Source organism: Schistocerca nitens, chromosome 5 (assembly GCF_023898315.1).
Source record: "Schistocerca nitens isolate TAMUIC-IGC-003100 chromosome 5, iqSchNite1.1, whole genome shotgun sequence".
Lineage (NCBI taxonomy): Eukaryota > Metazoa > Arthropoda > Insecta > Orthoptera > Acrididae > Schistocerca > Schistocerca nitens.
Genome location: NC_064618.1, coordinates 346,880,093 through 347,024,271, shown reverse-complemented (window position 1 = coordinate 347,024,271; position 144,179 = coordinate 346,880,093). Strand labels below are relative to the sequence as shown.

Genomic DNA, 144,179 nt, shown 5'->3' with positions numbered 1-144,179 from the left:
TCTTTTTAACACCATGACATAACTGTGGGCGTGTGACAGCAGGAATTCGAATATGATAGTTTACTAGAAGTACAGTATGTACACACTAGCTACAGAATACAGTAAACAATTTCCCAAACTTGTACCGTTACCACATTACAACGTCACACCACCGAGCTACCCCTGTCAGTTGAGTACCACATGAAATTTAGTACGTAACACAGATTTGAGTCATCCTATCAGCTGTATAGCGGCTATCTGAACATAAGTATGTGTATGCCTACTAGGGATTATTAATACTGGATTTGTCTTCCAGCTGAAAGGAAGCAAATTTGAAAAAGAAAACTCACGAATGGCAGTAGACAAAAGTTGATTTACAACCGGACGCTTGAATTCGATGTCGCCGCAATGATGGAACTGCTGCTCTTACTATTATTTGGAATCTCTCTCTGTTCCACTCCATAACGGAACGAGGGGGAAAAAGTGATCGTCTGTACACATCTATATGAACCCTGATTTCGCTCACGTAGTCTTTCCGTTCCTTTGGTACTCTGGTGGCGGTAAGAAAGTTCTGTAGCCCGACGCACAAGCCGATTCTCTTTATTTTTCTTACTAGTGTCACACGAAGAGTCATCCCTGCAAGGATTCTCATTTCAGTTCACGGAACGTGCCGATCCAAACTACCGGCAGTGAATCTAGCAACAAACCTCTGAATTGCATCGATGTCTGTCTCCATCATATTGTAAATTGTCTAAGCTTTGTTAGCAGTGGCTCAATTAATCGTTCGCGACCAGCACCGTTCCTACAACCGACCTTCCACACTCCTTCCATTTCACGTCACTTTAGAATGGCAGTGGAAAGAAAATCTCCCGGTAAACCTACGTAATATCCCGTTGTAATCATTTCCATTACGTGATTATTCGTATGAAGGAGTATATAAACCATGCGAGTGGTCTTGTCGTGGATGCTGGAAATGGGTTAATGTCCACATGCTTTATTTTCTTGGTTTATCATGTCAACACTCATTGATAGCAATCTCATCGATTTAACCTTCATCCAATTCCACAGACTTGTAAATCAGCGGTGGCAGTATGTAAGGGAGAGTGTGGTTCAGAATGACTGTACAGTTTTCCATCAGAGAACTTCCTAATGTTCCTAATATTTCTTCGTAGCGATCAATTCGGTATTGATTTGACAGCAGAAAGTCTGTTGTTGCTTGTGGAAATTTGAAATGTTGTAATACACTCCTTAAGTATCTATGGTTAACTTTATGGAAAACTGTCTCTAAAGCCGTGGTCAGTAGCCCTAATAATTATGCCTAATGCTGTAATGTGAATGCCGCATCTGTCTTAAGGAACAATTTCCAGGTGAGATGTTTTTGTTGGGTATGCTACACTTCTGTCCCAGCCCAGCGACATCTGAAAAAATTTTAATCTTGCTGTCGTGGCACGATGTATGATTTTTCGAGCCTACGCGAAACGTTATCGGCTTGAAATCCGTTATTTTTTTCTTTTTTCTTTTTTTTTCAGTGGGAATAAACACAATTATTCAGGGCCATTTGAATATGTGTCCGTGGCGTTGTTGCTCACTCATTATATCATTATATTCTTCCTTGATGACTGATCAGAAAGTTTTATAAAATAGCAGAGGTTTCGGGTATTTGTTACGGTTTTTATTATGTCTTCGGAATTGGTTCTGACAAAATAGTTATACCTTAGCCCGATATTTATAATCTTGAAACAGCTGTGCTGTGCTTGTACCACAGATGGTCGTGCTCCATACGGTCTATGGAAATGATCTTCCTTCCCCCACCCACCCACCCCCTCTCGGCTACCTTATTCATCGCTCCCACACCCTCTTGAAGATAGGAGTTAGGTTGTAGGAACACAGGTGGTCAAAAACAATCTGGAAGGCTTGTAAGGCTGTTGCTGGGGAGGCTGTGCTGTGAAATAATTACGAAAAGAATTGGGTGCTGTGCGGCGTTTACGACTTACTTAGCATAGACGTTAGCGAACCGCATCGTTGCACATGCAAATTCAAGCACTTTGCACAGGCTAAAGTGCGGTAATTCACGGACATCTGTAGGTCTGAGAGTCACTACTTGTTGAAAAGCTCATCACAAGTTAAAATGTGGATTTTTCGAAAGTGATAAATTTAAGCTAATTGAACAAGAGCTACGTTTGTTCGGTATGAGGAACCGAACGAGGAACACGTTTGATAACACCACATCTGACAGGCTACTTGAATTTGTGCTCGTGACGACGTGATCGGCTGACTTCAATCCTAAATAGCCTGCAAACGGCGCAACGTACCGAACTTTGTCCTTAACAATTATATCGCAGTACTACCTCTTCTGCAACACCATTACAAGCTTTTCAGACCATTTCTGACAACCATATGTTTTTCTTTTCTTTTTCTTTTCTTTTTCTTTTTCTTTTCTTGTAAATCACTTCCTTGACGTACCTCTCCGTTATCTACTTTCGCTCGCAGTTGACGAGTTAGAAGGTAGTAATTCTCGAAGATCTTTCTCCTGTCGTCAATTAGCCTGAGCCTGGCAATGAACCCAAAGTGTGATTCATAAGGTGATAACGTGTAGGCTTTCACGGCCGGTCTTCATTAGTTAAAACTTCCGGGCTGAGAAGCCGTGGTCGACCTATCAAACTTCCTGATGTTTCTTTGCCAACTGCGGGCAACATATTCCAAGGTTAGTCAACGATTGACTCACCCCGGAAGATGTTGCCCGCAATTGGCAAAGAAGCGTCAGGAAATAGTAGTTTTATAGATCGACCTCGGCCTCTCAGCCCGAAGTTTTAACCAAAGGGTGATTGTCAGTAAACCTACATATTAGCAATAATTTCTCGAATCCACCCAACGCAGTCACGTCGCGAGATGTAGGTGGGAGGAAGTAATATGCTGCAGCCGAAGAGACGATTTGGTTCTGGCTAGGATCCATACTTGACCCATCTAGCACGGCTAAATGTCTGCACTACAGCTGTCAGCTGCCATGTTCTAAAGTGATGAATGGTTTAAGTGAGCTCGACAAATCGATTCCTTTACGTATATTGTTTCGGAACAGAACTTCGATGCATGGTATATAACATTAACAAGGTCCTGGAGTGACGAAAAAAAATGTTTGCCATAGAGAATGGTTTAAGCTGGTTAATTTTCTTAACTATGGAAGAACGTTGTTTATAGTCCAGTACTAAATCGGTAATATCTAGATATGATTGTTAAGAATAATAACCTGGATTCAATCAAAAATACTTACCTATCCGAAGCTTCAGTGCGACACTTATGTACGGTATAATATTCGTACATGTGTCGCCTTTGTTGGAGTCTGCATTGTTATAATTTACACCACCACCTGCAGAGAGAGAGAGAGAGAGAGAGAGAGAGAGAGGGAGGGAGGGAGGGGGGGGTGTGTGGAAGAGGTTGTTTGGTGCAGAGTACAGTGAGTGTAGCTGTAAAATTAAAGATACTGCTTGGCGGCATTTAATACATTTAGACGGGTTTCAACAAGACCATTCAAAAAGTCCACTCCACAGTTAGAAATTGTAACTTGTAGTACGTTAATACCATGATCATTAGCCAAGAAATATGTAACAGTCTTACTGTTGTTTACGATAACATTACCTGATAGTCTTTCTCTTGCACATAGAAGTCGTGGTTTGATGACACACAGTCACACATCTCCATTTTGTTATAAATCCTTAGCAAATATTGCATTACTTCAAATCCATATGCTAATTATCTACATGAAGTTGTTGCAGTAGTCCATGTTAATGTCGAATGATGCGAGTAGAAGTAGATGATTCATAATATCGATTACTCACTTGCGCATGAATCGTGGTGAATTTTCAACCTGTACCCTGAATAGAGTTGAAGGTGTCTCCATTATGTCGTTTATGCACTGAAGGAGACAGGAACTATCAACAATATGTACCAGGTACAAAACACTGCAAAAACTTTTATCCGAGCATTGATTAAATATGTTTGATCCAATGATCTATGTTAATCGTTCACATTGGACTGGTATGCGTTACCTACCAAACACTGGCCAGAAGAGTAACGCCTCTATAATATGGTGTTTCGTAGGTACACAACGCGACATGTACAACGCATTAAAAAGGTGTGTTCTTTTCACTCCACTCGAAAGTCACATAGATCTGCTGTGATCTTGTGATGGATGACTGTACGGCGATGGTCAAATAACGAATTAAAAAAAAAAAAATCTGAGAGGGCGCTAAAGGTGCTTACCTTTCCCCACAGTCAGTCTTACTGGAGACACACTGACAGTAGGCTAGTCGTACTCTGCTTACTTTACAAGCACATAATTGAAACTGTAGCCAGAGACGGCACAGTTATTAACGCTTTCTCTGTCCACGTTGCCTACTGCGCATACAGTATCTCTTAGTTGACGAATAAAAGAAATTGTTTATACATAAAACTGCTAAGTGTTTATGATTTTTGTTTTGTAATGCTGCAGGAGAAGACTGGAAGGAAATTCAATATTATCTACATCCCCTGCACTAACTACTACATCTGTTCTGCCACCAAACTGCTTGTCGAATTACGTTGTTTTATATATTATGGTACTAAAATACTCGCGTCGTATAGAGCCCACCATCAAGCCAATTGGCTACCACCTGTCGAGATGAAGTATGTGGATTTTCATTGCTCAGTCGTGTGCGCCACCATGCCTGTGGTCCAGACATTGGGGGTGGGGTATAGGTTTATCCCTCTTCAAAAAGATGTTGCTGCTAGAAATGCAAGCATTGATGTCCAAAATCTAGATATGGGAAGTTCGATTTTGCTTTGCATGGTTGCTCCTGGCTTGCAATAGATATTACCAGAATAATGCACTGCTTATGACTACATACAACACATGTAATGGCTCTGAGCATTGTAAGTTCACTAGCATCACCTTCCCTGGGAAACTCTAGAATCTGCCAAAATTGAAGAGGCAGAGTCAGGAATATTCAGTTCATATTTACTGCTTAGGGGCAGATAGTAAAATCGAATCACAAGATGATGATAAGCACACTGTACAAAACCAAAAGATCTAAAACATGAAATAGCTGGACCACACTCTTTCTGAAAAGTATCTCGTCATTGTCCCAAACATATAGATTTGTTGCTATTCTCTGAGGGTGAGACGTAACACTATATCTGGATCAAAGGCATGTCCTGTCTACTTTCCACCCAAATGAGTAAATATGGTCATAAACGCAATTTTTGCCATATGCGTCTAAAGTGATTTACTAAGACCGAGTATTTTGAAAAGAAATCGCATTATCAGGAATCAGTGTGTATGCATATGGCTACCAAGGCAAATGAGTTCCTAAAGTTTAAGAACGCCAACGACCAGTAGCACTGCCCTTTGTTGTTTATGTGGATTTCGAGTGCCTACTAGCTCCTGTGGCACACTCTGAAGACAACCCCACTGCCTCTCACAGAACGACATTTACCTTGTGGGTGGGTATCACGTTGTGTGCTCGAATGATTCCAGACTTAACCAATCTGAGCCATATGTCAGGGATAATTCTGCAAGATGGTTGCTTGCTGATCTCGAAAGACTTGCGCTGAATGTTGATCGGATTTGTCACAACAATATTCCCATGACTAAACATTGGGAGAATGATGCCAGCTCATTGTCATATTTATGGGCTGCCCTTGGGATAGAAACGTAGAGAAGATTGTTATCTGACGGGGACGTCCCGCGGTGCAGCCCACAAGGCACGTAACTTGTAACACTGCCTGCCATGACACATACTGGTGTTCAACAATTTGAGTGAGCATGATGCTCACTTCCTTGTTGAACACTTTGGTGATTTCCGTTTAAGAAGCGATAAAGTTATTGCCTTGCCTGATAAAGTTGAAAAATAGATTGCACTCACCACATGAATCGCACAAAAAGAGGCGCACCACTGGAGCTGCACATCGCAAAGATGCAAAGCTTCAGCTTGTGACGAAGAAAGTGGTCTTTCTTTACAAATACCTGGATACAAAGGAGAGGTTACACAAAACGACTTGCCCGGCATACCTGCAGTCACCAGTTATCTTACAGGCACTTCCTTAAGGCTACGCGCAAATTGAGACGCGTATAGCGCGTGTGGCGCGACGCAGCGCAGCGCGCGTTTTTGTAACATCACAGCTTCAAATGGGCCCGCGCAAATTGCGACGCGACGCGACGCGACTGGAACGCGACACGCGCCTGCGCCAGGTCGCGCGGCGTTGTGGTTGAGGCACAGTTTCTCGCGCCGCGCGTCGCGCTTGCCTAGCAAGGTGGGGAGTGGAAAAGTAACCCGGTCATATGCTCACATTGGAACGGCGCATATCAGCATTGGTAGTATTGCCAATACGATAAATTTTGCCTTACTGTGTACTGAATTTATTGCCTTTGGGTAGTGTTTCGTTTTTCGCCATTTAAACGCTCCAGCTTTCTTCGTTAGCACGTTATACTTTTCTGTTACTTATATCTGCATAGTTTTCTTTTGTTTTTCTTCTGTCAAGAAAACTGTATACTTCAGTAACTGATGAGCCATTGGCCTCTGGAATTGCACCATATGCCTCCGCGATGTTTTCAGATCGCAAGAAGGGACAGAGGGTAGTGAATAAGGAAGCAAGGAATATTATAAAATCATGTGATTAAGAATCAAGGCACGAAAGTAAAGCAAGGTTATATTCTCGCTGCCTAGTAAGCTAGCGTATCTGTACGATCTGTTACAAAAATTTAGAAAGGGATAATCTCCACAGGTGTGATCCCTTTGTGCTTGTGGTAAAAAGCGTCCAAGATCTGAAGTATAGAAGTTTCACTGTGATTACTCTGATATCGATGTAATACGACACACTGTACTACATGCATGTGAACAACATATTTCCACTGCAAGCTAGAAACAGTCGAAAAGCAGTCACAAGTAACAATGTTTTAATTGGTTCGCCTTGATGAGAAAAAGCATTTCAATTGTTGCATGGACATTATCAGCATTAATAAACTAATTATACAACAACAGGCTACGCAAATGAAGAAAATAGTCGGTATTATTACGAAAGTAGGAATATCCTAAAAGAGTGTTATGATTATATATATTTAATTTGTTGAAATGTGCTGCCGACAAAGGCAGATCTACTTTCATGACAATGTTTTTCGAACTCCATCTCACAAGGCACACATGGCTAGCTTGTGCATTCCTGTCGCGCGCATTATCCTTCGCTGCTGACAAAACACTGACCATTGTGTTGTGCGACAGATCAATTGTTTATTTTTCTCAGTAACAACTATTTTATTCGCGATCACGCATTGTCAGTTTGGCAAGCCCTAGGTGAGTAAACAGTATCTGGCATGTGCCTATCAATCCGCCTGAAGGAACGCTTGCATTATTTTAATACTGCTCAGATCAAGAGAAGGAATAAAATCCTTTGGTAAATTTCCATTCCAGTCGCTCAGTGTTAAAAATACGATGGGTTACGGGGATTCCACCAAAATTCCAACAGAATCGCCAATCTGTTTTTGTGTGAGTTGTTAACCTTTTCTCATTCGAAGAAGCATCACCATTTATGAGTAAAGGCCACATTTCTCTTGGTGACCGGTTTAATTGTACTTCCTTCGTTACAGTGTAATTTGCCAAACTCATCTCACAGCAGCTATTGAGACAGAATTCCGAAACGGAGGGCCTCATTAAACAAGTAATTGGCAATCACAGAGCTCAATAGCTTACGAAAAACCTCATAGTATCGGTTTGCAGTAACATAAAAGAAGAAATTTCATGTTTATTTTCATACTAGGAAGCTCTTGTTTCGCTAGCTGTCGATAACTCTTAAAAAATTAGTCACTGGAGTGAAATAAATAAAAAAGTAAGTATAAGTAGTGATATATCGCCATAGATGAGAAAGTTCCATGTGTTTAATAATTGGCAAAACACTCTCCTCTTTGAGTGCTATCATTCGCCAAACTTTCGTTTCGATGTCTCGAGCGGTTTAGGTGATACGAGAGATGTTGCGAGTATTTCATTCTCGCGGGCGTGAAATCGAAAGTGAGCGCGCTACATGGGATCAATTTTCTCGAGATCGGAGGCAGATAGAGATCTCCTCCCAAGTCTAAACAAAAATTCAGCATGTTAGCTAAATTTCATGCCCAGCAACATATGGTTTAATACGCACCAAACCCAAAATCATAGCGACCCCTAATTTTCGTTGCAAACTTTTTGAGTTTTGCGTAGTGTCTTACTAAAATGTGTACATCACAGTAAGAAGGTCATTAGCGAGGTGATCGGCACTTCGTCACGAAGCTGACATATAACGCTACAAGTAAGGCAAAAATCATATATTTTCAGTGAATAGTTTCTGTAAAATCGTTTGAGAAAGATAAGAGGTTGCGCGCGCTTCGGTTCAGTCAGCGCAGAGCGTCGCCAGTCAGCTCGTGCGAAGAGTGGTGTACGCGCCGCAGTATCCGCTGGACCCGCGCGACCCGTGCGTGTCTCGCTGTAGTGTCGTGTCACGTGACACGTGCTATACGCTTCTCAATTTGCGCCTAGCCTAACGGATGTGCAGTATGGGCACACAGTGAATGTTTGGCAGGAATTTGGCGCATGCCCAACTATAAATGGACACACATATAATGTAAAGGCGATTAACCCGTAGATAAGCGAGGAGGATCACAAGCCTTCTGACAATTTCAGTTAAGTCTTATACCTGGATGTGTACACCCTGTAAGGGGACGCCATGCAACAATCTGCCGACTGGAGAATTCCAATGGCTGAACGAAAAGGAAATCGCCAGACCCAATAAGAACAAAGACGTGTCATATCTCGCCCATCTGCATGATGGGCACAGTGACTTGCTCTATGTCTGGAGTGACTCGTCCCACACAATGGTTCCATCCCCAAATTGCTGACGATGCTGAGGAACCAACAGACACACATCGTGCATTACAGAGATCTCCAACAATGCCTCAGTTTTGGGCATGCTGGTTGAAAGAGTATACAGACGTCAGTATCCAAAAGTGGGCTCCTGCGACATATGATTCCGTTAAGGATTTTTTTTATATTAATGAATAATTCAGTTTTCGGGAAACCTGTGGAAGAACTGAGAAAGGGTTGCAAAATTCATTTTGTTTACTGTTGGAATGGACGTTGTGGTGCAAGAGATCACAGTGCAAGATCAAATTTTAAGCAGGCCACTATCTTCCATCAAGGATTAGCCACTATTGAGATGACTAAAGTTTCGGTGGAGTTCACAAAACCTGACTGTCTGTGTATGTATACTGGACGTTTACTAACTTCACGTGTACAACTTCCACTGTGAGCTAGTCAAAGCAAACTTTGACGATCCAACGTTACTTTATATGGGTAGAGACAGCCAGAGGCTGCATGCCATGTGAAGTAATAATTTGTTATCGCAATGCATTCAACAGATCTGGATATGCAGCTGATAATCCTTATATTGCATCTCAAAACAAGAAGGTTAGCGGCCTTATGAAAGACGAGGTGAATGGGTAAAGGAGTATGGAGTTTCTGGAGCTCGGATCTAAGATATACACATACTGTACAGTTAGTTACAGGTGCCACCTAAAGTCTGGCTAAGAGTGTACATTGTGCAGCCTCAAAGGCTCTAACAGTCAAAGATTACAAGAGGTGCCGCCTGCTCGAGAGTGTTGGCAGTGCTCCATCTCGACTCTGCACTTCGTGCACCAAGTACGTTTTCGAATGCAAGGCCATGAGGTGCATACTGCACTGCAACTGAAAGTCATTCTGTAACTGTTGCAACATGACGGCAAAAGGCTCACCCACGACGACAAGATCTGCACCCTCCTGTACTCTCACTCATCACCTGGATGACACAGAGAGAGTGGAAGTATTCATGTTACATGTGTGAGGGGAATATGCACTATTTGTCATAGGTGTGTGTATATAGCATATCAAGTACATGTTTGTGTGATTGTGGTTGTCTTCATCTGCTGCTGGTCATACTAGTTAGTCCCTCTTTTTCCCACGTATTCTATATGTGACATAAAAATATGTAAATAACCAATGCGAAACGTAATAGCATACCTCTGATGTGTCTCTATTTGTAAATAGATTTTTCTAATAAAGTACAAAAACTGTATTGAGTAATAACTCTAAAAAATGTATTGTGCAAAATTATTGTCAATAAATCAGTTTTTTTTGTTATGCCTGTTTTTTACAAAGAAAAAAAAACTGTGCCTTACACTACAGGGTACAGACATCGAATAACGAAAATCACGCAACTGGAGTTATGCTGATGGGGAGGGGAGAGCGAACGTGATTCCTATTTGCCCAGAGGGGACGCGACCTCATCCTAGATCGTTATGTTAGTGAGAACTTACTTAGCAGTTGCGTGACCTTCATTTTCCTGCCTTTTGTAAGAGACGCAATTGACCAAGAGGCGTGACGTTGTTATCTTGGCTCGTATTGATAGCGTGTGTGGGTGACCTATACTTTCCTGCCAATTTTATGTCATGTAATTGTCCGAGAGATGGCAGCAGTGGCACTTGAAAAACAATTTCCCGAGGTGGATGGAATCTTTCAATAGTCCCTCTAAATGAAGTACGAGGGTTGGAACTATCATAGTCGCAACTATTTATTTACAGCTCATACAAAATAGATACGGGTTTCATAGTTTTACTGACCTTCAAAGTAGTCACAAGCATTTTGTATAACCCATTGCCAGCTATGTGGGAGTCGTAGGATACTCTTAGCAGCGCCACTTGTGTTGACAGAGTGGCGCGGTCTATTGCCCGACGAATTTGTAGTAGTTCTTAAGCGAATGCCATGAAGTGTTTCTTTCAGTTTAGAAATCGAGTTGGGCTCACGAGGGCTTAAGCCAAGGGAGTGCAGTAGGTGGTATAGCACTTAGCAGCCCCATCAATCAAACAAATCAGTAACTGCTTGCACTGTACGTGCTTGAGCATTGTCCTGCAAAATGGTCAGGTCCTGCAGAAAGTGTCATGACTTCTGTCTATAAGCTGGTCGTAGGATGTTCCAAAAATGAACATCATAGAGACAGAAGTGATGACACTTTTTGCAGGACCTGGTCATAAAAATGTAAATGTCATGTGACTAGGGCCTCCCGTCGGGTATACCGTTTGGCTGGTGCAAGTCCTTCGATTTGACGTGATAAATTTAAAGAAATTACTTTTTACATGGCGTGGCTTTCAGGTGCAAAATTTTCCATTTTAATTTTTGAATTCTGGTTCCACTTGTGTAGGCATTTTCTGGTTGTCTTTCTTAATTTACCAAGTACGTCACTTACAACAAAACAGACAAACTGCATACCAATTCTTTTATGGCTAACATAATGCAAAAGTTTCAATTACATCTTCTCAATAGCAAACAGCACTCCCAACATTCGACTGCTTCATCGCTTTCTTGGCGCCGAAAACGTCCTACCTTAACAGAGTCAATGCACCATTCACATGTCAACTAATAGTGATCCAAACGCTACAAAAACTACACAGTAACTTTTGTAGCTCGACATTATTTTTCTATATAATGACAATATTTATTTGAATTTTATTTAGCCTGGCATATTCCAGTGGTACACGTAATTTCACTAGTCTGCCACTGAATTCAAATATTTTATGTTTTGCTTTTTAACGTGGCATTCAATCAAAAATATATACTTCATCTGTGCAAATGGAATGTGTTTCTACAATTCTATTTAATACAAAATTTCATTATTTTAATCTCAATTTTACCCAGGCTCATCAGTTTTAATAGAACACATAACTCATTTTGTAATGCATTTTCACTGAAATATATATAATCTAAAGTTAACAATTTTTGTAAATATGTAAAATTAAAAACCAAGTCGGGTTCGATTCCCGGCGGGGTCAGGGATTTTCTCTGCATCGTGATGGCTGGGTGTTGTGTGCTGTCCTTAGGTTAGTTAGGTTTAAGTAGTTCTAAGTTCTAGGGGACTTATGACCACAGCAGTTGAGTCCCATAGTGCTCAGAGCCATTTGAAAAACCAAGTATTTACGTTTCATATGAAATAGATTGATTTTTCAATAGCTTATATAAGAAATACTCATTCTCTACGTTTATCAAGCCCTAACCTCAGATAAATAGCTTTCTCAAGATGTGTTATTTTATTATAGATATGGTCGAAAATATAGATGTAATTACCATGCATAGAACTTTAAAAAAATATATTGAACAGCAGAAATAGAAAATTACATGTTTCTACGTATATAAGCCCAAAGAATAAGATTCCGATGCATATTTTCTCTTATGTGGCATTAGTTTATCGACATCTAATCATAAAAATTATTTAAACGCCTGGTAATCAGTCTATGTCTTAATAATTTACGGAGGCAGCTCTCTGTGCATATATGAGGCACTAGGGGCAAGTGGGATGTAAGGTCATCAGAGGGAAGGTGCTGCAAGCCCCTTGCGTATGCCTCCTGTCACCACAACAGAGCCATAGTCAGTTAAGCCTGGTCACTAAAGATACTTTTCTATGATATCTGAGTGTGAAATAAGGAAACCAGAAAAATTCGTGCAAACTGTCTGGCAAACACACTTTCCATTTTCGAAAGCGATGTTTTGATGTTAATAATTTAATATTTAGCCTGCGCTTAGTTTGTTGGTGTCCAGAAGAAAAAGAAAAATCATTGGAATATTTGATTTATTGGTACATGATTACACCCAAGTTTCATGCTTAAAGTAAACAATAAAATCTAAAACTAACTGGACTGGAAGACAATGAACAGACACACATGCAAGTGAATGTTGTTTTTTAATTTCAATGTTTGTAGCTCAAATTCGGATACGCTTCATTAATATACTGATTATACAATAGCTATATTAATTAACTCGCTAATTGGGTTGCCAGCACTTTGTCAGTCTTGATGTGTTTTTACCAGGTTTCAGCATCTTTTAATACATTCCAGGTATGTTTCTCGTTTCTTCCTTAGGTATTCATTTCACAAGTGTGTTATAGTACTTTCTGAGCTTCAGTTTTATTTAAAAGCCTAACTTTGGCTAATCAAATTTGGTCTGACGATGGAGCACAGCCTGTCGAACTTCAGAAACCACTAATAAATATCAAGGCATTCAAAGCTTTTATTTTGTAAATATAGTTTCTTTCTGCTTGGTACCGAATCACATTTAAAGAGTTGTCGTGTTTTCTAGGTCACGACACTACAGGACGTTAGGCAAGAGACAAGTAATATGATGGACTAACTGTTGATCGCTAGTGCTAAGTACAAAGAGAATTCCACGTTTGTGAAGTATCCATTTGTACATCTTACACGGGTAAATTATATTATTAAAGGAACTACGAACTGATACACGTTTATGTTTTAAAAACTTCTTCAGGCAAGAGGATTCTTAATGCTCCATAATTTTATCTAATACTATGAACAGTTCTTTGTTAGAGTTTGTTTTCCCTTACTGCTGAGGTGACTAGAGGCTCACTGTGGAAATACTTAGCAATTCCTATAGGTCAAAACAATATCTACACAAAATGTATTGTCAGTTAGGGATGTCTTTGACAAATAATTTGTGTGCAATTACGGAATCTGTGGCGATTTAACCTGTTGAAACATTCCAACTGACCCTCTGTCGTAACAAGACGACTACAATCATCAGCTGAGCACAATTCCATATATTTTACTAATTAATTAACGTAGTACTCTAGTTTGTGTAGTGGTTTCACAATACTAACACGAATTCATTACAGAAGAATGGAAAAACTAGTAGAAGCGGACCTTGGGGAAGATCAGTATAGATTTCGGAGAAATGTAGAAGACGTGATGCAGAACTGACTCTGCGACTTATCTTACCAGATATGTTAAGGAAAGGCAAATCTACGTTTACGCATTTGTAACTTGTGGAAAGCTTTCGAGAATGTTGAGTGGAATTCTCTCTTTGAAATTCTGAAGGCAGCACCGGTAAAAAACAGGAAGCGAAAGGCTATTTACAACTTGTACAGAAACCAGGCGGCGTTACAAGAGACGAGGGATATGAAAGGGAGGCAGTGGTTGACAAGGGAGTGAGACAGGCTTGTAGCCCCCCCCCCCCCCCCCCCCCCAATGTTATTCGATCTGTCCACTGAGTAAGCAGTGAAGGAAATCAAAGAAAAATTTGGAGTAGGAATTAAAGATCAAGGAGAGGAAATAAGATCCGTGAAGTCTATTGATTACGTTATAATTCTGTCAGACACAGCAATGGACTTGGAGGAGCAGTTGAATGGAATGGGCAGTGTCTTTGAGAAGATGAACAGCAACGAAAGCGAAACGAGGATAATGGAATGTAGTCGGATTAAATCACATGATGCTGAGGAAATTAGATCAGGAAAAGAGGCTCTGCAAGTAGTAGATGAGTTTTGCTATTTGGGCACCAAAATAACTGATGACAGCCGAAATAGAGAAGATATAAAATGTAGACTGGCAGTTGGAAGATAAGCGTTTCAGAAGGAGGGAAATTTGTTAACTTCAAATTCGGACTTAAATGTAAGGAAGTCTTTTCTGAAGGTTTGGATTGCAGCCATATACGAAGTGAAATATGGACGAAATACAGTCTTGACTAAAAGAAGAGATCGGTCGATAGGAGACATTTAAGACATCAAGCCGCGCGAGTAGCCGACATTCTGTCAGAACTACCAACAGCCTTTGGAGAACCAGCCATGACAAAACTCTTCCACCTGGTGAGCAAGATATATGAGACAGACGAAATACCGTCAGACTTCAAGAAGAAAGTCATAATTCCAACTCTACAGATAGCAGCTGCTGACAGGTGCGAAAATTATCGAACTATTAATTTAAGAAGCCATTGTTGCAAGATACTAACACTAATTCTTTACAGGAGAATGGAAAAACTGGTAGAAGCTGACCTCGAGGAAGATCAGTCTGGATTCCGGAGAAATGTGGGAACACGCGAGGCAATACTGACGCTACGACTTCTCGTAGAAGACAGGTTAAGGTAAGGCAAACCTACATTTATGTCATTTGTATTCTTAGAGGAAGCTTTTGACAGTGTTGACTGGATTAGTCTCTTGGATAATCTGCAGTTTGCAGGGGTAAAATACAGGGAACGTGAAGTTATTTACAACATTTACATAAACATGGCGGCAGTCGAGGACCAGGGGAGGGAAGCAGTGGTTCAGAATGGAATTAGACAGGGTTGTAGCCTATCGCCGATGTTATTCAATCTGTAAATTGAGCAAGTGGTAAAGGAAAGCAAAGAAATATTTGGAGTAGGAATTAAAGTTAAAGGAGAAGAAATAAAGACTTTGAGGTTCGTTGATGACATTATAGTTCTGTCAGAGAAGGCGAATAATTTGAAGAGTACTTGAAAGGAATGGACAGTGTCTTGCAAGGAGAATATAAGATGAACACCGACACAAGCAAAACAAGGATAATGGAATGTAGTCGAATTAAATCAGGTGATGCTGAGGGAATTACATTACGAAATGAGACACTTAACGTTGTAGATGAGCTTTGCTATTTGCGCAGCAAAATAACTGATGATGGTTGAAACAGAGAGTATATAAAATGTACGCTGGCAATGAGAAGAAAAGCGCTTCTGAAGAAGAGAAATCTGTTAACACTGAATACAGATTTTAGTGTTAGGAAATCTTTTATGAAGGTATTTGTCTTGAGTTTAGCCATGTATGAAAATGAAACATGGACGATAAAAAGTTTATAAAAAAAGAGAATAAGAGCTTTTGAAATGTGGTACTACAGTAGAATGCTGAAGATTAGGTGTATAGATAACGTAACTAATGAGGTGTCACTGAACATAATTGTGGAGACAATAAATTCACTAAAAAATAGATCGGTTGATAGGACACATTCTGTGACATCAATGGATCACCAGTTTAACATTGGAGAGAAGTCTGGGACGTAAAAATTGTAGAGGGAGATCAAGAGATGGATACAGTAAGCAGATTCAGAGGGATGTACGTTGCAGCAGTGATTAGGAGATGCAGAGATTTGCCCAGGATAGAGCAGTACGGAGAGCTGTATCAAACCAGTCTTCGGACTGAAGATCGCAACTGCAACAACATATTTATTAATTCAAACTTTATTTCTTGATTGTTCTTCGAATGAAAATTGTCATTGGTAGAAATGTTTAGTGAATCTTTCAAAGGGACTGTACACAGCGAAGTGTATTCTAACTCTGGTTAGGCTTGTGCCGTATGAAATGTAATCCGGAAAGAAACTCCCGCATTGTGATGGAGGCATGCTGCAGTTCGTAATGCGCACAGTTGCCAGTGAACGGTTCGTATCAGTGTGTTGTCATGGTAAGACACAATTGGTCAGCGCAGCATGCGAAGCTTAATGTAATCACTCAGCATGTATGACGGAGTTGAATTTTTCTCGTTCCAAAGGGTATAGCGTCAGATGGATGCTATTTAATGTGTGCAGCTTTCTATAATTATGACTTCATGTAAAGAGGCCTGGATGCCATAACAAGCAGGCGACGTTTGTACTGTACAGGATTGTGCAATACTACTGAGCACTGACGAGCCTAGAATATATAACCCACCGATTGGCATCAAAAGGCAAGAACTGATTTGTTTAGATCGTCTATTGCAACACTGAATCCAATGTCTTAGTGTATATCCTGTTATATATGTATGAATGTCGTTAAGAAACGAACTAAACAGACCGTAATTCTAAAGCCATAATTATCAGTGTTTCTGCACGGCTCTGATTGTAATGGTAAAACTCCAACTCCCATTAATTTGGAATTTTGAGGCATCCAGCCACGAACGCCTCTCACTGCCTATTTAAAACTGCTTACGACTTGGTTCAGTTTCAACGAATGTGGTCAAATCAATACCTTCAGTACAGGCAGTGTATGTAGTGTTTCTGCTAACTAAAATCTCAGTCAGAATACAAATATGTCAGATCCAAAAACAAGTTTCAATTCTTCAGTGTCAAGATCCAATCATATTTCTAGTAAAAGTAACTTTCAGGTCCATTTTCTAATGATAGCTTTCGTGTTCTGCCCAGATTTTGTGTGGTGTCCTGCCACAAAAAGTGTGTCTTTAATAGGTGATTGGAAAGCAGATAACAAGCGAAGTGCTTAGATTAACGACCATGAGTTAAGTGTGTGATGTCTCTCCAGAATTAAGACAGCCTTCCCAAGAATAAGTGTTGTAAACAGGTCTTGATAAAACTATTTCACCCTCTGTGTGAGGTACATAATATGGCAAAATATCTTCAGACTTCAGCAACGATGATTCCAGAGAAATCAGGTGCTGACATGTTAAATATTCCCAAGCTATCAGTTAGATAAGTCATGGTTGCAAAATAATACGTGACCGCATTGTCACTATGTACAGTTCTATGAAGTTTCAGCCACTGTTACAAGTAGTTTTCGTCAGGGCGTTTCGCTGACTCCCGAATAAGAAAAAGTATAGTTCTTATATACTAATGAAAGAAGCTGTATTCGGACCTGATAGGGTACAAGGATAAGGAGTAAGAGCGTCAGATGTCCTTTAATGGTGTTTCATTTATTTCTTGTCATTCCACAAACGCTGACCTCTGGGGGAGATCAGTTTGTGTTCTGAGTAAATGTACGAAAATGAGAAGAAATATTGATGCTACGATGTATCTTAGAATATTGGTTAAAGAAAGGCAAACCTACGTTTATATCTTTGTAAAAATATTAGGAACAACAGCGACTGCAACGAACTAGTAATAGAATATTATATAGAATAGTAGTGATCGCATACAAAGCTTCCATTCATAAGTCATTAATTTAATTACAAATAACTTTTTGTAGAAATTTTCTGCATTGGAGCTAAAATATATAAGAATAAGCTTATTATAAAATAAGAATGTAAATGTTATATAATAAAAATTTTACACAATATACCGAGAAAAATGTAGTGTACCAGCCGAGAGCATTCAGTAACAGATCAGTGGACTGTATTCCGCGGGATTTTTGATGAGGTAACCAGCGTGTCCTACAGCCTATCTTCTGTGTCCACAAAGTCCCCCGGAATGCAGTCCATTAATGTGGCTTGTCGCCGACTTCCCTCATTTGTTTTTACCAATGACAACGTGACTGCCCTTTACGTTTTTTCCCTTTTTCCGTTTTATTGTTCTGACTTTTCTGAGATGTCCCGTTAGCAGAATGGAGTATATTTGAAACAAGGGACTGATGACCTCGCTGTTTGGTCCCTTAAACCTCAAACAACCAACCAACCAACCAATGTGGCTTGTCGGCTACACTTTTTCCAATTATATTATGTAAAATTTTAACATGCTTAACATATAAACTGTTATTTTCTATTAAGCTTATTCCTATATATTTTAGGTCCAATCAAGAAAAATTTAACAAACAGTTATTTGTAATTAAATTGAAGACAATGATTAGACAGCATCCATTACGTATTATTAGGGTAGCTGTGCTACTGACGATGTTGGTCAATGGTTATATGGGTTTCTTGCAGTACACGGCTCTGCACAAAATGGTGGTCGGCATTGAAGGACGAGTTCAACCAACTCATTCATGAAGATCATAAGCAGCCAAGCCGAATAGAGTTTGGCCGCGGCGTAGCGCCTTTGATCACTATCGATAAGACGTCCACGTCACTAGATAACCAGAGGCATCCTACACGCCGTATTTAGTGAACATTAAGTCCCACAGAGGACAGTCTAGTAACGTGTTGCCATTGGCAGATCAAAATTTTAACTGTATAACATATAAACTGCTACTCAGATACTATCCAGCATAGTAGTAAGGTCTATATTCAAGCTGTATGGCATGTATTGCATATGATGCATCATATTGGCGACAGACCAGGGGCGGGGCTTCTACTACTGAACTCCATGACACCGCCACATAATCGGCAGTCGACATCACTGGGTGGTATCCATAGTTCCTGCTCTGTGCCATTATCTCCACACTTCATCACTGGGTATAACATTCTATAATTTATGTTTAACTCTATGTTTACTACATTACATGATTCCCTCTACTCTGTTGTATTTTAAATTACAAAGTTTGTGCAGCAGATCACACATATCCCTCAGAAACCCGTCACTGCTTATGAATGAAAGTGTTTTTATGTGAGCAAGACTATTCTCTAGAGCGTAAAACCTACGTTTACAGCATTTGTTGATTTAGATAACGTTTTGACAAGGCTGACTGGAGTACACTCTTGAGATTCTGAAGGTGCGGGGATAAAATACAGGGAACGAGAGGTTAACCACAGTTTGTACAGAACCCAAACATTAGTTACAAGACTCAAAGGGCAGGAAAAAGTAACAGTCCTTGAGAAGAGAATGATGTAAGGTTGTAGCTATGCCCATATTATTCAATCCATGCAATGAGCAGTAGTAAAGGGAAACACAGAAAAATTTGGAGGATGAATTAAAGTTCAGAGACATTGTATTTCTATCAGAGACAGCAAAGGACTCAAAAGAGAAGCTGAAGGCAACAGATGGTGTGTTGAAAACAGGTGAGCATCAACAAAAGTAAAACAGTGGTAGTGGTACGTACTCACATCAAATCAGGCGATGTTGAGGAAATTATATTAGAAAATGTGACACCAAATATAGTAGATGAATTTTGCTATTTTAGCAGTAAAATAACCAATTACGGCAAAGGTAGAGAGGATATAAAATGCACACTGGCTACAGAAAGGAAAGTATTTCCGAAAAAGAGGAAGTATTGCAACACGTCCATATGCTCCAATGGTCATCCAGTAGCTGGCATCCACACTAGTGGATGAATGGGATGCCTTATCACAAGAACTCCTTACCAATCTTGTGGCCAGCATGGGAGCACATTGCAGAGGATGCGTTACTCTCCTAGGTGATCACATACCCTATTAGAAACCATATCTCACCTTTTGTAATGTCCAGAGGACTATGATGAATCGTGGTGACTTGAGTGTTATTATTGTCTGTGGATAAAAGTGTCATTTTTCTTCATCTTGAGGTGCATTTCCAGCAGTTTCCTTCTTTACTACACTTTCGCAGTTCTTTCTGTGTATGGTCCAAGTTTCGATGAACAATGTTACTAGGAGGGTTTAGGGTCACAACAACAAAACTACTTCACCACTTTCTTAATGATAAAAGTGGGAAATTGTTAAATTAATGCAAATAAAGTCTAAGAATCGTGAGGTATCATGATTATCAGCAACATGAATTTGGTGGTGGTGACGATTGTTTGTACTGCTGCAAAATTTCTTTTGCTTTCATCTCAAAACATGCATTTTGTAGATACGTTGTTATGACTCTAAACACCAAACTTGGCAGTGACACATCATGCTAAAGTCACTTTCGACCTTAACTTTTTCACACCATTGCAAATGGGTAGATCACATAACTAATCAGGAGCTAATGAATCAAACTGGGGAGACAAGTAATTCATGGAACATTTTGAGTAAAAAAGACATTAAGTTGTAGGACAAATTCTGAGGCACCAAGGAATTGTCAATTTGGTACTGGTGAAAAGGGTGGGGTGAGGGGCAGAGGTACTGTAAAAATGATGGAGGGAAACCAAGGGATGAATACAGTAAACGGGTTCAAATGGATGTTGGTTGTGTACCCGGAGATAAATAGGTCCGCACAGGACAGACTAGCGTGGGCAGCTGCCTCAAACCAGTCTTTGGACTGAAGACCACAACAACAAATATGCTACAATTATCTTACACTGAAACTGTTGGGAAGCGTGTTAGGTAAAGTGACGATATGTGGGCAGATAACTTGTATACCAGTCTGCAGTAAATCAGCAGAAGTCATATTTAATTACAAATTTAGAATAGGCATCCTTAAAAATAAAACAATAAACCATTAGATTTATGAAAGTCAGGTCACTGTACTAACAGTGTAGAATTTTCACATGAGTAATAATAAATTCACAAATAGACTATTACCATAGTCCAGATAGATATAGGGCTATTACAGCCCAATAAATGATTATTGTCTCAAGAAAAGAAGTACAGTGTGAGCACTGAGTTTGGTGAAATGATGTTGTGAGCGACTGCAGAAGATGCGGTTATCAGAGCTGGGCTGACAGGAGATTAGTAGCTGGTTTGCTAAACGTCAGCTTGAAGGCGTAATGTTACAAAACAGGTAGATTATAGAACTGAGTGCTATTATCTCGATATTGACTGAGATACACATATGAATATTGACTGGAGGAAAGGGATGAAAGTGAAAGCCTGCTGGTAGCATTTTGCAGAGAGCATAATTTATGCAAAGCTAACACGTGGTTTAAGAATCGAGGAAGCATGTTGTGTACCTGGAAGAGATCTGGAGACAATGGAAGGTTTCAGATTGATTGTATAACGGTAAGACAGAGATTTTGGAAGCAAATTTTAAACTGCAAGACATCTCCAGAGGCAGATGTGGACTCCAACCACAAAATATAGGTTACGAGCTATAGATTAAAACTGAAGAAATTGCAAAAAAAAGTAGGAAATTTAGGAGACGGGATCAGGAGAAACTGACAGACTCAGAGGATGCTTAAAGTTTCAGAGGGAGCATTAGGCAATAGTTGACAAGACCCAAGCAAAGGAATATAGTAGAAGACGAATGGCTAGCTTCAAGAATGAAATATTGAAGACAGCTGGGAATCAAATAGTTAAAAAGACAAGGCCTCGTTGAAATCGTTGGATAACGCAGGAGATACTGAATTTAACTCATGAAAGGACAACCAAAGAGACGTTTGGAAAAAGAGAAGCAGCTGTATGAATATCAACACCTCAGATGGAAAACCAGTCCTAAGCAAAGAAGGGAAAGCTGAAAGGTAGCAGGAGTATATAGAGGGTGCCTACAATGGAGAGGAAATTAAGGCAGTATTGTAGAAATTGAAGACGACGTAAATGAAGATGAGATAAGAGGTATGATACTGCGAGAAGAATTTGATAGAGCACTGAAAGACCTAAGTCAAAACAAGACACCAGGAGTAGACGACATTCCGTCACAACTACCGATAGCCTTTGGAGAACTAGCTATGACAAAACTTTTCCAGCAGGTGTGCAAGATGTATAAGACAGGCGTAATATCCTCAGACTTCAAGAAAATGTAATTGCAAAATACTAGCACGAATTCCTTACAGAAGAATGGAAAAACCGGGAAGCTGATGTCAAGGAAGATCAGTCAAGCTTTAGCATTGACATTAATGATACTTTTACGCATGGTAATGGTTGGCTGACTGTAGCTATTGTACGTGGAGGTACAGGTGTTTCTAGTGTTGGTGGACTTGAAAGCTTTGTTGATAGACATTAGTGCCTACCGTACCTACCATATTGGTGAACTTGCAAATAAAGACTTTGGTAAATCTGTGTATATGTCACCTTCTGCTTTGTCATTGTATACGCGTAATAAGAGAAAAATATCTGTAAACGAGTCTGTATTTATTTGGATGTGGATGGACCCTGTGTTTTCTGTGGATGTAGACTAACTTTAGCATTGAAATTAATGATACGTTTACGCATGGTAATGGTTGGCTGACTGTAGCTATTGTACGTGGAGGTACAGGTGTTTCTAGTGTTGGTGGACTTGAAAGCTTTGTTGATAGAGACATTATTGCCTACCGTACCTACCATATTGGTGAACTTGCAAATAAAGACTTTGGTAAATCTGTGTATATGTCACCTTCTGCTTAGTCATTGTATACGCGTAATAAGAGAAAAATATCTGTAAACGAGTCTATTTATTTGGGTTAAAGGCAAAGGTGTATGTGAATATGTAAAATTCGTTGGTGATTGTACTTTGTATTTTCATAAATAAATTGATCTGTAGCGTAGCTGAGAACTGGACGAGGGTACATCTAGAATCTGTCGGCATAGAGTATGTAACAGCATGTTACGTCAGCACACTGGCCAGTTGACCTTTGACCCCGCACCGATAAGGCGGTCTGACGCCATCTTGGCAGCGCGCCAGCGGGGGACTTAGCGCACAGAAATACTGTATATAAAACAATTGAGAATATTGAATTCTCTACATCTGTTGCAGACAAGAAGAAGAATACTGTGAAGACCGTTGCTGCCACTGCACTTGTGGATGGACCCTGTGTTTTCTGTAGATGTAGACTTAACTTTAGCATTGACATTAATGATACTTTTACGCATGGTAATGGTTGGCTGACTGTAGCTATTGTACGTGGAGGTACAGGTGCTTCTAGTGTTGGTGGACTTGAAAGCTTTGTTGATAGAGACATATCAATGAAAGGCAAACCTACGTTTATAGCATTTGTAGACTTAACAAAAGCTCTTGAGAATGTTGACTGGAATACTTTCTTTGAAATTCTGAAAGTAGCACTGGTAAAAATACAGGGAGCGAATGGCTATTTACAACTTGTACAGATACCAGGCGGTGCTATACGAGTCGAGGGGCATGAAATGGAGGCAGTGGTTAACAATGAAGTGAGACAGGCTTATAGCTTATCCCAGATGTGATTCGATCTGTACAGTGAGCAAGCAGTGAAGGAAACAAAACAAAATTATGAGTAGGAATTAAAGTTTAGGATTTAAAGTTCAACGAGGAGAAATACAATCCTTGAGGTTTGCCAACGACATTGTTGTAACCTCTCCCCGATGTTATTCAATCTGCGTATTGAACAAGCAGTAAAGGAAACAAAAGAAAAATTCGGAGTAGGTATTAAAATCCATGGAGAAGAAATAAAAACTTTGAGGTTCGCCGATGACATTGTAATTCTGTCAGAGACAGCAAAGGACTTGGATGAGCAGTTGAAAGGAATGGGCAGTGTCTTGAAAACAGGACATAAGAGGAACATCAACAAGAGCAAGACGAGGATAAAGGAATGTACCTGAATTAAATCAGGTGATGCTGAGGAAATCAGATCTGGAAAAGAGACACTGGAGGTAATGGAGGGATTTTGCTATTTGGGCAGCAATAGCTGACGACGACCGGAGTAGATAGGATATAAAATGTAGACGCAATTGGAAGGAAAGCGTTTCAGAAGAAGAAAAGTTTGTTAACTTCAAATGTATACTTAAATGTTAGAAAGTGTTTTCTGAAGGTATTTGTCTTTAATAAATAGTATAGACATGCAGAGAATAGATGGTTTTGAAATCTGGTGCTACAGAAGAATTCTGTAGATTAGATGGGTAGGTCACGTAAGTAATAAGAAATAACTAAATAGAATTGAGGAGAATAGAAATTTGTGGCACAAATTGACCAGAAAAAATAGAAATGAGCTTTTGGCGTCATTGGCCGGTAGGCTCCATGCGGGGCAGGTCCGGGCGCCTTGGTGCAGGTCTTATTACATTCGGTGCCACATTGGGCGACCTGCGCGCCGGATGGGGATGAAATGATGATGAAGCCCACGCAATACCCAGTCCCTGAGCGGAGAAAATCTCCGACCCAGCCGTAAATCGAACACGGGCCCATAGGACAGCAACCCATCACGCTGACCACTCAGCTGTCGGTTCAGACACTTGACCAGAAGAAGGGATTGGTCGATAGGACACATTTTGAGACATCAAGTGATCACCAATTTAGTATCGGAGGGAAGTGTGAGGGGTAAAAATTGTACAAGGAGACCAAGTGATTAATACAGTAAGCATATTCAGAAGGATGTGACGTCGAGATTAAATTACGAATAGGCGTAGGTTAAGCTGTCTGTGACGTTACGGTCCTGTAACACAGCAGTAGGAGCCACTGTTATACGGATTAATGTGTTTCAACAGATGGAAAGCCTCTACACAAGGTTAGTACACAATGGAAGGAGTCAGCGCGGTGCAGCGCGTGATAATAGCAAACCTCCACTCAGAGCAGCTACGTGACAGATCTGAGGATCGGAAGACAGCCAGAGCGATGGTAGTTTTCTCAAGCATTATAGCAACGTCACAGGAGACTATATAAACAGCAGCTTAACAGCATGTCAGGGATTGCGATAGTATTCAGCCTCAGACGTCATCACTGCGCTACTCTGCCTCAGGGGGCGGGACTTAGATTCTCCTGGCACTTGGTTGCACAGAGTGGTAGTTACATGTTACTAACACCTCCCACAATTTAGTTCGGATGTCAGTGCCTCATAAGCTTGAGTAATGTTTACTCCAACTCTCTCTCACTTCTTTGTTAGAAGCTTATTTACAATCACACTGAGTTCCCTAGTTTGAAGTTATTCCAGCCTTACAGATTCTGCTCCAGAACTACGAGTTGGACGAGCCCACTCCACCTCTGCCAGGTTAGTGTCTAGCTCCCTCTTCCTGATCCGCTCGCAGGAAACAAATCAGACACGATATAAAAATTTGGTGTCAGGTGTGGGGTTTGGGCATTATTTGCCAGGTTTGAACAAGATTTGGCGTACGTTTGCCAACAATTTAGTTCGGCCTATAAACTTGAGGAATAGGTGTGAAGCTTCTTATTTCAGATAAAGCTCAGCCCGAAGTTGAGATTGACTGATGGCTTAGAGAGAGAAATTAGTCGTGGCAGATGTTCGGAGGCAAGGCACGCAGAAGAAGAAGACGGGATGGGCTAAGGAGGCCCGCCAATCGAGCGAATTCGACCAGGCCACTGCATAGCGGGTTGACTACGGGCCTGAGGGCACGCCATTCCATCCACTCCACCCACAGAAGAAGACGACATCCGAGGCCATCAGGTGGACAAGGTAGTCCACCAGTAGCAGCTACGTCGCCAAGAAGACAGACTTGCGGGTCCGCCGCAGCCGACGACGCCCAGCAACAGAAGAAAATTTAAAGTAGAATGTGAGACAAAGGTTTAACAATAACATCATGTCTAATGAGCAAAATGTTTTTGATAGTCAGGCAGATCCATCCACATCTCCAAAGCAATATATTAACCTCAGTGAGGCTATTAAATTGTTATCGCATCCTTTTGATGGAAATAAAGCAGAATTAAATGAGTTTTTGGACAACTGCGACAGTGCTTGCGACTTGGTAGCACCAGAGCAGCACGATGGTTTGTCGAAATTTGTAAAAGTACACATAGTTGGGGCTGCAAGAAGCAAATTGCTAGTGCGAGCTCTAAGTGCCGCTTGGCTTTCAGTCAGAGCTATTTTAGTAGAAAATTACGCATATAAGAGAACGCTAGACTATTAAGCATGTAAAATGTTCATGAGCAGACAGGAACCATGTTAAAACATAGCCCAATGGGGTTCGCAAATAGATGCACTTCAGCATCAGTTCCGTGAGGCAATAAAAGAGGTGATGACGGAATCAGAGTTAGTGGGCAGCATTACGTTAGTGTTCAAATTAGGTCGTGCAGTATTCATACAAGGCTTATATGACACCAATATTAAGACAATAGTAAGGGCTGGAGGGGAGTCAATAACACTCTCCGAAGCAGTAGATATTGCATCAACAGAAGAAAGTGTGATTGCGTCTGCAGGAGAGAAACCAATGGAAAGGAGAGCTCACAAAATAGAATCTCATAAAATTCAAAAGTATTTTAATTGTGGAAAACTGGGGCACATAGCAAAGAAGTGTTTGATAATAAGAGGGTACACAGTATAAGCACGGTACCAGTACAGATCAAACCGCGAAAAGAAGGGTGATAAAGAACGTTTTGCAGAAAAGCAGAAAGAAGGTAAGGTTTATGGGGAACATTACGACCCAATGGACAAATATTGTGTGTTTTAAGTGTAATCAAAAACGTCATTACGCTCGACACTGTAAGAATTGGCCCTTAATACGAAATAAATATGGGGTACAGGGAAACTAAGAGGAGGCGCAATGAGGCAGTCACATTGCGACCTATCTGGCAAGATATTTAAGGTAGACTGCACTAACAGCCATGAGTATATCACGGTAAGATGTGAAAAGGGCATACGGAATCCAATGAGATTTTTGATACATAGTGGGACACAAATAAGTCTATTGAAAAAGAACAGTGTACGGGGATCAGAAAAGTGCGATCCTACTAAGAGTATTAGAATTAAAGATATTAGTAATGATGTTGTTAAAACGGAAGGCGCCTTAGAAAATGAGTTACAGGTTGAAAAACATGGACCGCTACAGTCGCAGGTTAGAATCCTGCCTCGGGCATCGATGTGTGTGATGTCCTTAGGTTAGTTAGGTTTAAGTAGTTCTAAGTTCTAGGGGACTGATGACAGATGTTGTCCCATAGTGCTCAGAGCCATTTGAACCATTTGAAAAAGATGGAATTGTGAGACACCAGTTCCATGTAGTAGCGGCAGAAGTGGATCTGCCATTAGACGGACTTTTAGGCAGAGATTTTCTTGCAAAGCATAAGGCAGTTACAGATTATGGTACAAGAGATGTTATGATTTGTGGAAAACGATTTAAGTTGCGAACGGCGCAAGAGTCGCGTCGAGTAGTTGTCGTTAAGAGAGCGTTAAGAGACGCTAGTAAAAACGTGAAGAGTACCGCGGGTGCTAGCGAGGTAGAGACACAGCGAAATGTTTATCCTTTTACGGACGGAACTGTGAAACGAGGTCAAGATGTGTCGAAGGAAGGAGTGAGTACTTCGACGATGGTAGGAGCCGCGTCTGAGAAAAATGTTAGAAAGATGTCTATGGCGGTAAGAGCTACATGTAAGGAAAACATTAGTAAGAGGTTGTTAATGGAAAAATTTGACTAAAAGAAGCGATCGGTTGACATGACATACCTTGATTAATCAAGGAATCATCAATTTAGTGTTGGAGGGAAAAATGGGGGGGGGGGCTGAAGTGGGAGACCAAGAGATGAAGACAGCAAGCAGATTCAGAAGGATGAAGGCTGCAGTAGTTATGTCGAGAAACAGGTTTTCACAGCATAGAATACTGTGGACAGCTTCATCAGACCAATCTTCAGACAGAAGACAACAAGTGGTGCTACGAAATGGAGCAATAACCTACTACTGGTGAATTACAAACCAATGAGAGATGCGATGAACAATTGTTACTTGAAGAAATGTTGCATTTAGTCATTTTTGGTACTGCTTTGTTTGATGCAAGCATTTCGGACTTTTATTCATCTGCAAATTACATAATACGTTTAGGATTTCACCACTATAAAGTTTTTATTGACTGCATTTTGAATTCTGCAGGCTGCCTTGTGCAAAACAGCATTTTGTTCAGATTCCAGGTTTTACTAATTGTCTATTTGTGTTTACGTACTAGGCAGATGCATTTTCTTTTGTTGTGTAAGAAGTGGCTCCACTGATGCAATGACACAACGCAGCATTCGGCATGTGGCTGATGAAGATCTACATGTATTACGCAACTTAAAGATGGCTAAAAGTCTGAAACCTATCTTTGAATAAAACTAAATATAAATAAGAGGCTAGTGGCTGTAGTTCTTGAAGTAATTCAGCCCTCAACCAATCATCATTAACACTGGTTATGTAATAATCTATGTAACCAACTACTTAATTAAAATATTAGATTATAACTGCGAATCTAAATGTCTGATTTCAAGATCAATGAAAATGGGGAATCCTGTATGCTAGAGATGACGTATCTCTGCATGCAAATAGACGTTAAGTGGCAACTTCAAAAGAATGCAAAACAATGGGAGTATAAATTAATAAGGGATCTTGTAGAAATTATCCAGCTGGCACTTACTGGAAAGAAGAAAACGCCTTCTTTCCTCTTACTGGCAACCAACCCCAGATTAACATCGGCCTACTATTGCAACACGAAGTGTTACTTGAGGCTGAGTTGCCTACAACACTGTGTAAATAAAGGAAAGTAGCGCTGTTGTCGATAGAAACAAACTATACAGGAACTGCTAGTGTTTTTGGGAGGACATTCAGAGACGACGCTTTGAAGGGTACTTCTCTGAAGGTGAAGGTGAGTAATGTTTTCACTAATAACTCAAAGAATCAATTCATAATGAATTTTGTTATATATTCAACAATTGTTACATTCCATCCTAGATTTTCCATTGTTCGTTACATATTCCAATTTCATACGTTAGTGACTGTGTGCGAAGGTTGTTTCGCCAAAATTTGCAGGCCAGAATCTGCATTTGGTCACGTATAATATTAGATACGTCTTGCGAGGACCATTTTGTTTAAATCCTACAGCGTGGAGTGATTCTGTCCCACCTAGCGCTAGCCAACAGGCGCATAGTGAAAAGCACAAGGAGTAAACTACTTATAAGGCCAAATTCTATGTGGCTGGTCTCAAATTTAGTCAGACCACAAGTGCTTATATTTCTTTCAACTTGGGGTTAAACCAGCAATGCCACATTAGCAACACACTGTATTCTATTGCAAAATATAGATGAACTGATTGTACATCAGACTACTTTCAGAGCCATGTAAACAAAGGAAAATTCACTTTGTTGTCAGTAGAAACGAAATATACAAGAGCTACTAGTGTTTTTGGGAATCTATTGGCTGATGAATAAAGTAAAAAGTAAAAATAAGCAGATTACAATATAACTGGAAAAATCTTTGCTCTATAAAAATGGCAAAAAAAAAAAAGATTCTCGCCGAGAACTCACTTCCAAAGTGCCGCCGCCCCTGAAGCTTAAAGGGACAATAAACAAACTGAAGCCGCTCCAAATCGGTGGGAGAGGAGGTAGGGTGCAGTATTAATGTTTACCCAGACGGTGACAACGAACTCGTTAATCTGTCGTATTTAACTATCTAACTAAGCTGGCCAGGAACTGCTTGACTCAGTTACGATGCAAAACCCTCACTACAAAACTGCATGTTTATTTCAGAAGAACTGTGATCGAAACTTCTTTCTCAACTACACAATGCTCGAGCTTATCGGTAATCTCACGCACAGTTTACAGTTGTGAATAGACAATGTGCTACTTAAAAATAAGTAGTTTTTATGGGTACAATATTATAGATGTCTTACAAGGACCATGTTCTTTTGTTTTAAATCCCACAACGTTAGATGTTTTGTTGTACCTAGCGCTTACCTGCAGGCGGCTACTCAAAAGCCCAAAGAAGACCTCCTTGAAATGCCTGCTTTTTGCAGCTATCAGTAACAAAAAAAAGCACAGAGCATATACTATAGTTAGATGACTTCAATGACAATCTGATACTTGCGTACATGCATATGTAGCTTCCTGTTAGCTGGGATCAAATTTAGATCTATGGTTAAATGAGCTAGCAACACTGTTTAGAGGCAAGACGTTGTACGCTGGAAACGACTGAAGGATCAACAGCACGATTTTCAAGAAATAGAGTGATCTGTAATGGCGAATTGAACTGTAACAGCCATTAACCAACAGGCTCTTCTGCTACCAAACGGCTCATCTCGACGACGATTTCGGCGTGATTGCTAACAGCTGTCGCCCAGCCTTCGCTGCCCATGATGGGTACGAGATGGCGCTTCACGAAGCTGATGACCGACCGCTTGAGGACGTCGCAAGAGTGGCTCAAGGCGATGACAGCGGTAGCGGCAGCGTTGTCCACGGTGAGGTTCTTGGCCAACTCCACCTCGCAGAGTTCCTTCAGTTGGGGCAAATCGTATTTATCAGCCGCCACCAGCAGCCTGTCAGCCATCTTCTCCAGGAGAGGGGTGCTGTCGGTGTAGATGAACCGCAGGACCTCGCTCAGGACGTCTGCCTCGACATCCTTGACGTGGACGCTGCCCGTGCGGGCCTCCTGGGTGTCATGCCGCAGCATGGCGGAGAAGACGGGGCTGCGCGCGCACAGCACGGCCCTGTGCGCTTGGAACTCGGCGTCACCCGCCCACAGCTTCACGTCAGACAGCTGGCCCGACTCCAGCAGCGCTGCCAGGTCGTCTGTGACGCTGCGCCGAGGCCTCTGCAGGGCAACGCTGCGGTACGGCTCCGTTATCACGCACGGCGTGCTCACCTCTCCCAGGAACTTCAGCACGTTATTGAAGCCGTTCTCCGCTTCGAAGCAACCACTCACGCACCTCCACACCGTCTTCTTCGGGGCATCGAGACAGACGAATTCCGACGGGTAAACCTCGTACTTTTTACCCCTGCTCGAAACTAGCGACGCTTTTAGCCTCGCTCGCACGGTAGCGTCTTTCTGAGAAGACAGCAGCTGGAAGCAGAGGTACCAGGCGCCTCTCTCTTTCGACAGCACCATACACCACTCGCTGGAACTGCAGTGCCAGAACTTGGGTGACTTCACTTCGTCCACCCCTTGAGGCCAATTGTTGTAGTCCAAGATGGTCCAGCTGCAGACGACTTTGTCGGTTCCGAACCTCACGCTGCCCAAGTCGCAGACTGTGTCCTCGCCTGCGGCCAGCGTCGGAGACGGCGGGATGTTGTCGGCAGACAAAGGGGACAAGTCCGTACTCATCTCCCTTTCTTCGAATCGACTCAGCCTGAAAACAGAATAAAAGGACATGTCAACTGTTGTTCATAGTTAGTTAGTAGAGGTACGGCTATTAACTTAGACTGTCTGCCGTATAAACAAGCATTACGAATGGGATGGCTAATGAGGTGCTGCAGAAATGAAATTAGCAATAAACTTAACAAACAAATCGGAGGCCAAGAAGTAGACGAAGAAAAGTAATTCTGCTAGCTTGGAGGTCAAATAACACTTTACAGACGAAGCAAAGTGGACGTAAACAGCAGGCTAGCACATACAAAGAGAGCATTTCTGACCAAAGAAGTCTGCTACTATCAAACACAGACGTTAATTTGAGGAAGAAATCTCTGAGAATATACGCTTGGAGCAGAACATTATTTTGAAGTGATCCTGGACTGTGGGGAAAGCGGAATAGAAGAGGATCGAAGTGTCTGAGATGTGCTGTTATAGAAGAACGTTTATAACAAGGTGGGCTGATAAGACAAGGATGCAGAGGTTCTCCAAAGAATCTTCTAAAATACGAACATACGTAAAACATTGACTAAAAGAAGTGACAGGACGTGCAATAATCCCGGGATAAAACCTGTAGAGGAAGGCAAAGACTGGAATACATCTTACAACACTGAGGACATTGGGAGCAAGTACAACTCTCAGATGAAGAGGTTGTCGCAGAGGACAATTCGTGACGGGCTGCATCAAATATATACATATTAGCAAGAGAAGAATGCACCCAACGAGTCACCAGTTTTATTCATCTTTCACGCGGTTATAGTACATACTGAGATGTAACACATGCCGCTGTAGTGCGATATGCGTCTCAAGGGCTTTCGACAAATCGACGTTCAGACTTATTGAATACTATACGAACATGCTAGCCGTCGAGCAGTGGAGTTAGTGCAACCGGGTAAGACTAGACACTAGTGTTGCAACCTTCCACGTTTGACCGGTTAGGATTCGTCTGCTGAAGGGGTGGACAGAGCCGCCATTGGCCGATCCCATATGACTGCTCGGTCCCATGCTAGCTCCATGTCTGCTATCGGGACTACGAATATGCGAATAACCGAGTGTGAGCGGTCTTCGCCGTAGTCACACTGAGCACCAATTATGATTGACACTAATATTGTTGATTAATGAAGACCACCACAGCTGTTATCATTGCACATTTATTGTGTCACGACCGGTTTCGTTCTTTAGAGCATCACAGGCTGCCTACGAGTTGTGCCAATGACATCGCATAAACAACTCGCAGGCATCCTGATGATGTTCATAAGAACTAAACCGATCTTGACACAATAAATATGCAATAGTACAGCTGTGGTGGTTTCCATTAATCATTAATATTTGATCTTTCCCTCGCCAGCCCGTACTGCACGTCGAACGACTCTCTTACCGCCGGCCTGAGTGGCCGAGCGGTTAAAGGCGCTACAGTCTGGAACCGCATGACCGCTGCGGTCGCAGGTTCGAATCCTGCCTCGGGCATGGATGTGTGTGAAGTCCTTAGGTTAGTTAGGTTTAAGTAGTTCTAAGTTCTATGGGACTTATGACCACAGCTGTTGAGTCCCATAGTGCTCAGAGCCATTTGAACCATTTGAACTCTCTCACTCTCCCTTTCTTCTCCCCCTCTTTTTCTTTATTACTTTTCCTGACTCTCTCTTTTTTTGACACAAATATAACGTTTCCATGAACACTTCGACATTTAAGTACAGACACAGAAAAAATATACGACTCGTTTACAAACATAGGGTTATTTTGTTTGTCATTAATATAAAATTACTTATACATTAAATAAACACTAACCCTGAAATCTGGGAAATGACGTCGTTATAAAGACAACACTTGTTTGTAAGAGAAGAAAGTTAATGTTGTTCAGCAGTAGTTCGCTGGCGCACGTTGAGGTTTATTGGTTACGGTGATTTGTCAAGAACATGCCACTTTTACTAAAGCATCGTTCACTGGGTGCGCCTGTTGTTCAGATGCATAAAATTCTTTTTGCAGTTGCAGCCAGACCTGGTACATCCTTTACATAGGTCCACCACCACTTCAAGATACGGTAGTCATCTCTGGTATGCATGTGCTGCGGAGAATGTTATTCTTCCAATCCTTGAAACAATCTCTCCATGTGGTGTCATCTGCGCTTGAAGGTTCTAAGTTAACGAGCAAAGGAACGAGAGAGAGACAGAGAGAGAAAGAGAGGAGTCATACAGAACTGATCTGGAAATCATGAAGGCTTACCACGAAAACATGCAGTAACTGTGTGAAAACGATTACATTAATTATTGCATGTTGTACGTCCATACTTTGTACGCAATTGTAGCACACAGCTACGAATTCTCCGATTTTCGTATTCTCCGATTTTCGTTTATGCCAAACTTACTGAGATCGCGGGAAGACGGCTGAAGGAACGCAGGAATTTTATTTGGAAGTAATTACACCTCTGTTACATAGAAAAGTAAGTCATATGTCTATCTTTAATCCTTTGCACCTCCTGTTGAAAAATACTTATTTACTACTACATATCTACACTCCTGGAAATGGAAAAAAGAACACATTGACACCGGTGTGTCAGACCCACCATACTTGCTCCGGACACTGCGAGAGGGCTGTACAAGCAATGATCACACGCACGGCACAGCGGACACACCAGGAACCGCGGTGTTGGCCGTCGAATGGCGCTAGCTGCGCAGCATTTGTGCACCGCCGCCGTCAGTGTCAGCCAGTTTGCCGTGGCATACGGAGCTCCATCGCAGTCTTTAACACTGGTAGCATGCCGCGACAGCGTGGACGTGAACCGTATGTGCAGTTGACGGACTTTGAGCGAGGGCGTATAGTGGGCATGCGGGAGGCCGGGTGGACGTACCGCCGAATTGCTCAACACGTGGGGCGTGAGGTCTCCACAGTACATCGATGTTGTCGCCAGTGGTCGGCGGAAGGTGCACGTGCCCGTCGATCTGGGACCGGACCGCAGCGACGCACGGATGCACGCCAAGACCGTAGGCTCCTACGCAGTGCCGTAGGGGACCGCACCGCCACTTCCCAGCAAATTAGGGACACTGTTGCTCCTGGGGTATCGGCGAGGACCATTCGCAACCGTCTCCATGAAGCTGGGCTACGGTCCCGCACACCGTTAGGCCGTCTTCCGCTCACGCCCCAACATCGTGCAGCCCGCGTCCAGTGGTGTCGCGACAGGCGTGAATGGAGGGACGAATGGAGACGTGTCGTCTTCAGCGATGAGAGTCGCTTCTGCCTTGGTGCCAATGATGGTCGTATGCGTGTTTGGCGCCGTGCAGGTGAGCGCCACAATCAGGACTGCATACGACCGAGGCACACAGGGCCAACACCCGGCATCATGGTGTGGGGAGCGATCTCCTACACTGGCCGTACACCACTGGTGATCGTCGAGGGGACACTGAATAGTGCACGGTACATCCAAACCGTCATCGAACCCATCGTTCTACCATTCCTAGACCGGCAAGGGAACTTGCTGTTCCAACAGGACAATGCACGTCCGCATGTATCCCGTGCCACCCAACGTGCTCTAGAAGGTGTAAGTCAACTACCTTGGCCAGCAAGATCTCCGGATCTGTCCCCCATTGAGCATGTTTGGGACTGGATGAAGCGTCGTCTCACGCGGTCTGCACGTCCAGCACGAACGCTGGTCCAACTGAGGCGCCAGGTGGAAATGGCATGGCAAGCCGTTCCACAGGACTACATCCAGCATCTCTACGATCGTCTCCATGGGAGAATAGCAGCCTGCATTGCTGCGAAAGGTGGATATACACTGTACTAGTGCCGACATTGTGTATGCTCTGTTGCCTGTGTCTATGTGCCTGTGGTTCTGTCAGTGTGATCATGTGATGTATCTGACCCCAGGAATGTGTCAATAAAGTTTCCCCTTCCTGGGACAATGAATTCACGGTGTTCTTATTTCAATTTCCAGGAGTGTATTACAGTAGTGAATTACAAAGCTATCTTTTCTTCACATCAAAATGATACCGTATTTTTACCTGTAGTAATTGAACTCGCTACACAATCATTTCTATTGACACTGCAGATTTGCTGACGCTTGTTAAAGCCAAAAAAACTAACTAGATTGTAGATTCTTTTTCGCCTTTTAATCAGCTGTAGCCACTCAATTGATTTCAAGAAATCCATAATTCTTCCTGGAAGTTCATTGTCAGATCGCTGCTATCTGTAATTGGAATTCCTTTCCGTCAGTAAAGCAACATCTTCGTTGAAATGTTCCAGCGAGTGCAGACCTCTCGTGGACCAAAGTTGAATTCAAACACGTGCAGAAGCCATTTTTCTTCATGTACTGCACAGCGCATTTTGCTGTAGTTATTGTTTCTGCGATATTCGGGGCGTCATTTAACAAGAAGCTATCTTCATGGAAAATGTGAGTAAGCGCTATATTAATACAATGAGAAGCGCAAGGAATCCGTCCGCGATTTTCCAAAGCTTTTATTATACTGTTATCCTGGTCGGAGACAAAAACAGAATTATTCAACATGCCTTGCGAAATGCTCCGGTCAGTTATCCTCTACTTCAATCTCTTTTCCAATATTTACTGCCACTTTGATTGTCATGAGGGTCTTCGGCCCGGTGTGGTGCGGAAGCACTAAGCGGTTGGTGTGAGGAGTGCGGAGCGACTGGGAAAAGGGGAGGGGGACGGCAGTCTGCCACGAGCTCATGAACAAGAAAAGCCTGGACTACCTGTCTACTGCCTGCTGTGGTTAGCTTAAGGGGAAGACGGGAAGTATCCCGTGGTAGTGATCTGACTACTGGCCACGTTTTCTGCAGCAGCTTCCTGGGTGGGAATCCCGATTAGCGCCTACTGCTGTATGAATTGTTTTTATCTGGGACACATTGGAATATTACAATCATCAGCCAGTACATTTGACCACCAACCTAACAGCCGGTACGTCCACATGTGGCACGGATAACAGCGGCGATGAGTCGTGACATGGAAGTAATGAGGTCTCAGCAGGTCGCTGGAGCTGGTTGGCACTATATCTGCACACAGAAGTTATCTAATTCCTGTAAATTCCGGGGAGGGGGCGAGATGAAGTCTGCCGCCACGTTCAATCACATCCCAGATGTGTTCGATTGGGTTCAGATCTGGCGAGTTGGGAAGCCAGCACATCAACTCAAACTCGTCGCTGTGTTCCTCAAACTACTTAATCACACTCTTGGCCTTATGATGGCGCATTATCTTATCGAAAAATACCACTGCCGTCGGGAAGCGTAATCTTCATGAAAGAGTGTACGTGGTGTGCAACAAGTGTACGATACTCCTTGGCCGTCATAGAGCCTTGGACGAGCTCCACTGGATCCACAGATGCTGACGCGAATGTTTCCCAGAACATAATGGAGCGCCGCCAGCTTGTCTCCGTCCTGCAGTACAGATGCCACGGAGCGAATTCGGGCCCTCCCGTAGGCTTAATGAAGAAGATATCGGAACTCATCAGACCCTATAACATTCTGCCACTGCACCAATGTCCTGTGCCGATGATCACGTGTCCATTTCGCTCGCAGTTGCCGATATCGTGGTGTTACCATTGGCACATGCATGGGTCGTCGGCTGCGGACGCCCATCGTTAGGAGAGTTCGGCGCAACGTGTACACACACACACACACACACACACACACACACACACACACACACACTACTTGTGCTGTACCCAGTATTAAAGTCTGATGTTAGTTCCGCCACAGTTCGCCGCCTATCCTGTATTACCATTCTGCCTAGCCTGCGACATCCGACATCTGTAATGAGTGATGCTCGCCCAACCCCACGACAGACCACACGCTTTCCCCATTGTACACATGGACGGCACGCTCACTGATACTACATGCACCGTGCGTGTGTCCGACTAGATGTCATTCCTCGCCAGCTGACGCTGCTATCGCCTGGACGGGTCTATATCGATGCCAGGTGGATGGTCATAATGTTCTGGCTGACCAGTGCATATGAGTACGACTGAACTTCCAGGCGGCGTCTGGCGTATTTTCTTTGGTGTTTCGGCAGATATTTGCCACTTAACTTATGCAACATGTAGCTGGTGTCACTCCAAACGAATCCTGTTCGCAACGTCTTTCATGGGACAGCTAGCGTCGACGGAAAGCGTGGGTTTGTTTCCCGTTGCAAACAATATTACTTTTAAAACGGAATTTTACACGAGTATTCTATAGAGCGCTCCCAGCTTAGTCTGGAGCGCTATTCATTTGATCGAGATCTGTTAAGAAGAGCAGTAGAACACGAAGGATAATCAATATTCCAGCAGCGTCTGAGCAGCGCGCTTCTGTATGTTGGTAGCAGTAAGCACAGGCCAGGGCGGTGTTGTCGCTGCTAGAGTACTCTTTATTCCTCGGATATTACTGCTCCCGTTAATCTATATCGGTAAAACGGATAGCTCTCTGGACTAGTCTGGGAGCGCTCTGTCGAGTGGACACGTAAGATTCTGATTTAAAAATCATTTTGCGTGTAACAAGAAACAAACCGATGGTTTCCCTCGATGGTGAGAGTCAGATGGAAGGCGTGATGAGCAGCATTTGTTCGCGCTGACTACAGATACACGTTGCAGGAACAAAATTTCAAATATCTGCCGAAACAATAGAGAGACATCGCCTGACGACACTTATGAGTGACACCCTTTATAGCGATTCTAAGTATGAAATGAATGAAAGACAGAAAAATAGAAAACGTTTCGGTGTTTGCAGATGTCAAGCTGTAGACATGTATGGTAAACAATAGAACTACCAGCATACACAAGTAATAGCGTCATGTCAGGTAATGAACAAAGAGACAGGGTGATTCTAAATTCCTATTACAGGTATCTGGGCGCTGTAGAAGGGTTAGACGAAGTTTCGATACGAATCCCATGCCCCGAAATGTACAGTTTGGATGTCAAATCAGACGGAGAATCGGATCACTTTCAAATCCCCAGCTTCACAGTAAACACACAGCGAATCAGTGAGTTTTGACTTGTGGGCTGTAGCTACACACTGTAGTGTCACAGTCTATTTTGTACGAAATACCATGTCACCGTCAGTGTTTAACTTAGCCGACGAAATATGTCGGAAGATTTCTTAAAGTGTACGTTTCGCAAAAAGATCGGCCAGCCCACAGTGTGGCAAATGTGGGAAATGCTGTGCAGAGACGGAGTAATCCAAGGATGCCATGTTGTATTGGTACAGGTCTCCAAACATTGCCACCTGCTGTGCTGTGTGGCCGATTACTCCGTGCTGGTGCCGCAGCAGAGACGAGCTCGGCCCACGGAATAGCACTGCGGACAATGCGCGACCGGCTTCTTCTCTGTGCAGAGATATCAAATGGTGTTGATCTGGACCTTGGGTGACGATCTGTCACATAGAGAACATTGTCTGCTCTGGCAGCTGTTGTATTAATCTGGTATTCTGCAATATGTTAATGTGAACTGTTGTTGAAGAACATATCAGTTACACAGAAGTCCAAGTATTTGTTGATTTGGTGAAGTTAGTTGGAGAACAGCCTCGTACAGCTCCACACATAACTGCCAGCTGAGGAAGAACAATTAGCACGGCACACCGGAACAGAGTAGCGCGTCCGATCCCTACTGCAAACAGGAAATCGTGAGTATTCAGAACACCAGACGAGACGGCGTACGCACTGGTGCGCTCTACATACGTAAGTACAAGCATTAGTCAGGCCCTCGCGACACCGCAACATCGCATGGGCAATGTGTCTCTTCCACGTGATGACGGACGTCAGCTTCGAAGTCGAAAGGGCAGCGCGTCCGTGGAGCACCAAAGCAAACTCTTCTAGTTTCGAACGTACCAGTTTCTTGCTGTCACTGGCGTAGTCGGACATAAGAGTTACACAGTGTCATAAATACAACAGGAGCATACTACGACGGCGTCCTCTTCTCAGCTTGTGTGCGTTCCGGGATGTGGGAGATTTGAAAGTGATCTACATCTGATCTTCAAACTTATTTTATATTCAAACGGCACATTTTCGGACATGGGTTCCTTGTGAAAATTCATCTCGCTCCCTCTGCAACGCCTAGAAACCTGTAATAGGAATTTTGAAACACCCTACATATCTGTGTTGATTCCAAATTTAGAATCCTAGACCTAAATCTTTAAGCATAGCGCAAGTGGACAACTTACAATGTCTCAACTCGGTGACATATGCCTTACTGTTTACTGAATGTAAACTAATTGGAAGCGGTAACGACCGTAAAATACTTAGGAGTTACTATCCGGAGCGATCTGAAGTGGAATGATCACATAAAACAAATAGTGGGAAAAGCAGGCGCCAGGTTGAGATTCATAGGAAGAATTCTAAGAAAATGTGACTCATCGACGAAAGAAGTAGCTTACAAAACGCTTGTTCGTCCGATTCTTGAGTATTGCTCATCAGTATGGGACCCTTACCAGGTTGGATTAATAGAAGAGATAGACATGATCCAGCGAAAAGCAGCGCGATTCGTCATGGGGACATTTAGTCAGCGCGAGAGCGTTACGGAGATGCTGAACAAGCTCCAGTCGCTCCCTTTGAAAATGTAAATACTTTTGAGTCAAAAGTTGTGCAACTACACAAGAGGCTGACATGTAACAACAATTTTGTGCGGTCTAACGCACAGCTTTCCGGGCGGGAAGGAGCGCCTGGTCCCCACCACGAATCCGCCCGGCGGATTTGTGTAGAAGTCCGGTGAACCGGCCAGTCTGTGGATGGTTTTTAGGCGGTTTTCCATCTGCCTCGGCGAATGCGGGCTGGTTCCCCTTATTCTGCCGCAGTTACACTATGTCGGCGATTGCTGCTCAAACAAGTTCTCCACGTACGTGTACACCACCATTACTCTACCACGCAAACATAGGGGTTACACTCGTCTGGTGAAAGACGTTCCCTGGGGGTCCACCGGGAGCCCAACCGCACAATAACCCTGGGTTCGGTGCGGGGCGGCGTAGGGGTGAAGTGGACCACTGCGGCTGCGGCGGAGATGGAGCCTCTCCGTCGTTTCTACGTCCCCGGTTAACATACAGTACAACAACAATTTTTCAGAAAGAAAACAAAAAATAAAAATCTCACTGAAGATTGCATATAAAGTGCGAAACATATTTGGGTAACAGCAGAACTACAAAACGCTATCTTCCACGAGATGAAATTCCTTTCCTGCTTTTCTTAGCAAGCACATAAAATAAGAAGAGCTATAATATCCAAAAGAGATTATTGCCAAACATTTGACGCAACAGTTATCTTTTCACCGAGCGAAACGATGCAGTAGTTTAAAGCATGGGAGTGGATTTAGGCTCTCCGTGGTGCCCTGCAATCATTTCATGTGAACGCTGTCTGTCAATAATGGTACTTACGTCTTCTTGATCTACCTTTGTTCATCTTATCTAGTACCTCATCTTGTCTCCGCTGTCGAAGAGACATGAAATCAGAACCTTTTTTGTTATCATCTGAGGAAACGCAGCCGCCCAAGAGAGTGCTGAACTTAGTTTCATCTGTACGATTATACACTGTGTAGCCACAACGTTATGACCACATACCTAATAGCCAGTATGTCCACCTTTGGCACGTATAATAGTGGCGACGAATCGTGGCATGGAAGCAGTGGGGCCTTGGTAGGTAGCTGAAGGGGGTTGACACATCTCACGCACAAGTCACCAACTCCCGCAAATTCCGGGGATGGGGGGACGATGAACTCTGACGCCATGTTCAATCACATCCCAGATATATTCGATACGGTTGAGATCTGGCGAGTTGGGGGGGGGGGGGCAGGGCAGCATATCAATTGGAACTCCCCACTGTGTTCCTCGAATCACTCCATCACACACCTGACCTTGTGACATGGCGCATTATCTTGATGAAAAATGCCACTGCCTTCGGGAATCGTGATCATCCTGAAGGGATGTGCGTGTTCTGCAACCGGTGTGCGATACCCCTTAGCCGTCACGCTGCCTTGCATGGGCTCCACTGGAAACATGAATACCCACGTGAATGTTTCCCAGAGGATAATGGAACCGCCACCAGATTGTCTGCTTCCTGCAATACAAGAGTCAAGAAGATTCCCCTGGAAGACGAAGGATTCGTGCCCTCCCATCGGCATGATGAATAAGATATCGGGATTCACCAGACAATGCAACGTTCTGCCACTGTGCCAATGTTCACTGCCGTTTCAGTATTAGCTGCCAATGTAGTGGTGGTAACACCGGCACATGCGTGGGTCATCGGTTGCGGAGGCCCATCGTTAGGAGTGTTCGGTGCACTGTGTATCCAGACACACGTGTAGTCTGACCAGCATTAAAGTCTGATATTAGTTCGGCCACAGATCGCCGCCTGTCCTGTTTTACTAGCCTGCCCAGCCTACGACGTCTGACATTTGTAATGTGGGATGGCCACCCAACCCCACGACGTCTGGACGTGGTTTCTCCTCGGACACCCGACGAGTTGGCCATTTCGGAAATGCTCGTGCCGAGCCTCCGTGCCACCTCAATCTGCCTTCAGTCAAACTATTTAAGATATGTCGCGCGCCTTACCCATTCTTCATACGGACAGCAGGATCACTGTTAGTACATGCAGCGCGCGTGTGTGTGTCTGACTAGCAGTCAGTTGCTGCCAGGTAACGCTCCTATCGCCTGGATCGGTTTATAACGATAGTAGGTCGGTGGTCATAATATTCTGGCTGATTAGTGTATTGTGAGGAAACGTTAGCGACATTTGCACAAGCCCCGACCATTTACCCCCTCCCCCCCCCTACTCCCCACCACACCAACCAAGAGCGCATCAATATGATCTTTGGTAGTCCTCGTCGCTGTCGTGTTTTTTTCGTCGTTTTTTGTTTTACCGCGGTTGTTCATACTAGCAGTGTTATGCTGTTAGTACTTCTTAGAGTTTGTGTAATACTGTCAAAATGAAACATAGATATGCACTCTCAATAAAGTTATCATACACAAGCTACCTTATCTTGACTGTTGTGGCCAACTGCTGTCAAAACTGATATCTAACAGACATTTAAGTACGATAAGATGTGTTGGAATGACACTGACGAAATTATGTACATATGTTTAACAATAGGCAGCTCTAAAGCTCTCAAACACTGAAGAAGAACTCAAAGTAATCTCGTGTCTGCTATAAGCAAGCAGTCATAAGAGTTCACAAGCAAAAATTCACCCATTACACAGGCAAATATTAATCAAGAATGTCATTGTATAAATGTCTGACTGCTTGCGTTACGCATTTCTACATTGTCCCACTCTTATATTCTTTAGTCTTAATGAGGTAATCAGAAACAAACCAAGACATCGACTTTGCCTTGTTTATGCACAACATTGACTTTAGACACTCGAGATAACGGACAGCATCCTTGGCGATACCACCAATTAATATTTCCCAACAGAATTTCTTACACTACGCGATGTGACGGAAATTTGCGCTCACTGCAGTTAACAAATATAAGATTTTTTGATATAGTGCAGATGAAAGCTCATGAAATAAAAAAGACAGTGTGGATTCCATTTTTATTTTTCTTTCTTGTTTAAGATTTTTCAATTCGCATATTCAGTGAACATACTTCTAATTCTTTTCACAATGGTACCGGAAAAACTGTATTTCGTACTAACAACTGATTTTCTCCCTTGTTATGACTGGCATATCTGTGATACGAACAACTTTGATGTTGGAACATGCCGCAGATCATGGGCGGAGCTTAGGATATGGATTGGTGTGGAGGAGGGTGATTGGGCGGGACTTGTGCACCGTCCGGGGCTGTCGCTAACGTTACGTGTATTGTGCTGCTTTCGAAAAGAGTCTGTGAGGGAAGATTATGAGTAGTAAGCAGTATGGTGATAAACCAGAAAGCTCTGTCTGGTATCACCTTCAAGAACGAATTTCCCAATCTGCTGCTCAATGTTCTGATAAAAACATCTACATCTACATCTACATCTATACTCCGCGAGCCACCTTACGGTGTGTGGCGGAGGGTACTTATTGTACCACTATCTGATCCCCCCTTCCCTGTTCCATTCACGAATTGTGCGTGGGAAGAAGGACTGCTTGTAAGTCTCCGTATTTGCTCTAATTTCTCGGATCTTTTCGTTGTGATCATTACGCGAGATATATGTGGGCGGTAGTAATATGTTGCCCATCTCTTCCCGGAATGTGCTCTCTCGTAATTTCGATAATAAACCTCTCCGTATTGCGTAACGCCTTTCTTGAAGTGTCCGCCACTGGAGCTTGTTCAGCATCTCCGTAACGCTCTCGCGCTGACTAAATGTCCCCATGACGAATCGCGCTGCTTTTCGCTGGATCATGTCTATCTCTTCTATTAATCCAACCTGGTAAGGGTCCCATACTGATGAGCAATACTCAAGAATCGGACGAACAAGCGTTTTGTAAGCTACTTCTTTCGTCGATGAGTCACATTTTCTTAGAATTCTTCCTATGAATCTCAACCTGGCGCCTGCTTTTCCCACTATTTGTTTTATGTGATCATTCCACTTCAGATCGCTCCGGATAGTAACTCCTAAGTATTTTACGGTCGTTACCGCTTCCAATGATTTACCACCTATGGCATAATCGTACTGGAATGGATTTCTGCCCCTATGTATGCGCATTATATTACATTTATCTACGTTTAGGGAAAGCTGCCAGCTGTCGCACCATTCATTAATCCTCTGCAGGTCTTCCTGGAGTACGTACGAGTCTTCTGATGTTGCTACTTTCTTGTAGACAACCGTGTCATCTGCAAATAGCCTCACGGAGCTACCGATGTTGTCAACTAAGTCATTTATGTATATTGTAAACAATAAAGGTCCTATCACGCTTCCTTGCGGTACTCCCGAAATTACCTCTACATCTGCAGATTTTGAACCGTTAAGAATGACATGTTGTGTTCTTTCTTCTAGGAAATCCTGAATCCAATCACAAACCTGGTCCGATATTCCGTAAGCTCGTATTTTTTTCACTAAACGTAAGTGCGGAACCGTATCAAATGCCTTCCTGAAGTCCAGGAATACGGCATCAATCTGCTCGCCAGTGTCTACGGCACTGTGAATTTCTTGGGCAAATAGGGCGAGCTGAGTTTCACATGATCTCTGTTTGCGGAATCCATGTTGGTTATGATGAAGGAGATTTGTATTATCTAAGAACGTCATAATACGAGAACACAAAACATGTTCCATTATTCTACAACAGATTGACGTAAGCGAAATAGGCCTATAATTATTCGCATCTGATTTATGACCCTTCTTGAAAATGGGAACGACCTGCGCTTTCTTCCAGTCGCTAGGTACTTTACGTTCTTCCAGAGATCTACGATAAATTGCTGATAGAAAGGGGGCAAGTTCTTTAGCATAATCACTGTAGAATCTTAAGGGTATCTCGTCTGGTCCGGATGCTTTTCCGCTACTAAGTGATAGCAGTTGTTTTTCAATTCCGATATCGTTTATTTCAATATTTTCCATTTTGGCGTCCGTGCGACGGCTGAAGTCAGGGACCGTGTTACGATTTTCCGCAGTGAAACAGTTTCGGAACACTGAATTCAGTATTTCTGCCTTTCTTCGGTCGTCCTCTGTTTCGGTGCCATCGTGGTCAACGAGTGACTGAATAGGGGATTTAGATCCGCTTACCGATTTTACATATGACCAAAACTTTTTAGGGTTCTTGTTTAGATTGTTTGCCAATGTTTTATGTTCGAATTCGTTGAATGCTTCTCTCATTGCTCTCTTTACGCTCTTTTTCGCTTCGTTCAGCTTTTCCTTATCAGCTATGATTCGACTACTCTTAAACCTATGATGAAGCTTTCTTTGTTTCCGTAGTACCTTTCGTACATGATTGTTATACCACGGTGGATCTTTCCCCTCGCTTTGGACCTTAGTCGGTACGAACTTATCTAAGGCGTACTGGACGATGTTTCTGAATTTTTTCCATTTTTGTTCCACATCCTCTTCCTCAGAAATGAACGTTTGATGGTGGTCACTCAGATATTCTGCGATTTGTGCCCTATCACTCTTGTTAAGCAAATATATTTTCCTTCCTTTCTTGGCATTTCTTATTACACTTGTAGTCATTGATGCAACCACTGACTTATGATCACTGATACCCTCTTCTACATTCACGGAGTCGAAAAGTTCCGGTCTATTTGTTGCTATGAGGTCTAAAACGTTAGCTTCACGAGTTGGTTCTCTAACTATCTGCTCGAAGTAATTCTCGGACAAGGCAGTCAGGATAATGTCACAAGAGTCTCTGTCCCTGGCTCCAGTTCTGATTGTGTGACTATCCCATTCTATACCTGGTAGATTGAAGTCTCCCCCTATTACAATAGTATGATCACGAAACTTCTTCACGACGTTCTGCAGGTTCTCTCTGAGGCGCTCAACTACTACTGTTGCTGATGCAGGTGGTCTATAGAAGCATCCGACTATCATATCTGACCCACCTTTGATACTTAACTTAACCCAGATTATTTCACATTCGCATTCGCTAATAACTTCACTGGATATTATTGAATTCTTTACTGCTATAAATACTCCTCCACCATTGGCGTTTATCCTATCCTTGCGGTATATATTCCATTCTGTGTCTAGGATTTCGTTACTGTTCACTTCCGGTTTTAACCAACTTTCCGTTCCTAATACTATATGCGCACTATTTCCTTCAATAAGAGATACTAATTCAGGAACCTTGCCCTGGATACTCCTGCAGTTTACCAATATTACGTTAACTTTTCCTGTTTTTGGTCTCTGAGGACGGACGTTCTTTATCAACGATGATAATGTTCTCTCTGGTAAGCCGTCAGGTATTTTATCCTTTCGCCCAAGGGGGGGTCCCTCTAACCTAAAAAACCCCCGTGTGCACGCCACACGTACTCTGCTACCCTAGTAGCTGCTTCCGGTGTGTAGTGCACGCCTGACCTGTCTAGGGGGGCCCTACAGTTCTCCACCCAATAACGGAGGTCGATGAATTTGCAACCATTATAGTCGCAGAGTCGTCTGAGCCTCTGGTTTAGACCCTCCACACGGCTCCAAACCAGAGGACCGCGATCGACTCTGGGCACTATGCTGCAGATATTAAGCTCAGCTTGCACTCCGCGTGCGATGCTGGTTGTCTTCACCAAATCAGCCAGCCGCCGGAAGGAACCAAGGATGGCCTCAGAACCCAAGCGGCAGGCGTCATTCGTTCCGACATGTGCTACTATCTGCAGCCGGTCACACCCAGTGCGTTCAATAGCTGCCGGAAGGGCCTCCTCCACATTACGGACGAGACCCCCCGGCAAGCACACCGAGTGCACACTGGCATTCTTCCCCGACCTACCCGCTATTTTCCTGAGGGGCTCCATAACCCGCCTAACGTTGGAGCTCCCTATAACTAATAGGCCCGCCCTCTGTGACTGTCGGGACCTTGCCGGAGAATCGGCCACTGGCCCAACAGGCGAGGCATCCTGTGGTGGCTCGGAAACGATGTCATCACCACTAGGAAGCACCCCGTACCTGTTGGAAAGGGGTAAGGCAGCTGCCACGCGGCCAGATCCCACCTTCGCCTTTCGGCCAGGCACGCGCGAGCCCACCACTGTCCGCCATTCACCCTGGAGTGATGGCTGACCGGTAAGATGCTCACTGCCGGAAGACGCAGCGACATCAGGGGTTCCATGTGATTCCAAGGCCACCGAAGTAGGCATAGGTCTCACCACAGTTGCCCCAACGCCACTACGAGCCGACGCCTGCGCCTCGAGCTCGATGAGCCTAACAGACAAAGCCTCCACCTGCCCCCGAAGAGTGGCCAATTCTCCTTGCGTCCGCTCACAACAACCACAGTCCCTACACATGACTATGTTTACCCTACTCTATACGGTGACAAATTCCCAAGATAATCTTCTGATGAGCTACTCTGATAATCAAGAAACACTCACTGAAATACGAGACGCGAAAACTACGCTAGGTTTTCCCAGAAAAACTATTTAAAGGCTAAGCGCAGCAAATAAGTACAAAAACGCTTTATACAAACAGTACTCGCTGCTGCTGGTGCTCTCGCTCTGGCTGTCACAAGACAACTGCTGATTCAAGTGACTTGTGGCTAACGGCCGCGAAACAAACAAAAGACGGTTTTAGGGCGCTTTCTGTTCTAAACGATCAAGAAAACACTAAGAAATCTAACACGAAAACTACGTAAAGTTTTATCAAGAACTGTTAGTTACTATGCAGAGCAGATAAACACAAATAGAATCCCTTCCTTAGTGGAAGGTCGTAAACAAAATGCAAAATAAACGCTTTATACAAACAGTACTCGCTGCTGCTGGTGCTCTCGCTCTGGCTGTCACAAGATCAATATTTTGAGCCGGACCGGCAAATGGTATTTGACTGTCCTGGGCACTGCTGCAATCGACTGACACACAAGGACACGGCATAAATGTCTCAGAAAGTTTAGAGAACTTTGCCTGACCTTTCCGCTGAGTTCAGGCTTGTCAAAATTTGAATCTGCATTTACGATATGGAGCCAATATTTCCTTGATAATGTCCAAATTGTTTAAGTTAGATAAGTGTTCCAGGCTTATCGCAGAAGAGTGTTGCGTTGTGAGTAAACATTTGTTCTCTCATTATGGCAATCAGCTGGTACTGCGCCTCAAGGGAAGATGAGGCTTACGCAAAAGACGAGACTGAGCTGTTCTGGCTATTTTACGGATATTTCTGATTCAGCATTTTTTACCTAAATGTATCTGCCTTCCCCTATTGTTTTTAGACTTTTTACCTACGACGTCGGTTGACATACGCCGCGCTTACGAAGTTTTTCGCACCGTGGAAGGAACGCGAAATAGTATCTGGCTTCAGTCATGTCATAACACAGGAAAACTGCCAGCATATGTAATTAAGTCGGCGGAAGAGAGAGAAAGAGACATTAGTGAGTGACTGGGTGTCACATTTGGCATGAGCATGAGAAAAGTTAGACACGAAATAAAAGCTTACTCTGGCTAGGATGGAACAGGAAATCTGCTACGACCTTCCTGGAAAGCACCCCGTATTCGCCTAAGTGATCCCGGACACTGAAACCCCTAGAAGAATGGTCGGCGAAGCATTTGAACCATGTTCCTCTACAATAAAACTTCTAATGGCATAACCACTGCGGTAAATGAAGTACCAGATGAGCTAAAATTAACAGAAAACGTAAAAAGAATAAAGAAATAAAAATGCAACCGTAAAATATTTTTATCAGCAAAGAAAAAAATGCCGGTATAGCGCATTTTCAGCGACACGCAAGCACATCAGTTCAATATAAACGTTAAACGCAGTTAGTTTAACTTGATGATGGGAAAACTAATTCACTGGGGCTAGTTGTGAATTTCAGTCACCTCGCTCGGTCAAAAAGATAGTTGTCATATCAGATACAGAACCGAGCGAGGCGGCGCAGTGGTTAGCGTAGTGGTCTCGCATTTGGGAGGACGATGGTTCAATCCCGCGTCCGGCCATCCTGATTTAGGTTTTCCGTGATTTCCCTAAATCGTTTCAGGCAAATGCCGGGATGGTTCCTTTGATGGGGCACGGCCGACTTCCTTCCCTAATCCAATGAGACCGACGACCTCGCTCTTTGGTCTCTTCCCCCAAATCAGTCGAATCCAAAAAAGTCAGATACACAGCTCAAATTGAATATCGTAACAAGTGCAATATCTCAGTACAAATTGCGCATTACCGGGCGAAGAGACGGAAACATCTTGTCAACAGAGCGAGATGACACAGTGGTGACGGTTCAAACCCGCATCCTGCCATCCTGATATAGGTTTCCTGTGGCTTCCCTAAATCGCTTCTGGCAAATGGTTCTTTTGAAAGGGCACGGCCGATTTCCTTTCCATTACAAAACAGAAGCGTGTTCGAAAGTTTTACTGACCTTCAAAGTAGCGTTGCCACCGATGTGGAAGTCGTAGGATACTCTTTAGCAGTGCCCGTTGTGTTGACAGAGCGGCGCGGTCTTTTGCCCTACGAATTTGTAGCAGTTCTGAAGCGAATGTCGTGATGCGTTTCCTTCAGTTTAGAAATCAAGTTGAACTCACGAGAGCGTAAGTCAGGGGAGTTCAGTAGATGGTATAGCACTTATCAGCCCTATCAGTGTCAAACAAATCAGAAACAGCTTGCACTGTACGTGCTCGAGCATTGTCCTGCAAAACGATGGACAGGTCGGGTTCGATTCCCGGCTAGGTCGGAGATTTTCTCCGCTCACGGACTGGGTGTTGCGTTGTTCTAATCATCATCATTTCATCCCCATCGACGCGCCAAGTTGCCGAATTGGCTTCAAATCGAAAACTTGCACCCGGCGAACGGTCTACCCGACGGGAGGCCGTAGTCACGTGACATTTACATTTTTATGACCAGGTCCTGCAAAAAGTGTCATCACTTCTGTCTCTATGCTGTTCATTCTTGGAACACAACCTACGACTAGCTTAGAGACAGAAGTGATGACACTTTTCTGCAGGACCTGACCATCATTCCGCAGGACAATGCTCAAGCACGCACAGTACAAGCTGCTACTGATTTGTTTGACTGATGGGGCTGCTAAGTGCTATACCACCTACTGCACTCCCCTGACTTAAGCCCTTGCAAGTTCAACTCGCTTTCAAAACTGAAGGAAACACTTCACGTTATTCGCTTCAGAACCGCTACAAATTCGTCAGGCGATAGTCCGCGCCGCTCGAACTCTCAACACAACTGTCGCTGTTAAGAGTATCCTAGGACTTCCACATCACTGGCTACGGGTTATACACAATGCTGGTGCCTACTTTGAAGATTAGTAAAACTTTGAAACACACATCTATTTTGTACGAGATGTAAATAAATAGTTGCCAGTATTAAAGTTGCAACCCTCGTATAACGTTAGAGAAGGGGACCTAATCAGCATCTTTCTACTGGGCCACGGAAGGAACTGCGATTCAGCAGCGAACACGCAGTTAAGCTCAACATTTTTAAATTCATGTGATAAATGGGAAATGTGTCTCATGTTATCAGCTTTCGCTGTATTTGAAAGCCACATACTGCCGCACTTTCAGCTGCGCCAACAAAATATTTTCACGAGCTGCCATAGTGGTCCCGTCTACCTATGTTGTAAGTCTGTCCATTAGAAAGGTGTTAACAGTAGTGACTAGAAATGCACGACGTGCGACCGTGTTCCTGCAATTGCCCTCTCTGTACTGAACCTGTGTTCCCAGATACCTTCATGCGATTTGACCCCCTGCGAACAAACAAATAACAAATAGCTCTGAGCACTATGGGACTTAACATCTATGGTCATCAGTCCCCTAGAACTTAGAACTACTTAAACCTAACTAACCTAAGGACATCACACAACACCCAGGCATCACGAGGCAGAGAGAATCCCTGACCCCGCCGGGAATCGAACCCGGGCGCGGGAAGCGAGAACGCTACCGCACGACCACGAGCTGCGGACAACAAATAACATACGAACGACCTGTATCTTGTGGGGAGTCCATGTGAACAGTGCGAAACATATATGTAATGGGATTCTTCACTCATAAATGTAGAAGTTCAGCTATGATATGAGTTTAAACACTTTTATAACCTTCGTGGAACATTACCAAAGTAGCCGCTACTTTTGGAGTCACAAGGCACGTGGTATGTGTAGCAAGAAAAGTTAAAGACCGTAGTGGTGCAGCTGCTTCTCCAGAACGCATGAGACTTCAGAACAAGTTAACCTGGAAATGTGAAACAAGACGTAGTACAGAAATGACAATTTTTAAAACTTTGCGTAGGAAGGAAAGATTATGTTTACGTCATGGTAGATAACAAGAAGAATCACATACAAAAAAAGACCTATTTTAGTTCGTCTGAAAGCGTTTTATACAAAATACAGGGCGTTAATATGTTCTTTGTTTCTTCGTTGGTGATTAGACACGATTGCACCTTGTATTTCTAGTCACTGCTATTAACACCCACTTTCAGCAGATGCAAATGGGACTACTGTTGCTACGGCCGCTAGTGAATATGCTTTATTGGGACAGCTGCGAGTGGGGAGTATGTGGCTTTCAAATACGACGAAACTGGCACAGAGGACACATTTCCCAGTTATTAAATGAATTTAAAGATGTTGAGATTGACTGTAGACCTCCTGCTGAATCACAATTCCTTCCACGGCCTAATAGGAATGATGCTTTTTGGGTCCCTTTCTCCAGTGTTCTATGTAAGGTGTATGCCGTATCATTAATAAGCCACAGTGCACAGCTGTATAAACTTCACAATAAGTGTCATGAAAAGATCCTATCTCTTACATTAAGTGAACTTATTACGTCTTTTGGTCAAGATGCCACAGAAAACAATGTTATTCGCAAGGTGGAAGAATTTTAAAAATACCATTTCCTTCTTTACATTTGAATTTGTTTATGGAACTGTTCTTCACAGAATTTTTATGTCTTTATACACCGGCGTATTTGTAAAACAGACATATATGTAAACGTGCCCTCATGAACCACGGATCTTGCCGTCGCGGGGTGGCTTGCGTGCCTCAGCGATACAGATGGCCGTACTGCAGGTATAATTACTACGGAGGGGTATCCGTTGACAGGGCAAACAAACGTGTGGTTCCTGAAGAGGGGCAGCAGCTTTTCACTAATTGCAGGGGCAACAGTCTGGGTGATTGACTGATCTGGCCTTGTAACATCAACCAAAATTGTCTTGCTGTGCTGATTCTGCGAACGGCTGACAGAAGGGGTAACTAAATTCGTAATTTTTCCCGAGGTCACGCAGCTCTACTTTATGGTTAAATGATGATGCCGTCCTCTAGGGTAAAATATTCTGGAGGTCAAATAGTTTCCCATTCGTATCTCCTCGCGGGGACTACTCAGCAGGATGTCGTAATCAGTAGAAACAAAACTGGCATTCTACGGATCGGAGCGTGTAATGTTACATCCCTTAATCGGGCAGGTAGGTTAAAAAATTTAAAAACGGAAATTGATAGATTTCAGTTAGATATAATGAGAATTAATGAAACTCGGTGGGGTGCACACGAAAGAAACCTCCACGAAGACTGCAATAAGAGAACAAGAAATGAGTAGCAATGGAGTGCATCCCGGACGAAGTCAGAAGACGCTAAGAAGTGCGCTGATGGCAGATACTTTCACAACCGGTCTCCATTCTAATGGACTGCATTCCGCCCGGTCTTTCTCAAGACCGTTTGTTTTTAGTTCCATAAACATCAAGGGATTTTCCCGAGAGAAAGAAGTTTTAGTAGTAAATTTATGTCACAAATATACATGTGACATTCCGTTCGTTCAGGAAACACACGGAGAACATTCCACCGCAGCCTGAAATGTACGAAACCTTCAACAAACGTGTCCAACAAGTTTCGAGGAAAACTGTTCCGAGAAGATGCAGAACTCAGTATGTTCCAGGCATGTCCAGTGACGACAAACGGTTCTTAGGAAGATACCAAATTCTCTATGAAGAGGATCCATTCGCAGAAGAAACGATTCAAACTGGTGAAATATTGCTGAAAGCCATTTCAGCAAATCGCAAGGCCAAGTGGAGTACCTGGTAGAGAACCTCGACGTGAAGCTGAATAGTAGACAAGCCTGGAAACTGCTTAAAAACCTGAGTGGCGACCTTGTAAAATCACAAGACAACTTTGCGAGTGTGGCTCCTGATAAAGTGGCCACCCAGCTACTGCAGAGCGCCAAAACAAAAGGAAGGACGCCCAAGCAAGTTCTTCAGCGCGACCCAGAAACAGAGCATTATTTTCTTAGGGATCCCTTCTCCATGGCTCGAAGCTGCCATCTCCAGTTTGAAGATGGATAAGGCTGTAGGTGTCGATGACCTTAGAGTTGAACAGATAAAGAACTTCGGCTGTAAAACTATGGAGTGGCTACTAAGCTTAATGAACAAGTGTCGCCAAGCTACACATCCCCAAAATGTGGCGGAAATCTCGAGGCATTTCAATACTTAAGCCTGGGAAGGAACCAAACGATCCAAAAAATTTTCGACCTATCTCTCTTTTGTGCCACACCTTCAAGATATTAGAACGGCTGCTACTTAACCGAATCAGTGCCACTCTTAGAAGTGAAGTTTATCCCACAACAAGCAGGCTTTCGTGCTGGAGAGATTACTGGAGTCGCTTTTGTTGATCTAACAGCTGCATACGACACTGTGAATCATACGAAACTGTTAAAGAAAGTGTATGACCTTACTAAGGACTACCAACTAACATCCCTTATTAGCACCTTTCTTCAGAACAGAAGATTCCAAGTTTCATTACAGGGTAAGAGGAGTAGATGGCGAACGCATAAGAACTGTCTCCCTCAACGCAGTGTTCATGCTCCAGCACTGTACAACATCTACAAAAAAAAAATGGTTCAAATGGCTCTGAGCACTATGGGACTTAACATCTATGGTCATCAGTCCCCTAGAACTTAGAACTACTTAAACCTAACTAACCTAAGGACAGCACACAACACCCAGCCATCACAACATCTACAGAAATGATCAGCCAATACCAGCAACTATTAGGCTCTTTATCAATGGCGATGACACAGCAGTAGCTCTTCAGGGGCCAACCTTCAAAGAAGTAGAGGGAACACTGTCTCTAGCAATGGATGAACTCTTCAAGTACTATGATGCCAACCACCTGAAGCCCAATCCCAGTAAAACTCAAGTGAGCGCCACTTACGAAACAGGGAAGCGCAGCAAAAGCTGGACATCACATGGCGAGGAGAGCAACTGAAACATTGCCCAACACCAGTCTACCTACGTGTCACACTGGACAGGGCTCTAACGTACAGGCAGCAATGTCTAAACGTGAAAAAGAAAGTCATTGCTCGCAGTGGGATACTTAAGAAGCTGATTGGCAACAGCTGGGGAGTCAAACCGCACCTCCTAAGGACTTCTGCACTTGCGCTTTGTGTATCAGCCGCTGAGTATGCTGCTCCTGCGTGGAACACTTCAACTCATGCTAAGCAAGTCGATGTTGCGGTCAACGATACAGCAAGGATCATCTCAGGATGCTTGAAGGCAACACCAGTGCTGAAATTGTATCCGATTGTTGGAACAGCCCCGCCCAACATCCGGAGGGCCACTGCTGCTGACAATGAGTGAACAAAGCAGGAGAATGACCGTCGACATCCTCTGCATGATCATCAGGCAGCAAGATCCCGCCTTAAATCCCGCAAGAGTTTCCATGCTAGGACTGCGCCACTGGAGGGAGCACCAGAGGCAATTCGTCCTGCAACATGGAAGAGCTCACTGCCCGTAGACATATCACCAAGAGAAGAACTAGTTCCTGGCGCAAACCTACAATACCCTGTATGGAGCTCCATCAACCGCCTAAGAGTGGGCGTCACCCTATGCAAGAACAATCTGAAGAAATGGGGAATCCTTCCAGCGAATGCAGACACTTCTTGTGTCTGTAGGGCTGAAGAAGATCCAAGCCACCTACTCGTATGCCCCCTCCTGGACAACCCGTGCACAATACAAGATGTTTACGAAGGAAATGACAAAGCTATCGCAGCTACTATTTTTTGGAAGTGCTGACCGGACATGGTAATGAAATGAATGAATGAAATTCGGTTGCAGGCGAACTGGCCTTCTGGTCAGGGAATACAGGCTTATAAATACTAAATCAGGCAGGGGTAAAATTGGAGTAGGTTTAATAATGAATAATAAAATAGGAATGCAGGTAAGCTCCTACAAACAGCATAGTCAACGCATTGTCGTAGACAAGACAGACACGAGGCCCACGTGTACCGTAGTAGTAGAAGTTTACATGCCAACTAGCTCCGCAGATGATGAGATGCAAGAAATGTATGATGCGATAAAATAAATTATTTAGATAGTTAAAGGAGACGAAAATTTAATGGTGATGGGTGACTGTAATTGGATAGTAGGGAAAAGAAGAGAACGAAAAATAGCAGGTGAATATGGACTGGGGGAAAGAAATGAAAGAGGGAGCCGCCAGGTAGGATTTTTGCACAGAGCATAATTTAATCATAGCTAACACCTGGTTTAAGAATCAAGAAAGAAGGTTATATACGTGGAGACCTGGAAACACTAGGAGGTTTCAGACTGATTATATAGTGGTAAGGTACAGATTTCGGAACCAGATTTTACATTCTAAGACATTTCCAAGGACAGATGTGACTCTGACCACAATTTATTGGTTATGAACTGTAGATTACAACTGAAGGAATTGGGAAAAGGTAGGAAATTAGGGAGATGGGACCTGGATAAGTTGAAAGACCCAGTGGTTGTTGATAACTTCACAGGGAGCATTATACAACAGTTGACTAGTACAGGGTGAAAGAATACAGTAGAATACGGATGGGTAGCTTTAAGAAATGAAATAATGAAGACAGCTGAGGATGAAATAGTGAGATAGTGAATTTAACTGATGAAAGGAGATAATTTAAAAATGGAGTAAATGAAGCAGCGAAAGAGAATACAAACGATTAAAAAATGAGGTTAACAGAAAGTGCATAATTGCTAAACCGGAATGGTTAAAGGACAAACGTAAGGATTTAGAAGCATATTTCACTACGGGAAACATAGATACAGCCTACAGGAAAATTAAAGAGGCCTTTTGAGAAAAGAAGTTGTATGAATATCATCACCTCAGATGGAAAACCAGTCCTAAGTAGAGAATAAAAAGCTGAAAGGTGGAAGGAGTATATAGAGGGTCTGTACAAGAGAGATAAATTTGAAAGCAATATTATAGAAAGGTAGATGGACGTAGATGAAGATGAGATGGGAGATCTGATACTGCGAGAACAGTTTGACAATGCTCTGAAAGATGTAAATCGAAACAAGGACCCGGGAGCAGACGTATTTCGTCAGAACTACTGATAGCCTTGGGAGAGCCAGCCATGACAAAACTCTTCTATATGGTATGCAAGATGTATGAGACAGGTGAAATACCCTCAGATTTCAAGAAGAATGTAGTAATTCCAATTCCAAAGAAAGCAGTTTCTGACAGGTGTGAAAATTACCGAACAGTCAGTTTATTAAGTCATGGCTGCAAAATACTAACACGAATTTTTTTATAGAAGAATGGAAAAACTGTTAGAAGCAGACGTCGGGGAAGATCAGTTTGGATTCCGGGGAAATGTAGGAACACTTGAGGCAATACTGACCCTACTTCTCACCTTAGAAGATAGGTTAAGAAAGGCAAACCTACATTTTTAGCATTTGTAGACTAAGAGAAAGCTTTTGGTAATGTTGACTGGAATACTCTGTTTGAAATTCTGAAGGTAGCAAGGGTAAAATACAAGAAGCGAAAGGCTATACACAGCTTTTACAGAAACCAGACGGCAGTAATAAGAATCAAGGGGCATGAAAGGGAAACAACGACAACATATGTAAAAGCGCCGGCCGCGGTGGCCGTGCGGTTCTAGGCGCTGCAGTCCGGAACCGTGGGACTGCTACGGTCGCAGGTTCGAATCCTACTTCGGACATGGATGTGTGTGATGTCCTTAGGTTAGTTAGGCTTAAGTAGTTCTAAGTTCTAGGGGACTGATGACCTCAGCAGTTAAGTCCCATAGTGCTCAGAGCCATTTGAACCGTATGTGAAAGTCTCTCATTACTGTTTTCATCTTTTATTTTATTTTACTGAAGTTGTCTTTTTAATTGACAGTAACAGAATAAGCATATGAATCACCACTCGTACATTTGTGCATTAAAGCTGCCTCTTGTAATTTTTTTACACTGAAAAGACATTTAACAGTGAAGATTAAAAAAAATTATTGGTAACTCTTTTCAGCTCTCAAATGTTACGTCTCTGACCTACAGGTCAATCACAAATATTTTAGGTTCAATTTTTCAAGGAATGCACATGGTGTTTATTTGCCTAATCCCTGTATTGTTGAACGAGTAAGTGGCATTTCCATTTTATTCTCTGTCAGTGAATAAAGTTAGGACATTCTTCTCTGTAGCTGAGATTGCTACCAGATATGTAAACATTTCAGCAAAAAATCAAGTTGAGATTCAATTTCTACGTACCGCCCCAGGACTTTTGAGTTCGCAAAATTTGATGATTTTTCCCGATTGACTCATCTTTAAGCGAGGGTAGAAACTACTAATCGCAATGCCAAATGCTTTTCATTGTTATTTATACTTAATACAAAACCAAAGACTTACAGTGCACAAACAGAGGTCTGCACTGTTTTACTGTAAAAAGTTATGCTTTTTTAAAACAAATCGCGAATTCAAAACACAGCTTGGAATAATGTATTTTTGAACATTTTTCTTAAAAATCTGAATGATGTATCCCGCTTTTCATATATTACTAGCAAAGCGGCAATGCTTCGCAATTGCTTAATACATTTGGGAATTGGATACACGTCCTAATCTCCCCTTCCCGTCTGTGTTTCTCTCTCCTCCCCCCCCCCTCTTATCCCACACACTCTATCCATCTCCTCCTCCATCATCTCTCTGTCCATATCCTCCTTCTGCTTCTTTATATCATTTCCTACCCATTTCTTTGCCCATTTCTTCCTCATCGCTCCTTATGCCCCTTTTGTTTTACAAACGGAATCTTGATTGGGAATAGAAGTGAAAATGAATGAGTAAATCGGATGGAGTCATTAGTACACGGGGTATGAGGGAGACTTTGCCAGCTGCTGGATCTGTGAGGATAGTAGCTTATTGACTATTTCGCATGGTTTTAATCTACGATCAGGTAGCATTAAAAGTTAGACATAAACACAACTTTCCTGGTTTCTGTTAAAAATGACAGGAGAAAGACAACAAACCGCACATTTTTACAGCCCAGACTTACCATGTTCTTTCTCGCAGTCAGTTCAACATGAAGCGTTTATTCTATAACATGTCTATATAAGATATTGTTCGTAAGCTCCACCGCAGAGAATCGAACTAGACTGTATGCGCTGTTCCGGAGTCACAATGGATCGCGCTTGAGAATATCTTATTCGATTTGCCTTCAAACGCTGCGTTACGCAACTCGTCAGTCCTACTGACTCGGCGATCATGTAGTTGGCCTGCGCTGCGCTTACGCCGACCGATATTTCGATGCGTCACTGGTGGCATTTTTTCCCATAGAAATAAACCACGAACTGAAATCAATTGAACGCTTGCAACACAGAAAATTACCACGAACTTACATCAGTTCAATCCCTGCAACATACCAAAGATATGATCACCACCGATAACACACTGAAATATTGCTATCAATTGTATTCTTCTTCGCATAATATCAATATTCAATGCGGAAATTGTTGTTGTTATGAAAACATGTGACATTTCTTGCACTGAGATTTTCATACAAGAATACCATCCAAATTTCCGTCTCTTCCGTTGGATTTTTCAATAACTGTCTTTCATACAAACCTTGTGCTGACAATAACGAGCATAGTTTAAAAAATCAGCCAAATCGGTCGAGGCGTTCTCAAGTGATGATCTTCCATACATGTGGCAATTAACTTTTATTTTTATAGATATCAACTTAGTGGCTTACAAACTAGATGCGTAAAATCTAATGTCTGCAGGTCAGCTCATTACTAAGTAGTAGATTTCTGAAAATAGGGAAACTGGTGCCTGACTAATGACCAGGTGCATATCCTTGAGCCTTCAAATCTGTATTTATCAAATATGGTTTGAGTTAGGACAGTGCTAATTGACAGTTTTACTGTTAAGACATGTAAGTATCCATGTGTCAAATATGATTAAATTCTGAATTGGACACCTTATGATCCACCAAAATAACTTTGAGCCGACGTGTAATGACCCTTGAACTCCACATCGATGGGCTTGCGATAACAGCGGCTAAAGAGAGCATTCCGGCCGGGTGAAGGTGCGTATTCGCAGGCTGAACATAACTGCTGCATACGACGAATAGGCCACGATTCTTGCATCCACGTATAGAACTGGCACAGCACAGGAACTTGCGTAATGATAGAATATAATAAATTTCCTTGACACAGAAAAGCTTCCGTCCACAAATCGGCGCGGATTTAGAAAGCATCGCTCGTGCGAAACTGAGCTTGCTCTCTTGTCAGATGATATCCTGCGAACCATGTCTCTAGGGAAACAGGCAGATTTCCTAATCCTAGATTTACGGGAATTTGACGCGGTCTCCCTGACTGCAACTTAAGGAAGGTCAGAGCAAACGGAATATGTTCCCAGATATGTGAGTGGCTCGAAGACTTCTTCACTAACAAAACATAGTACGTTGTCCTCCGACTGCGAGTGTTCACCAGAGACAAGGGACTCGTCACGAGTGCCCAGTGAAGTGTGATAGGAACGCTTTTGTTCCCTGTATACGAAATGATATGCCGTACAGGGTGAGCAGCAACCTGCGACTGTTGGCTGTTGACACTGCAGTGTACGGGGTTGCGTCGTAGTTAAGTGACTGTGAGAGAATACAAGATGACTTGGACAAAATTTCTAGTTGTTGTAACGAATGTCAGCTTGCTCTAAATGTAGAAAAAATTAAGTTGAAGCAGATAATTAGGAAAAACAATTCTCTAATGTTCCAACGCAGTGTTGTTGGCGAGCTGCTTTACACAGTCGCGTCATTTAAGTACCTAGGCGTAATTTTCAAAGCGATTCGAAATGGTTAGGGCACGTAAGGACGGTAGAAGGAAGGTCGACTTCCGTTTATTGGGATAATTCTTAGGAAAGATCTGTAAAGGAGATCGCTGACAGATCTTTAGTTCGAGCCATTCTTTAGAACTACTCGAGTGTGTAGACCAGAATAAAGGAAAATATCCAGCGAACTCAGATGCGTGCTGCAAGATTTGGTATTAGTAGGTTCAATTAACATGCGAGTGTGATAGACATGCTTCGTGAACTCGAATGGGAAAGCGTGGAGGGAGAAGACGACGCTGCTTTTATGAAACACTAATAAGAAAATTTAGTGAATCAACATTTGAAGTCGACTGAAGATCCGTTTTACTGCCGCCAACGTCCACTTCGGGTGACGACCGCAAAGACAAGGTAAGAGAAATTAGGGCTCCTACGGATCCTTATGGAGAGTCATTTTCCCCTCGCTTCATTTGCGAGTGTAACACGAAAGGAAATGACTAGTACTGGTACATGGTATCTTCCCCCACCCCCGCGCGCGTACCATCCGGCTGGCAGAATGTATTGTAGATGTAAGAAGAAAAATCCGCTCCACCAAGGCCAAAAAAAAAATGAAAAACGTTGGCTTTCCTGACGGTCGGCGAAAATGATTGAGAGAAACAGCCTTTCTCTGATTAACACGATCCACTGCCGTAGCCCACAGACCTGATTCACCGTCGTGATGGTAAGTGAAATATTGAGAACGGTGAGCGCACACTTCGAGTTTACATCCCACAATATTATTCTTGTAGTCAAAGTAAAGCGATATATATAGTATTAATCTAAGCAAGTAGTTATTATTTTGATGTTATTTTATCCATACTGGATGCTGTGAACTCGGTGGCCGATAATATTTGTTGTTTAAACATCTTATATATGTTAATGTCATTATTATTATTATTATTATTATTATTATTATTATTATTATTACTATCACTAAATCCTAGCTACCTGTTATCTCTTACTCAGCCCTGGAACTGTGCGTACCCACTGCACATAACTGGAAGGAGCTTTCTTACTCCGGTTGCCATCCATCTGGCAATAAGTGATCAGGAGAACTTTGATGAACTGAATGCTTGGCTTCATGCAGTTTTATTATTAATATCTCTGTAACGGACGTACACATTAACGACTCGCGTAAAATCCACAATCATGCCCAAGGTTGGTTTGTGGGAAGGGACCAAACAGCGAGGTCATCGGTCCCCATGTCCAAGGCAGGACTCGAACTGACGACCTCAGCTAATACATCCCGGCATTCGTCTTAAGCGATTTAGGGAAATCAAGGAAAACTTCTACCGTCTCTTGTCAGAATCACATCATCATCGTCAGCCCTCAAAGTTTTTATTTTTTCTCCCTGGAATATAAATCCTGTGCCCGCAGGGGGCTCCCGTCTTGGGAGTATGTGGGTGGCAACCACACGGGCCCTTAGCTAAGCCTGGCATTACTTCCACTTACTTGTGTCAGGCTTCTCCTGTTTCCTTTCCTATCCGGCCCCCCTCGGCCAACTCTTGGTTTCTTCGACCCCAACGGTATTAGGTTTCCGAGGCCCAAGGGTGTCTTTCACTTTCCTCTCTAGTATCTATTATCTACCCTTCGACCCAACGGCGAAGCGAGCGGAAGAAGAATCTTATATCCCAGGTTCTCAACGATCGTGGAGGCGGAAGAGGTCATGCCAGACGAACTGGCTGTAAAGGCACCGCTCAGCCATCATTGAGCTCGCGACAGTTCGTTGCAGTTCTGGTACCGGAACTCACATGTCACATACATACGTGCCGTGATGAATTGTTCCAGAATCATAGTGTGTGGGTCACTTCCTCGCAAGCTGTAATCCACCTTAAACAAATTCACGCAAATGGCAATTTCTCCTGTCATTTTCTCTAAAGACCAATGGCGATGGGATAAGGACGATGGTAGCAGGCGCCAAGTGAGGCTGGAAGCTACTAGTCTGGACCTGCACATTGGTGGCAGGTGTGTGATGGTCGCCTTCCTGAGAACCCGTGTGACTACTCGGGAACCCGGTCCTGCATCTGCGACTGGGCAGGCCTATTTAGGATGACCGCTGCCCACCCTGAATGGGGAAGGCCCTAGAAAATGTGGGCTAAACATCGGAAGTCACACTTGAACCGGGCTGGGAATCCGTACCCAGTAGGTCACTCCTTATACTGCGGACGTAAACAAAAGAAGAATGAAATGATTATGACAATAGGGACATGGATTGTCAGGACCCTCCTGGACGTGAACAATTACAGGCCAGAGAGAAGAACCGCTCTTATCACCCAATAACTAGCCCGGCTAGATATAGACATAGCTGCCTCGAGTGAGACAAGACTCTCAGGTGAGGGACACATTAGTGACGTCAGTTCAGGGTACACCATCTTCTGGAAGGGAAAGGATGCAAGAGTACCACGCATCCATGGTGCAGGATTTGCCGTAAAAACGAAAATAGTGAAAGATCTTCCACTTACACCTGTCTCAATTAAAGAAAGACTGATGACTCTTAGAGTACCCATTGGTTCAGACAGATTCATCACCTTCGTCTCTGCATATGCTCCTACTTTAGACACAAAGAATCAGTTCTACCACCAACTGAACAGTACTCTCTCTAAAATACCCATTCAAGATAAATTAATTTTACTTGGTGATTTGTAGCTCGTGGTCGTGCGGTAGCGTTCTCGCTTCCCACGCCCGGGTTCCCGGGTTCGATTCCCGGCGGGGTCAGGGATTTTCTCTGCCTCGTGATGACTGGGTGTTGTGTGCTGTCCTTAGGTTAGTTAGGTTTAAGTAGTTCTAAGTTCTAGGCGACTGATGACCATAGATGTTAAGTCCCATAGTGCTCAGAGCCATTTGAGCCATTTTTTTTTTTTTTTTTTACTTGGTGATTTCAATGCCAGAGTGGGAAGGGACAACCGTTTTTGGAGAGAGGTCATGGGTAAACAAGGGGTGGGAAACTGCAATGCAAGTGGGTTGTTACTTCTTGGTCTATGTGCTGAGCACGAGCTTTTCATCTCCAATACCCAATTCCGTTTGCGTAACCGCTATAAGACCACGTGCACCCACGCTCCTAACATTGGCATCTTATAGACTACATTATTAGGCGACAGCGTGACAAGAAAGACATTCTCATCACAAAAGCAGCACTAAACATCGATGAGTGCTGGACTGACCATAGACTTTTAGTCAGCCGTTTGAGAGTACCAAAGTAACGCAAGCCACGATCCCACTTTTCAAACTCACCACGCAGAAAATTCAACATAAGCAACCTGGACAACAAAAACGTTCGCTCACACTTCCAAGACATACTGTCTGAACAACTTAACAAAGCTCCAGCAACCACAGATGACGTCGAACAAGAATGGACCACATTAAAGAACATCATCAAAGAAACTGCTGAGAATGTTGTTGGTATTGGTGCACGGAAAAGAAGTGACTGGTTTGATGACAACCATGGAGAAATCCAAGCCATCACCAATGCAAAGCGGGATGCTTACCTATCTCTTGCTCAAGATCCGCCCTGCACAGAAAAGAAAGCACACTTTCTAGAACTCAAGCAGAAATGTCAAAGTGAAATACGAGTAATCAAGAACAAATGGTGACAACAGAAAGCCACAGAACTCCAAAATCTTTCCGATGCAAGGAACCTGCGTGGCTTCTACGCTGGTATTAAAGAGCTGTATGGACCTATCCGCTCCTCATCAGGAACACTGAAAGCTGCTGAGAACTCCACCATTCTTACTGAAAGTCAGGACATCTTAAATCGTTGGAAAGAGCACTTCAGCTCACTGTTAAACCGCACTTCTACTGCCGCTAGAGATTTTCTCAAAAATGTCCCACAGCACCCTCCAAAACCCTGGATGGCTGATCCTCCAACTTTTCAAGAATTCTGCAAGGCACTCAAGAGTGTGAAACCTAGGAAGGCTCCTGGACCTGACCGCATCCCGATGGAGCTTATTGAGGGTGGCGGCTTGCCTCTAAAAACTAAGACTCTTCTCACTCATTCTATTAATGTGGGAAACCCGCAAGGTACCAGCTGACTTGAAGAACTCCACAATTGTCACCATCTTCAAAAAGGGCGACAGAGGCGTCTGTGGTAACTACCGGGGAATATCTCTACTCTCTGTCACTGGCAAAATTTTTGCAAGAATCCTTTTAAATCGCCTGCATACACTTTCAGAGACTATACTACCTGAGTCTCAATACGGGTTTCGACCTTCAAGAGGGACAATTGACATGATTTTCTGTGCGCGGCAACTACAGGAGAAGTGCAGAGAACAGCAAAAGCCTTTACTATTTGTTTTCTACGATCTAGAAAAGGCCTTTGATACAGTTCCCAGAGAAGCCATGTGGATGGTCTTAAAACACTTCGGCTGCCCTGAACATTTTGTTGACCTGATTGAAGCTCTCCACGATGATATGACTGGACAGGTACTCTGCCAGAATGAAACGACTGGTGAATTGCCAATAACAAGTGAGCTTAAACAAGGATGCGTTCTTGCACCAACATTATTTGCATTGTATCTGGCAGCTATGCTTTACGAGACAACCGTAAACAATGCAGGAATAGAACTAAAGTACAGGTTTGATGGAGGATTATTCAACCAGTCCAGACTCCATTCAAAAATGTTCACCAGTACCACTCGTGTGACAGAGCTGCAGTATGCTGATGACAATGCTTCTCCAGCTCATTCACCTGCAGAGTTGCAGCTGTCAGTTGATTCCTTCAGCAGGGCGTACGAACGATTTGGTCTCTCCATCAATATTCCAAAGACAAATGTGATGGCGCAGCCAACTCCTGGCTCCTCCGTTCCTGACTTCAGCATATCCATTTATGATACACCCTTGGAACAAGTGGACCATTTCCTCTACCTGGGAAGCATACTGTCATCTAAATGCTCATCTGAAAAAGATGTGGAGAATAGATTATGTGCTGCCCATGTAGCGTTTGGACGTCTTACAAAGCGTGTCTTCCTGAATAAAGACCTAACACTGTACACCAAACTGTTGGTGTACAAAGCTGTAGTCATTTCCACCCTGCTACATGGTTGCGAAACCTGGACGTTATATCGCTGTGATCTGAAGAAACTAGAACGCTTCAACCGACAGAAGCTAAGATATATCATTAACCTGAAATGGGATGACTTCATATCCAACACGGCTGTTCTTGAGAAAGCAAAAATGTATAGCATGGAAGCTCTTATCATTGGGCATCAACTCAGATGGGTCGGACATGTCCAGCGGATGAAAAATGACAGACTTCCACGCCAAATGCTGTACAGCGAAGTGAGCACAGGTAAAAAAAGGCCACCAGGTGCCCCTCTCAAACTTTATAAGGATCAGTACAAGAAAAATCTGAAAAACTTGAACATCGATCCAAGTAACTGGTCCACAATAGCAGAAGACCGAAGTCGCTGGCGCTCAGTTACCTCAAATGCTCTTCAAAACTTTGAGCTGGAACGTCGAAGAATGGAGGATGACAAACGCCGCAGACGTAAACTCCTCCACGCTCAGCCACGTCCTCCACCTTCCATCAGCTGTAATGTCTGTGGCCGCCTGTTCCACGCTAGGATTGGATTGCTAAGCCATCAACGACACTTCCACGCCTGAACCGTGACAAAGGAAATCTCAGGAGAGAAATGAAAACTCGGATACGAGTATCAGCCGACGACGATAAATCCTGTTTCCAAATTTCTTCTTGGTTTTCTTTCCTGCTTGCTCCGACTGAATAAGGTTGGAGATTACTGACGAGAGGTGTTCTGGTTGATTGTAACTGGGTGCTGTAAAGCTGTAACACGAACTACCACGACTGACATCAGTAAATGAAAGCAGCGAATTTTTTTCAAAAAATCAAACTTCGCGACAAGGGAGCTTGTCGCATTGGCTCTAATATGGGGAAACTGTGTAGCTATTCTCACGTCAAAGGAATACAAATGCCTGCTTTTCTTTTAAAGGATTTCATCTTGCTTTGATCTACACAACATAATACAACGTAATGAGAACAATTTACAGTGGGATTAATAAAAATGAATAAAGTCTTTTATCACTGGTGACCAACAGAATCATTAACCTCCCATTAGAAGACAATGAAATTGCCGAAGACTTGTGTATACTAGAACATATAGCAACAGCTAACAGCTACAATGGCGATTTTGTTGTGGTCTTCATCCAAAACTGGTTTGGTGCAGATCTCCATACTACTCTATCCTGTGCCACGTTTTCCTCCTATACTAAATTGGTGATCCCTTGATGACACAGAAAGTGTCCTCCAATCGATTCTTTCTTCTAGTCAATCTGTACCGAAATTCCTCACACCCCCAAATCCACTCAGTACCTCCTCACTAGTTTCGTGATCCACCTATCTATTCTTCAGCATTCTTCTGTAGCACCACATTTCAAAACAATTCTCTTCTTATCTAAAGTGTTTATCGTCCACGTTTCACTTCCATACATGCCACACTCCATACAAATACTTTGAAAAAGACTTCCTTACCCTTAAATCTGTATTGGATGTTAACAAATTTCTCTTCTTCTGAAGCGCTTTCCTTGCCATCGCCATTCGACATTTTATATCCTCTCTACCTCGACCATCGTCAGTTATTTTGCTCCGCAAACAGCAAAACTCGTTTACTACTTTAAGTGTCTCATTTCCTAATCTAATTCCCTCAGCATCACCTGATTTCATTGACCACATTCCACTGTCCTCGTTTTTCTTTTGTTGAAGTACTCTTATATCTTCCTTTCAAGACACTGTCGATTCCGTTCAATTGTTCTTCTAAGTCCGTTGCTGCCTCTGACAGAATTACAATGTCATCGGCAAACCTCAAGGTTTTTATTTCTTCTCCATGGATTTTAATTCCTACCCCAAATTTTTCTTTGGTTTCCGTTTTTGCTTGCTCAATGTGCAGAGCAAATAACATCAGAGGTAGGATACAATCATATCTCACTCCCTTCTCAACTATTGATTCCCTTTCGTGGCCATCGACACTTATAACTGCCATCTGGTTTCTGTACAAATTGTAAACAGCCTTTCGCTCCCTGTATTGTAGCACGGCTACCTTCAGAATTTGAAAGAGAGTATTCCAGTCAGCATTGTCAAAAGCTTTCTCTAAGTCTACAAGTGCTATAAACGTAGGTTTGCGTTTCCTTAACCTATCTTCTAAGATTAGTCGTAGCGTCAGTATTGCCTTGCGTATTCCTACATTTCTACGGAATCCAAAGTGATTATCCCCAAGGTAGGCTTCTACAAGATTTTACATTCGTCTGTAAAGAATTCGTGATAGTATTTTGCAACCGTGACTTATTAAACTGATAGTTCAGTAATTTTCACATCTGTCAGCGTCTGCTTTCTCTGGAACTGGAATTATTATATACTTCTTGAAGTCTGAGGGCATTTCAACTGTCTCATAATCTTGCTCACCCGGTGGAAGAGTTTTGTCACGGCTGGCTCTCCCAAGGCCATCAGTAGTTCTAACGGAATGTTGTCTACTCCCATGGCCTTGTTTCAATTTAGGTCTTTCAGTGGTCTGTCGAATTCTTCAAGCATTATCATATCTCCCATCTCACCTACATCTATGTCCTGTTTCATTCCCATAACATTGCCTTCAAGTACATGGCCCTTGTATAGACCCACTATATACACCTTCCACATTTCTGATTTTCCTTCTTTGCGTAGGACTGGTTTTCCATCTGAGCTCCTGATATTCATACAAGTGGTTCTCTTTTCTCCAAAAATTTCTTTAATTTTCCTGTAGGCTGCATCTAACTGACGCCTAGTGATATATATGCTTCTACACACTTCAAAAAAGTTTTGCATCATCTCGGTTCCGAGAGATCCGGTACCTTTACAGAAAATTGGAACAGAGATCAGTATAAACATCATTTCCTCTCTCTTTATTGCTCATGAAAACCACACATTGCATGTTGTACCACCATACAGCGAGACCTTCAGAGGCGGTGGTCCAGACTGCTGCACACACCGGTACCTCTAGTATCCAGTAGCACGTCCTCTTGCATTGAGACATACCTGTCTTCGTCGTGGTATACTATCCACAAGTTCATCAAGGAATTGTCGGTCCAAATAGTCCCAGTCCTCAACGGCGATTCGGCGTAGATCCCTCAGAGTGATTAGTGGGTCACGTCGTCCATAAAAGGCCCTTTTCAATCTATCCCAGGCATGTTCGATAGGGTTCATGTCTGGAGAACATGCTGGCCACTCTAGTCGAGCGACGTCGTTATCCTGAAGGAAGTCATTCACAAGATGTGCACGATGAGGGCGCGAATTTTCGACCATGAAGACGAATGTCTCTCCAATATGCTGCCGATATGGTTGCACTATCGATCGGAGGATGGCATTCACGTATCGTACAGCCATTACGGCCCCTTCCACGACCACCAGCGGCGTACGTTGGCCCCACGTAATGCCACCCCAAAACATCGGGGAACATCCACCTTGCTACACTCGCTGGAGAGTGTGTCAAAGGCGTACAGCCTGATTGGGCTGCCTTCAAGCACGTCTCCGACGATTGTCTGGTTGAAGGCATATGCGGCACTCATCTGTGAAGAGAACGTGATGCCAATCCTGAGCGGTCCATTCGGCGTGTTGTTGAGCCCGTCTGTACCGCGCTGCGTGGTGTCGTGGTTGCAAAGATGGTCCGCGACTTGGACGGCGGGATTGAAGTTGCGCATCAAGCAACCTATTGCGCACAGTTTGAGTCTTAACACGACATCCTTGGTTGCACGAAAAGCATTATTCAACATGGTGGTGGTGTTGTCAGGGTTCCTCCGAGCCATAATCCGTAGGTAGCGGTCATCCACTGCAGTAGCAGCCCTTGGGCGGCCTGAGTCGGGCATGTCATCGACAGTTTCTGTCTCTCTGTATCTCCTCCATGTCCGAACAAGCCGGCCGGGGTGGCCGAGCGGTTCTAGGCGCTACAATCTGGAACCGCGCGACCGCTACGGTCGCAGGTTCGAATCCTGCCTCGGGCATGCATGTGTATGATGTCCTTAGGTTAGGTTTAAGTAGTTCTACGTTCAGAAGTTAAGTCCCATAGTGCTCAGAGCCATTTGAACCATTTGTCCGAACAACATCGCTTTTGTTCACTCCGAGACGCCTGGACACTTCCCTTGTTGAGAGCCCTTCCTGGCACAAAGTAGCAATGCGGACGCGGTCGAACCGCGGCATTGACCGTATAGGCATGGTTCAACTACAAACACGAGCCGTGTACCTCCTGGTGGAATGACTGGAACTGATCGGCTGTCGGGCCCTCTACGTCTAATAGGCGCTGTTCATGCATGGTTGTTTACATCTTTGGGCGGTTTTAGTGACATCTCTAAACAGTCAAATGGACCGTGTCTGTGATACCATACCCACAGTCAACGTCTACCTTCAGGAGTTCTGGGAACCGGGGCAATACAAAATTTTTTTGATGTGTGTATATCCTTACATTTAATCTGTAGCCATTACCGCTTGGCCATTTTGCCCTTCCTGTCGATCTGATTTTTGAGACGTTTGTATTCCTTTTCGCCTGTTTCATTTTCTGCATTTTTATACTTTCTCCTTTCATCATTCAGTATCTCTTACGTTACCCACGGATTTCTACTAGCCCTCGTCTTTTTACCTACTTGATCCTCTGATGCTTTCATTATTTCATCTCTCAAAGCTACCCATTCTCCTCCTACTATATTCCTTTCCCCTGGTCTTGTCAGTCGTTCCCTAGTGCTCCCTCTGAAACTCTCTTAAACATCTGGTTCTTTCAGTTTATCCAGGTCCCATCTCCTTTAATTCCTACCTTTTTGCAATTTCTTAAGTTTTAATCTACAGTTCATAACCAGTAAATGGTTATAAACAAAGGTGATAAAGTAAACAAAATGTATAATACCAAATTAAATAACAAAAGCAACAAAACAGACAAAGAAATCAACAAGAAAAGAAGAACTAGAAGAAACGAAATATATTACTCTACTTTATTATAGTGCCATAGCAAACAGAACAGCTGACAATTGTTGTAAAACTAATGTACGAATCGGGTTCCGCACGAACGACAAAATAGGTTCAATAATCAAACACACAACCCACAAAACAAAACCATTTACACAATCAGGGAATTATAAAATTAAATTTAATGAATGTGAAAATTTCTATGTGGGGCAAACAAGTACATGTTTCTCCACCAGATTCAGAGAGCTCATAAACACCATCGAAAACTGTAAATCCCCATTTAGTGCACATCCGTGAAACTACAATCATAACACCAACAGCTGCGAGGAATCTATAGATGTACTACACAGAGAAACGCAGATTAACGGACGCTCCACAAGAAATTGATTTATAGCGTCTTCAAAGAAGAACATCAATAGACGACGAACAGCCCTCAGAAATAAAACTTTTATCGACTGGTTTAGGCATTTACCCCAATGTATTGTTAAGTGCACACTTATAAATGTGTGATGTATACAATCCACTCATAACCGCAGCACATAAAATGGAATACCGAATAATATCGCTTACTAGTTGTTCTTTAGTGTACAGCTGTGCGTATTACATTGTTACCTCTGCTTACATGCCAAAAATCTTGTAAATGCGGTATATGCATGTCAAAAAACTATAAAATTGATTGTACGTACTGTTAATGTAAATGTATTATATTTTGTAGATGCTTGAAAATGGCTTTTTAAGGCCGAAACTGTAATCGCAAAATAAAGTTCTATCAGCTGAAAGCAAGATGAATTCCTTTAACAAATTTGTAGAAGCTCTGCACCCATTCTACAAGAAAATAATTTACTAACGTCTGTGTTCCGTTCCTGATTCTTTTTACGAAAAATAAATTTTGGTAAGTCTATTTTAGAGCTACTCTCCCCAGAGACGATGTACTTATATTTCAGTACTGCAGTTATGTAGCACATTTTAATCCATAATTAAACTTTGAAACATATATGCATATACAGACTAAAAAGTTACCGCGCTATTTAAATTTTTGTGCGATTCAGATGTATCCACATACATACAAGAACGTCTTGCCATTTTCAACTGCTATGATAATCACATCCGTATGAATATGACGATTACATGGATGGTGCTGTCGTCATTCATTAGTGCTCAGAACCGAAATAGCAGGGAAATTTTAATGATTTCAAGCTAAAGCAGTAATTATATCACAGTTAGGGTTACTTACATGTGTGCAATATATCCTGGCTCGTAGAAACCCCTCCCGCTTTCTGAACACATCCTTTTTAGAATTTTTTGCTCCAGATAGACACAAATATCACAAAGATGTTATATACTTGAGCAAAGGGCATAAATAAATAGTGACTCCAAGGATATGGGTCAACTGAAGAATATAATACTAATGATAACGAAGACGAAAAAATCGACGCATATTGTACGTCAGTTGAAATACGCGCCGGCCGAAGTGGCCGAGCGGTTCTAGGCGCTACAGTCTGGAACCGCGAGACCGCTACGGTCGCAGGTTCGAATCCTGTCTCGGGCATGGATGTGTGTGATGTCCTTAGGTTAGTTAGGTTTAAGTAGTTCTAAGTTCTAGGGGACTGATGACCTCAGAAGTTAAGTCCCATAGTGCTCAGAGCCATTTGAACCATTTGAACTACGCGAAGGCGAAAAAAAGGCTACATACATAAAATTTGTATCAGGTCAACTGAAGTATGGGATACACATTGTTTTTCGCCTTCGATACTAAAAGTATCGACTGAAAATTATCGTAGTAGTGCTAGCGACGGCGAAAAAACCTACAACAGTAAAATTTGTATCCCACACGTTGATACTAGTGCTAGCGAAGTCGAAAAACTTGGCATAGGTAAAACTTGTATCCCGTTCTTCAGTTGACCTATATAGGTACACTGAAGAATGGGATACTAGTGCTAGCGAAGGCGAAAAATAGCCATATGTGTTCCATACTTCGGCTGGCCTATATAGGTCGACCGAACAACCTTTTTAGTTTAACTGGGCTACAGGATTCCAATGTTACGTATATGTTACGCTGTTTTCGTCTTTGCTAGTACTAGTGTCCTATTTTCAGTTGAGCTACATAGGTCGACTTAAGTAAGGGGTACAAACATTTCGTTGGTCGATCTTTTCGCCTTCGATTGTACTAGTATCGACTGAAACATATCGTAGTAACAGTATTGCTAGGAATGACGAAGAAAGCGAGAACTGTAAAATTTGTATCCCATACTGCAGGTTACAAACCCTGCTTCAAGTCTTCCACATTCATACGAATAGATGAACCCATAGAAGACAGATAACATAGACTGCGCCTGACGTCATTACACTGAAACCAACATCTAAGTCACGTGACTCGAGGTAGGACGCCGAGCTTCTGTTATTACGCACTGTGTGGGGTGGGGTTGACACAGTTTTTCTCATTTATAACTGAAATGAAGCGCTGATTTTAACAAGAAAATAATCTGCCTTATTGCTATTAGACATGTAAAGTGCAGTTAACCTGGTTCCTCCGAAATTCCTAACATTAATGCGATGGTTACCCTTTTTACGTGTGGCTAGGTGAAACGTACTGGCAGTTCTGTTTACAAGCAACAAAATAACAGTTACAAAGGTAGGCTTCCGCGGATATTTTCACTTTCAATAAAAATTTTCTGGGTTTGTGACGGCATTGTCAATATATATAAAACTACCGACGTTTCGGTCCCTGTTACAAGGTACCCTGAAGACTGTACCTTGCAACAGGGGCCGAAACGTTGGTAGTTTTATATACAGGGTGAGTCACCTAACATTACCGCTGGATATATTTCGTAAACCACATCAAATACTGACGAACCGATTCCACAGACAGAACGTGAGGAGAGGGGCTAGTGTAATTGTTTAATACAAACCATACAAAAATGCACGGAAGTATGTTTTTAACACAAACCTACGTTTTTTAAAATGGAACCACGTTAGTTTTGTTAGCACATCTGAACATATAAACAAATACGTAATCAGTGCCGTTTGTTGCATTGTAAAATGTTAATTGCATCCGGAGATATTGTAACCTCAAGTTGACGCTTGAAACCTCCGACGTTCAGTTGCGTGTTGTAACAAACACGGGCCACGGTCGGCGAGCAGCATCTGCAGGGACATGGTTACGATGACGACCGTGTTTACAAATGGTTCAAATGGCTCTGAGCACTATGGGACTTAACATCTGTGGTCATCAGTCCCCTAGAACTTAGAACTACTTAAACCTAACTAACCTAAGGACATCACACACATCCATGCCCGAGGCAGGATTCGAACCTGCGACCGTAGCAGTCGCGCGGTTCCGGACTGCGCGCCTAGAACCGCTAGACCACCGCGGCCGGCACCGTGTTTACGAGCGTGGCTGTAGTGCACTGTTGTGGTTTGGTCTAGCTGTCGCAGTGTCCGCATGTAGCGCTTCCTGCTATTGTTATTCTGCTTTCGTCTCCGCACGCAGACCAACTGTAGTACACCGTGTTACCAGCCGTCTGTGATAGTGTGGTGTTGTAGGAACTGTGACCATGGTGTATTCGAACTCTGAAAAGGCGGAGATGATACTCAACTATGGCGTGTGTCGACGAAATGCAGCTCAAGCCTGCAGGGTGTATGCAGAACGGTACCCGGACAGAGAGCATCCAACGTGCCGCACATTGCAAAACATCTACCGCCAACTGTATGCAACAGGTATGGTCGTAGCACGCAAACGGGTCCGTAACAGGCCCGTCACAGGAGAAGCGGGTGCAGTTGGTGTGTTAGCTGCTGTTGCCATGAACCCACACATGAGTACACGGGACATTGCGAGAGCCGGTGGACTGAGTCAAAGTAGTGTCATGCGCATACTGCACCGCCACCGCTTTCACCCGTTTCATGTATCGCTACATCAGCAATTACATGGTGATGACTTTAATCATCGAGTGCAATTCTGTCAATGTGCATTAACAGAGAATGCGTTGCAGTTCTACCTGTATACCGATGAAGCGGGTTTCACAAACCACGGGGCAGTGAATCTACGGAACATGCATTACTGGTCCGTGGACAATCCTCGCTGGCTCAGACGGGTAGAGCGACAGCGACCGTGGACTGTAAATGTATTGTGCGGAATCATTGGCGACCACCTCATTGGTCCTCACTTCATTGCAGGGGCCCAAACAGCTGCAACATACATCGCATTTCTACAGAATGATCTGCCAACGTTGCTCGAAAATGTCCCGCTGGAAACGCGTCGACGTATGTGGTATCAGCATGATGGTGCACCTGCACATTCCGCAATTAACACTAGGCTGACCCTTGACAGGATGTTCGACGGGCGTTTCATAGGACGTGGAGGATGCATAGACTGGCCAGCCCGTTCTCCTGATCTCACACCTCTGGACTTCTTTCTGTGGGGTACGTTAAAGGAGAGTGTGTACCGTGATGTGCCTACAACTCCAGAGGATATGAAACAACGTATTGTGGCAGCCTGCGGCGACATTACACCAGATGTACTGCGGCGTGTACGACATTCATTACGCCAGAGATTGCAATTGTGTGCAGCAAATGATGGCCACCACATTGAACATCTATTGGCCTGACATGTCGGGACACACTCTATTCCACTCCGTAATTGAAAACGGAAACCACGTGTGTACGTGTACCTCACCCCTCATGGTAATGTACATGTGCGTCAGTGAAAAAGACCAATAAAAAGGTGTTAGCATGTGGACGTAATGTGCTATTCCAGTCTCTTCTGTACCTAAGGTCCATCACAGTTCCCTTTGGATCCCTACGTAATTTGGTGCTCTCCGATACACACGATCGAACAGCGGAGGAATGGTACTCAAGCGTCAACTTTAGGTTACAATATCTCCGAATGTAATTAATATTTTACAATGCAACAAACGGCACTGATTATGTATTTGTTTATATGTTCAGATGTGCTAACAAAACTAACGGGGTTCCATTTAAAAAAACGTAGGTTTGTGTTAAAAAACATACTTCCGTGCATTTTTTTATGGTTTGTATTAACCAATTACACTAGCCCCTCTCCTCACGTTCGGTTTGTGGAATCGGTTCGTCAGTATTTGATGTGGCTTACGAAATATATCCAGCGGTAATGTTAGGTGACTCACCCTGTATATTGACAATGCGGTTACAAACCCAGAAAAATTTTATTGAATATTAGTCCTTCAATGAATATATGTCCGGAGAAGTCTTGTTTTGACCCTACACACTTCACAAACGGATGAAAATCTCATTTGTGAAGGGGAACTATTTCAAAATACTTGCAGAGGAATTTCCATGAATTGAAAGTTAGGATAGCTGCAGGTCCTTGGGCGCAAAACTTGATGAATGACTAAGATTTTAAGACGACATATTGTTAATATGTAGCTCACTACACAAGTATAATCAACGTTTTGTAATATATTACGCTTTCTATCTTGATATCGTTTCGGTATCTGTACTGGATTGAGAAAGAGTCAGAAGATATATATGCCTAAATACCTGACATTATTCACATAAACAAATTTCCTTTCTTACAAAAGCATATAACATTTCACACGCATTCTTGTGGAATAGTTACAAAACTAATGCAGCGTGCGGAATTATTATGTTCTCTTCTACTCCTGTGGAAGTGTTGAACTACAAGAATTAACAGTGCCAAAAAAGAGTATTCACTAAACAATAATTAGCCTGTCGCTTGTTAAAAAGAACTGTCAATACGTTTCAACCTGATCACATGTAAAAACGATAACCATTGTTTTATTACCAGGAATTTCGGAGAAACTACGTTAACTGCCCTACTTCATGTGTAACAGTAGTATTACAGTTAGTTGAATTGTCAAAATCAGTACTTGATTTCAGCTATAAATGGGAAAAACTGTAACTGTCAGCTCCACTTCACACACGGCTAAAGACAGGAAATCTGCTTTCTGCCCCGAGTCACGTGACTGAGATGTTGGTTTCAAGCCTTAACACGCCAGAGATAGGGGCATGCACGGTCTATGTTATACATGGTCATGGATACATCCATACCTACAAACAAAAAATCGAAAAGTAAAGACCGTCCAGAATGAAAAACAATTCTTTCAAAATACCTCAAACTCACTAAGAATGAAAATAAGTACCGAATGAATTGGAACGAACAAATGATTTAATACAAGCGACAAAAATCGTGCACAATGTCTAGCCCTGTCTTTTTAAAACATTTTCATTTCTTTCAATTTACAATAATCACGCTACGTCGAAGAAGATAACACCTTTATTATCTACGGCTCGAAAATAAAGACGTTAATATGTATGACATCATTGGTCAAAGCCGACGTGTTGTATCCCATCCTTCAGTTCACATTTGATTCAATGTGCAGCTGTTTTAATTTTTTTTTTTTAAGAAAAAGCTGATAGTGAATATAACGGTTATGTATTCAAGTATCTTTTTCGGGATAATGTATTTACTTGAGCAATAATTATTGTATCTCATTTTGAGAATTTTATAATCACTAAGATTCGAGGCTGTTACCTCCGAGCGAAGCGCCCTTGTATTAATGTGCCTCAAATGGTCCAAATGGCTCTGAGCACTATGCGACTTCTGAGGTCATCAGTCCCCTAGAACTTAGAACTAATTAAACCTAACTAACCTAAGGACATCACACACATCCAAGCACGAGGCAGGATTCGAACCTGCGACCCTAGCGGTCGCTCGGTTCCAGACTGTAACGCCTAGAACCGCACGGCCACTCCGGCCGGCTAATGTGCTTCATCTAACTAGGCTACACCGAGCGAGATGGCGCAGTGATAGAAGACACTATGCTACACGGTGCAGTCACGTTAGTGTGACCATAGCCCGTGTGTGAAGTCAACGTGCAATAACCACTCACAGGCGGCGGGTGGTAGTATTAGCAGTGGAGGGTATGTAAAGCGTGTCTGGGGTACGCGGAAAATAGTGCAAATGTACCGAAACGGAGCGAGTTACCTGATGTCCAAAAAGGCATGGTCATTGGTTTTCGGGCGGAGGATGAAAGCATTTCCGTAACGTCTACGTTTCCAAACCTTTCGCGTGCCGCTGTGGTTCAAGTTTATCGTGGATGGCAACATGGCGCTATCCAAAGCCGACGCTGGGGTAACTGTGGTACATTGGATTGAATTGGATTGTTTGGGGGAAGAGACCAAACAGCGAGGTCATCGGTCTCATCGGACTGGGGAAGGACGGGGAAGGAAATTGGCCGTGCCCTTTCAAAGGAACCATCCCGACATTTGCCTGGAGCGATTTAGGGAAATGACGGAAAACCCAAATCACGATGGCCGGATGCGGGATTGAGCCGTCGTCGTCCTCCCGAACGCGAGTCCAGTGTGCTAACCACTGCGCCACCTCGCTCGTTGACTGTGGTACACCATGGGCCATAGATGACGGGGATGAACGACGGCTGCAGAGATGTGTGCGGGCGAATAGGGGTGCAACTGTTGAGCAGTTATTGCCCAGATGAACCAAAAACGTTGCTGCGTATGGGCTTCTGCAGCAGACGTCTGGTTCATGCACCCTTGCTGACCGCTGTTTATCGGCGACGAAGGCTGGAATTTGCACGCCAACACTGCAACTGGACGTCAACCAGTGGCGAGAAGTGGCCTTTTCGCAGAAGTCACGTTTTATACTTCATCTGGCAGATGGACGTTGGCGTGTACGGCGTGAAACGTCTAAAAGCAGACACCCCGCGTGATTTATGGCCTGGAGAATGTTTTCGTGGAATTCCCTGGGTGATCTCATCATTCTGTAAGGTACAATGGATCAATACAAGTATGCATATATCTTTGGGGACAATGTCCACTCCTGCATGTAGTCTGTTTTCCTTGGCACTCAGCTCCCAGTGTACTTGCGTGATTCAAAGAGCACCAAGATTACCGTATTCCACTGGCCATCAGACACCCCTAATTTAATCCCCGTCGAGAATGTGTGGGATTACCTCGATCGGGCTGTTTGCGTCATGGATCCTTGACCGAGAAACCTAGCTCAGCTGGCCACGGCAGTGAGATCGCCATGGTTACACATCCCTGTCGGTACATTCCAAAACCTCTTCCTGCACCTTCCGCTGCGGTCAGATTTGCTAAGAGTGGTTATTCATGGTTTTTTCGCGTGGACGACATCTTTTCAAACCCCGTGCGTCCACAACAACAGTAAACAAACGGTAATTGATTGTAGTCAAATCAGGCGACGCTGAGAGAAATAGATCAGAAAATGATACACTGAAAGTAGTGGACGAGTTTTGCTAATCAGGTAGAAAAATAACTGAAGATGATGAGAGTAATGAGAAAATAAAACCACGGCTGGCAATAACAAAAAAAGCGTTTCTGAAAATGAGGATTTTTTAATATCGAACATAAACTGACAGGGAAGTCTTGTTGTTGTTGTTGTTGTGGTCTTCAGTCCTGAGACTGGTTTGATGCAGCTCTCCATGCTACTCTATCCTGTGCAAGCTTCTTCATCTCCCAGTACCTACTGCAACGTACATCATTCTGAATCTGCTTAGTGTATTCGTCTCTTGGTCTCCCTCTACGATTTTTACCCTCCACGCTGCCCTCCAATACTAAATTGCTGATCCCTCGATGTCTCAGAACATGTCCTACCAACCGATCCCTTCTTCTAGTCAAGTTGTGCCACAAGCTCCTCTTCTCCCCAATTCTATTCAATACCTCCTCATTAGTTATGTGATCAACCCATCTAATCTTCAGCATTCTTCTGTAGCACCACGTTTCGAAAGCTTTTATTCTCTTCTTGTCTAAGCTATTTATCGTCCACGTTTCACTTCCATACATGGCTACACTCCATACAAAGACTTTCAGAAACGACTTCCTGACACATAAATCTATACTCGATGTTAACAAATTTCTCTTCTTCAGAAACGCTTTCCTTGCCATTGACAGTCTACATTTTATATCCTCTCTACTTCGACCATCATCAGTTATTTTGCTCCCCAAATAGCAAAACTCCTTTACTACTTTAAGTGTCTCATTTCCTAATCTAATTCCCTCAGCATCACCCGAATTAATTTGACTACATTCCATTATCCTCGTTTTGCTTTTGTTGATGTTCATCTTATATCCTCCTTTCAAGACACTGTCCATTCCGTTTAACTGCTCTTCCAAGTCCTTTGCTGTCTCTGACAGAATTACAATGTCATCGGCGAACCTCAAAGTTTTTATTTCTTCTCCATGGATTTTAATACCTATTCCGAATTTTTCTTTTGTTTCCTTTATTGCTTGCTCAATATACAGATTGAATAACAACCCTGTCTCACTCCCTTCCCAACCACTGCTTCCCTTTCATACCCCTCGACTCTTATAACTGCCATCTGCTTTCTGTACAAATCGTCAATAGCCTTTCACTCTCTGTATTTTACCCCTGCCACCTTCAGAATTTGAGAGAGATTATTCCAGTCAACATTGTCAAGAGCTTTCTCCAAGTCTACAAATGCTAGAAACGTGGGTTTGCCTTTCCTTAATCTTTCTTCTAAGATAAGTCGTAGGGTCAGTATTGCCTCACGTGTTCCAACATTTCTACGGAATCCAAACTGATCTGAAGGTATTTATCTTAAGTGTAGTCTTGTAATGAAGCGAAGCGTGAACAGTGGACTAAGAAGAGTATAAATTTCTAAATCTGATGATACAGAGAACTGTTGAAAATTGCGTGACTAGATCAGGTAAGTAATGAAGCGTTACTGAATCAAAGCGGGAAGAAAAGAAATATATGACACAGTTTGCCTAAAAGGTGGCACTGACTCATATCACACGTGCTGAGATGGCAAGAAACCGTTAATTTGGTAACGGGGGGACTTTGGGTGGGGGGGGAAGGGTGAATTATTGAGAAAGACCAAGGCTTCATTACTACTTGCACCCTTTTACATGGCCCTTTCCGACCGGTAAAAGTTGGATAGCTTCCGACCTCTCCGGAATATTTGTAGTCACTGCAAATGTTAGCTACGTAACAATATTGTGCGCCGTACGGCAACAATAAGGAGCCATTGTATGAATAGTGTTGTATCGAGCGCGGTGTTGTGCCTAGTGCTTGTCACCGTTATTTACAAAAATGAATGGAAAGGCTTGAACGATACTTGGTCCTCCTAGCGACTCATCATCTACTTGAGTCTCCGTACAGGGACCAAGTAGAAGTGTGTGCTTAGTACAGAAAGCAGTTTTGAACTGATGTAAGCTGCGGTAGTTTTGCAGAGAAGCAAAACTACAACAGCAGCGACATATTTAGAGCAGTACTTATTAGTTCATCTAGCGAAAATTTTAATACTGCACTCGGTGCGCTAATGTACATGACATTCATGCACTGCATTTAATTATTCTTGCTTATCAGTCTCGACGAGAGCGTGTCTATTAAGAGCACTGGAATAAGCACCCAGCTACTAGTCAAATCACATGCCTTTGCGTAATAAAGGAAGAAAGGAGTGTAGTTTAACGCACCATCGCTCGAGGTTCACCCAGAGAACGTCGACAGTGCTACGTTCTCTGAACGTGAAGACTGTACTGCTAAAGATCACAAACAGGAAATCAAAGTAATATCTCAGTTTAAGCCCATACGTCTGCCTGAGACAGGACTCGAATCAGCGATCTTTCATAGTATGCGGTGACGGCGTTACCCCGAGATGACTGAGGCCAGCTTCCAGATACTTCTTAAAAATCTGAAAACTTGCTATGAAATCTTCTCGTGTTACTATTTAGTATAAATTCCAGTTTATGTGGAATAATTTACACTGCTGCAGTCACTTTTTACTAATATTTTATTAGCACAATGCATCTCGGCAGCATGCTGCCATCATCAGGTGCATTATACTGTTACTTCAGCTGATAGGTTTTGTACATTAGCTGTGTGCGCCACTGGAGTTAAGAATCGAAAAATAAACCTATGTCGAAGGATAAATCTGTTACAGTGTGTACATTATGTGAATAGCATGATTAGGTAATACATTAATACGTTTACTTACTTTTGCATTGGCGATCTCATTTTCTGGCACACAGAGCACAGTAACAGATAAATCACAACTTAGTTTTTTCACAAACATGTTTACATCATTCCGAAAAGTTTTAAAATCTAAGATAAGCTACTTACAAGATGTTAACAGTCTTTGAAATTGTAAGTAGTTTATGGTAGATTTATTATTGTTGCAACAAAAAATGCCACAGATATAGCAAAATTAAACAATAACGAAAAGACAGTTATAGTCAGAAGGCTATGAAAGCCATAAACAATGAATTAAACAAGTTATAAAGCTCACCAAGAGGACAGAAAAACAGAGATATAAACAGAAAGCTTAGTAACCATAACACTATAATAATTAAAGCAGACAAAGGCAATACATTATGTATATTGAAAGATACAGAATACATAAGTAAAACATTAGATTTCTTTATTGAAAATGGCATCACTGAAATACAAAAAGATCCAACAAAATCATTCCAGACGAAACACAAATCACATCTACAAAACACGCACTTCCTGCTAACTGACAGTGAAAAGAAATATAGCACTATCATGAACCCTCGGGCACCAAAGCTAAGATCACAACCAAAGATACACAAAGAAGGGTGTCCAATTCACCCAATTGTGAATTCAAGATACAGCCAAGGTTACTAAATTACAAACAAACTAAACCAGATTCTAACTAAGACGTACACATCATACACATACACTAAAAACTACTCAGTAAAAAGCAATCAGCAGCTAATGGACGAAATTAAAAACATCAACATTCCCCATTCAGCCCAACTTGTGGGCCATTCCGTACCAAGTGGTATAATATCGAGAAATGTTCCCACATGACCATCATGGATTTTGATGAAATTTCGTATGAACATTCACACATGTTCTCAATGAACACTGGTAAAGCTTCAGTTTCAGAAATTCGATACTTGCAGAGATATAGTCACTTGTTTGAAACCATAGCACAGCTTCCAATAGTGCATCCTTGAATTTTCAGCAACTTTGAGATGAGATATCTCTGTAAGTATTTGCATGAAAGAAACAAAACTTGGCCATCTTATACAACTTTTAGAGCTCTTTAAAGTAAAGTATTAGGAAAAGGATTTCTGAGCAATTTTCATATAGATAATTTGAAGCAAAGCTGGGCGAAAAAACAGCTGTTTAAAAAAATGCGATCTTTTGTTTTTATATCTCCAAAAGTAATTGTGGGATGTACATGAAACTTTGCACACCATAACTCACCAACCCAAGGTCTTAGAATATAAAATTTCGTTCTCCTATTGCTTTCCATTATTTCACAAATCTAGGGTGAATTTGACGATTTTTCAAAAACTGCTAAAAATGGGTATTTTTAGTCAATTTTTTTAAAAAAGTGTTTTCTCCAAACTCTTCTAAACTATGGTCATTAGAAAGAGCATATTCTAAACTATCTAGAAAAGTGGATTTGGTTTTGCAATGCAAGCATATAAGGCCCTAAAAAGTAGCATCATCAAAGAGGCACACTGGAAGTTTTAACACATTTTTCTGGCACTCAAATTATACCTGAAACCTTTTATTATGCCTAATAAATGTTTATTAGTGCCTTGAATGATTGAAATAAAAAGATCTGGTAAATAAGCAATGAGACTGTCAGAAAAACTTGAAAGCTATGAGAACTAGCCCTTCTGCTTTTATCGTAAGTGTTCATCTGCGTAAAACTCTTCTCATTTGTACACAAAAAAAAAAAGAGAAAGAGAGAGAGAGAGAGATCATAAAGAATTCAATGAATAATAGCTTCATATTTTTTGTACTTCTCAAAATTGTAAATATTTACAAGTGTAAAATAAAGACCTAATTTTTGGATTCAATTGTATAAAACATTTTTCCAAAAAAGAATCGGTTTGCTTGAATCATGCATCAAGTGATGTGAATTTTCCAATAAATATTGCAGAGATTTTAATACCTAGGTGTCGTAACCTGTGAATTTTTGTCTTAAAGTTATTAGGGAAACATGTGAAATTAGTTGGTTAAAAATCTAAGAGTTTTGATTTTGTATTTAATCACACTTAAATGTAGCCTACTACCTTGTTAAATACGTAACCACTAGTTTCACAGAGAAAATTCACAAGATTCACTGTTTATAGAAAATATAATGGCAACAATTACTTTAGCAATCAGATTGTTTCATTATTGTGAGCCTTGTTTGAACAATCAGTATTTCAGTGGTGTGTTTGCAGCGTAGTGAGTGGGTTCTCTTGACTGAGTGTGGCTTGTTAAGTGATTCGTAAGACCATCAGAGTTTGTAATCTAATTTACAAAAAATTGTTTTGATTGTGTCTTTTATAGCATATATCTCTTATTAGATTTTTTCATTGGTATTATACATTGTGTATAATTTCATTCAGTAGCAATTTGTCTGAAATTTAAGCAGATTATAATTTTCACTTAGAGGCCAAATACATTGTTTAGTTACTGATTAGAGATGGATGCAGAAGGGAACAGCATGGAACAAAGTGTGATGTCACTTTCTTTGCCAAAAAAGCTGCTTTAAAATGGTTTGCGGATTTTAGTGATGAGGAAAAAGAGTTGTTGGTCCGACGTTCTGAAGCAAAGCTGGACAATACCTCTCAAGTTTGCCTACACCACGAAGCCCTGTTTTTGACACAATATGAGAGGTTACAAAAAAAATGCTTCAATCCCTTTGGGAAGGTGAATTATAATGTTAAGACAGGAATTCGCGCTCTTGATACTGAAACAGCTAATAAGGCTTCTGATATGTTGAAGAAGCAGCTTGTTAATAACATAAGGCCAGGTCAGAAAATTTGTCTGGCTTGCAGGACTACCTTAAATAAACACTTGGACGAAGCTTTATCAGCCTCATCATCACATTCTGATGAGGACTTTACACTAAAAGAACAATTAAATAGTAGCTTATTGTCTGTCAGTATTTCACCCCTGAAGAAAACAGTAAGCTACAGAGATAAGCCCCAATATGTGAAGAAGAAAATTCAAAAGGCTCCAAATGTGATTAAAAACAGAATTGTAAATGCAATGGGAGTAAACCAATAAATTGAAGATGCTAGTGAAATTAAGGAATGTGGAAACTGTGCCGACTATGCACATTTGCTGACTGAACTGAAAGCCAAGATGCAGAATGCAATTCATAAAGAACAGATGCAAATTTTAACTTTGGCACCTGTAAGTTGGACAGTCAGACAAACAGCAGCTCAGTTCGGCGTGTCCGAAAGAATGGTGAAGAATGCTCGGAAGGTTAAGGCAGAGACGGGCATTCTGGCACTTCCCGAAAATAGGCAAAGCAGGAAATTACCAGCAGAAGTTGCTAGTAGAGTGCGAAATTTTTTTGAAGATGATGAGCATAGTAGGGTGTGCCCTGGAATAAAAGATAGTATTTCAGTTAGACTTTTAGATAGAAAGACATACATGCAGAAAAGACTGTTACTTTGCCATTTTACGGAATATGTATGTTATCTATAAGAATATAAATGGTCCAGAAATAGGGTTCTCAAAGTTTTGTGAACTTAGACCCAAATGGTGTGTAAGAGTAGGATCAGCTGGAATGCATGCAGTTTGCATCTGTGCAATTCACCAAAATGTTAAGCTTATGCTTAGCGGAGCTGGTATATGTGAAAATTATAAGGAGATTCTCAGCAAGGCAGTTTGCAGTTTGAACTCTAAACAGTGCATGCTACATCGCTGTGAAATGTGTCCTGGGCCCGAAGCTATAGCATCTGAAATTGCCAGCTATTTCCTAGATCATGAGCCACAGGAAGTTATTGTGTTTAAGCAATGGATACATACCGATCGGGCCACACTGGACACGAAGCAAATGGTAGTGGATGAATTTATTGAAGATGTAAAAAATAAAATATGGTGTCTGTCATGCCATCATTACATTGCCAAGCATCAAAGCTTGCATCTTAAAGGCCTTAAATGTCATCTGAAAGACAAAGAACTTCTTGTCCTAATAGATTTTGCAAAAATTATTCTTTTATCATTCAGGATGCCATGCAAGGCTTCCACTGGGACAATAGTCAAGCAACAATTAATCCATTTGTTATCTACTTTCGCCAAAATGAGAAAGTTGAATCTTTTAAGTTTTTGCATTATCAGTGATTGTTTGCGGCATGACACTATTACAGTTCACGTTTTTATCAAGGAGCTCATCAAATATATAAAAGCACTGTTCGCACAGATATCCCACATTCATTAATTCAGTGATGGCTCCAGTGGTCAACATTAAAACTTCAAGAATTTCCTAAATTTGTGCTATCATAAGAGTGATTTTGGAATGACAGCCGAATGGAATTTTTTTGCTACTAGTCACGGGAAATCACCTTGTGATGGGATTGGAGGTACAACAAAGCGGTTAGCAGCAAGAGCAAGCTTGCAACGGCCACTTAATGGACAAATTCTTACTCCCCTAGATCTGTTTCACTTTTGCTCTGAAAACATTAATGGAATTAAATTTGTTTTTGTCACTAAAGGTGAAATTGAAAAAAATATTGTGTCACAAGAAAAGAGGTTTAAACTTGGACAAACTGTAGCAGGCACTAGAGAAAATCATCACTTTTTACCTATTGATAAAACAACAATTCAGGTCAGCAGAGTTTCAAATGATTGTTCATCTTTTCTAGCTAAAATGGGTCACAGTAATGAAGGAGGCATATTAATGACTGCTATCCAACCAGGACAATATGTTGCATGCATCTATGAAAACGTGTGGTGGAGTGGGAATATCTGTGAGACCTCCACAGAGCAAAGGGATGCATTAATAAACTTTATGCACCCATATGGTCCAGCAAATTCATTTTATTGACCACCAAGAAGTGACAAGTGCTGGGTTCCGGAACACCACATGATTGCAGTTATTCCAGCTCCATCAGTAAATTCGTCTGGCTGGCAATACACCATTCCTCTTGATATTCATCAGAAAATTAATGTAGCATATCAAAAATTGAAATAGGTTAGAGGAAACAATCTAGGGAACCCAAGAATGCCTTTTAATTTTACACAGGGCACTTAAATAATTTTACCATCTGGCTTGGGAACCTGTGTAAAGAAACCCTTATCAGGCTTCGGAACCTGTGTAAAGAAACCCACCGGTGGCTGCTGTTGCTAAGCTATCGGGCGTGGCCCCTATGGCAATGGGAATGCTGGTTTTTTCAGGTGAAATGAAACTAGCAGTGGTTAAGCCAACATGGACCATAGCAATTCATTTATACACTTCTTTTCCATCAGTAAGCTGGTGTTGTTCATTAAACAGGCAACTATAATTAGATGATTATGCAAATAAATTTTACAATTTACATTCATTCTTAATAATAATTGTGTGTGTGTGTGTGTGTGTGTGTGTGAGTGTGTGTGTGTGTGAAAGAGAGAGAGAGAGAGAGAGAGAGAGAGAGAGAGAGAGAGAGTGGGGGGAGGGGGAGGTGACAATTAAGAAATAATATTGTTTCTATTTTTATTCTTTTGCTATTCGGACTTAAGCTAGGTGCTATTCATCAGGACTTCTTATTTCACTTATCCCAGACATTAATAAACATGTATAAGGCAAAATATAAAAGATTTCAGGTATAATTTGAGAGCCAGAAAAATGTGTTCAAACTTCCAGTGCACCTCTTTGATGATGCTACTTTTTAGGGCCTTATATACTTGCATTGCAAAACCAAATCCACTTTTCTAGATAGTTTAGAATATGCTCTTTCTAATGACCACAGTTTAGAAGAGTTTGGAGAGAACACTTTTCTGAAAAATTTGACTAAAAATACCCATTTTTAGCACTTTTTGAAAAATCGTCAACTTCATCCCAGATTCGTGAAATAATGGAAAGCAATAGAAGAATGAAATTTTATATTCTAAGACCATGTGTTGGTGAGTAATGGTGTGCAAAGTTTCATGTACGTCCCACAATTACTTTTGGAGATATAAAAAACTAAAGTTCGCCTTTTTTTAACAGATATTTTTTCGCCCAACTTTGCTTCAAAGTATCTATATGAAAATTGCTAGAAATCCTTTTCTTAATATTTTACTTTAAAGAGCTCTAAAAGTTGTATAATATGACCAAAGTTTGTTTCTTTCATGCAAATACTTACAGAGATATCTCATCTCAAAGTTGCTGGAAATTCAAGGACACATTATAGAAAGCTGTGCTATGGTCTTAAACAAGTGACTGTATCCCCGAAAGTATTGAATTTCTGAAACTGAAACTTTACCAGTGTTCCTTGAGAACATGTGTGAATGTTCATACAAAATTTCATCAAAATCCATGATGGTCATGTGGGAGCCTGTAGACCACTTGGCTTGGAATGACCCTTGTATCATTTGACATTACAAACCTATACACTAACATCCCCATCCCCGAAACACTCAAAATCATCAGGTCAGACCTCTCAAAAACTATCCTTGCCCGAAATTATCGAATTCATGGACCTCCTTGAACTAGTACTAAACTACAACTATTTTACATTTAATAAAAAACTCTACATGCAACATAGAGGTGTTGCAATGGGCTCAAGCATAGCTGGCACAATTGCCAACATATATATTATTCACCTTGAGCAAAAAAACTCTTGCTAAAAAATCAAGCTTTGTGGATAAAATCATTTACTATAAACGTTATGTTGATGATAAATTACTCCTGGTAGATGGTGACAAAAATGGTGTTAACAACATACTCGACACACTCATTAAACAAGATAGAAATATAAAATTCACAGTCGAATATGAGAGCAATGGTGGCATCAATTTCCTTGATCTAAACACCAGTAAAGAAAACAACTAACACATCTTCAAAGTTTACAGGAAGACAACAGCAACAGATACCACCATACACAGCTCATACTCGCATCCCACAACACACACACAGCTCATACTGTCACCCCACAACACACAAACTTGCTGCATACAGAGCCCTAGTTAACAGAGCCAACAACATATCAATGGATAAATATGCACATCTTGATAAGCTCAGGATAATAAAACAAATAGCTTCAGCAAATGGCTGTGATGAAGTATTAATTGATAACCTTATGCAAAAAAGGAAAAACAATAATAAACCACATTCCACACATGAAATGAAAAAGAAACCCACGGCTTGCATACTTTTCACAGGCAAACTCTCCTACAAAATAGCAAACATTCTCAGACCACACAACATTAACATTGCCTTTACAACACAGAATAAACTGCACCACACACTGAGCCACAATATATACACACAGACAGATATACACTCACAATCAGGCATCTATGAAATAGTATGAAAGACATGCAAATCCTTCTATATAGAACAAACTGGGAGAGACTTCAAAACAAGATATAATGAACACATAAATGCTTACCAAACTAACAATTACAATAGATCAGCAATAGCCACCCACATAAAAGACACAGGTCACTCATTCCATGATATTGTGAATGATCATATATTACATAAAAAGAATAAGGGATACAAATGGATTTATGTGAAAAACCGGAAATCTTCATCATGGCACAGCTCATGGAGATGTATTATTAAATGATAAGCTTGAAAGTAATAATGGTACCTTCTTCAAAAATTTCTCCAGCATTAAATTTTTATTTCACTAACATAATAGTTTTCATTAAGTATCCATGAAACGTTCTCCATATTGCCAATACATCTAGATAAAAGTCCTCATCTTCGCTACAGGTATATATTACTGTGTTTAAAATTGTAAGTAGTTTAGCTTACATTTTATAACTGTCTCAGAAGATGTTAACAGTCTTTGAAATTGTAAGTAGTTTATCTAAGATTTTAAAACTATATGGAAAGATGTAAACAGATGTTTGTGAAAATGCTAAGTTGCGATTTACTGTTACTGTGCTCTGTGTGCCAGAAAATGAAACTGCCAACAGAAATGTACATAAACGTATTAATATATTACCTAATCATGCTATTCACATAATGTACACACTGTAACAGATTTATCCTTCCACACAGGTTTATTTTTTGATTCGAAACCCCACTGGCACACACAGCTAATATACATAACCTATCAGCTGATGTATAAGTAATTGTATAACGCACCCGATGATGTCAGAATGCTGCCGAAATGTATTGTGCTAATAAAATATTAGTAAAAAGTGACTGTAGCAGTATAAATTATTCCACATAATTTAGTAATACAGTCACAGACCTCAAACAACATCCATATAACATGGATAAATTTAAATTCCAGTTTACCATCAAATCCGTAGTCTTTGAACACTGATGCATCGACATGGTGACTATCTGCAATATGTATATAACTGATACGATGATAATGTCATATTGTAATGAATGTTAAAAACTGCAAAATACCGAGGTGGCGTGCAAAATAAGAGAATTTTTTATGCTTAGATTGTTCTCGTTAAACATAAAATGCTGTGAACCATGATGGTGGTTGATTTGAGGGAGGGGACCAAACAGCTAGGTCATCAGTCTACTGGGGAAGGATTGGGAAGGAAGTTGACCGTGTCTTTTCAAAGGAACCACCCTGGCATTTGTCTGAAGCGATTTAGAACAATCATGGAAAACCTAAATCAGGATGGCCGGAAACGGATTTGAACAGTAGTCCTTCCCGCTGCAGTCTGGAACCGCAAGACCGCTACGGTCGCAGGTTCGAATCCTGCCTCGGGCATGGATGTTTGTGATGTCCTTAGGTTAGTTAGGTTTAACTAGTTCTAAGTTCTAGGGGACTAATGACCTCAGCAGTTGAGTCCCATAGTGCTCAGAGCCATTTGAACCAGCCAGTAGTCCTTCCGAATGCGAACCATGATATATACAGTATACTGCACAGTATAACTCTTTAATTACCGTAATTCTCGCGGGGAAATACGGGTTCGCGGTGGAGAGATTATTGTTACTAACAAATAAAAAGAAAATGAAATACAAACAAAACAAATAATTTCGACTGAGAAACTGAAGCTGTGTCCCAGAAATGTCGTGGTAGACTTCGAAGGGTTTTAGAGAGTGTCTTGAGGAACAAGTTGAGGATAGGAACCTGTGTGTGGAAACGTCATCCAACGACGCTACAGAGGATCGAAGTTACAGGCTCTGGCGACTGCCACTGGACCACCCCATCGCAGAAAATGTGACTTTGTACGCTGACGGACCGTGGGCGAAACGTCTTGCAGTGTTGTTTGTTATTTAATGATAGCTATCTTCTACGTAGACAGGCCTAGTCTGCTGTCATTGAGAAGTCCTGTTGCCTCGGGGGATGACGGTTTCAGACACATGTTTCCATTTGCAGTTAATTTTCCCCTGTAACCCTACTCCAATGCTATTCGGTGTAAAGAAGAAAAATAAACAGCAGACGGAAGCCAATGTAACAGAGTATCGCATTTATAGAAGGCGAGATCTGTCTACACAGTAGTTAGCACTGGCGATCCTGGCAATCAGTCGCGATCACTAAATAACACAAAACATTACCAGACGTTCCGTCTACGGTCCATTACCGTACAAAGTCACGTTTGCCACCTAGGGGTGCCTAGTGGCAAGCGCCGGCTGCTATAACGTCGACGCTCTGTAGCGTCGTTGGATGGTGTTTCCGGACACGGGTTCCTATCCTCGATTTGTTCCTCAAGGCACTCACTACAACGCCTCGAAGAAGTTTGACGCACCATTTCTGGGATACCCTCTATAGCACAAATACATAATGTGATACACGTCGACTTACTGAAAAATCATGTTAGATTAGATGTACGAGGGTCACTCCAAAACAAATGCACACTATTTTTTTAAATCCATCTTTTATTCTACATGTTTGAAAGTTTTACAGTGTGTAGATACATCCTTTAGGAACAATATTTTCATTTCTCCACATAATTCCCATCCCTCTCAAATGCCTTACGCCATCTTGGAACCAGCGCCTGTATACCCGCACGGTAAAATTCTGGACCAACCTGTTGGGAGCCACTGTTTGGCAGCGTGCACAAGGGAGTCATCATCTTCAAACCTTGTTCCACGAAGAGAGTCTTTCAGTTTCCCAAAGATTCAAAATGGTTCAAATGGCTCTGAGCACTAGGCGACTTAACTTCTGAGGTCATCAGTCGCCTACAACTCAGAACTAATTAAACCTAACTAACCTAAAGACATCACACACATCCTTGCCCGAGGCAGGATTCGAACCCGCGACCGTAGCGGTCGCTCGGTTCCAGACTGTAGCGCCTAGAACCGCACGGCCTTTCCCAAAGAGATGATAGTCACATGGAGCCAGGTCAGGACTGTAAGCCAGCTGTTTCAGTGTTGTCCATCCGAGTTTTGTGATCGATTCCATGGATTTTTGACTGACATGTGGCCGTGCATTGTCGTGCAACAGCAAAACACCCTGCTTTTGCCGATGTGGTCGAACACGACTCAATCGAGCATGAAGTTTCTTCAGTATCGTCACATATGCATCAGAATTTATGGTGGTTCCACTTGGCATGATGTCCACAAGGCAAGAGTCCTTCGGAATCGAAAACACAGTAGCCATAACTTTTCCAGCAGAAGCTGTGGTTTTGAATTTTTTTTTCTTGGGTGAATTTGCATGATGCCACTCCACTGATTGCCTCTTCGTCCCTGGTGAAAAATGATGGAGCCATATTTCATCACCTGTCACAATTCTTCCAAGAAATTCATCTCCACCATTCTCGTACTGTTCCAAAAGTTCGCTACATACCGTTTTTCTTGTTTCTTTGTGAGCCACTGTGAACATCCTGGGAACCCACCTGGCACAAACCTTTTTTTAACGCCAACACTTTCAGTATTCTGTAAACTCTTCCTTCCCCTATCCCAACGTAGCGTGACAATTCGTTCACTGTGATTCGTCTGCGAGCAGTCACCAATTCCTTAACTCTCTGCACATTGTCTGGAGTGTGTGCAGTACGAGGCCTGCCGCTGCGAGGACAATCCTCAATATTGCCGTGCCCGCTTTCATCACGTAACCTGCTTGCCCATCGACTAACTGTACTACGATCGACAGCAGCATCTCCATACACATTTTTCAACCTCTTGTGGAGGTGGAGGAGTGTTTCCAACTGTCTCGTTTTCACAGCACAGGAATTCTATGACAGCACATTGCTTCTGACGAACGTCAAGTGTAGCAGCCACCTTGAAGACATGCTGTGACGGCGCCGCTCCCGGGAACAGGTTGAACTAAGTTTGAAAACAAGCGGGAAGGATGTATCTACACACTGTAAAACTTTCACACATGCAGAATGAAAACTGTATTTTTACAAAAACAGTGTGCATTTCTTTTGGAGTGACCCTCGTACTTCTTGTTCCACGGATCCATCGCTAGGAGATTCTCAAGAATGTAGAACATGTCATTAAACAAGAATACGTAATACATATTTACAACAACAAAAAATATGGTGTGTGATAACTTTTGGGCTACGGAAGCCACGTATTATCGAAGAGGAAATCAGTCTGCGACACTTATTTACAATGATCATATTACTCTGCTGAAGATACACGGAAATTTGATTTTACATAACAATCACATTATTTGATATTATCAGTAATATATCCACAACAATCGGTCATTCCAAGACACTGGATAATATAGTAGAAGCGTATTAACCAATTTCTACGAATGACCGATTGTTGTGGGTATATAGTACAACGGGTCCCCCCCCCCCCCCTGGGACCGATGACCTCTGCAGTTTGGTCCCTTTAATCCTCAAACCAAGTCCGCGGCTGGCGCGCTGCCAAGCTGACGTAGCGCCGCCTTATCGGCGGGGTCAAAGGTCATGCGCTCGAAGAGCTGACGTAACATGCTGTTGCATACTCTATGCCGACAGATTCTAGATGTACCCTTGTCCGTTTTTAAGCTACGCTTCAGTTCAATTTATTTATGGAAATATACAGTACAATCTCCAACAAATTTAATATATTCACAGGTACCTTTACCCTTACACCAAACAAATACAGTTTCATTTACAGAAATCTTACGTCTACTACGTGTAGATAGGAAGAAGGGTGAGGGTGACATATAATTGGATTTGCCGAAGTCTTTATTAGCATTTTCTGTCACATGATATGTTCTGTAGGCAATGATGTCTCTGTCGACGAAGCTTTCCAGTTCAGACACGTTTGAAACACCTGTACCACCTCGAACAATGGCTACGGTTAACCAGCCATTGCCATGGGTAAATGTATCGTTAATGTCGATGCTGAAGTTCAGTTTACATCCACAGAATACTGCAGGTCCATCTAGAAGGGCGTGTGCGGCGACAGATTTAATTGTGTTCTTCTTCTTGTCGGCTGCAGAAGTTGTCATTTCGACAGACAATATACAAAACTATCGAAGACGTCGAAATGACAACTTCTGCTGCCGACAAGAAGAAGAACACAATTAAATCTGTCGCCGCACACTCCCTTCTAGATGGACCTGCAGTATTCTGTGGATGTAAACTGAACTTCAGCATCGACATTAACGATACATTTGATATTATCAGTAATATATCCACAACAATCGGTCATTCCAAGACACTGGATAATATAGTAGAAGCGTATTAACCAATTTCTACGAATGACCGATTGTTGTGGGTATATAGTACAACGGTGTGTCCCCCTGGGACCGATGACCTCTGCAGTTTGGTCCCTTTAATCCTCAAACCAACCCCCCCCTCCCCCGTGAACCATGGACCTTGCCGTTGGTGGAGAGGCTTGCATGCCTCAGCGATACAGGTAGCTGTACCGAAAGTGCAACCACATTGGAGGGGTATTTGTTGAGGGAGACAAACGCGTTGTTCCTGAAGAGGGGCAGCAGCCTTTTCAGTAGTTGCAGGGGCAAAAGTCCGGATGATTGATTGATCTGGCCTTATAACATTAACCAAAACGGCCTTGCTGAACGGCTGAAAGCAAGGGGAAACTACAGCCATCATTTTTCCCAAGGGCATGCACCTCTCCTGTATGGTAAAACCATGATGGTGTCCTCTTGAGTAAAATATTCCGGAGATAAAATAGTCTCCCATTCGTATCTTCGGGCGGGGCTAATCAGGAGTACATCGTTATCCGGTGAACGAAAAAAATGGTGCAAATGGTTCTAAGCACTATGGGACTTAACATCTGAGGTCATCAGTCTCATAGACTTAGAACTACTTAAACCTAACTAACCTAAGGACATCACACACATCCATACCTGAGGCAGGATTTGAACCTGCGACCGTAGCAGCAGCGCGATTCCGGACTGAAGCGCCTAGAACCGCTCGGCCACAGCGGCCGACGGTGAAAGAAAACTGGCGTTCTACAGACCAGAGCGTGGAATGTCAGATCGCTTAATCGGGCAGGTAAGTTAGAAAATTTAAAAAGGGAAATGGATACGTTAAAGTTAGATATAGTGGGAATTAGTGAAGTTCGGTGGCAGGAGGAACAAGACTTCTGCTCAGGTGAATATTGGGTTAAAAATCCAAAATCAACTAGGGGTGATGCAGGAGTAGGTTTATAATGAATAAAACAAATAGGAGCGCAGGTAAGCTACTACAAACAGCATAGAGAACGCATTACTGTTGTCACGATAGACATGACGGCCACGCCTACCACAGTAGTATAAGTTTATACGCCAACTAGCTCCGCAGATGATGAAAAGATTGAACAAATGTATCATGCGATAAAAGAAATTATTCAGATAGTTAAGAGAGACGAAATTTTAATAGACATGGGGGACTGGAATTCAATAGTAGGAAAAAGAAGACAAGGAAAAATAGCAGGTGAATATGGACTGGGGGTACAGAATGAAAGAGAAAGCCGCCTGGTAGAATTTGGCACAGAGCATAACTTAATCACAGCTAACACTTGGTTTAAGAATCATGAAAGAAGGCTGTAAATGTGGAAGAGGCCTCCAGACACTGGAAGATTTCAGATAGATTACATAATGGTAAGACAGAGATTTAGGAACAAGGTTTTAAATCGTATGACATTTCCAGGGGCAGATGTGGACTCTGACCAAAATTTATTGGTTATGAACTGTAGACTGAAACTGAAGAAACCGTGAAAAGGTAGGAACTTAAGGAGATGGGACCTGGATAAACTGAAAGAACCAGAGGCTGTAGAGAGTTTGAGAGAGAGCACCAGGGAACGATTGACAAATACAGGGGAAAGAAATACAGCAGAAGGAGAATGGGTAGCTTTGAAAGATGAAATAGTGAACACAGCAGACTGTCAAGTAGGTAAAACACGAGGGTTCGTAGAAATCCTTGGGTAACAGAAGATATATTGAATTTAACTGATGAAACGAGAAAATATAAAAATGCAGTAAATGAAGCAGGCGAAAAGGAATACAAAAGTCTCAGAAACGAGATCGACAGGAAGTGCAAAATGGCTAAACAAGGATGGCTAGAGGACAAATGTAAGCATGTAGAGCCATATATCACTAGGGCTAAGATAGATACTGCCTATAGGAAAATTAAAGATACCTTTGGAGAAAAGAGAACCACCTGTGTGAATATCAAGAGTGCAGATGGAAAACCAGTCCTAAGAAAAGGGGTATATAGAGGGTCTACACAAAGGAGAGGTACTTGAGGACAAATTTATGGAAATAGAAGAGGACCTAGATGAAGATGAAATGGAAGATATGATACTGCGTGAAAAATTTGCCAGAGCACTGGAGGATGTAAGTCAAAATAGGCCCCGGGAGTAGACAACGTTCCATTAGAACTACTGATAGCCTTGGAAGAGCCAGCCCTGGCAAAATTCTACCATCTAGTGAGGAAAATGTAAGAGAGAGGTGAAAAACTCTCAGATTTCAAGAAGAATATAATAATTCCAATTCAAAAGAAAGAAGGTGTCGACAGGTGTGAAAATTACCACGAATTCTTTACAGACGAATGGAAAATCTGGTAGAAGCTGACCTCGGGGAAGAACAGTTTGGATTCCGTAGAAATTTTGGAACATGCGAGGCAATACTGACCATACGACTTATCTTAGATTGAGGAAACGCAAACCTCCGTTTATAGTACCTGTAGACTTAGAGAAAACTGTTGACAGTGTTGACTGGAATACTGTCTTTCAAATTCTGAAGGTGACAGGGGTAAAATACAGGGAGTGAAAGTCTGCTTACAATTTGTACAGAAACCAAATGGCAGTTATAAGAGTCGGGGGGACGAAAGAGAAACAGTGAGTGAAAAGGGAGTGAGGCAGGGTTGTAGCCTATCCCTGATGTTATTCAATTTGTATATTGAGTAAGCAGCGAAGGAACCAAAGAAAAATTTTTTATAAGAATTAAAATCCATGGAGAAGAAATAAAAGCTTTGAGGTTTGCCGGTGACGTTGTAACTCTGTCGGAGACATCAAAGGACATGGAAGAGCAGTTGAACGGAATGGACAGTGTCTTGAAAGGAGGATATAAGATGAGCATCAAGAAAAGCAAAACGAGGTTAATTGAATGTAGTCGAATAAAATGAGGTGATGCTGAGGGTATTAGAATAGGAAATGGGACACTTAAGGTAGTAGATGATTTTTGCAATTTGGGGAGCAAAATAACTGATGATGGTAGAAGTTAAGAGGATATAAAATGTCGACTGGCGATGGCAAGGAAAGCGTTTCAGAAGAAGAGAAATTTGTTAACATCAAGCACAGATTTAAGTGTCAGGAAGTCTTTTCTCAAAGTTTTTCTATGGAGTGTGCCGGTGTATGGAAGCAAAACATGGACAATAAATGGTTTAGACAAGAAGAGAATAGAATCTTTCGAAATGTGGTGCTACAGAAGAATGCTGAAGATTAGATGGGTAGGTCACCTAAGTAATGAGGAGTTGCTGAACAGAATTGTGGCGTAACCTGACTAAAAGAAGGGGTCGGTTGGTAGGACACGTTCTGAGGTATCAAGAGGTCACAAATTTAGTATTGGAGGGAAGTTTGGAGGGTAAAAGTCGTAGAGGGAGACCAAGAAATGAATACACTAAGCAAATTCAGAAGGATGTAGGTTGCAGTAGTTACTCGGAGATGAAGAAGCTTGTACAGTATAGAGTAGCATGGAGAGCTGCACGAAACCAGTCTCTGGACTGAAGATCGCAACAACAATAGAAAGGTGCTGGCTGCCAATAAATCCTTTAGGCTCATTTTACGTTGTACTTTATTAGTAGTGGAACTTTTGATGCCTTTTCGCAAGTTAACTGAAAATTTGTGTTCTTGAATAACGAACATCTTTATGGTCCGAAACAAGTGACTTTCAGTCTTTATGAAGATTATTCTTTCTTCTGGTGTTGATTCCATGAACTGAACTGTTAGCTCGACTTTGTCGTAAATATCATATGACAAATATCACAGAGGAAAAAATGTATTGAGGAATAGTAGTCAGAACTCTCACTTCCTTGAACAGGCCGCTGCAGGATGATCATAAGTGTTCACCACAAATAATTCATGTTACACGCTCCTGGAGCCGGCAAACTTTACTTTGGATTGATGCATTACTCAAAAGTGATCCCGTATGTCACTGTAGTGTGAAAAGTAGCGAAATATGCAATCCTTTATTTTTTTTAAAAAAAAAAGTCATCTATGTCTGCAATACAAATAAAGATTCATGCAGGTGCTTCAGCGGTTCTTTGGTAACCTCATTTAAGTTGACCCGACAGAGTACATCCCTGTCTTTTATGCTTCCTAATCGAGCATTTCATTCTTGGTCTTCCGTTCTCATTTTTCCCTAACTGTTTTTTACATATTGTACAGTACCCCTTTTTTCCCTATAGCTTCACCTATTTTCCTGAAAATTTTGAACATCTGCACCATCTTACAGAAATGAATGTTTTTTCTACATCGACAGATCTTGTTAACCTGCTTTCGTTCTTCTTGATTCCTGCTTCCCTTTTCAAGTGTTCCCTTATCGAGTGTTTTTAGCTTTTCTAAAGACAAACTGTCATCTAACAGATACTCAAGTTTCTTTTCCATTCTTCTGTATATTATTCCAGTCAGCAACTTGTATGCGAGAGATGTTAAGCTGACTGTGTGATGGTTCTCGCACTCACAACAGGCAAATCCTCTCTCGCAGAGACCTTCAGTGTACTCTTTCGACATATCTGCTCTCTCCCCTGCGTTTAACAGCTGTATTCCATTCGTCTGTAAAGAATTCGTGGTAATTTTCACACCTGTCGACACCTTCTTTCTTTTGAATTGGAATTATTATATTCTTCTTGAAATCTGAGAGTTTTTCACCTCTCTCTTACATTTTCCTCACTAGATGGTAGAATTTTGCCAGGGCTGGCTCTTCCAAGGCTATCAGTAGTTCTAATGGAACGTTGTCTACTCCCGGGGCCTATTTTGACTTACATCCTCCAGTGCTCTGGCAAATTTGCTTTTAATTTCACATAGAGCTGTTTCGACTTTCCTGTATACTGAATCACTCCTTCCGCCGGCCATTTATTTTCTAATTTCTTTGGATTTTTCCTGAAGCATTTAGCCTTGAGTTCCTTGTACTTATTATTTATTTCATTCCTAAATGATCTAACTTTTCCCAGATCTATTCGCAGTTATCTTTCTTGTAATAACATTTGTCAGTCCAAATTCTGTGACAGGCGTTTATCGCATTATTCATTTTTCTTTAGCTGAATTGCCCGCACCTCGTGGTCGTGCGGTAGCGTTCTCGCTTCCCACGCCCGGGTTCCCGGGTTCGATTCCCGGCGGGGTCAGGGATTTTCTCCGCCTCGTGATGGCTGGGTGTTGTGTGCTGTCCTTAGGCTAGTTAGGTTTAAGTAGTTCTAAGTTCTAGGGGACTGATGACCATAGATGTTAAGTCCCATAGTGCTCAGAGCCATTTGAACCTTTAACTGAGTTGTTTGTCTGTTGCGGTATTTATTACCGCAGTATCTACATCCCTGGAGAATTTCAAACGCACCGCTTGATTCCTCAGTATTGCAGTACCACATTTCTTTCCACACTGATTCTTCCGGACGATTTTCTTAAGCTTTTGTCTACTGTCCATCGTTACTACATTGTGATCTGAGTCCATATCCGCTCCTGAGGAGCGTTACAATCCAGTTTCGAAATCTGTTTTCGACTATGATGTAATTCATCTGAAATCTTCCTGTGTCCCCAGGTTTTTCCAAACATACCTTCTCCTCTTGTGATTTTTGAACAGTATCCGATGTTACTAGCCATAATTTATTGCAGAGCTCAATTAGTCTTTCTTCTCTCTCATTCGTACTCCCTAGCCCAAATAGTCCCGTAACTCTGTCTTCTATTCCTTCCTCTGCTCCAGTGTTCCAATCGACCATGATGATTATATTTTCATCTCCTTTTTAAGTACTGTATTATACGTTAATTATCCTCATATGATTTCACTATATCTTCATCCTCTGCGTGTGACGTCTGCAGGACTGCAATACACCCTTACCTCAACCAGTAAATTTTGTTCACCAATACTGTATAGTATACAGTAATCTGAACTTGAGCAGCAGATCTAAAGTTCAGGATAAGATGCGCAGGTTGATACTACAAAAGAGAATAATATTCTTCGAGAATAATTCGAGATGTGCTATCAGGTCCCAACCTAAACACAACCTCAGAATACGCGACCTTTCTGAAGGAACCACAAAAGGACACGGCATTCATCATACTAATTACGAATCCATGCAATGCTAAAAGATCCATACCCAACATCCATGAAGGAAATTCCCACGTATTCGAAGGAGCTATTTAAACACGCCTTCTTTTGAAGCGAATACTGTACCAGCACACAATGCCGGACCTTAAATTTTGCTCATCACGAAGCATGTAGGACTTCGGCAAGAAAAGACAGAAAATCTCAATCCTGAATATGAAAACATTAAAAAATAATTACACAAAATACAAAACAAACAAAAAATATAAACCACCAAAAACAAGAAAATAGAAGTGGGAGAAACTCTTTTCCGATAAATCCCCCTGCCCCTCCCCGACAATTTCAGAAAAATAACAGTGAATTAGCCGGCCACAAGATTATTGCACCGGGGAATGAAGGTGCTCCGATCGGCTCATCGTTGAGTTTCAATCGTGATATCTCACGATGACACGCTGAAACACTTAATGATATACGCACTGCTGTCTTGAAATCCTTCACAGTGCGGTGTGTTTCCTTAGTCTCCACTACATTTGTTTACTGAGCGTCATCGCGTGTTGCCGACAACGGCCATAACGCCTGTTTCCGACAACGGTCATACGAGAGTAAGTCCAATACTACCGTTGCGGAGTAGTACTTCTTTTCTGTTTTTTCCCAACTGTTCCAAAAATACAACGGAAAAACGTCGATTAGCTGGTACACTTCATTTCCAGTATATTCGTCGAAATGAGACAGTAAATAACTTAGCCGCTGTCCATCTCTTCCAATTACACAGTGAGGTGACAAAAGTAAGCGGTTCCTCCTAATATTGAGTCGGACCTCCTTTTGATTGGCTTAGTGCAGCAGCTCAATGTGGCATGAACTCAACAGCTCATTGGAAGTTTTGAATCTGTCTTGTGACTGGTTTGATGCGGCCCGCCACGAATTCCTCTCCTGTGCCAGTCTCTTCATCTCAGAGTAGCACTTGCAACCTACGTCCTCAATTATTTCCTGGATGTATTCCAGTCCCCGTCTTCCTCTACAGGTTTTGCCTCTACAGCCCCCTCTAGTACCACTGATGTCTTAACGGATGTCCCATCATTTTGTCCCTACTCCTTCTCAGTGTTTTCCACATAGTTCTTTCTTCTCCTATTCTGCGCAAAACATCCTCATTCTTTACTATATCAGTCCACCTAATTTTCTACATTCGTCTGTAGCACCACACCTCAAATGCTTCGATTCTCTTCTGTTCCGGTTTTCCCACAGTCCATGTTTCACTACCATACAACGCTGTGCTCCAAACGTACATTCTCAGAAATTTCTTCCTCAAATTAAGGCCTATGTTTGATACTAGTAGACTTCCCTTGGCCAGGAATGCCCATTTTCCCAGTGCTAGTTTGCTTTTGATGTCCTCCTTGCTCCGTCCGTCATTAGTTATTTTGCTGCCTTGTTGGCAGAATACCTTAACTTCATCTACTTCGTGACCATCAGTCCTAATATTAAGTTTCTCGACGTTCTCATTCCTGCTACTTCTAATTACTTTCGTCTTTCTTCGATTTACTCTCAATACATATTCTGTACTCATTAGACCGTTCACTCCATTCAGCAGAACTTGTAATTCTCCTTCACTTTCACACAGGATAGCAACGCCATCAGTGAATCGTATCATTGACATCCTTTCGCTTTGAATTTTAATCCCACTCCTGAACCTTTCTTTTATTTCCATCATCATTTCTTCTTCGATGTACAGATTGAACAGTAGGGACGCAAGACAACATCCCTGTCTTATACACTTTTTAATCCGAGCAATTCGTTCTTGTCGTCAACTGTTATTATTCCCTCTTGGCTCTTGTACATACTGTGTATTACTCGTCTCTCCCTGTAGCTTAGCCCTATTTTCCTCAGAATTTCGAATGCCTTGCACCATCCGTCACTGTCGAACGCTTTGTCCAGGTCGACATGTCCAATGAACGTGTCTTGATTTTTCTGTAGTCTTGCTTCCATTATTAACCGCAATGTTAGAACTGCCTCTCTCGTGCCTTCACCATTCCTAAAGCCAAACTGGTCGTCGTCCAACACATCACATCATCAATTTTCTTTTCCATTCCTCTGTATATTATTCTTGCACGTAACTTTGAAGCATGAGCTGTTAAGCTGATTATGCGATCATTCTCGCACTTGTCAGCTCCTACAATGTTCGGAATTGTGTGGATTAAATTTTTCCCAAAGTCAGACTCATACATTCTACACACCAACTTGAATAGTCCGTTTGTTGCCACTTCCCCCAATTATTCAAGAAATTCTGATGGAATATTACTGATCCCTGCTGCCTTATTTGATCTCAAGTCCTCCAAAGTTCTTTTAAATTCTGATTCTAATACTGGATCCCTACTCTTCTAAACAAACTCCTGTTTCTTCTTCTACCACATCAGACAAATCTTCTCCATTCTAGAGGCCTTCAATATACTTTTTCCTTCTATCTGCTCTCTCCTATGCATTGAACAGTGGAATTACCGTTGTATTCTTAATGTTAACACCCTTGCTTTTAATATCACCGAAGTTCTTTTGTCTTTCGTGTACGCTGAGTCAGTCCTTCCGACAAACTTTTCTTTTTCGATTTCTTCACATTTTCATGCAGCCATTGCGTCTTAGCTTCCCTGAACTTCCTATTTATTTCATTCCTCAGCGACTTGTGTTTCTGTGTTCCTGAATTCGCCTGAACATTTCTATACTTCCTTCTTTCATCGATCATCTGAAGTATTCCTTCTGTTACCCATGGTTTCTTCGCTGTTACCTTCTTTATACCTGCGTTTTCCTTTCCAACGTCTGTGATTGCCCCTTTTAGACACGTCCATTCCTCTTCAACTGTACTGCCTACTGAGCTCGTCTTTATTGCTGTGTCTATAGTCTTAGAGAACTTCAAGTGTATCTCGTCATTTCTTAGTTCTTCCGTATCCCAGTTCTTTGCGTATTGATTTTTCCTTATAATCTCTCAAACTTCAGCCTACTCTTCATCACTACCACATTGTGATCTGAGTCTGTATCTGCTCCTGGATACACCTTACAATCCAATATCTAGTTTCGGAATTTCTGTCTGACCATGATGTAATCGAACTGAAATCATGCCGTATGCCCGGCCTTTTCCAAGTATACTTCTTCCTCTTGTGATTCTTGAACAGAGTATTCGCTATTACTAGATGTAATTTATTACAGAACTCAATTAGTCGTTCTCCTCTCTCATTTCTTGTGACAAGTCCTTATTCTCCTGCAAGTTTTTCTTCTAGCCCTTCCCCTACAACTGCGCTCTAGTCGCCATGACTATAAGATTTTCATCCCCCTTTACGTACTGTATTACCCTTTCTATATTCTCAAATACTTTTTCTATCTCTTCATCTTCAGCTTTCGACGTCAGCATGTGTGCCAGAACTGTGGCCCAGTGACACGGCGTATTGTCATCCATAAAAAAATGGCTCTGGGCACTATGGGACTTAACTTCTGAGGTTATCAGTCCCCTAGAACTTAGAACTACTTAAACCTAACCAACCTAAGGACATCACAGACATCCATGCCCGAGGCAGGATTCGAACCTGCGACCGTAGCGGTCGCGCGGTTCCAGACTGTAGCGCCTAGAACCGCTCGGCCACTCCCCATTCATAAAAATTCCGTAGTTGTTTGGCAACATGGAGTCCATAAATGGCTGCAAATGGTCTCCAAGCAGCGATTTCCAGTCAATAACCGGTTCAGTTGGACCAGAGGACTCAGTCCACTCCATGTAAACACAGCACATTCCATTATGGAGCCACCACCAGTTTGCACATTGACTTGTTGACAACCGAGTCCATGACTTCGTGGGGTCTGCGCCACACTCGAACCCTACCATCGGCTCTTACCAGCCGAAATCTAGACTCATCTGACCAGGCCGCGGTTTTCCAGTCGTCTAGGGTCCAACCGATATGGTCACGAGCCCAGGAGCGCCGCTGCAGGCGATGTCGTGCTGTTAGCAAAGGCACTCGGGTCGGTCTTCTGCTGCCGTAATCCGTTAACACCAAATTCTGCCGCCCTGTCCGAGAGGATGCGTTCGTCACACGTTCCACATTGGTTTCTGCGATTATTTGTCGCAGTGCTGCTTGTCTGTTAGCACTAACAACTTCACGCAAATGCCGATGGTCTCGGTAGTTAAGTGGAGGCCGTCGGCCACTGTGTTGTACGTGGTTAGAGGTAATGCCTGAAATCTCATATTCTCGGCACGCTCTTGACTCTGTGGATCTCGGAATATTGAATTCCCGAACGATTTCCGAAACGGAATGTCCCATGTGTCTAGTTCCAAGTACCATTCCTCGTTCAAAGTATATTAAACCCGATCACATCGGAAACCTTTCAGCATAAATCACCTAAGTAAAAATGACAACTCTGTCAGTGGACTGCGCTTTTATACCTTGTGTACGCGATACTACCGCCACCTCTATATGTACTTATCGCTATCCCATCACTTTTCTCACCTCAGTGTACTTTTAACTGCGCGTCATGATTCCTATTCAGTGTTCGCACAGGTCTCAATTTCAACATTTTGAAACTATACACCGTGGTTTATGAGTCAATGATTGGAACCCATTCTGTCTAGACCAGTGGATCCCAATCTGAGGGTAATTACCCCCTGACGGGTAAAATGAAATTTTCTGAGAGCTAAAATCAAAAGCGTTCCACTGTGTTTCGGTTACGAAATTAAATTATTTTTAAATGATCATTACAGGGTGACTCTTATTAATGTTTAAAAACCCGCGAAGCGGCGATGATGACGCTAAGACAAGCAATTTAAGACACAAGGGACCGCAAATGTCTGGAAGTACCTCAGAAGTGGATGGCAAATGTTGAACATGTGACGTCACCAGATGACACGCAGCAACACGAGCAGCGGTTGAGACTACTGGTATGATGCACATGATCTTCCCAACCCAAGTCTTCACTATGGTGTTCCTCCGGCCCTATGGGCTAGACTTCAGCCTGTGGGGTTCGGGGTTCGAGTCTTGCATCTGACAGGCAGTGTATTTTTTCATTGCAAAAAAAAAAAAAATGTTTCAAATGGCTCTGAGCACTATGCGACTTAACTTCTGAGGTCATCAGACGCCTAGAACTTAGAGCTAATTAAACCTAACTAACCTAAGGACATCACACACATCCATGTCCGAGGCAGGATTCGAACCTGCGACCGGAGCGGTCGCTCGACTCCAGACTGTAGCGCCTAGAACCGCACGGCCACTCCGGCCGGCTTGTCATTGCATTACACAGTAAAATGTTTACATGGAGGTAAGATTTGTTATTCTGTTTACCGGTCTCGCGGTCATCGCTAGTTATTTGCAAAGTACAGTACAACAACAACCTACCGTACTGCGTCACAAGTAAATGACTATCAGCTTCCTAATTGCGTCGTTACCAGTAAATGGCCAATGTTTTCTTTGCAGTATAGTGTCTGTAAACAAAAACAAAAGGGACAAAAAGAAAGAAACACAAAATAAGAACAGCTCTTCCTTGGGTAGAGCGAGGACAATAATTTTGTAACTTGTACGTTTACAACACATCACAATTACAAAAGGTGTTCGATATTTGCACTACTTGGTTGAATGGAAGTATTGTATCACTCAAACATCCCTTCACGCAGTTACTCGAAAACACCTTCCATATTTTGGATTTCTGCAGTGACAATGGCTTATGGGCTATGTGGTCCATTTTACTCTAATGGGGTGCTGTAAACTAACTCCTTCATACGACACCTAGCGGGGCGATGTGTAGCACTGCCCCCAACGGGCGGGGTAGGATCGACATTCCCAACCACTGCACGTGCGGCGGGGTACGTCATCTGGTGGCGTCACATGTTCAGCATTTGTCATACACTTTTGGGGTATTTACCAAATTTGCTGCCTCACGTGTCTTTCACTAAATTACTTGTCTCAGCGTCACCTACGTCCCTTCGAGGCTGTTTGAACGTTAATAAAAATCACCCTGTGTAACTATTACATAAGACTTTAATAATGATTACAGAAGTTACCAGTAATTACATTTTTCCCAAATTCTAACATTAATGTGTGACACAACTTGCTGGAGATTACAGCTTGCGTAACGAATGTATGAGCAACATCTCCTTCACATAATCCACCAATTACACACAACTTTGTACCACAGATCTATGACAGTAAAATTGAGGCATATACGTCACGAGTGCTTGAATGTCCCACGAAAATGCATTCTCCGAGTTGTAGACAGTTCCCGCAGATGACCATATATTGTTTCATTATTCACTTCGCAAGCGAACTAATCGACAGCACTACACAACAGTTAAGTATGTAGTGGCTTCTAATGCCACAAACTGTGCGGCCCCTCCCGCCGGAGGTTCGAGTCCTCCCTCGGGCATGTGTGTGTGTGTCGTTAAGTAGCGTGTAAGTTTAGGGACCGATGACCACAGCAGTTTGGTCCCTTGGGAATTCACACACATTTGAACATTTTGGGTGGCTTCTACACTTCTGTAGGGCCTACACAGATATTACTGTTATTAGTTGCAGCGGTCAGACACAAAGCATTAGCTACCAGAAGTCATCCAACTTCTGTCAGTTCAGAAGTAAGGAGTCCAGGAACCAAGTGATTTACTAACAATAAGTAAAGTGCACATATTTTAACTTGTTTGATTTTAGAAGGCGGTGCAGGGTACGGGTGAAACAAGAGTCTCTATTCAAAGATGCGCTACAGAGGAAGCATATTTTGTAACATGCGTCTACCTCAATGTGGATAGTCAGCTTTCTTTTCTAAGAAGGAATCGTATTTAGCACTCACGACGCAACAAAAGCTGCTTAAGCATTCTACGAGGTGTGTTTTTGAAGTAAAGTCCGTTTGAACATAAGTACAGAACGAAAGGTCATTTCAAAAAGGTAAATTTATTTTCAGAAAGTACATACTTCACTCTATTTTTCGACATAGCTGCCAAGTTTGTTCAAACACGTATCATACCTCTCAACCAATTTTAAAATATCCTCTTCATAAAAATTTGCCGCCTGCTCCGATAACCAAGAGTTCACTGCCGTTTTCACGTCGTCGTCATCATTGTGACGATGGCCACTGAGGTGTTGTTTGAGGTGGAGGAACGGATGGTAATCGCTCGGCGCAAGACCAGGACTGTAGAGTGGGTAGTCTAAAACTTCCCAGCCAAAACTGTCCAATAAATCGCGGGTCAGCCCTGCAATGTGAGGTCTTGCATTGTCATGGAGAAGGACAATTCCCTTTGTCAGCATGCCGCATCTTTTGTTTTGAATCACTTTGCGTAGCTTTCTCAGGGTTTGGCAGTATGCTTCTGCATCGATAATGGGTCCACGTTGCATGAAGTCAAATGTTCAAATGTGTTTGAAATCTTATGGGACTTAACTGCTAAGGTCATCAGTCCCTAAGCGTACATACTACTTAACCTAAATTATCCTAAGGACAAACACACACATCCATGCCCGAGGGAGGACTCGAACCTCCGCCGGTATCAGCAGCACAGTCCATGACTGCAGCGCCCTAGAGCGCTCGGCTAATCTCGCGCGGCTGCATGAAGTCGACCAGCAAAACACCATGCCTATCCAAAAACACCGACGCCATGATTTTGCGCTGAGACAGAGTCTGTTTGGCCTTCACCTTTACAGGCGAGTATGAGTGTCTCCATTCCATGCTCTGTTGCTTCGATTCGGGCGTGATATGCGAAACCCATGTTTCATCTCCAGTTACGATCTGACTCAAGAAGTCGTCACCTTTTTCGTGAAAACTTGTCAAAAACTTCATCGCACACTCAAATCTTTGGTTTTTCTGGTCCTCTGTTAGGAGTTTTGAGACCCAACGGGAGTACAGTTTCCTAAACTTTAGGTGTTCAGAAACAATGTTGTAAAGCAATGATCTCGACACGTCAGGAAATTCGTTTGAGAGACCTGTTATTGTGAAGCGCCTGTTCTCACGAATCCTCGCTTCAACTGAAGCCAACAAATCGTCTGTAATCAAAGAAGGGCGACCGGAGCGGTCCTCATCATGGACGTTGTCACGGCCATCTTTCAATTCTCGTACCAACATACGCACTTTGCTTTCACTCATGGCAGTATCACCTTACACTTCGCAAATCTGTCGATGAATTTCTGCAGCAGACAGGTCCTTGCTGACATAAACCGTATTACTGAGCGAATTTCACACTTAGCGGGCGAGTTGATAGTCTTAAACATTTTGAAAGCACAGAACAGAATCGTATAGGTTAGCTACATAGCTGAAACTGAGCAGTTTTTCCCGAGGGACGCGGGTACACGACGCACGCGCTCGTTGCGGTACGTGCGCGAACTACTAGTGTCTACAAGGAAACGGACCTTACTTAAAAACACGCCTCGTATACAGGATGAGTCGCGGAAGACGTAACACCCCCATTATTCCGTTGGCGATTGCACGAATCGACAAGCGGTGTTCGGCGAATCATAGCCGACTATGCGGCACATACTTCGGTACATGCACTGTGGTGTCACCGCCAGACACCACACTTGCTAGGTGGTAGCTTTAAATCGGCCGCGGTCCATTAGTACATGTCGGACCCGCGTGTCGCCACTGTCAGTGATCGCAGACCGAGCGCCACCACACGGCAGGTCTCGACAGACTTACTAGCACTCGCCCCAGTTGTACGGACGACGTAGCTAGCGATGCACACTGACGAAGCCTCGCTCATTTGCAGAGCCGATAGTTAGAATAGCCTTCAGCTAAGTCAATGGCTACGACCTAGCAAGGCGCCATTAGCATTACATAGCTTGTATCTAAAGAGTCTCGCTTGTATCGTCAAGAGCGATGTACCACAAGGATGGATTAAAGTTAAGTATTCCGGGAGCTACGTACTTTTCTTTATAGCATTCATTACGTATCCTGTTTCAGACCTATCTACTAGCCTGCGTGAGTTAACGCGTGCCTTTCGGCTACTTCCGAGTGGCGTGGCTGTCTTACTACGCCACAACAGTTGGCGACGAGACAATAGAATTTGTATTAATTTGCTTGTGTCATGGCTTCGCCACAATCTCCAGATGTACTGTCCGAATTTTATCGCTTGCAGATTCAGCAGACGCAGGCGTTATTGGATGCCCTTGGACAGCTCGTTCAGGGTCAACGTGCAATGCAAAACGATGCGGCAGCCGCCGCTTCACCGCTACCGCAGCAACAACATGCTGTTGCACCCCCGTTCCGGCCATTTGACCCAGCTATGGAATCCTGGACGGAGTGGTCACGCCAATTCTGATTCCATCTCGCCGCCTACAGAATTCAAGGTAACGAGTGGCAGCCTTTTTTATTGGCCTGTGTAGGTGTGTCCACCTACCGTGTGATAGTGAAATTGTTTCCCCGACGCGACGTAGCGACTCTGTCCTACGAAGAAATTTTGTCGGTGTTAGATGCCTATTTCAAAGAAACAGTAAATGTCGTTGCAAAACGGTATACGTTCTTTCGTACAAAACGTACGGCTGGTCAGACTAATAGGGAGTGGGTTGCAACATTGCAAGGCCTTACTAGGGATTGTGCTTTTGAGTGTGAATGTGGACTCCCTTATTCAGATACAATGATACGTGATGCAATTGCACAGAACGTTTCTGATGTTCGTATACGGGAACAGATTTTGAAACTAGTTAATCCCTCCCTTCAACAAGTGCTAGACATAATGGATAGGCAAGACACACTTGACTTTGCTCAGGAGTCATTTGAAACTTCGCCAGCAGTGTGTCACATTAACCGACCCGCCGGGCGCGCTGCACGGAACGATAAACAGCCCTCGCGCCCGTCCGTGCAGCTGCGGCCTTGCTCTCAAACACGTGTGCCGCGTAAGCATGCCAATGCAGTGAAATCATGCCCGCGGTGTGCAACTAGACATTCGCGTGACAATTGCCCGTCACGCCAAGCTATTTGCTTTTACTGCAATAAGAAAGGACATGTTCAAAGTGTTTGCCAGAAAAAGCTCCGATCAGACAATCACAACCATTCCAGGCCCTCTGCTTCGCGCCGGAATCGAACCAAGAATACTCAGGCTCGTGAACCTTCGCCAATGGACGTTCATGTAGTTAGTTCCACTCTGTCCAGTACCACTTTCTCTAACAGTGACTGTGTTCGTCCCATAAAAAGTGTGCGTCGCCGTCGACGGAAATCTCGTCCGGTCGCAAGTGCTTCTGTACCAGTATCAGTTCAAATTGCACGAGAAAGTCGCTCTTGTCGTCAGCAGGACAATAAACTTCTTGTAGACTTGGACTTTGAAGGCAAAGTGATACCATTCCAGCTCGATACCGGAGCTGCAGTTTCATTGATCAATCACGACACGTACAAACAACTGGGCACACCTCCGTTGCGTGCCGCAAATGTTAAGTTACATAGTTATTCAGGACAGAATATCCCTGTGTTAGGACAGTGCAGCCTTCTTGTAACATACAAGGGACAAACAAAACTTGTGTCTTTTTACGTTCTTCGTTCTTCTTCTGCTGTAAACTTGTTTGGTTTAGATTTATTTCAGTTGTTTAACTTGTCTATGGTCAATCAGGTCCTATCAGTGAATCAGACTGTGCCTTCCGCCAGTGTTTCTCGTCTATGTGAAGAATTTTCAGACATTTTTGCACCGGGCCTTGGTTACGCTAAGAACTATGAAGCACATTTGGAACTGAAAGTAAACGCGCAACCGAAATTTTTAAGAGCACGCAATGTTCCCCACGCATTGCGTGATGAGGTCGCACGAACATTGCACGATTTAGAATCACAAGGTGTAATTGAACGTGTGCAGGCTTCTCTCTGGGCCTCACCATTAGTAATTTTGCCAAAACCTTCCGGAAAACTGAGACTTTGTGTGGACTTCAAGGCAACAGTGAATCCACAACTAGTGATTGCAACTTTTCCTTTACCCCGCCCGGAAGATCTTTTTGATAAACTGTGCCCGGGTAAATACTTTTCGAAGTTGGACCTAGCAGATGCGTACTTGCAAATACCAGTGGACGAAGAATCCCAGCGCGTCTTGGTGGTTAACACGCATCTGGGATTGTATCGCTTCAAAAGACTGCCATTCGGGTGCACATCCGCCCCTGCATTGTTTCAGCAATATTTACAAACTGTTTGTGCGTCGGTCCCTACTGCTGCGAACTATCTGGACGATATTGTGATCTCCGGAAAGACAGCAGACGATCATTTAGCAAATCTCCGAACATTATTTTAGGTATTGCGACAAAATGGTCTTCGCTTTCGGAAGGACAAATGTGTGTTTTTTGCTCGTGACTTACCATATTTGGGACATGTAATCAATGCCCAAGGTATCCATCCCAGTCCAGAGTACCTCCGTGCCATACAAGACTTGCCTTCGCCGCAGAATCTGAAGCAGCTACAGAGTGTGCTGGGTAAAATAAATTACTATCATCGCTTTCTGCGCAATGCCTCTTCCATTTCAGCTCCGCTTCATCGTTTACGCCGTAAAGGTGTTCCGTTCGTCTGGACGACGGAATGCGAACGCGCCTTTCGCCAATTGAAATCGGCGTTGCTTTCCAATACTTGCCTTACGCCATTCGATCCCCTGAAACTCCTTTTGTTGATGGTAGATGCATCGGATTTCGGGATCGGTGCTGTGCTTGCGCACAAAGATGGCTCGCATGATCGCCCTATTGCCTTTGCGTCAAAATTGCTCTCATCTGCGCAAAGAAATTATTCACAGATAGAGAAAAAAGCTTTGGCTCTCGTATTTGGTGTTACTAAGTTCCATGATTTCTTGTATGGTCGTCACTTTGCCATCATCACAGACCACAAACCTTTGACATCGCTTTTTCATCCGAACAAGCCTGTACCTCCACGTACAGCGCAGAAATTCATTTGCTGGTCAATTTTCCTCTCGCAGTACCGCTACGATATCTTGTATCGGTCCACTGCTACGCACGGCGACGCTGATGCGTTGTGCCGTTTGCCTGTTGCTGAGGATAGAGCATTCGATTCTTCCGAACTTGCTTGCATGTTCATTGATTCGGAAACCGATGACGTGGTCGAATCGTTTCCGATTGATTTTCGTCGTGTGGCTACCGCCACAGCTGCTGACCCTATCCTTGCTACCGTTTTGCGTTTTGTTCCTACGCAATGGCCTTTGTCAAAGTCACGGATCGAGGATCCGTTGGTTCGCCGATTTTTTGCTCACAGGGAGAGACTTTTTGTACGACGTGGTGTTTTGTTGTTGCGTACTGATAATGATCAGTCCAGAGTCGTGGTCCCACGTTCGTTACAGTCCCTCTGTCTTACGGCTTCTTCACCAAGGACATTGGGGTATAGTGCGAATGAAACAACTTGCTCGTCAGCACTGTACTTGGTTCGGTATCGATGCCGCGATTACGAATATGTGCTCTTCTTGCATGGCGTGTGCCGAACAACAATCCGCATCGCCGCGAAAATTCTTTGCATGGCCGACAGCCACTTCCCCTTGACAACGCTTGCACATCGATTTTGCTGGTCCGTTCTGGAATGCTCGATGTTTGGTTGTGGTCGATTCTTTCAGTAATTTTCCTTTTGTTGTCCGGATGTCTTCCACGACGTCATCTGCCACCATCCAAGCGTTATCCGCTGTATTTTGCATTGAAGGTCTTCCACAGACTATTGTTTCCGACACTGGCCCACAATTCATGTCCGCAGAATTTCAGTCATTCTGCACGGCCAATGGTATTTAACATCTGACATCCGCGCCGTTTTCGCCTCAGTCAAACGGTGCCGCTGAACGATTGGTCCGGACTTTCAAGTCACAGATGTTGAAGTTGAAAGAGTCGCACTCTCGGGAGGACGCGTTGTTGCTCTTTTTGTCTTCGTATCGCTCTCAGCCCCGAGATGGTCGCTCGCCGGCTGAGTTGTTGCACGGTCGTCCTCATCGCACCTTGATGTCTTTGCTGCATCCGCCGCATCAGGTTCTTGTGCAGCGGCAGACACCTGCTTTTGCTCCAGGCAACGTTGTCTATTATCGCAACTATCGCGGTTCACAGCGTTGGCTCGCGGGGCGCATTCTTCGCTGCCTCGGCCGCGCTATGTATTTGGTTTTGGGGGCCTCTGGTGAGGTGCGTCGGCATCTCACTCAGCTGCGCCTCTATCGTCGCTCGGGTTCTGCCGCTCCCCGTCTGCTTTCAGCGACGGTGCCGTCCGGTCAGCGCCCTGGGGACCCGTCTACTGGCTCGCCTCATCCCCAGGTGTTACCGACGCTGCCTTCCATTTTGCCCCATGGCGACGCGCCGCCGCCGCCGCCGTCGCCTGTTCTCCCGCCGGCACCGCCCGCAGTGGACGCTTCGCTGCAGCCGCCAAGCGCCTCCCTGGGTCAAGCACAGCCGATCGCTTCCCGTGACCAGCAGTCCTCCGCCATGGAACTCTTGCCCGCTCAGGACCACATGGCGTCTTCGCGCGTCGGGTACCCCGACGCGATGGAGGTCGACCCTTCGGCCCCTCCTGTATCTCTACGGGCGCATACACCGCATGTTGACGTGCACCCTGGACTAGGTTTTCAGGCGTTTCCTAGCTCCCCTCGGACCGAATGGCAGGGTGCGGGTGGCACAGCCTCGCCTGTTGTTCGGCTCCCCACCTCATCGCATACGTCAACATGGGGTCCTCCCCACGGCGGGCGGAAGCCTTATAACACGACCGTTCGCCGATTTGCGGGGGAGGAATGTGGTGTCACCGCCAGACACCACACTTGCTAGGTGGTAGCTTTAAATCGGCCGCGGTCCATTAGTACATGTCGGACCCGCGTGTCGCCACTGTCAGTGATCGCAGACCGAGCGCCACCACACGGCAGGTCTCGACAGACTTACTAGCACTCGCCCCAGTTGTACGGACGACGTAGCTAGCGATGCACACTGACGAAGCCTCGCTCATTTGCAGAGCCGATAGTTAGAATAGCCTTCAGCTAAGTCAATGGCTACGACCTAGCAAGGCGCCATTAGCATTACATAGCTTGTATCTGAAGAGTCTCACTTGTATCGTCAAGAGCGATGTACCACAAGGATGGATTAAAGTTAAGTATTCCAGGAGCTACGTACTTTTCTTTATAGCATTCATTACGTATCCTGTTTCAGACCTATCTACTAGCCTGCGTGAGTTAACGCGTGCCTTTCGGCTACTTCCAAGTGGCGTGGCTGTCTTACTACGCTACAACATGCACAATAATCACAACGTTTATATTGACCGAGATAATGAAGCAAGTACATGTTTTTTAAATGGGGCGCTATACTTTTTTTACCATCATTCGGACGCTCTGGAAAAGACGCGTATAGTGATGTAACGCATGTTGCTATTGTGATTCAAACTTCGCTTACAACACGCTGTGAAATACTGTACGATTGAAGGTCGAGGCGGTCGGAAGCGGCTGCAGACTGTAAAGACGCCTCGCGGGACCCGCAGGCCGAGTTGCCGTGCTCTATGCAGCATGCACGGCCTACGCTACGTAGGTAAATCCTCATCCGCCCTCTTTTAAGCAAAGTTTGAATCACAGTAGCAACATGCGTTACATCACTATACGCGTCTTTTCCAGAGCGTTCGAATGATGGTAAAAATAGTATAGCGTCCCATTTAAAAAACATGTACTTGCCTCATTATCTCGGTCAATATAAACGTTGTGATTATTGCTCATGTACTAACATATGTGCCCCATAGTCCGCTACGATTCGCCGAAAACCGCATGCCGATATGTGCAATCGCCCCCAGAATAAAGGGGTGTTCCGTCTTACGCGACTCAACCTGTATATAAAAAAAAGGCTGTTAGAAATAAGCAGTACCGACTGTCTCATTGACTGATTAGATGGCTGTTTAATAAAACACCTACAAATATAAATAAAATGCACGCATGTATGCATGGCAGAAAGAACACTGCTACGCACTTCTGAACACGGACACTGCAACACTCTTTATCCACCGACACTGGGCATGCGAATTTCCGTTAAAACGTCTCCACTGTACAGGAATGTACTTAATGGATGAGCGAGTGCAAGCTGTACACACATGGTTAACGACATACTGAAAGTCTGCGTCTGGCCGTGGGGCGTACTCGGATAGCGTAATACTAAGGCGGGAAATCCGGGTTTGAGTCTCAATCCGGCACAAATTTTCATTGTCGTAATTCCATTATACAGCTGATAGTTGTCATATTCGCAACTACGAATGCATTTCATAAAGGTGAATAATGTCGTCTGTTTCATCCAAGCTGTGTTAATTAGCACTCTCAGGTGAAATACAGGGTGCGTCAAAAAATGTATACACACTTTGAACTGTCACAGACAATTTATTTCCCGTTCTACAAAGTTAAATATTTGTGAGAAAGTAATGTTATATTTCTTCAACAGGTGGTAGCAGTGGCAAGGAAGTAACTGCAACATGGCGGACGTACGTTTGAGCTTTGAAGCGCGGAAGCAGATAATTAAGTGGTACTGGAAGTTTGAGAATGTACGGTTCGAAGACAGTGGAGAAGTGAGTACAGAACCACCTTCAAGGTTAACAATTACACGTCTCCGAGACAAATTCTAAATTCATGGAACAGTGTGTGATGTGCATAAAGGTCGATCAGGGTGACCTCGTACAGCTACAAGTAATGATTCCATAACTGCGATCTTGGAACTGTTTCAGCGTTCGCCTCAAAAAACGTACCTAACAGTGCTTGTTGACTCCATATTCCCTGCCATTCGTGCATTATAAGGTAATGATGAGTTTTATTTCCAACAAGATGGCGCCCCGCCGCACTATCATAGGGACGTTCTAGCATACCTGGATCACAATGTGCCAGGTCAGTGGATAGGACGCAGGGGACCAATCGAGTTTCCTGCACGCTCTCCAGACCTCACGCCGCTGGATTTATTCTTATGGGGCACAGTAAAAGATGAGGTGTACAAACGTAAACCACGTAACCTGGACACACTTTGGAATTAGATTCAGGCGGTGTGCGCAGAAATCTCATTGGACACTTATAGTCCGTGAGACGAGTGATTGGTACTACAGTTCCGGCGGGCAGACGGCGCTGTTGCCGAACGTGGCTCACAGCACGTGGCGCCCTGTCTGCTACACGCATTCTCTAGCAGCAGAAATAAAAGCGAGACAAAATACAAGTCGTATTGGTACGCGTGAATTTATTTAAAGTTGATGCTTGAAATATATTAACTCGAAAACTAATAAGAGCTATTTAGTACAAGTATCTAAGATGCTGAAACATAATAAAGTTATTTGTTAAACTTCACAACTGAAATGAAAACTATTTTCGCAAGTTGTTGAACATTAGCAGTTTTGGTTTCCATTGTTAAGTATTAGCATTATTAATTTGTTCCACTACAAGCTACAGAATAATTGGTCAGTGTATTAAGAGTTATAATCTGAAGAAAGTACTCACAATATGATGATCTGGTTGTAGATCGATAGCAAACTCCCTCCTTACATTCCTGAATACGTTGTAGTTACTGTAATGGAAAAACACCACTCACATCACTGTCAGAATCTGATTTGACATTGTCTTCCTCAGCACTACTCGAACTATCACTGCTCTCTCCCATATGTATAATTAAATTTTCGATGCATTCTTCCACAACCCCTTCGGTTTTGGCCGCCTCTCTGATGGCACTTGCAGTGCTGTTTACAATTTTAGCCCACGTCTCGCTTGTCACTTTATTGATAGCTGCTGGAAGGAGAGTTTCCACTTCAGAGATCGTGAATTTTTTATTGTTTGCAACAATGTAATTTTTTATCTGCGCCCACACTCCTTCAATTGCATTGAAGTGACAGTGGTATGGAGGAAGCCGAACGATTTCATGCCAGTGCCTTTTAGCAATCTCGTCAATAACATATGTTGGAAATTGGGGTTTCTTTTGTGCCACAATTTCGAGCAGTTCCGCCTTCCTTAAATCTTCTCTGAAATCTACTTTTCGCCGTTTCAACCACTGAATGATATCGTCTTTTTTTGTTGCCAAGGTTGGTGCCTTATCGTGAACAACGGAATGATAAGGCGCATTGTCCATAACAATCACTGATGGACTTGTCAGATTCGTCATAAGCGATGTCTCGAACCATTCTTGAAATACTACACTGTTCATTTCTTCATGGTAATCTCCCGTCTTTTTTGACCGAAACATTTTCAAGCAGTTTGGCACAAAACCTTTCGATGTTCCTGCATGTAAAACAATAATACGCCCTCCTTTGCCAACAGGCACTGCCATTGTCCCCTCGGGCGTTCCATCATTCCAGCCTCTACGTAAAGAATGGCTGGCATTGACCCAAGTTTCATCTAACCACACTATACTTTCGAATTCCACACCCATGATCCTGCGCAGAAATCTGCACCGCCATGCAACTACATCTGTCCTTTCCATTAATATTTTGAGTCAGTTAAACAGTGAATAGCTGAAGCCTATGCCTTTCAACACTGTACGCAATGAAAATTTGCTCCCTTTAAAAAGATCGTCTTTCTGAAGCGACACCAGTAATTTAGATAGAGTGGGATGTTCCCTTCTCTTATAATAGCTGTATATATGACGACGAATAGCGTCTTTCTGAAAATCGTCCAAAGCTGTCACCTGCTTATTTCTCGGTCGCTTCTTTCCTGGTGTGTGCAGCTTTGTTGTGCCACTCTCGTCACAATCTACACTATACTGTTCTTTCCCTATCTTTACAACAGTGTTCTTACTTATTTTCAATGCTGCTGCAGTTCTCTTCACAACCTGAACAACAGGAATTAAGGGCCCACCTTTGTCCTTTTCTTTCTCAAAGTAATCGCTCACAGAGCACACGAATTCATGGGCCTGGGTGTGTAGCACACTTTTCTTCCTCCGTTTCACTTCTTGTGTTGGGCTGGTACTACCCGCCGCACTAGACATTGTTTACAACGAAACATAAACAAAGAAACACTAAAAATAACAAAAACGAAATAAACTGCGAATTCAACTTCAGAAAAACGACGAACGACCGCACTGCCTGCACGCGAGACACTGGTAAGTTTCATAAGCGCGCGTGACCGGGTTTCAGAGCGGCAACGTGGCCCTTGCTACCCGCTCAAAGTCAGGCCGTCATTGGCTGCCTGCCTGCGGTCGCTAGGCAACGGAAAGACGCTACCGAGCTGTCAATACCAAAGACTCGTCTCCCAGACTATAGGTACGATGTACGGAATCAGTGGTGACTCGTACTCAGAAATGTATTGATGCTGAAGGCAACCAGTTTGAACATTAATCACATTTGCAAAGTACATTGATTTTTCCAATTGGACTTTAAGCTTTCCATTTCCAGAAATTAAACATTGTAGAACGGGAAATAAATTTTCTATGACGCTTCAGAGTGTGTATACATTTTTTTGACGCACCCTGTATATTTTTTTCTTAATTTTAAGAATAAAAGTGTTCAAAGTGAGTTCTTTTTCGATCTAAAGCTTAGTCTGGCACTTATGCTGACGATAGTGGGGGTTGGGGGGTGGGGTGGAAAGGGGACGTACGGTAGCTAACTTCTGATTACACCCATGGGTAACGGTTTCACAAACATTGAACAACCACTGATGTTGACACTCTTAACGCACACAACCATCTAAAGTAATAGTGGTCCTTTGTGCAATATATTTATCATAAACATATACATAGTTATATCTGCAGTTTTCCAACAAAACAAACATGATATCACAAACGTCAGTGGACCCTGCTAACTGATGCGGTTAGAAACCCGAGAAAACTGTGTGCAACGACGTATCACGTACACCATCTGCACACGTTTAATACTCGCTTTGGCAGGGAAAGTGTTTTGCGGCACGTCTAGGGTAAAAATGGGTGAATAGTGCCTGGAAAAGACGTAATGTGATGAACACCAATACAAATATAGCCAGGGTAACGTAAAGCAGGCGAATTAAATTCGATGATGCTGAGGGATCTGGTCGAGAAAATGCGACAGTAAAAATAAAAGATGAATTTTGCTATTTGGGCTGCAAAGTAATTGATGATGGCCGAAGTAGTGAGGAGATAAAATGCAGTCTGGCAATAGGGAGAGAAATCATACCTGGGAAAAAGAAATTATTAACACTGAATATAAATCCAAGTGTTATGAAAGCTTTTCTGAAGGTATTTTTCTGGAGTGTAGTCTTGTAAACAAGTGAAACGTCGACGATAAACAGTTCAGACCGAGGGTGTGATGCTGAGATGGATAAATAGAATAATTTATGAGAAGGTGCTGAAGCAACTTGGGGGAAAAAAGATGTTTATGCCACAACTTTACTAAAAGAAGAGATCGATTCATAGGACACATTCCGAGAGATCAAGGAATCGTCGGTTTGCTAACAGAGTTTGCGGAAGATAAAAACTGTGCGGTTTGCAGCAGTTGTGCAAAGAGGAAGACTCTCGTACAAGAAAAACTAGGCTGGAGAGCTGCATCAAATCAATCTTCGGATTGAAGATAACGACGTGTTAATTTTGCTGCCATAAACCAGCGTTTAACTTAAATTCGGTGGTATTCTCTATTAGTTTCGATCGAATATACCAACGCACTTAGACGGTAACAAAACTAAAATCATCAAACAACTTAACCGTATCTGATGATAAGACTTCAGGCGCACCAGTGTGACATCACATACGCTCGGCTATCTCACCGCTACGTAATTTGGCCCCCTTTTAATGTATAGTAAGTACAATAATTCATTCCTTTCATTTCTGTAAATTAAATTTTTCTTTAAATTGCCAGAATAAACTACTTATCAATTACGAACGAGATAACATTCAAAAAAGGCGAACTATACTCGATTTTCCCGCAAAAATGAGACATAAGAGTTTAAACGCCCACTTGTTTGTTAAGACGAAATATGGGCGGCGATGACACGTGTATTGTCAAATAAAAGTGATGATCGGTTGTTTAATTGTTGTGTAATGCAGGACTTCGGCGTGTGGACGTGTAGTGTTGTGGCCTCTACATGTATGAAGTTTATGGAGGAATGATTTCTCTTTGTCTTGTATCTGGAAATAAGGTTTCTGAAACGGCTAAGTCTGTAACGGTTCATATGAACAAACAAGACAATGACTGTTCGGTTTAAACGTCAGAAAAGAACATTGTCATTTATATAAAAATCTTTCCACTGCACTTTTAGAGAGACTAATCCTATCATAGATAACAGCGTATATAGCGGACGACTGGTACAGAGCCCAAGGAACAACTGAGATTATCAGCTTTTATAAGAAACCAACATAAAGATCGTTGGTAGCAATAAAATACCGGTTGTCGCAGATTACTGACATTCACAAGGTATAAAATATGACACATAGACAAATACTTTTTATCTTGAATTACATGTCTACATACATATTTACCGTTACTTTGTTACAGGGTCCAATTACGTAACAAAAGCGCAATCGGACACCCAGTTGCAAACAGTACGTAGTAACAAGCACAAGTGAACGACATTGCAGCATTACGGCGTCGAATAGCTGACGTCATAACATCCATTCCTCACGAAATGTAGATCAACATATGTGTAGAATTGGAATATCGCCTGGATATCATTCGGGCAACGAAAGCAGCACACGTCGAAATTTATTGTGTTTATGACGTCAAAAGTTGAATATTTTACCAGCACTTCAGGATAAAAGATGTATGTCATTGTGTCATATTTTTCGCCTTACATATGTTTGTAGTCAGGGAAAGACTTTGGGTCATCCTGCTTTAATTCCACAATCATTTCAGTGTTCTATACATCACTCGATGGCATATGAAGAAAAGAATATGATTCAAGATTCTTTGTCAATCGCGAATTAATTTATTCTTAGGTAATCAAAATGTGTACGCGCTCTAGGATAGGCAACGCAGAGAAACACTTCACGAGACAACCAGCCAAGATGCTGTTGGTTTTCAGGTCACGAACATTCACCTTCACAGTCGAGGTCAATTTGATTATTCGCAGTCTGCATCTCTGACGCGTTTGGTCACTTAATTTGTCGCTTTGGGCGCTAAGCCGAGAGGGGCGCCTGGGGCACGAGTGTGCAAGATTTGTCTACAGCGTGTATCGCAAATAGTAGTGACAACCAAAATGGGTGAAAATGTACGAGGGAAGAGGGCGCCAAATGAAAAGCAGTTTGCAAAATGAAATGTCATCGAACCGGCACTGGATGGCAGTGCCGGGCATATGGTGTACCTTTAGGAGACGCTTGATGCTAAACGAAAGGGACCATCCAAGGGTTAAAGCGGCAAGAGGCAAGTATATTTTATAAATTCACAAAACACTGTTAATTCAGCGACATAGAAGTCAGTTATTCTAGATACTAGATGGTATCAGATAGATTATATAATGGCCAGACAGAGATTTAGGAACCAGGTTTTAAATTGTAAGACATTCCCAGGGGCAGATGTGGACTCTGACCACAATCTATTGGTTATGAACTGTAGATTAAAACTGAAGAAACTGCAAAAAGGTGGGAAATTAAGGAGATGGGACCTGGATAAACTGACTAAACCAGAGGTTATACAGAGTTTCAGGGAGAGCATAACGGAACAATTGACAGGAATGGGGGAAAGAAATACAGTAGAAGAAGAATGGGTAGTAGCTTCGAGGGATGAAGTAGTGAAGGCAGCAGAGGATCAACTAGGTAAAAAGACGAGGGCTAGTAGAAATCTTGGGTAACAGAAGAAATATTGAATTTAATTGATGAAAGGAGAAAATATAAAAACGCAGTAAATGAAGCAGGCAAAAGGGAATAGAAACGTCTCAAAAATGAGATCGACAGGAAGTGCAAAATGGCTAAGCAGGGATGGTTAGAGGGCAAATGTAAGGATGTAGAGACTTATCTCACTAGGGGTAAGATAGATACTGCCTACAGGAAAAGTAAAGAGACCTTTGAAGAAAAGAGAGCCACTTATATGAATATCAAGAGCTCAGATGGAAACCCAGTTCTAAGCAAAGAAGGGAAAGCAGAAAGGTGGAAGGAGTATATAGAGGGTCTATACAAGGGCGATGTACTTGAGGACAATATTATGGAAATGGAAGAGGATGTAGATGAAGATGAAATGGGAGATACGATACTGCGTGAAGTGTTTGACAGAGCACTGAAAGACCAGAGTCGAAACAAGGCCCCTGGAGTAGACAATATTCCATTGGAACTACTGACGGCCTTGGGAGAGCCAGTCCTGACAAAACTCTACCATCTGGTGAACAAGATGTATGAGACAGGCGAAATACCCTCAGACTTCAAGAAGAATATAATAATTCCAATCCCAAAGAAAGCAGGTGTTAACAGATGTGAAAATTACCGAACTATCAGTTTAATAAGTCACAGCTGCAAAATACTAACACGAATTCTTTACAGACGAATGGAAAAATTGATAGAAGCCGACCTCGGGGAAGATCAGTTTGGATTCCGCAGAAATGTTGGAACACGTGAGGCAATACTGACCCTACGACGTATCTTAGAAAATAGATTAAGGAAAGGCAAACCTATGTTTCTAGCATTTGTAGACTTAGAGAAAGCTTTTGACAATGTTGACTGGAATACTCTCTTTCAAATTCTGAAGGTGGCAGGGGTAAAATACAGGGAGTGAAAGGCTATTTACAATTTGTACAGAAACCAGATGGCAGTTATAAGGGTCGAGGGGCGTGAAAGGGAAGCAGCGGTTGGGAAGGGAGTGAGACAGGGTTGTAGCCCGTCCCCGATGTTATTCAATCTGTATATTGAGCAAGCAGTAAAGGAAACAAAAGATAAATTCGGAGTAGGTATAAAAGTCCATGGAGAAGAAATAAAAACGTTGAGGTTCGCCGATGACATTGTAATTCTGTCAGAGACAGCAAAGGACTTGGAAGAGCAGTTGAATGGAATGGACAGTGTCTTGAAAGGAGGATATAAGATGAACATCAACAAAAGTAAAACGAGGATAATGGAATGTAGTCGAATTATGTCGGGTGATGCTGAGAGAATTAGATTAGGAAATGAGACACTTAAAGTAGTAAAGGAGTTTTGCTACTTGGGGAGCAAAATAACTGATGATGGTCGAAGTAGAGAGCATATAAAATGTAGACTGTCAATGACAAGGAAAGCGTTTCTGAAAAAGAGAAATTTGTTAACATCGAGTATAGATTTAAGTGTCAGGAAGTCGTTTCTGAAAGTTTTTTTACGGAGTGTAGCCATGTATGGAAGTGAAACATGGACGATAAATAGTTTGGACAAGAAGAGAATAGAAGCTTTCGAAATGTGCTACAGAAGAATGCTGAAGATTAGATGGGTAGATCACATAACTAATGAGGAGGTTTTGAATAGAATTGGGGAGAAGAGGAGTTTGTGGCATAACTTGACAAGAAGAAGGGACCGGTTGGTAGGACATGTTCTGAGGCATCGAGGGATCACAAATTTAGCATTGGAGGGCAGCGTGGAGGGTAAAAATCGTAGATGAATACACTAAGCAGATTCAGAAGGATGTAGGTTGCAGTAAGTACTGGGAGATGAAGAAGCTTGCACAGGATAGAGTAGCATGGAGAGCTGCATCAAACCAGTCTCAGGACTGAAGACAACACCAACAACATTCGAGGACGTGTTCTCAAATTTGTAGCAACCCTTCTAACATACGATGGTTGAAATTTAGAAAGAGCATAGACTTTACAACAGAGGCGCATATGTATGTACTTTTTGATGAACAGCAGTCTTTGTTTTGTTGCAAAATTATGAAAAAAGAGTGGCACGCGACAAATATTCCCCAACAAAGTCGTAACAAGTATTATATCCATCGACACAGAAGGGAGAACTACAATAAAATTCGTCTTCGCTTTTCGATCGGTCTTTACAAAGGACCAGTCCTCCTTTAGGTCTCTTTTCCACCCCTCCTGTTGTCTTCGATCAATTGGCTTCATTCTGAAATTAATTCTCAAGGTTTCTTCTTTTGCGTTCATCGCTGGAGCATGCAAAGAATGACCGTTTGGATAGCTTTGTGCGAGTTGATGTTTTGTCTAATTTTAGCATCATGTTCATTGAATGAGCGACATGAAAGCAATGAAGAATATTCTTAGATTCCACTCTAAAACAGTATCTCCGAATTCTGAAAGTATCTTTTCGCAATCTGCAACATTCTAGCAGGTCCTCTGTAGACGTTCAGTGTCTCATGTGTGTCAACCCCTACATGAATACCACAAAGCTGTAGCAGTTTTTTGACATACGCCATACAACATGTGCGTAAAAAGTTTAATCTGAACACAGATCTCACTTTCCCAGCATCCTGTTCACGAATCAAAACTTTATCTACATTTGGAGCTATGGGATTGTTTCACAATTTCTCATTACGTGTTTAACAGTGAAACCAGCGCAAACTACTATTTTCTTACGTCTTTATCAAGTTCACAGTGATAACCTGACATTTCTAAACATGCAGAGCAAGATGCCTGTTACTGCTCCAGGCTATTACCAAATCTGAGGACTGACAACAACTATTATTGGAATATTTTTCTCATAAATAATCCGCAATTCATGGAAATCGTGACTGTTGCTAATAATAAGCATTGAAATACCCATTACAAGCAATAGGCGTCATGAAATCATGCGCATCAACAAGTTTGTGCAAGAGAGGGCACCTGCCCCCTCCCGGAATTTGGGGTACAAAATTATAACACAGACTGGTCACGGGAAATTATGCCTTTTATTGGGCGTGGTGGTGTGTTCGGCGCATTGTCTTGCATTCAAGGCGGATGTGTCGACCTACAGAACACTGCCAAAATACAGTCCCCAAAAAACTCTCTGTACCTTCCTCGCACATTCCTTATCGAGCTCCAAAAAGGGAGTATTCCAATAGTATCGCGCGCGTATTCTGGTGCATATTCTCATAATAAGCTGAACATGACTGCAATATAGCTACCCAATATCCTTCCCACAAGGCCACTCCCTCTTCCTACAACACAACTTAATCGCACCCGTAGTTTACCATTTGCTTGTGGCCAAAGAAGACCTGCCACGTCTTCCTGACACTACATTTTCAAACAATAGAAGCTCCAGATTGGAATATCAACAATATTAGTAAAAGGATAGACGGCTACTCGCCATAAAGATGACCCGTTAGTTGCAGACAGGCACAACGAAAAGACTGTTACACATTATAGCTTTCGGCTACAGCTTCTTCAGCACGTTAAACACACACATTCACAGAAGCAAGCACACCTCATACACACAGTACTGCTACCACAGGCAGCTCTGGCCGGAACTGCAGCGAAAACTGAAACGGGTGAAAGTGTACGAGGGAAGAGGGCTCGAAATGAAAAGTAGCTTTGTGAAAAAATGTTCTCTGGCCGGCTATGAATGTCATGGAAGGGTATATGGTGTACTTCAGGAAACGCTTGTTGCTGATTCCGTTCAGAGCTGCCGGTGATAGCAGACGTATGTGAACGAAGAGTGGCCTTGCTTTTGTGAATGTGTATGTGTGTTTCCCTTGCTGAAGAAGGCTTTTTCTAGAAGCTATAATGTGTACCAGTATTTTCATTGTGCCTGTCTGCAACTCAACGGGGCAGCTTTACGGGGAACAGCAGGCTATCCTTTTCCTGATACCATATTTCGTTTTTCAACCGCAGAGTGATTGTGGAGGACTCTGAAGATCACGGTCTTGCTATACTGTAGGTGCGTTTTATTGTACTGTTAAGATCAGAATGCAGCAATCAAATACCATTTTTTGCGCTGAAAGAGGAGAAAAAATGTTAAAAATAATGGTCGAACAGATCTCCATTTCAAGAAATGGGATCCTTTCCAACTCAACGGGGTGCCACAAAGCACAAGATGCAAAGACAGAATTATGAATTCACCTGTGCAGTTGGTATGGATTCGTAATAATTTGTCACACTTAGGGGTGCGGTAGAGGGGGGGGGGGAGTGCCACTTTCGAAATATAATTTATTAATCTTCAATTATGCAAGTCAATTTTTTTAAAAAAGTAGGGAAAAATAATGCAATAAAACCCATTAACATGATGAGACGTAAAGTTTTGTAAGCAAACAAAAGTCGAAAAGTATTTTTAAAGTTTATTTCCTGTTTTTCACTTTGAAGACTATTAATCAGTGGCGATTTGTTAATAATCAACAGAAAGTTCTCAAGTTTTCTGATACAAAAAGTGACATTTTTGAATCGTGGCCCCTAGTGCATAAATTTCTGCGGGCGCCCACGCACATATCACTCCCTTGGGCCAATCTGAAATTGCCTCTACATAGTGCATGATGCTCCATCGCGGATAATGTGCTACGTTTTGCCTATCCTAGTCCTCAATATTACCGCAAATCTAAGACGACGCGAAGGTAATTTTCATATGAGTAAGCATAAGAACAGCAATGAAGCGGACTATTACTTATTCATTTTTATGACAAGTGACTTGCTTCGTACATTTTGCAGAAAATAATCAGTCCTATATTCGCGCGAATCTTGTTTTTTTTTTCACTATACAGTGTACTCGGCAAGTCATAACTCGAGTACCGGTAACTTTTTTCGTCGAGCTTTTGGAATGAAGAAGAAGTCTTAGACTGTTGTATTTAAGTGTAGGATAATATAAATACTGCATTCACTAAAAATGTAGTTATTGGCGAACAACAAGTCCTAAGGCACAGTTTCAGTACCGTCTGTTACTCGCTCGTCAATTGTTTCAATTTATGATTTCTTTTTATACACATGGAAACATTTCTGTTTCGTTGATAATTCTCAGAAGAATTCTACGTTAATTTTACTTCATGTTGTGAATATTCATATCAGATCAAACCAAAACAATACAACAGAGAAAAAAACAAATATGAAGGTATTTGATTATACAGATCCGTTCCTTCTTGCCGACTGGAACCCTGTAAGGTTCATTGAGAATTACTTTGAATCGTACCAGGCTAATCATCGTAGGCATTTCGATTTAACGAGGTGTGATTTGCTGTGGGTAGCCTAAGAAAGTTGTGGAGCGGTATAATGAGGCCTTTCGTTCCTCGAAGGCAGAATACAACAATTATATCTGATTAGGGATACAAATATAGGCAAATTATCTCTTATTGCAACAGCTGTTACTAAATGGTAAGGAATCTTCGAGACGTATTGTTCTGACTTTGGGTTTGGGGGCTATAATTCTGAAGTTGATAAGTTTATTTTATTTGAAGAATTTGAATGCACTAGGTGCAGGCAGCAGGCTGCCACTCATGCGACTCGTTGAAGCTATGCCTTTAACTGTGAATGTAACAAACCAGGCCTCACAAGTATGCTTAGAAATTTGGTGATTTTCGTGTCCGACGAAATGGAAATCGGAGACGAAGCTGTACTGTCATGTTTACTGATGGTACATGCGGATTGTCAGATTTCTCATTGTCGTTTTATAAAGGAGAAGACTGACACCTCGGAGGCGTGCGGGGATCAAGAGCCACAGATCTGTTCTGTGAGGAGGCTATGGAAGAGTCGTAGGAATGTTCGCCTGACTTTGCAGATTCTTAGACGAATGTGTAAATCGAAGTCACAGTTTACTAAGGCATATTTAATGTGGAGTTTCTATATGGGGAGGGGGTCCTGAGGGTTGCAACACCAGACGATGTCAAAAGTCGTAAAAAATATTTAGCTTATGATAAAACTGCGAATTATTGTTAAATCTCAGTTCACATGAATATGCTTGAAATCACTTTAAACTATTGCCTATTGGCCCTAGTAAAAAGAATGATTTCGTTAAGAGTAATCGGAACATCACTGCACAAATGCTGAATAGCTCACTTAGTAAAATGTGAGACGCTGGTGAATGAATGACATTTCGAGATAACCAATCATCAGGTATAAGATACATCGAGTTGTACCAATGAAATGAAATTATAAGTTACCTACAAAACTGTCAGAGGTCGACTGTGTTATCTATGTATATATGTAGGTGACATTTTACTTCAGTTCATCTGTACTGTTCGATGTATCGGATGATGAGTTATCTCAAAACGCATAATTCACCAGCTGATGGCGTTTCACGAACTGACCTATTCAGCATTTGTGTAGTGATGTTTCAGTTATACAATATGGTCGCATGCTTCCTGTATGACGTCTTGTCGCATCTCAGTTAACACTAAATGGTACACGGAATATCCCAGTGCATTGTTGGAGCAGCGTCCAAACTTAGTTTGAAAAACAAAGTGCTTTGCTGCGCTAAATACTTTGGTCATTCCCAAATACCGATAGGTCGTGTAAAAGCTTAATATCACTCGCACTATAAATCTTTGCAAAGAAATTAGGAAATATCACAGAGGAATTTCATGCATTTATTTACCTTTGAAGCCGTATAAAGGGAGCGCTCTAGGCTCCCCCTGTGTCTGTCACCCACCGGATGCCTGTTATATACAGACAGCTAGCTCCGTATTAATAACTAGGTTACTGATGGCGATGTGTACACGATTCGTACTAAGAACGTCACTTCACTTTACACACACTGTATTATCACAAATCTGTCCGCAACACGAGCAATGAATGCCACATCCAACATCCGTACAGTCAACGAGCTGCGTACCGGATATTGAACCATTCTGCGCATGCGCAGGTCTCCTGCCTGTGTAGGGGGAACGGGGAACTGTAGTGGGGATGCGTCCGAAGCCGGAGATGAGACTGCATTCTTTAACCGTTGGCTGTTATTCAGAGGTGGCGCGCTAGCGTACGGTGGGCAAGTCGTATGCAACTTACCCAAGTACAGCTAGTCAGTCGCATTTCATTTTAACCAATGTATGATATTTTCTGTACTGTGAAGTAACAGTTATTTGTTTTCATAGGCGAAAACAGGGGACAGAAATACAGTTTCTTCCTCTTTATAACTGTGGTAATACGCCAAAATCAAGTGCTATTGTGAAGTGGTACCACGATAAAATCTCTTTAAGCGCTACTTCGAGAGGAATGCGATACAACTCTGAGTAATCAACTCAACAGTCAACAGAAAACACCAAATTTATACCAGATATTTCAGAAAACAGGTACAAGTAAAATATTCGGAAATAGCAAAGACTGACAACCAGATTCCCCGAAATGCAGTAATAAATTACAATGACCAACTTGACGATCCAATGTCACAGAAAACGCAAGTAGCCGTATAACCTCATGTTACGTGTAAGTTCAGTCCAATAGAACTTAGGAAAACCAGACTTGGCGTTACCTCACGCAAACCGCAATATTTCGAACAAACAATAACTCGCAACAGAAATGAAATTCCGTACCTGGAAATACTGAAATACTTTTCAATTCAAGATGATGGCATTAAATAGAAAAATAGGAATACACCGAGATAACGATAAACACAGTTGTGGAGTAATAAGAAAAAAATCATCACTTTTGTAATTTATCTATAGATATCTTTTCACCTAAGTTACAAATGGCTAACACTGATAGTAACAGGCGATCAAATATTAAGGTAACAGAACATTATTGTAAACAAGACCTTTCTTATGACGTTACAGCAAGCTGCTACGTACTTTGGCTAAAACCACTCCTATTTCTCTTGTACAATTCAGCAGTTATTTATATGTAAGAAATGACAGGTCTTTGCCTCTCTGAAATATAGGACCAAGAGTGTGTTAGATAACAACATTCTACTTTACTCCTCTCACGTCCCTAGTGCAGTAAACAGTTTCGTTGAGAAAATAACCACATCATTAAACAACAGCAGTTAAACGGCAGGAATCTACATTTACATCTACGTGATTACTCTGCTATTCACAGTTAAGTGCCTGGCATACGGTTCAATGAACCTCCTTCAAGCTGTCTCTGTACCGTTCCACTCTCGAACGGCGCGCGGGAAAAACGAGCACTTAAATTTTGCTGTGCGAGCCCTGATTTCTCTTCTTTTATCGTGATGATAATTTCTCCCTATGTAGGTGGGTGCCAATAGAATGTTTTCGCAATCGGAGGAGAAAACTAGTGATTGAAATCTCATTAGAAGATCCCATCGCAACGAAAAACGCCTTTGTTTTCATGATTGCCACTCCAATTCACCTATCATGCCTGCGGCACTATCTCCGCTATTTCGCGATAATACAAAACGAGCCGCCCTCCTTTGAGCTTTTTCAATGTCTTCCGTAAGTCCCACCTGATACGGATCCCACACCGCACAGCAATACTCCAGAATAGGGCGGACAAGCGTGGTGTAAGCAGTCTCTTTAGTAGACCTGTTGCATCTTCGAAGTGTTCTGCCAATGAATCGCAGTCTTTGGTTTGCTCTACCCACAACATTATCTATGTGACTGTTCCAATATAGGTTATTTATAACTGTAATGCCTAAGTATTTAGTTGAATTTACAGCCTTCAGATTTGTATGACTTATCGCGTAATCGAAATTTAGCGGATTTTTTTTAGTACTCATGTGAATAAGTTCACACTTTTCTTTATTCGGGGTCAATTGCCACTTTTTGCACCATACATATATCTTATCTAAATCATTTACAAGTCGTTTTCGTCATCTGATGACTTTAAGAGACGGTAAATGACAGCATCATCTGCAAAGACGGCTGCTCAGATTGTCTCCTATGTCGTTAATATAGATCAGGAACAATAGAGGGCCTATAACACTTCCTTGGGGAGCGCCGGATATTACTTCCGTTTTACTCGATGACTTTCCGTCTATTACTACGAACTGTGTGTCCTTTCTGACAGGAAATAACGAATCCAGTCGCACAACTGAGACGATATTCCATAGGCACGCAGTTTGGTTAGAAGACTATCTGTGAGGAACGGTGTCGAAGGCCTTCTGAAAATCTAAAAATATGGAGTCAATTTGACATCCGCTGTCGATAGCACTCATTAATTACTTCATAAGTATAAAGACGTAGTTGTGTTCCGCAAGAGCGATATTTTCTGAATCCGTGCTGACTATGTGTCAGTAAATCGTTTTCTTTGAAGTACTTCATAATGTTCGAATACAGTATATGTTGCAAAACCCTACTGCAAATCGACGTTAGTGATGTGGGCCTATAATTCAGCGGATTACTCCTATTTCCCTTTTTGGGTATTGGTGTAACTTGAGCAATTTTCCAATCTTTAGGTACGGATCTTTGTGTGAGCGAGCGGTTCTTTTGCCAATAAAGGCGTTTCGTTCTGTAAAGATGTAAATCACGTCTTGCTTATTCTTATATTGCTTCTTACTTGACTATGCTGTTGCTGAGACTGACGGAAGAAGTCTTGTGGCTGCTTTTTCCCCAATTGTCTCTTTGCTTCTTGAATATAAATGTAAAAGGGGTAGGTATTTTAACAAAAGAATGCGGTTCACACCAACATTTGTAACTCGCCAATTTTTCTCGTATATTATGATACAAAGACGCGAGACCAACTTTCTTTTGCGTCCGCTGTATTCCACCGCTATCAAGAGAAGACAAAAACGATATTGCACCGTCTGCGTTATTCCGAATTACAATGCGCGTCCAAAGGACTTACGCGCCAACACTGGACGAGAGGCATTCAAGTAAAATTTCTAGCATGTACGGGAGTATACATAATAGATGTACGAGTACAGGTTGTATACACATAGCTGACTACATATGGAAGTTTGGGTGTGACCGTGACTTGTGCTCGAATCGCCTAATGGTAAAGCGACCTCTCGCAATAAATGGGAAATTAGGGTTCGAGTCCGCGTGCGGCACACTTTATACTGTCGTAATTCCATTCTACAGCTGATGGTTGTCCATTTTCGCAGTTGCGAATACATTTAATGTACTTCATAACGGCTGTAGTCGCCGCAGTACGTGTTCAGGAACTTTGCATAGTAATTCGGAATAACACAGGCACTGTAATATCGTATTTACCCGCCGACGCCGGGCAAGCGACTTTCAAGTAAAAACAGGGAACGGATTGAAGTATAATTAAGAACTGAGACAATGTAATGTAACAGTCAAGAAATAAAGCAATCAGAAGTTAAAGCAAATATCAACATAATAATGGTCATATTAATGGTGGACATAGGCGTGCATCTAAGTTTAGTCTCTGTGAATTTATTTTGCACGCTGAATGAAAACAACAAAATATCAACATTGTCAGGCTGTGTTGTGAAACTGAAAGGAGCTGTTGGAATGATGACCTAGTCTATTAACCCTTAACGTCCCAGGTGCGTCTCACAGACCGTTGGCATTTATTGTTACACAGTTGCTAATGGATAGAGGTGGGGTAGGTGATTACAGCGTTGTCTACTTGTTCTCTCCGAAGCTGTCATAGTTTCCTTTGTCAGTGGCCACATGGGAACGTGACGTGAATCGATACTATTGCTGCTTCCTTCCTGCTAGCGGTCTCTGAGATCGCACCTGCGACTTCGGCGTTATGGATTCAGTAGCTCTACTTTTTGTCTACTGTTTGTGTTGCAGACCCTGACTTCGAGGATACTGTTTTAAAATGGTCTGAGGACAGTTCAGGAAGTGATGTTGGATCAGACAGTGACAACGAAATCGAAAGTGATTACAACTCAGAACCGAAACAGTGTGAAAGCGAAGACGAATTTGGTTTGCCACCTGCAAATTCCCTGAATGACACACGTGATCAGAGTGAAGAGGACAAAAACGTTGAGACTAAATTGCAGCTAAACATTCTGCTAGAAATGTATTTTGTAGTCAAAGCGTCTTCTCAAGCGATCTCGTGTTCGGCAGCAAATCATTCGTTTGCCGGCATTGCGAGCACCTACTCAATTGGGTAATAATCCAGGTACTCTTACTATCTGGAATCTGCTTATGACTGACGGTATTCTGAGTATCATACTGATATGGACTAATGTAAAAATAAAAAAAGAAAAGCCTGAAAATGATCCAAATGTTTCGTATGAAGCTGATTTATGTGAACTAAAAACATTCTTCGGGTTACTAATTTAGCTATTTTCAAATCCAGCAGAGAATATTACAAATCATTTCATGCAACAAATGCTACTGAACGTGATACACAATGAAGCGCCAAAGAAACTGGTATAGGCAGGCGTATTCAAATGCAGGGATATACTGTATAAACAGGAAGAATACGGCGCTGCGGTCGGCAACGCCTATATGAAACAACAAGTGTCTGGCGCAGTTGTTAGGACGGTTACTGCTGCTACAATGGCAGGTTATCAAGATTTAAGTGAGTTTGAACGTGGTGTTATAGTCGGCGCACGAGCGATGGGACACAGCATCTCCGGGGTAGCGATGAAGTGGGGATTTTCCCGTACGACCATTTCACAAGTTTACCGTGAATATCAGGAATCCGATAAAATATCAAAACTCTGTCATCGCTGCGGCCGGAAAAAGAACGTGCAAGAATGGGACCAACGACGACTGAACAGATTTGTTCAACATGACAGAAGTGCAACCTTTCCGCAATTTGCTGCAAAATTCAGTGCTGCGCCATCAACAAGTGTCAGCGTGCGAACCATTCAACGCAGCCGAAGGCCCACTCGTACACTCTGGATGACTGCATGACACAAAACTTTACGCCTCTCCTTGGCCCGTCAACACCGACATTGGACTGTTGATGACTGGAAACATGTTGCTTGGTCGGACGAATCTCATGAATCCAAGTGTCGTGCATGTCATCAGCGAATTGCTCAAGCCGGTGGAGGTTCTGTAATGATGTGGGGGAGTGTGCAGTTAAGTGATATGGAAACCCTGATACGTCTAGATACGACTCTGACAGTTGACACGTACGTGAGCATCCTGCCTGATTACCCACATCCATTCATGTCCATTGTGCATTCTGGCTGACTTGGGCAGTTTAAGCAGGATAATGCGACACCCCAGACATCCATACTTGCTACAGAGTGGCTCCAGAAACACTCCTCTGAGTTTAAACACCTCCGCTGGCCACCCGACTCCCTAGAGATGAACATTATTGGCCATATCTGGGATGCCTTGCAACGTGCTGTTCAGAAGAGAGTCCACCCCCTCGTACTCTTACGGATTTAAGGACGGCCTTGCATGATTCATGGTGTCAGTTCCCTCCAGAACTACTTCAGACAGTAGTCGAGTCCATGCCACGTTGTGTTGCGGCACTTCTGCGTGCACGCATGGGCCCTACACAATATTAGGCAGGTGCACCAGTTTCTTTGGCTCTTCAGTGTACTTTTAGATACGCTATGTCCAAAAACCAGTTTAGTGTACATCTAACAAGTATGTATGTATTGAACTGGGGACCTAGAAACGACGGAGAGGCCTCGTCCCAACTGTAGCCCTCAGTGGTTCACAGCCCCACAACAGGCTACAGCAGTCCACTCATCCCACCGCCGCCCCCCACCGAACCCATCATCATTGTGCGGTTCGGTCCCCAGTCGACCCCCCCTCCCCCCCCCCCCCCCCTCGGGAACGTTTCATACCAGACGAGTATAACCTCTAACTGCTCCGACATAGTGTAACTGAGGCGGAATAAGGGGAACCAGCCCGCATTCGCCGAGGCAGATGGAAAACCGGGACCTTAACGCTAATCCACCTGGCCGGCCGGAGTGGCCGAGCGGTTCTAGGCGCTACAGTCACAGGTTCGAATCCTGCCTCGGGCATGGATGTGTGTGATGTCCTTAGGTTAATTAGGTTTAAGTAGCTTTAAGTTCTAGGGGACTGATGACCACAGCAGTTAAGCCCCATAGTGCTCAGAGCCATTTGAACCATTTTTGAACTAATCCGCCGCTAGCCTAGAGGGCTACACCTAACATGCTTGATATTCGGTAACCCTGCAACCTGTTTTAAACGCAAGCAAAATGATCCTTTGGCTTCAGTGCCATAAATTTTTACAAAAGTTATTGACGACTGTCAAATATTGTACAGTGTTGGAGAATGTGCATGTATCGATGAAATGCTGGTATCATTTCATGGCAAATTCCGAACAAACCATGCAATTATGGCTTCAGAGTTATGTCTCCTACTGACGCTCGCACTGGTTATCTGTTTAATGCATATGTTTACACAATAAGAGATTCAGACGTACAAAATCTAAGCGCTGTAGAAAAAAAGTTCCATAGGCTTTGATTAAAGTAGCTAAATCAGTTGAACAGACTAACCTCAATACGAGGTGCATTCAAGTTCTAAGGCCTCAGATTTTTTTTCTCCGGACTGGAAAGAGATAGAAACATGCGCATTGTTTTAAAATGAGGCCGCATTCATTGTCAATACGTCCCAGAGATGGCAGCACTGTACGGCAGATGGAATTTTACCGCCAGCGGCGAGAATGAGAACTGTTTTAAATACTTAAAATGGCGACGTTTTCCTTGCTTGAACAGCGTGCAATCATTCGTTTTCTGAATTTGCGTGGTGTGAAACCAATTGAAATTCATCGGCAGTTGAAGGAGACATGTGGTGATGGAGCTATGGATGTGTCGAAAGTGCATTCGTGGGTGCGACAGTTTAATGAAGGCAGAACATTATGTGACAACAAACCGAAACAACCTCGGGCTCGCACAAGCCGGTTGGACGACATGATCGAGAAAGTGGAGAGAATTGTTTTGGGGGATCGCCGAATGACTGTTGAACAGATCGCCTCCAGAGTTGGCATTTCTGTGGGTTCTGTGCACACAATCCTGCATGGCGACCTGAAAATGCGAAAAGTGTCATCGAGGTGGGTGCCACGAATGCTGACAGACGACCACATGGCTGCCCGTGTGGCACGTTGCCAAGCAATGTTGACGTGCAACGACAGCATGAATGGGACTTTCTTTTCGTCGGTTGTGACAATGGATGAGATGTGGATGCCATTTTTCAATCCAGAAACAAAGCGCCAGTTAGCTCAATGGAAGCACAGAGATTCACAGCCACCAAAAAAATTTCGGGTAGCCGCCAGTGCTGAAAAAATGATGGTGTCCATGTTCTGGGACAGCGAGGGCGTAATCCTTACTCATTGCGTTCCAAAGGGCACTACGGTAACAGGTACATCCTACGAAAATGTTTTGAAGAACAAATTCCTTCCTGCTCTGCAACAAAAACGTCCGGGAAGGGCTGCGCGTGTGCTGTTTCACCAAGACAACGCACCCGCACATCGAGCTAACGTTACGCAACAGTTTCTTCGTGATAACAACCTTGAAGTGATTCCTCATGCTCCCTGCTCACCTGACCTGGCTCCTAGTGACTTGCGGCTTTTTCCAACAATGAAAGACACTCTCCGTGGACGCACATTCACCAGCCGTGCTGCTATTGCCTCAGCGATTTTCCAGTGGTCAAAACAGACTCCTAAAGAAGCCTTCGCCGCTGCCATGGAATCATGGCGTCAGCGTTGTGAAAAATGTGTACGTCTGCAGGGCGAATCCGTCGAGAAGTAACGCCAGTTCCATCGATTTTGGGTGAGTAGTTAATTAGAAAAAAAATCGGAGGCCTTAGAACTTGAATGCACCTCGTATTACTGCGGACAGTTGAATCGAGTTAGCAACAAGTCTCAAATCATGATGACCAACGAATGAGGGAACATTGAAAAAAAAAGGAGAAAGAATTACCAGAAGAATTCTTACTGTGAAAAACAAGGAAGTCGGTTCACCAAAGTACGCATTCGTGCGTGATCTAACTCTAGTTTTATTTGTGCCGAAAAAGAGTAGGTTAGTGATTCTAATTTTGTCTATGCATCATGATGCCTGTAAAGATAGTGATACAGGTAAAGCAGAAATAATTTACACTATAATCACACTAAGGATGGTATTGATCCCTTAGATGAGAAGAGTACCAAGTATTAAACTGCACAACGTACCAAACGATGGCCAAAATCATTGTTTTTCTGCGTGTTGGACGTAAGTGGGGATAATGTCATTGTCCTTCACAACTTCGGGAAATACACTATTCAAATCAGCCGCTTTCATTTCTTGAAGAACCTTGCATACGTGTTCGTGAGACTACAAATGGAAAAGCGAGTCAACAACTCTCACATATCTTGTGAACTGCGTGCAGCCATTCGATTCGTTTTGGATGTAGCAGAAACAAGAGCAGAAGTCGCCGCAGAACGACTGGAAACATGCAAAACATGCTCCACCTGCGACCCAAAAAAGAAGAGGAAGAATTCTTTCTTACGTTTGCCATTGCTGCAAGAAGCCAACCTCTCTTAATTGCTTTACAAAAATTTGCAGAGCGTGCAAAAAGCACTTCTCGGTAGGAAAATAAAAACAAAATAAGTACAAGTGTAATTGTTACTTTTTTAAATTTCGTATGGGAGTCTCTTATGTTTTTATTATTAGATTATAATAAACTTCTACATCTACATCTACGTGATTACTCTGTTCTTCACAATAAAGCGCCTGGCAGAGGGCTCAATGAAGCACCTTCATGCTGTCTATCTTCCGTTCCACTTTCGAACGGAGCACTTAAAATGGTTCAAATGGCTCTGAGGACTATGGGACTCAACGTCTGACGTCATCAGTCCCCTAGAACTTAGAACTACTTAAACCTAACTAACCTAGGGACATCACACACATCGATACCTGAGGCAGGATTCGAACCTGCGACCGTAGCGGTCTCGCGGCTCCAGACTGTAGCGCCTAGAACCGCACGGCCGGCAAAACGAGCACTCAAATTTTTCTGTGCGAGCCCTGATTTCTCTTATTTTATGATGATCATTTCTCCCTATATAGGTGGGTGTCAACAGAATGTTTTCGCAATCGGAGGAGAAAATTCGTGACTGAAATTTTATGAGAGGATCCCGTCGAAACGAAAAACGCCTTTGCTTTATTTAATATTGCCACTCCAATTCACGTATCATGTCTGTGGCACTATCTCCCCTATTTCGCGATAATACAAAACGAGCAGCCATTCTTTGAACTTTTTCGATGTCTTCCGTAAGTCCCACCTGATACAGATTCCACACAGCACAGCAGTACTCCAAAATAGGGCGGACAAGCGTGGTGTAAGCAGTCTCTTCAGTTGATCTGTTGCATCTTCTAAGTGTTCTGCCAATGAATCGCAGTCTTTGGTTTGCTCTACCCACAACATTATCCATGTGACTGTTCCAGTTTAGGTTATTTATAACTGTAATGCCTAAGTATTTAGTTGAATTTACAGCCTTCAGATTTGTGTGAGTTATCACGTAATCGAAATTTAGCGGATTTCTTTTAGTACTCATATGAATAACTTCACACTTTTCTTTATTCAGGGTCAATTGCCACTTTTCGCACAATACAGATATCTTATCTAAATCATTTACAATTCGTTTTCGTCATCTGGTGACTTTACGAGACGGTAAACGACAGCATCATCTACAAAAAACCTAGGCGGCTGCTCAGATTTTCTCCTATGTCGTTAATATATATCAGTAACAGTGCCTATAACACTACGAACTGTGACCCTTCTGACAGGAAATCACGAATCCAGTCGCACAACTGAGACAATATTCCATAGGCACGCAGTTTGGTTATAAGACTATTTGTGAGGAAAGGTGTCGAAAGCCTTCTGAAAATCTAAAAATATTGAAGCAATTTGACATCCCCTGTCGATAGCACTCATTACTTCATAATTATAAAGAGCTAGTTGTGTTTCACAAGAACGATATTTTATGAATCCGTGCTGACTATATGTCAATAAATTGTTTTCTTCGAAGTACTTCATAATGTTCGATTACAGTATATGTTCCAAAACTCAACTGCCAATCTACGTTGTTGATATGGGCCTGTAATTCAGCGGATTACTCCTACTTCCCTTTTTGGGTATTGGTGTGACTTGAGCAATTTTCCAGTCTTAGGCACGGATCTTTCTGTGAGCGAGCGGTTGTGCATAACTGCTAAATATGGAGCTATTGTATCAGCCTACTCCGAGAGGAACCTGACTGGTATACAATCTGGACCGGAGGCCTTGGCTTTATTAAGTGATTTAAGCTGCTTTGCTACACCGAGGATATCTGCTTCTACGTTTCTCATCTTGGCAGTTGTTCTTGATTGGAATTCAGAAATATTAACTTCGTCTTCTTTGGTGAAAGAGTTTCGGAAAACCGTGTTTAATAACTCTGCTTTAGTGGCACTGTTATCAGTGACTTCACCGTTGTTATCGCGCAGCGAGGGTATTGATTGCGTCTTGCCACTGGTGTGCTTTGTGTACGACCAGAATCTCTTTGGGTTTTCTACCAGATTTCGGTGTAGAAATTATTAAAGCATCTCTCATTGAAGTATGCGCTATATTTTGAACCTCTGCAAAATTTTGCCAGGCTTGGGGATTTTGCGTTCTTTTAAATTTGGCATGCTTTTTTCGCTGCTTCTGCAACAGTCATCTGACCCATTTTGTATACCATGGGGGATCAGTACCATCACTTATTAATTTATGTGGTATATATCTCCCAACTGCTGTCGATGATATCTCTTTGAAATCATTCTACAACTTTTCTACGCTTATATGATCAGATCGTAAGGAGTGAAGACCCTCTCTTAAAAAGGCGTTAGAGAATTTTTATCACTTTTTTAAATAGATATACTTTACGTTTCTTTTCGATGGTTGGAGGTGTCACGGTATTCAGCCTAGCAGCAACTGCCTTGTGGACGCTAAACCCTGCATTCGTCACGATACTCACTATTTGTCCAGGATTATTTGTTGCTAAGTGGTCAAGTATGCTTTCTCAACCATTTACGCTTCGAGTGGGCTCATGAAATAATTGTTCAAAATAATTTTCTGAGAAAGCATTCAGTACAATTTCGGATGACGTTTTATGCCTGCCGCCGGCTTTAAATGTATAATTTTTCCAGCACACCGAGAGTAGATTGAAATCACCACCGACTATAATTGTATGAGTGGGGTACGTCTTTGAAATGAGACTCAAGTTTTCTTTGAACTGTGCAGTAACTGTATCTCATGAGTATGGAGGTCGGTAAAACGATCCAATTAATAGTTTGCTCCGATTGTCAAGTATAACCTCTACCCATACTGTTTCGAAGGAATTATCTACTTCAATTTTACTACAAGGCAAACTTCTTCTGACAGCAATAAATACTCCACCAACAACTGTATTTAATCTATCCTTTCTGAACGCTGTCAGATCGTTTGAAAAAATTTCGGCAGAACTTATTTCCGGCTATAGCCAGCTTTCTTTACGTATAACTATTTGGGCTTCAGTGCTTTCAATTAGGGGCTGGAGCTCTGGTTCTTTCCCAACACAGCTACGACAATTTACAACAATAACAGTGTAACAAAAGGTAAAATTCTGAGTGCAGAGTATTTGAGTTTTAATAGCTTTAACATTAACAGGTAATGTTACGTTCATTTTGTGCAGTTTTCTACTTAAATGTATTCTTTTTTTTGTAAAAATTAACTTTAAAATTTAACTTTAAATTTTTTTGTGTGGTATTAATGTAACATTTTACATAAAAAGCTGAACTGTCTCACTAATACAGCTGAATGAAATTTTTGGCTCAAATGGCTCTGAGCACTGTGAAACACGCATACGTGATAAACAGTCTGCGCCATACATGTCTTTGAGTAAAAGATAGTTTTCAGTACCAGTTTTTCCAAGTTTAAGGGGAAACTTCATGACAGTTCATTGCTCTGTTATTACACTTTTCTTTTTTTCTGGCAAAACAAAATAACAACTCTTACACAAACTAAGGCCACGGCCACAATAATTTGTGTACAAACATCATTCACAGCTATTGGTCGCTCATCTTTGGCGCATGGTTATTTACTATGTGGCAGCACCAGTCCCAATATTTTGTAGCTAAGCCTCCTATACATATATTCCTTGTTTCGATTCAATAGGTTGTTGTTTTTTTTATGTCAGCACTGTCTGTTTAAAAGCTGGACAAGTTACAGAATGTAACAGCAACTATCTAGCAGTAGCAGAATCGGTACGTACATTTAATTATTTCAGTAGAAACTAAAAACATGCCACAAAGACGCAGCGTAAACGAGCAGCCCGACTTTTGTAACGTTGTCCCCGTGGTAGAGACAGCACCCGAGGCCCACGAGGACAAACCGCGGCCCGTGCGTCACGAAGGTAGGTCGAGCCAGGCTGAGCTCGCGCGCTCAACTCGGCAGTCAAGCTATCCTTCTACACCTGTTAACTCGTAACTAGGTGTGTAAGTATAAACGAGAATTGCATCTTCTATTGGAATCCGCTATTATGGAGTCTTACTGTTATTAGTTCTACAGTGATTGGAGGTCTATAGGCCTACTTATAATTTGTTAAGACTGTTCTGGGGTACAATAAAATTAAAATAATGCCAAAATGATTGTCAGTCGCATGAGGCACCACCTCTTGTATGAAATAGGACTGTTAAGCCGAAGAGACTAAATGCTATAAACCAGCTGATATACCATTTATATCGAGTATTATTCTTAAATTTTGTTGTAGTACTGTTAATCAGTAAGACTTCATAATAAAAGATTCCAGTAGAAGATGCAATTCTCGTTAGTACGTACACGCCCAACTGCGAGTTAACAGGTTTAGAAACCCATTTCGTCTGCTGAGCGAGCGAGCGAATTCAGGTCTACCTTCGTGACGTACGCGCCGTGGCCTGTCCTTCTCGTGGGCCTCGGCTGCGTCTTAGTGACGTCACTACGGCAGCCAATAGCAGCACAGAGCGCTTACTGTTCAACGGAATTTTTCTATGGAACTTGACTACGGTATTCTATTGTATTTGTATTTTAACCGGGGACCTAGAAACGACGGAGAGGCTCCGTCCCCGCCGCAGCCGCACTGGTCCACAACCCCGCGACGACTACCGCAGTCCACTTCAGCCCTCCGCTGCCCCACACCGAACCCAGGGTTATTGTGCGGTTCGGCCCCCGGTGGACCCCGGACACCCCCCCCCCCCCCCCCCCCCCGGGAACGTCTCACACCAGACGAGTGTAACCCCAATGTTTGCGTGATAGAGTAATGGTGGTGTATGCGTACGTGGAGAACTTGTTTGCGCAGAAATCGTCGACATAGTGTAACTGAGGCGGAATAAGGGGAACCAACCCGCATTCGCCGAGGCAAATGGGAAACCGCCTAAAAACCATCCACAGACTGGCCGGTTCACCGGACCTCGACACAAGTCCGCCGGGCGGATTCGTGCCGGGGACCAGGCGCTCCTTCCCACCCGGAAAACCGTGCGTTAGACCGCACGGCCAACCGGGCGGGCACTTGACTACTGTACTGTGGGATCTCCAGGGTCTGCGAAAAGTTGTCGAAGCGAGTAGGCTGTCTGACCAAAGGCTTCCAATTATTTCCATTTTCTGCTGATTGAGGACTGAAGCGAGAGTGTTTGAGCTAGAACGGTTCAAAGTGTTTCATAGAATAATACCGTAATGGAGGACAGCTGTCACATCATTTCATCTGACATTTTGCCGTCAGGAAACGCCCTAAATGAGAACTATTTGTTTTACCCTGACAAATGTACAGCTGGTGCCAAACACAGCAGGACTATCTATAAAGTGCAGCTAGGGCCTAAATAGTTGCTCTGAAGGTCCAAGTGAAAGAGCTAATGAACATAGCTTTGAGAATATTTATGACAATCGTATTGAATGCAACCTCTTGTGAACGTAGTGTAGCACATTAAAGATGGTAAACAGCTTGTCGATGAAAGCACACTGTCCAGTTCAGCTTGTCTCGCCCATTGCATACGACACATTTGCTATAGACTTCGCTGAAACAATCAATGAATGTTTCGTTCTAAGCGAGGAAATGCAAAGAAAAATTGTAATGAAAAACACTATTCCTGGAAAGTTTTAGTAATTTATGAGGAGAAAATAAAATTAGACCTTTATTAGGCCTGCGCATCACACTAAGACCAGTGTACTGTAGCTGCCATAAACAGGGGATGGAAAGCGCAGATTTGACAGTTCTGCCAAGGGCCAGCTCAGTACGGCTGTGTGGGTTATCAGATGTCCATTGAAAATTTAAGCAGAATAAGCCCATACAAAATAATTACATCGATCTGTTATAGGAGTGTATTAGGACCCGCCCCACAGTATTAAAACAAAAATAATTGTTATTTTAAATTTTGTATTGTGAACCTTGACAACGAGTACACCGGAATGTACCGGTAACAGTCAAAAGCTTTGGTGGGCAACGTTGTAGCCAAGAAAAGGCAATGTGTATAACTGAGATAGTTTTATTGGAAACGAAGTCAGCGTCGGGAGGTGCCCAGTTGAGGAGCGCCGGAACAAAAACCGATAAATCCACATTAGCTGTTAATATAGAAAGTAACGAATAGTGATCTCTGAGTGGTTGCACAAGCTATGGAAAGAAGAAACACACCATGATGCAGTAACAGGCAACACAATTCAGTGTGTCCAATCGATTACCAGGTTTCTGTTTCTATTACCCAGCTATTAAACGCAACGAAAGAGAGATATCTGGTTGTGATCCTTTATCTTTCTATTACCCAGATATTAAACGCAACAAAAGTGAGATATCTGGTTGTGATCCGTCCGCTTGGAATTATCGGATCGTGCTCCGACCGCATTGGATATATTGCGTTTTGTGTAGGCAGCGTAGTTCGATGCTATCGTACTGCGACTAAAGGAGTGTTTCGACACTAGTCATTTGCTGCCAGTCAAGTGAGGCAAACATCCAGACAGTATTACGGCTCCGTCATACCTACACATAACACGTTGGGGTTGTGGTATTGTGGGGTGTAAAATGGATGAAGGACGCGTAGTCAAAGATATTAACATACGCGTGCGGCGACCCAGAAGACGAGAAAGGATAACAGTAGTGGATCGAGCAAACCGAACCGGTATGTACGAGACGTAGGCGGTAGAGGGGCTACAGAGGTTCGTTCAGCACTCCTGCATTACTTGGATTCGTTGTCATTGGACGGAACAAGAATGTTGAGATTATTCTGTGATGGGTATGGGGGTCAAAACAAAAATTCGCACATCATACACACCATCATGTTTTGGCTTGTCAACAAATCACGTGCACAATTAGAGGAAATAAATTTGACATTTCCAGTAAGAGGCCATAGTTTTCTCCTGGCAGCCCGTGTGTTCGGTCGAGTTGAGAAGCACCTTAGGACAAAGCCGGTTATTACACAGATTGACGAACATCAAACAATATACAAGGAGCATGGTACTGTACGAACCTTAGGACAGGACTGTGTCTTACAAAATATTAAATCTCTTGGAGAATTCTGCAAAAAGGTCCCTGGATTAAGGGACATAAAACGATGTAACTTCAAGAAATACATCGCCATACAGGGAAAAGGATACAAAAGACAGGCAAAAACATTATTCCAGTTAAAATGCTACAGGAATTACAAGTATGAAACTGTTGCGGAAAGGAAGAGGTTCTGTATTTTAAAGGGCCACAGAAACCGTCCACAGACATTGGAGACTGTACATGTACGGCATAGTTTGACAGCGGCCAAGAAACATGATTTGCGAGGTTTGCTGGTCAAGCAATTAGGAAGGGACTGGATAATGCATGCTCGTTTCCTATGGTTCAAGATACTGCTTAATGACAGTGAAATCTACGAAGAAGATGCAGATGAAGGAACAGTATCCGCAGATGAGCAGTGTGATTGTTTGGAAGATGAACTGACATTGATAATATAATAACTATATGGCATTATGTAATTATAAAACATGTTTGTTGCCATAAAACCCGCCTTGTGGTCTCATTAGTGTATTCCTTGCTGGACTACTCTAGGGCGATCGGATCAAAGTCCGATGATTCCAAGCGGTTGGATCAAAAGCAGACCTCTCCCTATGTTTTCACTGAATGCTCTGGGTGTTGCATAAACATCTATTGAAGGGACTATAATGTTCTACATCGTACTTTCTGCGCCTACGTTTTGGTATTATACCACATTCAGCACTTGTGCAATCGCGGAGTTAAGCGTTGTTTCCCGAGTGTCAAATAAGTGCTTCCCGGGAGTTATCGGATTTTGATTCAGTTTCGTTTTTCAGTTGAGATAAACACTTGATGTCGCGTTGTGCCGACAATTATTTTGTGGTAGCATGTATTACCCCCGTATCTCCCCCCTGCAGCCCAAACACGCGAATACAGCAAAAGTGGATTTGTTTTTGTTGTTGTGGTCTTCAGTCCTGAGACTGGTTGACTGGTTTGATGCAGCTCTCCATGCTACTCTATCCTGTGCAAGCTTCTTCATCTCCCAGTACCTACTGCAACCTACATCCTTCTGAATCTGTTTAGTGTATTCATCTCTTGGTCTCCCTCTACGATTTTTACCCTCCAAGCTGCCCTCCAATACAAAATTGGTGATCCCTTGATGCCTCAGAACATGACCTACCAACCGATCCCTTCTTCTA

The 144,179-nt window shown here is 42.6% G+C and overlaps 1 protein-coding gene and 1 non-coding gene across 2 annotated transcripts; one reads left to right on the top strand and one right to left on the bottom strand.

The window, feature by feature from the left end:
* Positions 1 to 28,800: 28,800 nt before the first annotated feature.
* On the bottom strand, positions 28,801 to 127,547 carry LOC126259722 (speckle-type POZ protein B-like). The gene is made up of 2 exons (XM_049956701.1): positions 127,328 to 127,547; positions 28,801 to 31,169 (listed from the first exon to the last, which is right to left on the bottom strand). Exon 2 carries the CDS (start codon positions 31,142 to 31,144, stop codon positions 30,086 to 30,088), a length of 1,059 nt encoding a protein of 352 aa, XP_049812658.1. The 5' UTR covers positions 31,145 to 31,169; positions 127,328 to 127,547; the 3' UTR covers positions 28,801 to 30,085.
* Trnas-gga (transfer RNA serine (anticodon GGA)) lies at positions 32,552 to 32,635 on the top strand. The gene is given in 2 exon segments: positions 32,552 to 32,591; positions 32,601 to 32,635. It is a non-coding gene; the product is annotated as a tRNA-Ser (tRNA).
* Positions 127,548 to 144,179: the final 16,632 nt, after the last annotated feature.

Coding starts and splice junctions, on each gene's coding strand:
- LOC126259722 (XM_049956701.1), bottom strand. CDS start 31,144: ATGAGTACGGACTTGTCCCCTTTGTCTGCCGACAACATCCCGCCGTCT.